The sequence below is a fragment of the Natrix helvetica genome (genome assembly GCF_964273705.1).
Source record: "Natrix helvetica genome assembly, chromosome: 1".
Lineage (NCBI taxonomy): Eukaryota > Metazoa > Chordata > Lepidosauria > Squamata > Natricidae > Natrix > Natrix helvetica.
In genome coordinates this window covers 371,601,091-371,743,120 of record NC_138548.1, presented here as the reverse complement: position 1 = coordinate 371,743,120, position 142,030 = coordinate 371,601,091, and the positions used below count along the sequence as shown (strand labels likewise).

The window sequence follows — 142,030 nt, the reverse complement described above, 5'->3', positions numbered from 1 at the left end:
CTCCTCCTCCTTCTTTCTTCTGCTTCTTTTGCTTCTGCTTCTTTTCTCCTCCCCCCTTCCTTCTCTTCCTCCTTCTCCTCCTCCTTCCTCCTCCTCCTCTTCCCCCTTCTCCCCCTTTCTGGATGTCATTAAGTAAGCAGGCCTTTCAAAAAGCCTGTTTCCCCTAATTTTGCCTTTCTCACAGGGAGAAAAACAACATCCCCTGTGTTTCCACAATCAGATCCTTTTGATAAAGCAAAACCAGCATCTATGCCTGTAGCTCTGGTAAGTGGAGAACCTAGAAAAGATGCAGGGAAAAAAAACCTTTGTAGATCTTTTGTTTTGTGACTGTACGCACATCATGCTCCCCGATTTTTTTTCAATGTTTTAGGGCTTGCTATTTTTTCCTTCTCTGATCTTGACTACCCTCTGCTCTCCCTATCCTTGGATCAGTGGAGGAGGCAGCTGTTCCTCATCAGAGGGGGATCAGCTGCTTATGGGGACCACTGCCTGTCAGCAGCTGATTCTCCCCTGAGGCAGGCAGCTCTCTGTCTGGACGACCACCTCCCCCAATCCCGAGGGGACTGGAACAGCATCGTCCTCAGTGCCTGGCCTCTCCAAACATGCCAAAGGAGATGTGCGATCTTTGTAGGACAGTCCCAGTTCTTCCTCCTCCTCATCTTCCTCCTCCAGGAGTCTTTCTTTGCTATCTAACTTAACTGAAATGGATGACAGATACTCTCATTGAATCATTCACATTCTAAACCTCTGGCCCAAAATGCATGGTCGGTCTGAAATCTGTCCATTTTCTTTCACATTGTTTGAATCTTCAAGTAAAACACCCGTTCTTTTTAAGATACTTAAGATAGATAGACTTAAGATTGACAACTTACAATAACATCCCAGACGTTACATTCACTGGGAACATTCTCTTTCTTTCAGGGTAGCGTGTCCTTCCAAGACGTGGCTGTCCTTTTTACTGAAGAAGAGTGGGCCTTACTGGACCCCCATCAAAAAGCTTTGCATAGTGAGGTCATGCAGGAGAATTCAAGAAATCTGGTTTCTCTAGGTAAGGGCCTTGATTTATCCTGATTTGTACAAATGTTTCTATCTCTTTCGAGATATAGGTAGTCAGTCCTCAACTTACAACAGTTCATTTACTGACCGTTCATAGTTACAACTGCATTGAAAAAGTGACCGATGACCATTTTTCACCATTATAATGGTTGCAGCATCCCCATGGTCACATGATCAAAATTTGAATGCTTCATAATTGGTTCGTACCAGTGGTGGGTTGTAGACGGTATGCCCCGGTATGGGCGTACCGGAGCCTGCCCGGAGCACCGGGTACTGTTCCAGTACAGTGCTCCAGAGGGCCTGCCCGCCCGCCCGCCCTCCTTACCTGTCCTTTGAGCCTTTGGCGCTTCCGCGCATGCACATGGCACATACGGCGCCTGCACAACACTCCACCGAGCAGCTGGAGCATCGCAGAGGCTTGCGGAGGTGTCGAAGGCAGATCCGGAACCCACCACTGGTTCATACTTATGATGGTGGCATTGTCCTGGGATCAGATGATCAGGTTTTGCGACCTTCTGACAAGCAAAGTCAATGGAGAAGCCAGATTCACTTAACAACCAGCTTACAGATTTAGTGACCATTCAAAGTTACAACGGCCCTGAAAAACGTGACTTATGACTGTTTCTCAAAGTTATGACCTTTTCAGCATCCCCATGACCATGTGATCAAAATTCAGATGATTGGCAACTGGTTCATATTTATTTATTTATTTATTTTTTAACAAGTTTTTATTGTTTTTTACAAATTTTTTCAAGGAAAAGGGGTTAAAAAAGGTATAGAAAATTTTGACAGCTACATCATGCGGGGGAAAGTAGTCCCGTCAAATCTCACAACTTTTACAAAGAAAAATAGAAAAACATCAACATTTGAATAAACATTGGCAGTTTTGAGTTTTACACTAAGTCTATATTCAATCATTTTTTTGTTCCACTTCCATAAAGTTACATTATAACAACAATTGCAATAATGTTTCAAATCACTTTTGTGACCTGAGTCTTCTAGATGTTGCATCCTTCCCCACCCACCCACCCCCCGGTCTGTTGGCAGAGCCTCGGCCCCTTCCTCCTTCATTTCTTGTGTACCATCCCGTTTCGTCTAGGAGAGCATTGTGTTTTTTAGTGAAAGCCTCCGCCTCCACAACTGTGTTAATTCTAATTCTTCTGCCCTCCCAGAAAATCAGCATACCTTCTGGCAATAACCACCTGAACCAGACTCCTTTATTATATAATTTCTTTGCTAAAGAGGAATATTTCTTCCTCTTATCTCTTCAGATGATTGGCAACTGGTTCATATTTATGATGGTTGCAGTATTCCAGGATCACATGACCATGGAGATGCTGCAAAGGTCATAACTGTGAAAGATGGTTCATAAGTCACATTTTTCAGTGCCGTTGTAACTTTGAATGCTCACCAATCAAACGGTTGTAAGTCAAGGACTATCTGTACCGTGTTTCCCCGAAATCACGACATGTCCTGATAATAAAACCATGCCACATTTTTCTGGTGGGCAAAAATATAAGCCCTCCTCCGTAAATAAGCCCCCTGGACAGGCAGAGCGCCGCTCACCAACCTAGTGGTATCCCAAAGGTGCCAAGCCGCGGGAACTGGGGGGGGGGCAAAGGTGATCGCGTTGCTTAGCGCCTTCGGGATACCGCTAGGTTGGCAAATGGCTGTGTTGCGCTGTCGCAGCAGCGCAGCACAGTAGCCATGAAGCGACCACATTCATGAGCAGCCACCCGGCAAACCCCCTTTCCAGCCGGGCACAGTGCCATTCACTGACCTAGGGGTATCGCCAAGCCGGGTAAGTGCCTGTTCGCCGTCGCCCAGCTCCCGCGGCTTGGCGCCTTCAAAATGGCAGTGAATGGCGCTCTGCACGGCTGGAGGGGGGTTGCGCGAGCAGCTGTTCCGCTCTCGCTCATGCGCCTGCCAGCTTCACAATGCCCTGGCCCAGCTCTCTCCGCAGAGCCAGGACACCTCCGCCGCTGCTGCCGCATGGCTTTTTCTGCAGCTTCCAAACCGAGTCTTCCAGCGGTGGCCGCTCTGGGCATACGCTCTATGGTTGTACGCTCTCAACCATAGAGCCCATGAGGCTGTGCCCAGCTCTTTGGGAGCCCGCTCGCAAGAGAGCAGCCACCCGGCAACCCCAAAACAATATACCCTCCCCTCATAATAAGGCCCAAGCCATATTTTGTGTGTAAAAAGAAAATAAGACCCTGTCTTATTTTCGGGGAAACACGGTAGATTGCTTGAATGGCTGTTTTTTGCTCTGTACAGGCAGTCCTCGATTTACAACCATTCATTTAGTGACCGTTCAAAGTTACAAGGGCACTAAAAAAGTGAGTTTTTCACACTTATGCCCATTGCAGTCCCCATGATCATGTGATCAAAATTCAGATGCTTGGCAACTGGTTCATATTTAGGACTCTTGCAGTGTCCCGGGACATGTGATCTCCTTTTGCGACTTTCTAGCAAGCGAAGACAATGGGGAAGCCAGGTTCACTTAACAACCGTGTTACTAACTTAACAACTGCAGTGATTCACTTAACGATGGTGGCAAGAAAGGTCGTAAAATGGGGCAAAAATCATTTAACAAGTGTCTCACTTGGCAACAGAAATGTTGGGCTCACTTGTGGTCATTAGTTGAGAACTACCTGTACTTTTATTTTTTACCCAATGCAGGTGATGGGCAAGAGAATAAGAATAATGAGAAGGCAAGGATGTTTCCACTGCAAACAGTTAAGAATGAAGGACAAGAGGAGATGTTTCAAACTATGTGGAGACTAGAACAAGGTGACGACAACCAGCCCAGCGATCAGGGCGAGACATTCTCAAGTACTTTAAATATGGAAATAAAGGACTTCCAGACTCAAAAAAATCAGAAGGGAAAGAAAAAGGGAGATAATTCAGAGTATGGAGAACAATTCAGAGATAAATCTGATAGAAACAAAGATTGCCGGATCCACCCAAAAGCGAAAGCTTGTGAACGTAGAGACCGTGTAAAGAATTACTACGAGAACTGCCCTCTGACGTTATATCAGAGCGTCTCCACCGAAAACAAACCGTATCAATGCACGGAGTGTGGAAAAACTTTCAGCCATTCCAGTTCCCTCACTTCCCATAAAAGGATCCACACGGGGGAGAAGCCGTACCAATGCACAGAATGCGGAAAAAGCTTTCGACGCAATACTGACCTTACCTCTCACAGAAGGGTCCACACGGGCGAGAAACCCTTCAAATGTATGGAGTGCGGAAAGAGTTTTACAATGAGCAGCAACCTGAACCTGCATAAGAGGATCCACACGGGCGAGAAACCCTTCAAATGCATGGAGTGTGGAAAGAGCTTCATTCAAAGGGGTCACCTCACTTGCCACATGAGAATCCACACCGGGGAGAAGCCGTACATGTGCGTGGAGTGCGGAAAAACTTTCAGGTGGAGCAGTCACCTGCCTAACCACATGAGGATCCACACGGGGGAGAAACCGTACAGCTGCACGGACTGTGGAAGGTGCTTCAGAGAACGCAGTGCCTTTCAGGCCCATCGAAGGATCCACACGGGGGAGAAATCTTTAAAGTGCACAGAATGCGGGAAGACTTTCAGGGGCAGCACAGATCTCACGATCCACAAAAGGATCCACACAGGGGAGAAACCCTACAAATGCCTGGAGTGCGGGAAGAGTTTCATTAGAAGCAGTCACCTGTCCTCCCATAAAAACATCCACCCAGGAGAGAAGCCGTTTAAATGTCTTGAGTGCGGAAAGAGCTTTACTCAAAGCTGTTACCTCACCTACCATAAAAGGATCCACACGGGGGAAAAACCTTACAAATGTCTGGAGTGTGAAAAGAGCTTCAGCAGGAGCAGCCACCTTTCTTACCATAGAAATATCCAGCATGGGGAGAAACCTCATAAATGTATGGAGTGTGGGAAAAACTTTACTCAGAGCTGTTACCTTCTGTCCCATAAAAGTATCAAGGAAAACCCATAAAATTACTAGCAGAGATCTGCATCATCTTGTCTTTACAATTTTTGTAAGCTGTCTTGCGTGGTTATAGAAATAGGAAGGTATGGTATAAATGTAATCATCAATAAAAATAATTACTGCCTGAAGTGAGTCAATCATTATTTCTTCGGTGATCTATTCTGGAGTCTTATAGTGTACTATATACTGTTATACTACTATGATCTATTGGACCACTTCCAAATTTGTAATCTTATCCTATTGGTGTTTTATGATTTATAACATGTTATTTGTTATGATCTATGACTTACTACTTACTGTTTATATGTACACTGAGAGCTTATACATGGGACGCAAATTCCTTGTGTATCCAATCACACTTGGCCAATAAAGAATCCTATTCTATTCCTATTTCTATTCCTATTCCTATTTGTTCTGTTCTGTTTTGTTCTGTTCTGTTCTTTCCTATTCCCATTCTCTCCTCTCCCCTCCCCTCCCAGAAGTTTGACCCTATTGCTCAATAGAGGCTAAGCTGACTGAGAGCATCTTCGTGTTTTTATTTCCCATACTATGTTGCTCAGCAATATGAAAATACCTGAGCCAAAACAAGAAAGAATTATAGAATGATAGAGTATCAGAGATGGAAGGGACCTTGGAGGTCCTCTCAAGGTCCTCTCCTTGATTAGTTTCCATCTATTGTTTCTTGCCTTCTGGTGCTTTGGAAAATAAGTTGATCCCCTCTTCTTTGTGGCAGCCCCTCAAATACTGGAAAATTGCTACCATGTCACCCCTAGTCTTTCTTTTCTCCAGTCTGGCCGTACCCAATTCCTGCAACCGTTCTTCATATGTTTTACTCTCCAGACCTTTCATCATCTTAGTTGCTCTTCTCTGCACTTTTTCCAAAATCTCAACATCTTTTTTGTGGTGACCAAAGCTGGATACTATATTCCAGGTGCGGTCTAAGTGGTACTAATATTTCACGTGATTTTGATTCTCTGCCTCTCTTGCTACAACCAAGGATTTTATTAGCTGTTTTGACTGCTGTCACACACGGCAGGCTCATATTTAAGTGATCCAAGATCCTCTCACAGTTACGGTTTTCAAGCCACTTGAACGTCTATGGAGATTCTCAGTCATCCAGGTCATGGTTGTCCCAAAGGTGCTTTTTTCCCCAAGAGGCAACTGGACTTTCTGGCTTTCTTCGAAGACATTTTGCTTTTCATCCAAGAAGCTTCTTCAGCTCTGATTGGATGATGGGGAATGGAAGGATTTATACTCCTTGTAGACAGCTTCTCATTTGCATTCTTTTAGCAGGACGTTAAGATCACCTGGAGGTTTATCTTTTTTGAGCCTGGTTTCTCCTAATCTGTACTTGTAGCTTTGATTTTTTCTTTTCTGCCTAAGTACTTATTTAGGACTGTGCACTGGCTTGCTAACCCTTTGAGCAGCCCAGAAACTAAAGAGGCTGCAGCAAAGTCTTACAATGACTGAGATTCAGACGTGACGCTGGTCAGTGAGTGGAGTGCCCTTCTCGTGGGAAGGAAAGCAAAAAATTGCATACCACAGAACACACTGTGGTAGTTGATTGGTTGGAACATTCAGGCTCCTACATTATAATTGGTTGTTGGGTGTCAAGGGGGAGGTTCCCTTTTTTCCCGCCTTTTTCTTCTGCATGCTCCGTATGCCTCTTCTGTGATTTGCCTCACGATTTACCTCATGATGTAGTGATATGCCTGACTATCTTAGTTACTATAAATATAGAGGCCTTTATATCAAACTACAAGTTCGTGTCAGTGTCTCTGACTTCATTTGGGACAATTTCCTGACAGAAAACATTTATTAATTTTAAAACCCGTTTTAGGAAAGAAAGAAAAAAAACCACACTGTTTTAGTGGCTTCCTTAAAGATATACACACCGAGTGAAAAACGAACATTTCCTTATGATAATCTTGCACAGTAAAAAAAAAGTTTCGCTGTCTCATTTTGAGTGGCATTGACCTACAGGTTAAAAAACAATAACTGCAAACAAGCAGAAATAAATCATTCTGACATCAGGGAAATGTAGTTTTGGAACAGGATTACGAGATCTAAGCTGCTGCAAATCTGGACAACTACTAAAAATTTAAATCATTCAGAAAGATGTTGAGTCAAGCAGAACAAAGTCTCGGCAACGGAAGATACCGAAAATTGCTTTTATTCATTGCCCTCGTTTTTACACCAGCTATTTTGCATGCAATTCTATGTGACTCATGTTATACAGATAGTCCTCGACATACGACCACAATTGAGCCCAAAATTTCTGTTGCTAAGTGAAATGGTTACAGTATTGAGTTTTGCCCCATTTTACGACCTTTCTTCCCACAATTGTTAAGTGAATCGCTGCAGTTGTTAAGTCAGTAACATGGCTGTTAAGTGAATCTGGCTCCCTCATTGACTTTGCTTGCTGGAAGGTCGCAAAAGGGGATCACATGATCCCGGGACACTGCAACCGAACCAGTTGGCAAGTGTCAGAATTTTGATCACATGACCACGGGGATGGCAATGGGCATAAGTGTGAAAAACAGAAGTCACTTTTTTAGGCCATCGTAACTTTGAACGGGCACTAAATGAATGGTTGTAAATTGAGGACAGAGCAAAAAACAGCCATTCAAACAATCAACAGGAAGTCCTTGACTTACAACCATTTGATTACCAACCATTCAAAGTTACAATGGCACTGAAAAATGTGACTTATGACCATCTTTCAGAGTTATGACCTTTGCAGCATCCCCATGGTCATGTGATCAAAATTCAGATGCTTGGCAACTGGTTCATACTTATGACCGTTGCTGCATCCCAAGATCCCCTTTTGCGACCTTCTAACCAACAAAGTCAATGGGGAAGCCAGATTCACTTAACAACCGGGTTACTGACTTATCAAATGCAATGATTCATTTCACAGCTGTAGCAAGAAAGGAGATAAAATGGAGCAAAACTCAACTTAACAAATGTCACACTTAACAACCAAAATCTTTGGCTCGGATGTGGTCATAAGTTGAGGAATACCTGTAGTATTAAGATAACGTCTGGGGCTCTCTTTATTACATTTCCTACAGAACAACAGGGCCGAGGTTTATTTGCCTTGGGAGGGGGACAAGTTTGTTTGCTCAGTTTTTAATTTAATTCTTGAATTAGTTTCTTGAATTAATTTTTGAATCTTTCGCATTCCTATTTGCGCCTTTCTATGGACTTTTCTCTGCACGCCCAGCTAGCGCCACCAGGAGGCGTGCTCCATCCCTTAAAAATTGCACACCAGGCCGATTCCAGCTTTGGGCGCAACTGAGCATGGTGGGATAATTGTCCGACCCCCCCCCCTGCCCTCTCCCTAGCAGCTGGGGAGTTGGAGGGAGGGATGAATGCTTTAAGGAGGAGGAAGTGGGCATCCTTTGCCTGGTGATCTGCCCCTCTAGGAAGCAGCACTCGCTTCCCTTAACTCTGCAAGTGATGCTTGGGGGGGGGGGGGAGAGTGAAAGAGAGAGAGAGATACCATCCAAGCGTGAATCTTTTGCAAGCAGTAGCAGACAGTCCGCAGCATCTGCGCTGAGTAGTAGCATTGCTCAACCCGAGCAGGCTGCTATTTAGACATAGATAGAGGGTCTGTTTGCAAACTGAAGAGGATTCCCCATTTCCTTTTAAGGAAGGGCATCCCCTTCCTTCCATGGAATCCCAGTTTGCAGACCCCAGAGGGGAGGGGCTGCTATGGAAAATCCCTCCTTTGTTTGGGAGCTTGCCCCCCCCCCCCCCAAAAAAAAAATCAGGCTTGTGGTCGCATCTTTTCTGAACAACTAGGTTTATTCAAAGGGAAAGGCTTTGAAGAACTGTAGCCTGGGCCATCAGCTGTACGTGGGGGGAGCTGGGGGACCCTGATGGGAGGGAGAGTCTGCAGGAGAGACCCATCTTGGAATATCCGCAGAGGGATAAGGAACCCTTGAGGAACTGGGAAGGGCTCTGACTGTCCTCTTTGGGAAGAAAGATCCTGACCCAAGTGGGGGACTCCCCTTCGGCCAAGTTGCAACGGGGTGCAGCAGAAGGAGGAGTAACAGACCGACTTTGAGGTTTCCCTTGTAGGAGACAGCAAAGGGAAAATTCCCTCCTCTCCGAAAAGAGCCGTGATGCAGACTCAGCATCTACTTCACAGAGAAAAGAGCACTGTAGATCCACAACGTTCCTTCAAAGTCTTGGGATCTCTGGGGCAGCCAGAGAAATGGGAAGCAAAGGACGCTGCTGGGAAAGGAGTTCACCCAGAAGATCCTGGAAGAAGGAACCTTCCCTTGGAAGATCCGGCACCAGAAGTTCAGGGGGTTCTTCTACCAGGAGGTCCAAGGACCCCGAGAACTTTGCGGCTGTCTCCACCGCCTTTGCCTCGAGTGGCTGCAACCGGAAAGAAACACAAAAGGCTCAGATGCTGGATTTGGTGGTCCTCGAGCATTTCCTGGCTGTCCTTCCCCTGGAGATGGCAAATTGGGTGAGACAGTGTGGAGTGGAGACCAGTTCCCAGGCTGTGGCCCTGGCCGAAGGCTTTGTCCTGAGCCAGGCAGAGGACCAAAAGCATCAGGAGAGAGAAACATTATTTCTCCAAGTATTTCCCTAACCAGTTTTGCTCAATATCCTGTAGGATGTTAGCACCCACCCCTCTCCTAGAAAAATGAAATATCCTGGGAAGTATTAAAAAGGCAGAATGTTATATTTCCCCGGATGAGAAATAGAGAAACATGTTTTTAGGTAGGAAACAGACTCACTCTTAATAGCCCCCCTCCACCTTTGTCAATGGGCCATTAAGGCCTGAGTCAGTCTATTCTACATAACAAAGATCTACCCCCTTTAGGCAGAGCCATTTCATTGCACCACCCACCAGGTTTCAACCAAACATAGCACACAGACAACCTGTCAAGCTAGCTGTGACCTTTGACAGCAACCAATCAGGATACTCTTCCTGTGCCCCAGGAAGTTCAAAGCCCAGAGAGGGCATAAAACCCAGGGGATTTCAGCATCTCTGCCCTTTTTTCTTCCAAGATCTTCAAGGCATGTGATCCCCTTTACACCCAGGAGCTCCAAGGCATGTGATCTTGTCCAGCATTAAACCATCTTTCCAAACAACCATCATGTTTCCAGTGTCTTTTTCCCCACTTAGAACTGAATCCAGATGGACATTTCGTCCAACAATCCTAATTTGGGGAGTTCTCTTTACCTCTTCCTTATTTTTTCCCAAGACAATATGAAAGTCCAAATTTTCTCCATCCCTGGATGGTTGTGATACTCTTTCTATGTTCCAGCCCACTAATGCTTCTTCTTTGCTTCTTCCACATTGATGTTCACATGCAGGGAAGGTCCATCAAGGAAGATCCTCCAGGTCCCAAGCCAAAGAGAGATCCATCAGATTTTCTTCAGGGGACACTTTTTGGAGAGATTGTCAAGGAGAATCCAGCTCCTGTCATCTCACCAGGTAAGGAGACATTCTCTTTTTTGAGTAGTTCAGAGAACCGGTAAAAATCATCCTTGACTGGCTCCGTCCCATCTATTCTCTGCCTCCCGACTAGTCCCAGTGATCGGGAGGGAATGGGTTTTTTGCAGTAACCTTCCCCTGGAGTGGGGAGAGAATGGAGATTTTACAGTATCCTTTCCATGCCACTCCCACCAATCCATGCCCACCAAGTCATGTTCACAGAACCTGTAGTAAAAAAAATTGAATCCCACCACTGGTTGAAAAGATTAGCTAGTAACCTCATCATTGCCCTAGGGACGCCCAGCTGGGGGCTCCTTTCACATCCCAGAGCTGGAGTGAAGGTCGAGAACTCAACCCTACTCCATGGCAGCTCTCGGGTCTCAAACTTGGGTCTCTAACCTCTGGCCCAGCTTCTCAACCACTCGAGCCATCATGTTGCAATCTAGATGGGTTCTATGTGATAAATTATTAACAACACTGAAAAAAAACCTCTGCTTCCACCCCGCCTTTATATTCCTCACCGAGGAGAGTACGATGTTGGTGGTACTTCTTGAAACTTCTGCTTTTCCTGGTGAAAAAGAAATAGCAACTCCGCTTGCAGTTCAGGTAGGAGAAGGCTTAGCAAATGATACGTGCTGTCAACCTTTGGAGACCTCTAGCTCAGTGAAGAACGCAAGAAATAATAATCCTATTGCAGCAACTGAAATAGGAAGCAGCGGTGGGATTCAGCTGGTTCGCACCACTTTGGGCGAACCAGTTGTTAAATTACTGTATTTTTCGGAGTATAAGACGCACCAGAGTATAAGACGCACCAAGGTTTTGAAGAGGCAAATTAAAAAAAAAGTTTTTGCGCTCTGCAAACCTCCCCAAAACAGCTTGTTTTTTGTGAAAACGGCCCCATTTTTTCCCAAAAAAAGGGCATGAATAGCCTTTAGGATAAGGTGACAAACTTTTTTACAATGAAAAGGAAGACAAATAAATTGGAAAAAATATATCGTAAATAAAAGAAATATTTTATTCATTGCAACAATAATACACTAAAATATGATATATGCATAATAAAAACATTTGCAACATTTTATATTGTAATTATGCTTACATGCCTGTTAATTATTATTTAAATGAGTACTTTTCCATTGAATTAAATTTTTTTTCATGTATCATCTTCTAACAATATATTGGAAATATCTGAACAAGAAATATCCTTCATATTGAATTTTACGGCAAGTACTGCAGCTAGAGTATCAACATTCAATCTCGATTTCTCACTTGTCAAAAAATCATTGGCAATTGAAAAAAACTCTTTCAACTGCTGCATTAGTTCCAGGGCAGCACAACGTAAATTGAACAAGTATAAATAAATGTTCACATGGAATATGTTCATTTTTGAAATGGCTGAAAATATCCACCCATCTTTTATCAATTTCAACATGTTGATTTTCCCATTGTATTAATTTTTCAGAATTTAAATATACATTCAGTCTTCTAATTTCTTCAAAGAGACAATTGTCGTCTATTTTAATGTCTCGCATTTCTTTAGATAAAAATTCAACACAAGATTCAATGTCTGTTCAATATACTTGCCATGAAGTAAAAAAAACACCATTAAAAACTGTTTAATAAAACGTGAATTGTACTTACGTCTGTATAATTGAATATTCACTGAGAAAGAAATAATTACCATGAGTCATTCAATTGCCGACGTGCCGTGAGTCTACTGCGTGCATATGTGCCATGTTGTGTTTCGGTAAGAAGTAAACAAAGCCACTTGCACGCCTCTCTCTCTCTCTCAAGGTCTCCCGTGCGGAGCGCATGCGTCTCATAATCACATCTTATACCGCACTATATCGAGTCTTGACGAATTGTCATGTCAAATACAAATACGTCACATAACACGCAACAGATTAGTCTTCAAATATCGAAAAGGAGGACATGTAGGAGGACACTTTTCGAGGGAGGACAGAACTTACAAAAGAAGGACTGTCCTCCCTAAAGGACGGTTGGTCACCTTATTTAGGAGGCTTGTAGAATGTTCCTGAGAGAGGGGAATCAGCAAAAAAACAGCCTGTTTTTCGCAAAAAGAGGCCCGTTGTTTGTCAAAAAAAGGGCGTTAGGAAGCTTATAGAGTGCTCCTGGGGGCTGGGGGGGGGACAAAATTGAACAAAAAACAGCCTGTTTTTTGCTCTTTTCTGCCCTCCCCAACCCCCAGGAGCTCTCTGAAAGCGTCCTACGAGCTATGCACGGCCATTTTGGTGAAGGTGGCAGGGTTTCAGGAGGCAAAAAATGCTGTATTCCGTGTATAAGACACACCCACATTTTCAGCCTCTTTTTTTGAGGGAAAAAGGTGCATTTTACACTCCAAAAAATACAGTACCACCACCACCAGCAGCTATCAAAGTGGATTTTGGGCGCTGGACTGCAATGGAGAAATGGACAATGGAGCAGCCAGCGCAAGGGAAAGGGAAAGAGAAAGGCTCAAGAGAAAGAGAAGGCCGCTTTCTCTTTTTCTTCTTCCTGCTTCTCCTCCTGCCCTCATGCTGGTCGCTCCATTGCCCATTTCTCCATTGCAGCACAGCGCCCAGGAACCACTTTGATAGAGGGGGGGGGGGTAGAATTTAACAACTGATTTGCTCAGGATCAGGTTGGTTGTTGCAGGGGGGCTCGTCCCACATGTGCGATGGAGCTGGAGGACAAAGGATGGACCATGCCTCCCACGCCAGCCAACCTGACCCTGGGCGAACCAGTTGTTAAATTATTTGAATCCCACCACTGGATACATGTGATTGCATTTGGAGCTATTTCCAGTTAAGGGGCAGGAGGATTCTGAGTATAAATGAAGCAGAGATAACTGTGATTTAGCTTGCTGGGCATCCTAAAAACCAACTGAATCCATAATGCTACAAAGATAGCAGAGGTGGATTGCAAATCCCGGGGCTACCGGTTTGATTGTGCTAGCACGTGCGCAAGCGCGCACTATGCTTCTGCGTTTGCGCAGAAGTGTCTGGGCGGGTGGGCAGAGCCACCCGCCACCATCACTATCGGCTCCCCCGCTTTCTGGGCCGAACCGAGAGCAACCCACCTCTGAATGGTAGATTTTAAAGATCACAGTCTTAAACAGGCCCATGGTTAGAATGCAGCACTGCAGACTAACTCTGCCAACTGCCAACAGTTTGATTCTCACGGCTCAAGGTTGACTCGGGTTTCCATTCTTCCATGGTTGGTAAAATGAGGACCAAAGATTGTTGGGGGCAGTATGCTGACTCTAAACCTCTTAGAGAGGCCTAAGCAATATATAATTTATTTATTTATTTATTTCTTAGCGCTTATAGACCGCCCCCTCTCCCGAAAGGGACTCGGGGCGGTGTACAGTCCGTATCAAAATACAACAAATTAAAATTATAATAAATAGATACATATATACATATATAAGAGGAGGATAAAAGATATGCAAAACTGTACAGCTAAGTAAATAAATCAGAATATACAAAATTTAAAATCCCAATATCATGTAAGATTAAATTTAAAAGAGACAATAAGTCTAAGCGCTCTTGCTATTGCTATTAACGGAAGAACAAAACTGGATGGGACCTTGGAGGTCTTCTAACCCAACCCCTGCTCAAGCAGGAAACCCTATACCATTTCAGACAAGTGGTTGTCCAAGCTCCAGTCTTTTAAGAAAGGCCTCCCATGTGGAGCACCACAACTTCAAACCATTCCGCTGATTAATTGTTCTAACTGTCAGGAAATTTTGACCATGGGAATGCTGCAATGGTCGTAAGTGTGAAAAACGGTTCCAAATCCCTTTTTTTCACTGCAGTGCCGTCATAACTTTGAAGAGTCACTGAATGAATGGTTGTGAGTCGAAGATTACTTGTGTAAGTCAAGGAAAAGATCCTTCAAAACTTTCTAGAGCTTCCCAGTTAATCAATAATGTTGCCCGTCTTTCAGACGCTGGTGTCCTTCAAGTAGGTGGCCGTGTATTTCTCTGAGGAGGAGTGTTGGTTTCCAACCAAAAAGCCCTTCATGGAGATATCATGCTGGAGAATTCTAAGAATGTGGCTTCTCTCAGTAAGAGTTTGTCTTCACTTCTGAATTCTGTCAAATGGGGGTCAAAGGCCTTTTGTACCCTGAAGTAATCAACCTATTTCTTTCTTCCAAGAATTAGCCAAAGCAGAGCTTGACTCCTGGTGGGAACAAGGTGGAGATCTGCCCTTCTGGAGATCCAGGAAAGGTGAGAGAACACTTAATTCCCTATTGAGATCTAAGGTGGGATCATTCCTTGAGAGTCTCCTTGATGAATTTTTCAGGCTGTGTTACTTTAAAAGAGAAGTTTTAATAGATTAACAGAGTTGGAAGGGACCTTGTAGGTCAGGGGTGTCAAACTCAAGGCCTGTGGGCCGCATCCACTTACATCTGGCCCATGGGGCCACCCTGGAAACAGCAAAGGACGGGCCCGCAGTGCCTTGGCCTGGCCCACACTGACTGGGTACTGATCTGCAATCTAGTGGCATGCTGTAGGAGGCCATGGCAGCCGAGAACAGAGCTCAGAAGGGCCACATGGACACCTCCTAAGCTCCATTTTCGCCGGCAGAGTACTGGAGAAGGCTGTGGCAGCCGAAAATGGATCCCTCCAGCACAGGCCACCACAGGCGCCCCCAACATGAGTGACATCGAGCTCTCCATGCCCACCCTGGCCACCCCTATCCTGGCCATGCCCCCCCCCCAAGGTCAAACGCAACCCTGATGTGGCCCTCAATGAAATTGAGTTTGACACCCCTGTTGTAGGTCATCTAGTCCAACACCCTGCCCAAGCAGAAGACCCTACACCATTTCTGATAGATGGCAGTCCAGTCTTTTCTTGAAAGCTTCCAGTGATGAAGCTCCCGCAACTTCTGAAGGCAACTTCTGCTCCATGGATTGATTGTTCTCACTGTCAGAAAATTTCTCCTTATTTCCAGGTTGAATCTCTCCTTGTTCAGTTTCCATCCATTAATTCCTTGTCTGGCCTTCGGGCACTTTGGAGAGTAGCTTGACCCCCTCCTCTCTGTGGTAGCCCCTCAGATATTGGAAAACTGCTATCATGTCTCCCCGGGTCCTTCTCTTCACTAGACTGGACCATTGACTGAAAAGAGGGAGGTGCAGTTTGTGGTGTCAGAACTGGTTGAGTTCACCTGCCCCCTGCTAAGTCCCTTCCAGGTGTTTTTAGAGATGCTTTTTGACCTGGATGGATAAAACCAGAAGTCTGTGCAGATTCCTGGTCATCCAAGCCATGGGTGTCCCAAAGGTGACCACGGAGTTGGTCAACATGCCTCCTCCAATTTCTACCATCTTCTATCTCCACCAGATAAGAGCGAGGTCCGGTGATGCCTATCACCATGGCAGGGATCCGCAGAGTCCCCCCAACGTAGTTGTGGGCGTATACCGAGTCCCCTACGCTAAAGGAGCTTTGTCAAAAGGCAACTGGACTTTTACTTGGTTTCTCTTTGAAGACATTTCATTTCTCATCCAAGAAGCTTCTTTGGTTCTGAGTGAGAAACCAGAAGCATTCCTCCCAAATCCCAGACTTTTTATTTTATTTAATCAGAGGGAAGCTATGCATTTTATCTGTCGAATGCTTTATTTTGGATACCTGTGCAGAACAGGGTGTCAGGCCTGCAGTCATATTCTTTTTAGGATCTTTGGCCTGCCACACTCTCTATTATTTTACTATGCTGTTTCATTAGTGGGGCAATTGGGAGGGGGAATAGTAAGGAGTAGAAGGTGTTGTTGTAAAAATGAAACATTCCTTTCTAGAAGCTCAAGGTCATTCTTCGTCTCTGCACCTCACTGGAAGTGGATGAATGGAAATGTCAGCGTTCCAAATATCATCCAAACTTAAATCAGAGTCCAAGGCAGAGCTTTCCTCAAAGTCCCAATTTATTAAGAGACACATGTTGGTACATCTGTGGAAAACCTGAATCTGAAAACTTCCTGGGTTTTCCACCCAGTTGAAAGTTCAAGATCTTGCCCCCACACCCACAAGTCCACCACATGGTCCAATCTTCCACTGCCATGCTGGCAGTTCAACCCTTCCGATTCTGGTCAGGCTCAGAGGTGTAGAGACAAAGGATGACCTTGGGCTTCTAAAAAGGATTTTTTATTTTATTTTGACAACAACACATTCTACTCCTTACTATTCCCCACTCCCAATTCCCCACTAATGAAACAGCGTTGTAAAAAGAGAGAGTGTGGCAGGCCAAAGATCCAGCAAGGAATATGGCTGCAGGCCTGACACAGGGAGTTATTGCATGCCCTTAGAGGGGCCTTTTGTGTCCTCAGAAAGGAAAAAAAACCATGGACATAATGTGTAGGAAATTTGTAGAATATCTGTTTATTCTACATTTTCCCAATCTGGGATATAATTGAATTCTACGTAAAATTTTAAAAATTGCATTGAAAAAAACCCACACCAAATAATGCATTGGATTTCTGAAGAGAAAGAGGAGCTATATCCATTAATGCAGTGGTATAATGCTATAAGTCTTTTAAAAATAGAGATTTCCATCATGATGTCATAGTTCCGAGTAATGATCCCAAACAAGTCAGAACTGTGAGAGTGGAATTCTTTTTATTGGGGGCATCATATTGACACTTTCAAATGTGAAACCAATTCAAATTATTTCTATGGTTCCTATTCTGAATAGAATAGGAATAGGAAAGGAGTAGAATGGAGTGGAATGGAATAGATTAACAGAGTTGGAAGGGACCTTGGAGGTCCTCTAGTCCAACCCCCTGCTTAGGCAGGAAATCCTATACTACTTCAGACAAATGGTTATCCAATTTCTTCTTTAAAACTTCCAGTGTTGGAGCATTTATAACTTCTGGAGGCAAGTTGTTCTACTGATTAATTGTTCTAACTTGTCAGGAAATTTCTCCTTAGTTCTGGGCTGCTTCTCTCCTTGGTTCGTTTCCACCCATTGCTTCTTGTCCTGCCCTCAGGTGCTTTGGAGAATGGATTGACTCCCTCTTCTTTGTGGCAGCCCCTCAAATATTGGAACACTGGCTATCATGTTGTCATCCCTTCTTTTCATCAGACTAGACATACCCAGTTTCTGCAACTGTTCTTCATATGTTTTAGCCTCCAGTCCCTTAATCATCTTTGTTGTTCTTCTCTGCACTCTTTCTAGAGTCTCCACATCTTTTTTACATCGTGGTGACCAAAACTGAATGCAGTATTCCAAGTGTGGCCTCACCAAGGCATTATAAAGTGGTATTAACACTTCACATGATCTTGATTCCATCCCTCTGTTGATGCAGCCTAGAACTGTGTTGGCTTTTTTGGCAGTTGCTGCACACGGCTGGCTCATATTTAAATGGTTGTCCACTAGGACTCCAAGATCCCTTTCACAATTACTACTGTTGAGCAAGGTACCACCTATACTGTACCTGTGCATTCCGTTTTTGTTGCCTAAATGTAGAACCTTACTTTTTTCACCATTGAATTTCATTTTGTTAGATAGTGCCCAATGTTTAAGTCTGTCAAGATCCTTCTGTATCTTAAGCCTGTCTTCTGGAGTGTTGACTATATAATTAAAAGAGGAAACGATTCCCTCCCCACAAGTGTCTCAGATCACTTTGCCCAACTGGGTAAATGGCAGGCTGCTCGGGCACTCCACTCCTTTCTTGCTCAGCACTTGCTGAGATGACCTTGGCTGTCCCAGCCTTGGCCTGTGTTATGTCTAGCATCTGGTAGAATAGCATTCCTCTTTCCTCCCCCCATCTGTGGGGCAACTGAGAAACCAAAACAAAAATGCCTCAGCTAGATTCCTTTTGAAAGCTGATACATATTTCTGACTTTTGTTGGAATCGTTTTCTTGTTCTTCTCGTTTCATTATTTTCCCTTTGCCTTCGTAAGGGGAAAAAAACCCCATGAATCTCTGCTTCATGAAATCAGCATGAAACGACTGAGCAAAGAAATCACTTGTGAGATTGAATCCTTAACCACAGAGGAACTATTTCGGCTATGCTATTGCAGACATGAAGTCATAATGACCTCAGTAGCAAAAAAGACATTCAGTGTTTTCATGGCTGGATCTAAACATTGCCGTATAGAGCAGTAAACTAAAAAATATCAAATCCACATCGCGCAGGTCCCTTTTTGTCTCTTCATCCTTGAACTTCAATCTTTCTTCTCTAGTTTTTACATTGGTCCACTGAATGATGGCACTAATAATTTCTTTAGAAAATAATAATTTCCAAATCTCTAGGGGAGTAGGTGAATTACCGAGATTTTTAGCTGCTGGCCATAGTCCAGGTAATTGCACAACAATATTGTGACCAGCGGTTCTGGATCTATTGCTTCCAAAAGGTGCAGAAGACCATTTGAATTTGTTCTTGCCATATAAATCATTGCACGACGTAGATTGTACCTGGACATCAATTTCATTGGGAGCTTCCATCATCGCTGATGTAAGAATCGGTGGCGGCAGGGGAGGTTCCTCATTGTCCATTACAAAATTTTCATCACAATCAAATTCCATTTCACTCAGATCACTCTCTGCTTCTCCATACTATTTTAGAACAGTTTATTCGAAGTTTGGATCACCAATTTGCACTCTTTTTGGTGGAAAACCCGGCCCTGACATTATAAAAAGAAATACGTTAACAAAGATCTGCGGTCAAAATGCCCAAAACTCAAAATTCAAATACTGCTACAGATAACACCAAATAACTGACGCCAATGCAATGCTGCATACACTCTTACTGGTGGAAAACAAAAGCTATTCGCAACCGGCATGGTCCATTTCTAAAAATAGGGTTGTTCCGAACATTTTGGAAAACTGTTGCAGTCACTATGACCACAGGTCTGTGGTTATGGATTAAGCATAACCAATGTAATGTTGTTATGTATGACAAAGTGTGTGGAGAAAAAGCAGAGCATCTTGGAAATTATGATCAATTCCCAGAATTGACAACCAGTTGACAGGAATTGATCCTTGTTGCTTTCCTCGGGTTCTAAAAATTAAAAAAAGATTTCTACTTTTCTTTTCTTTTCTGTAGAGGCATTTAAGCAGGAAAATGAGAAGGACCAAGAACTTGATATGGAATCATTTCAGACAATCCAACACGAAGTGGAAAAAGAGACAGGTGAAAATCAGAAATCAAACCGCAGATCGGAAGCATTGGAAGAAAACCACTCTGCAGATCTGGAGAAGAAATTGTCCACTTCTCGGTGTGCTGAAATCCATGAGTTCCTCACCCAAGAGGATCACTTGGAAAAGAGAATAGGGAATTGCCTTCCAGAGGTGACAACACTGACAGATAAGCCAGAATTGTGTAAGCACTATGGACCCGATGCAGGAAAGGATCAGTACAGATGGAGAAAGCATGGAATGTTCTTCAGGCAAACTTTTCCTCTTCCTTTACATCAGTAAATCCACACAGTGGAAAAACCGTACAAGTGCATGCAGTGTGGGAAGTATTTCAGCAACTGTAGTAACCGAAGATCCCATGAAAAGATTCATTCAGGGGAAAAGCCCTATAAATGCACGGAGCGTGGGAAGAGTTTTAATCAGAGCAGTAACTTGACTTCTCATAAAAGGATCCATTCAGGTGAAAAACTATACAGATGTACGGAGTGTGGAAAGAGCTTCAGTGACAGCAGTTCCCTGATTTTCCACAAAAGGCTGCACACAGGGGAGAAACCTTATAAATGCCTGGAGTGTAGAAAGAGCTTCAGGTTGAGCAGGCAACTTACTTCACGTAAAAGGAGCCACACCGGGGAGAAACCGTATAAATGTACGGACCGCGGAAAGAGCTTAAGGTGGAGCAGTGAACTTACTTTGCATAAAAGGTTCCATTCGGGGGGGGGGGGATCATATACATGTATGGAGTGTGGAAAGACCGTCAGCCAGAATTGTCACCTTACTTCCCACAAAAGGCTCCACACGGGAGAAACCATATGTTAGTATGGACTGTGGAAAGAGCTTCAGCAAGAGCAGTTACATAAAAGGGTCCACACAGGGGAGAATTCTTGTGTGGAGTGCGGAAAGAGCTTCAAACAACGCAGCAAACTTACATCTCATAAGAGGATCTACAGAGGGGAGAAACCGTACAAATGTGCAGAGTGTGGAAAGACCTTCAGATTGAGCAGCCAGCTGACATCTCATAAAAGGATCCATACAGGGGAGAAGCCGTACTCGTGCATAGAGTGTGGAGAGCTTCAGTCAGAGTAGTAACCTGACTTCTCATAAAAGACTTCACACGGGCGAGAAACCCTGTATCTGTCTGGTGTGTGGGAAGAGTTTCAGGTTGAGCAGTTTCCTGGCTTCCCACAAAAAGATCCATCTGGGGGAGAAAGCGTACAAATGTACAGTGTGGAAAGGGCTTTGGTCAGAGTTGTGACTTGGCTTCTCATAAAAGAATCTCCAAGACAGAAAACGTAAAAACGCATAAAATGTGTAGTGCAAATCTTACTCTACCCAAAGAATTTGTGCAAAAATAGCATCCTAGAAAAAAAAAGTTTTAACAACTTAACCCAAAAAACAAACAACAGAAGAATAAATCATGTCAATGCAGAGAATATTGGAAGAGCTTCAGTCAGAAAATGTCCTTTATTCTTCATAAAAGGAGGGACGATGTGGAGAAAACATAAATGCATGTAGTAAGGAAGGAGCTTTGGTGTTTGCAGTTCCTTGACTTTTCCATAAAAGGATCCACGGATTGATAATGCATATGAATTTATGGTGTGGTAAGGTGTGTGGAAGGAGTTTCAAATGTAGCAATCAACTTCTCATAAAATGAGCATCAGCAATGCTCATAATCCCCCCACTCCCAGTGGTGGGTTCCTAACTGGTTAACCACTGGTTAGCTGAGAGGGCGTTTTGCGCACCCAAGCATTGCTGCACATGCGCAGTTGACTGAAAACTTCTGTGCATGCACAGAAACATGCCAACAGCGGCAGAAGCGACCGGGGAAGGGGTTCGGGGGTGTGGCAGGCCTGGATCGCTGCCGATTCCAGCGACCCAGGCAGCCATATCACTACCGGTTCGGCCAAACCGGTCCAAATCGGTAGGAACCCACCACTGCCCTTCCCCCCCAATAAAAACAAAAAACCATATGAGAGACTCCATACCAATGCATGGAATTTGGGAAGGCCTTCATTGAAAACAGTCATTTGTTTACATTAAATATCCTAGATATATGTTCATTAATGTGAACAAATGACTGTTTTCAGTGAAAGTCTTCACTGAACCACTTTTGAAACAGAATTTGACCTATACCATGGCTCTGTGTTTCTTTTTAATAGTTTAACCAGGTGAGAATTGCCTTATCCTTCCTGATCTCCAGGTTAAAGAGGAAGGTGGCAAGAGAGACAGCAAAGAGAAATGATCCCTGCAAAGATTCTGATCGTGGTTAAGCAATCACATGACTTGTTGCTTTTCAAAAATAAAATGCAGGGAACGTGTCAGCAAGCTGGTTTGAGAGAGAAAAAGGGCTGTAGTTTGAGGAAAAGGAACCAGAATAAGAGTTGGAAGGGACCTTGGAGGTCCTCTAATCCAACCCCTGCTCAAGCGGGAAACTTTATACCATTTCAGACAAATGATTGTCCAATCTCTTCTTAAAAACCTCTAGTGATGGAGCACCCATAACTTCTGGAGGCAGGTCGTTCCACTGCTTAATTATTCTGTTAGGAAATTTCTCCTTAGTTTTAAGTTGGTTTTCTCATTGATTAGTTTTCATCCATTGCTTCTTGTTCTACCCTCAGGTGCTTTGGAGAATAGTTTGACACCCTCTTTTTGTGGCAGCCCCTCAAATATCGGAACACTGCTATCATGTCTCCTTTAGTCCTTTTTTCATTAAACTAGACATAACCAGTTCCTGCAACCAGTAGGATTCCAAAGCACAATTTACTGAAAGCACAGGTGCAAGTTGTTAGGAATTGCGCAGCAGGTGTCCAAATAAAGTCAGAGACACTGACACAAACTTGTAGTTTTATATAAATAAATATATTTAACATTTATATTTACAGCAGACAAGATAGTCAGGAATGCAGGAACATCCTGAGGTAAATCTAAACAGCTTACAGAGGACATAGAAGAAAAAGGCGGGAAAGAAGGGAAACTTCTCCCTTTACATCCACAGCAACCAATCACAATATAGATTGCCTCACTGTGGAGTCGGCACTGTCCAACCAATCAACTACAACTGTGTGTTCTGGCCCATTGTACATTTTACTGTTCCAGCTACTAAGTTAAATATCCTAACACAAGCACTTGAAGTAGGAAAAGGAAAGAGAGCAGCGGCAGAAGGCAATGTGCGCATACAAAGAACTTTGATGATAATCTGAAAACAAAGGAAAGTTCCTCTTTGAAGTATACACACAACAGTGGAAAAAGTGTCAAGAAATCTAGAACGAACTCGGTTATCGAATGCTAAGTGATAAATAAACAACTCCATAGCTTTTACTTTGGCTCAGTCCTTGAAGAAAAGGTTCCCCTGAGCAACTGTGAAAGTTGAAGACGCAATATTGTAGGCAGCTTTCCTCTAAAACTGAATCAAGGACAGCTTAACTGTGCCTTAAACCTCAAATCTCAAGTCTGTTGGATCCTATTATCGGGTTGCTTTGAGGTGGTTGTTGGGGGCAAAAAGTTGGAAGTAAACGCCTTAAGCTTCCGAAAGAAAAGGAAAAAATAAATATTTGTAAAAACATTTTTTGCTCTACTCCTGTCTTGGAGGGCCAAATGTTTGCTCCTATCTAAAGTATCTAACCAAGCCAACCCCTGCTTAGTTCTTACAGTACTGTTACAAGGAATCGAACGGAGTCCATCACTTTTGGTTTATTGCCCATATGTCATTAATTCTGTGTGACAGCTTGCTTTCTGAGGTCAAATGTAATAATGTTCACAAAGCAGTGAATTTACAAAGCATTGAGCCCAGCCTAGCCAGAGACATGTTAATACTAGTTGGTGAGTAAAACTAGTATACCTATGATATTTAGATCAGAAATAGTCAGTTCTCTCTCCCCCCAAACACATTTTTTCTATTCCAAAGAAGTGCACTGTGAAGATGCTGAAAGGAGAAAGGACTATGCAAATTCTGACATGCCTCTCTCTCCCTTCCCTGAAAACAGAGGTCTTTAGCCAGTGGACCATTAAACTACACTTAGGAAGTGGGATTGAAGGGTCCTATGGGATGGTTTTGAAGGAATAATGCAGCAGTTATTACATAAACATTAGCTTAGCCCACGAAGATGACGGGGTGAGGAAGAAACTCAAGACTGGCTTGCCTTTACTACTTTTTATGTAAGAGGCAGGGAAAGAGAAATTTAGGCTTTCAAGATTTCATACCCTATAGTGATAAAGATCAGTCCTAACAGTTTTTATATCTATTTCCTGAAACAAGAATTCAAATAATCACGCAGTCATTCATGCCATGGTCATCTTCCAATTGGACTACTGTAATGCATCTACCTGGGCCTATCCTTGGGAAGTATTCACCTGGTGCAGAGCACGACCGTATGAGCCATATTTGGTGCCCCAAAAGAGGCATATTTAATATCCTTGTTCTGCAAACTGCAGTGGTTTGCCAGTTTGCTACCAGGTCCAATTCAAGATGTTGGTTATTACCTATAAATCCCTACATCGCACAGAGCCGTGATGATGAACCTATGGCATGTGTATCAGAGGTGGCACACAGAGCCCTCTCTGGGAGCACATGCACCATCACCAGCTGGTCTTCGTGAGCACCAGAAAACAGCCTGAAAACGGCCCGAAAAATGCCCTGATAGCAGTGCTCCAGTATTTGAGGAGCGGGCGGGCGGGGGGGGGGGGTCAAATTATTTGCCAAAGCACCAGAAGGCAAGATAAGAAACAATGGATGGAAGCTAATCAAAGAGAGAGGCAACCTGGAATCAAGGAGAACCTTCCTAACAGTGAGGACAATTAACCAGTGGAACAGCTGGCCTTCAGAAATTGTGGGTGCTTCATAACTGGGGTTTTTAAAGAAAAGACTGGACAACTACTTGTCTGAAATGGCATAGGGTCTACTGCTTGAGCTGGACTAGAAGACCGCCAAGAACCCTTCCGGCATTCTATTCCTATTCCGTTTTATTCTTCCTCCTCTCCTCTCCCCTCCCCTTCATTCTATTCTATTTTATTCTTCCATTATTCCCTCTCCTCTCCTCCCCACCTTCATTCTGTTATTCTATTCTATTCTATTGTTATTTCTACTCCGCTCTGCTCTATTTATTTATATCTCTATTCGTTTCTATTCTTCCATTATTCCCTCTCCTCTCCCCTTCATTCTGTTATTCTATTCTATTATTCCATTATTCCCTCTCCTCTCCTCCTCTCCCCTCCTCTTCATTCTGTTATTCTGTTCTATTCTGTTCTATTCTATTCTAGTGTTATTACTACTCTGCTCTGTTCTATTTATTTATATCTCTATTCTATTCTATTCTTTCATTATTCCCTCTCCTCTCCTCTTCATTCTGTTATTCTATTCTATTATTCCATTATTTCCTCTCCCCTCCCCCTTCACTCTGTTATTCTATTCTATTATTCGATTATTCCCTCTCCTCCCCTCCCCTTCACTCTGTTATTCTATTCTAGTGTTATTTCTACTCCGCTCTGCTCTATTTATTTATATCTCTATTCTATTCTTCATTTCCTTTTATTTTCTAGTCTAGTCTAGGTCTAGTCTTATTTCTACTCCTCTCCGCTCTATTTATTTCTATCTCTATTCTATTCTGCTCTGCTGCGCGCTCTCCTCTGCCCTTCTGTTCCTTAGCCAGGCGGCGTCCCCGGGCGACGGGTTGAAGGGCCTACAGAGGAGGTTTCCCAGCACTACCAGGAGGGGCAGGGCCCACGCAGAGCTCCGCCCTTTCCGGGGAGGAGGGTCCGCCGGGAGAGGGGCGGGGGAGAGGGCGGCGGTGGGCGCCTGCGTGCCCCTGAGCTGCTGGGGAAGCGGCTTGCGGCGCGAAGCAATGGCGGCGCAGGGCTTCTCCCCGGAGCGGCTGGCGCGCAAGTTGGCCAAAGCCGAAGCGCTGCTGGTGGCGCACGTGTCCCCGCGGGTCCGGGCCCGCTGGCGCTGGGCGGTGCAGCTGGACGGGCCGCCCGACCTGGAGCGCTTCTCCACGCAGCTCAGGGAGGCCCGGCGGAGCCGGGAGGCTCTGCTAGACCGGGACGGCGCGCTGTCGGAGCCCGAGCAGGAGCGGCTGCAGGGCTTGCTGCGGCTGGAGATGGCTCTCTTGCGCGGCATCCAAGCGCTGGTCGAGAAGGCGAGCCCGGCTAGGGCGACGGCTACAGACACGCCAACGGTTACCGCTACGGCTACGTCGAGAGGGAAGCGCGGGAGGAAGCCCGGCGCGTCTGCGCTAAGGGCGGTTCTGCTGGGACTGGTGGCGGAGCTGGACGTAGCTAGGAGACAAAGCCTTCCCTGGGACGCCGCGCTCGCTCTGCAGCTGGCTTTGGAGGCGCTGTCGGAGAAGCGGCCGGCGGAGGCGATCCGGGCGCTGGAGCCGCTGCCGCGGGACGAAGGGACCGCCGGGCCGAGAGGGCTGCTGGCTCTGATCCAGGTCCTGCGGGAGGAAGGCTGGGCCGAGCGAGGGGCCGAGCTGCCCCTGTGGCAGCTGCGCCCGCTGCTGGAGAAGGGGCTGCGCCTGGTGCGGAAGGAGCTGCTGAGCTGGCGGGCGGCCGATCTGGGGGGCACCGAGTGGGCAGGGTCGCCCGAGATGGTGGTGGTGAAGGAGGAAGAGGAGGAAGAAGAAGTGACTCCGGATGGGTCCGTCCCCAAAGTCCCGGGGTGGCAGGAGATGGTGGTGGTGAAAGAGGAAGAGGAGGAAGAAGAAGTGACTCTGGATGGGACCGTCCCCAAAGTCCCAAGACTAAGACACAGGTTCCCCCAAAAGGCCCCCGTGGAGAGTTTCCCCAAAGACCCCTCCCAGCAGCCAAGAAAGATGCCACCTGCTGACTTTAGTTCTCCCTTTGCAAAGGAGACAGGTGGGCGGCAGGCGGAGATGGGCGCCCCCAGTTTGAAGGACGTCCCATGGAGGAGGAAGGATGTCGCGAGAGGCCCTGACCAGGCGCTTCTTGAATCGGGAAAGACGGTTGCCCACGACTTGTGGCCTCCCCGTCCAAAGGAGGCGGCATCGAGACAGCGGGCAGAGACTGATGTCCGCTTGAAGAAGGGTGCCACTGACTTCAGGTCTCCCTTTGTAAAGGAGACAGATGGGCGGCAGACGGAGATGAATGCCCCCGGTTTGAAGGACGTCCCATGGAGGAGGAAGGACGTCTCAAGAGGCCCCGTCGAGGCGCTTCTTGAATCAGGAAAGACTGTTGCCCCCATCTTCTGGCCTCCCCATCCAAAGGAGGCGGCATCGCGACAGCAGGCAGAGACAGCTGTCCGCTTTAAGAAGGGTGCCCCGTGGAAGAAAATGGAGGATCTTCGGGATGTCCTGCGAGTCATCACCAGGAGGAAGATGAGGGCTCTGTCATGCTCCTTGTGGACGCAAGGCCCTCGGAAGATGTGCAGCCGTCTCCACCAGCTTTGCCGCCAATGGCTAAAGCCGGAAATGAACACCAAGGTTCGGATGCAGGACTTGGTGATCCTGGACCAGTTCCTGTCCTTCTTGCCCCCAGAGATGGAGAGATGGATTCGGGAGTGTGGAGCAGAGACCAGCTGCCAGGCGGTGGCCCTGGCCGAAGGCTTCCTGCTGAGCCAAGCAGAAGAGCAGAGGGAGCAGAGAGAGCAGAGAGAGACGCAGGTGAGAGATCTTCCCTTGGCAAGCTCATAATAGGACGTCAAATAATAACTTATGTGTTTGAGATTCTGACAGGCTTTCTTTATGCAGGTAGTCCTCGACGTACGACCACAATTGAGCCTGGCACTTCTGTTAAATGAGACGTTTATTAAGCGAGTTTCCATTTCTTGCCACAGTTGTTAAGTGAATCACTGCAGTTGTTAAGCTCATCGCACGGTTGCTAAGTGAACCTGGATTCCCCGTTGACTTTGTCAGAAGAGGGGAAATCACATGACCATGGGACACTGCAACCGTCATAACTAAGAGTCAGTTGCCAAGCACCTGAATTTTGATTGCGTGACCGTGGGGAATGCTGCAATGGTCATAAATGTGAAAAACGGCCCTAAGTCACTTGGTTCAGGGCCATTATAACTTTGAACGGTCACTAAATGAACTGTTGTAGAGGTGGAGCTCTCGTCTCACAATCAGGAGGTTGTGAGTTCGATCCTAGGTAGAGGCAGATGTAGGGTCTCCTGCTTGGGCAGTGAGTTGGACTAGGTGACCTGGAAGGTCCCTTTCCAACTATGTTAATCTGTTCAATCGCTTAAGATTTCCTCCTTGGAGGATGTATTCAAAGGAAGGCCAGGATGCCCTTCCTCCTTTCCACTCTAGGACTTAACACTCTCTGTCTTTAACCCTTACATGGCATCTTGATTTTGGAGACAGAGCTGACATGAATTGTAATGGTGTCTGTCGGCCCTTTCTCCAGAGCGAAAGCTGTATTGGGTGCCATGTAAAGAGGGCCAAGAAGCTTTAAAAAGGGGTTTTTTTTGCTCGCTTGTCCCAAAGGGTTTTTTTTTTTTCAAATGGTAACTGGGATTTTTCTTGGTTTTTGCTTGAAGAGGTTTTGCTTATTATCCAGAGAAGCTTCTTCAATTCTTCTTTTCCTGAAGAACTGAAGAAGCTTCTGGGATGAGAAGCGAAAAGTCTTTAAGCAAAAACCAAGAAAAATCCAGTTGACTTTTTTTGGGGGGGAAAGCACCATGGCCTGGAGGACTGAGAATCGTCATAGACACTCCCTGCTCCCTTCTTATCAAGGAATCCCCCCAGCCCCTTCCTTGACCTGAGACACTCCCTTTGTCTTCCATCGTCCACTCCTCCCGCCCCTCAGATTTTACTCTGCTTAAATTGTTATGAAAAGGAGGCAAACACACCTGGCATTTTTTCCTCCCACTGAAAAATACTTTACAGTAGTGGCCAAAATTGTGGAAATCTTTTGGGAAATGTACTGGTTTTTTTGAGGCTTGGTGGCTAATAACACCACTTTTTTGGGGGGGGGGAGTAGTACCATAAAATTATATATCAATGGAAAGATAATTTAATTAGGAATGTAATGCAATAACTTTTATGAAGGATTTGCTATTAGAATAGCAGTTATAAAGGAGAAAAGTGAAACACGTAGAAAAAATGAGATATACTGAAATTATCACCATGTCAGTTAATCTTTAGTTGGGTAACCCTTAGCGTGAATTACAACATCTTCCCATGGAGTGAACCAAGTCTTTTAGTTCTGCAGCTGTTATAATGTGAAGCCAAGATTGAATGATTGCTTCCATTAACTGGGTTTTATTGCTGGCTCTATTTATTTATTTTATTTATTTATTTTATTGAACTTATTAGTCGCCCCCTCTCCCCACAGGGACTCGGGGCGACGTACAGAGCAATAATCAAGATAGCACCATAAAATCGTGCAGAGGAGGTAAAAATAAGTCCATAAATAAGCATACTTACAAAGTTTAAAACCCCAAAAATATTAAAAACAAAATTTCCCATTGTAAAATGACCTGGGGTGGCAAGATAGTAACGTTATGCCAGGCCGGCTTGACAAAACAGGTAGGTCTTCAGCTTCATACGGAAGGAGCGAAGATCGGTTGTTGTCCGGATGTCTGGGGGGAGGTCATTCCAAAGGGTAGGGCCCACCACAGAGAAGGCCCTACTCCTGGGCACCGTCCCCAGGCACTCTCTAGAGGACGGCACCCGGAGTAGCCCCTCCCTGTGTGAGCGAGTGGGTCGCAGGGATGTATGGGGCAGGACGCGATCCCGCAGGTAACTAGGCCCTGTGCCATGGAGCGCTTTGAAGATGGTAATCAGTACCTTGAAGCGCACCCGGTAGGCCACAGGAAGCCAGTGCAGCTCGCGCAGGATAGGTGTTATATGGGAGAATCTCGATCTCCCCATAATAACCCGCGCGGCTGCATTCTGGACCAACTGCAGTCTCCGGGCGCACCTCAAGGGGAGCCCCATGTAGAGAGCGTTACAGTAGTCCAGGCGGGACGTCACCAGCGCGTGAGTGACTGTGCGCAAGGCCTCCCGGTCCAAAAGGGGCCGCAACTGGCGCACGAGGCGAACCTGGAGGAACGCCCCCCTTGCCACGGTCGCCACGTGATCTTCTAAGGTCAGCCGATCGTCAAGGAGGACGCCCAAGTTGCGCGCCCCTTCCACCGGGGCTAATTGCTCATCCCCGAGCAATTTGGCTATAACTTTTCATAGAATACAGATAATTAAACAAACCTTGTTGCATTACATTTGTGATTACATTATCTTCCCATTGGTAGATAATTTATGATGCTACTCCAAACAAACATAGTGTTATTAGCCATCAAACCTCAAAAATACACTTTTCCTGAAAGGTTTCCACAATTTTACCACTGCTGTTTATATCTGGCTTTCAAAATGGGCATCAATGGCAGACAGAGCCCACTAGGGGGCTCCGTCAGCCTTCAGAACCCCAGAAGCGAACTGGGCATACGCCACTTGCCTTTTGCCAGGTTCTACTTCTCTCGCTCTCCGACACCCGAGGAAAAGGCATAGAGAAAGAAAAGGCTCTGCTGGCTGGGGAATTCTGGGAGTTGAAGTCCACAAGTCTTAAAGTTGCCAAGTTTGGACACCCCTGGCATAGAGGGAGAAGGAAGAGCATCCAGCAAAGGCTTTCCCTGGCTTCAAACTCCTCCCCACCTTGGGCCTTGAAGTTCCACCCCCCCCTCCCCAGCAAAGAGGGTGCATGAAGTCCTTGCAGGACCCAGCAGCAAAAGCTGTGAGCCTCCCCTCTTCCCAGGAACTGTAAAATCTTTAGAAGAAATGTGAGAAAGGCATACTTTCAAGATACAATACAATACAATACAATAGCAGAGTTGGAAGGGACCTTGGAGGTCTTCTAGTCCAACCCCCTGCCTAGGCAGGGAACCCTACACCGTTTCAGACAAATGGCTATCCAACATCTTCTTAAAGACTTCCAGTGTTGGGGCATTCACATCTTCTGGAGGCAACTTCTGTTCCACTGGTTAATTGTTCTCACTGTCAGGAAATTTCTCCTCAGTTCTAAGTTGCTTCTCTCCTTGATTAGTTTCCACCCATTGCTTCTTGTTCTACCCTCAGGTGCCTTGGAGAATAGTTTGACTCCCTCTTCTTTGTGGCGTCCCCTGAGATATTGGAACAATGCTATCATGTCTCCCCTAGTCCTTCTTTCTCTTAAGCTAAACATACCCAGTTCCTGCAACTGTTCTTCATATGTTTTAGTCTCCAGTCCCCTAATCATCTTTGTTGCACTTCTCTGCACTCTTTCTAGAGTGGTAGCTTTCTAGATGGTAACTCCCATTTTGGGGGAGCAATGCTTGGGGTTCCCATCCTGGTATTTTTGCATGCACCTTTGGGGTGAGGAAAGCAGGGTGGATACAAAGAGATGATTTTAAAAAATAATAATAATCAGATTTTTAAAAATTTAAATTGGATTTTTTAAAATTTAAATATCAGATTCTTAAAAATCAAATTTATTTTAATAAAATGCTTTTGGAGTAAAACTCTCATCTAAATAGTTTTCTATTTAAAATACATTAATAATTTAGCTTATTCCTCATGAAATGGAGCTTAGTTATGTAGCATGAGGCTGTATATGCTGCAACATTGGGACTGTTAGTGAGTCAACAGCGGGCTTCTACTGACTGCCGGCTGCCTGCAATTTGGCTGTTCAAATCTCACCAAGCTCAAGGTTGACTCAGCCTTCCATCGTTCCGTGGCGGGTAAAATGAGGACCCAAATTGTTGGGGACAATAGGCTGACTCTGCAAACCACTTAGAGAGGGCTATAATAGCTCTGTGAAGCAGTATATAAGCCTAAGTGCTATTGCTATTTACTTGCCACGTTTGTTAAGTGAATCGCCACAATGGTTTAATTAGTTACTCCGTTGTTAAGTGAATCTGGTTTCCTCATTGACTTTGCTTGTTGGAAGGTTTCCAAAGGGGATCACATGACCTGGAACACCGCAACCGTCATAAATATGAGTCAGTTCTCAAGCATCCGAATGTAAATCATGTGACCATGAGAAGGCTGGCAGTGGTCATAAGTGTGAAAAATGGTCAAAAGTCACTTTTACTAACTTAGCTCAGTAACCCTTTTGTTAAATGCGGGTCTCCTCATTAACTCTGCCTGTCAGAAGATCGCGATCACGTGACACACACACCCCAACACACAGCAACGGTCATAAATATGAGCCAGTTGTCAAGCATCTAAATTTTGATCATGTGACGATGGGATACTGCAAAAATTGTAACTATGAAAAATGGTCATGAGTCACTGATTCAGTGCTGCTGTAACTTTGAACGGTCGCTAAATGGACTGTTGTAAGTCGAGGACTACCTGTAGCATTAGGAAAATACTAAAGAAAGGAGATGTTTAATGCCCGTTGTTCCAGTAAGCATCTGCTTCCTTTTCGTACGTTCCATTATTTGTACTTTTTTGTTTCTTCAGGGTCTTCCATTCCCGAGGACTGACTTGAAATCCGTCACTGAAAATCTGGAGGAAAGGAAGGATCCACCAGAGCCTTCCTGGGATCTGCTCTTCAGGGAGATCTTCCATGAAGATCAAAGTCAGGTCACCTCCACCAGTAAGAGAAGTTTCCTCAGAAAGAGACACTTTCCCCCCTCATTCTCTGGACTCTCTTTTGCATAATGCTTACGAATAAAGCAATTACTACGTTTCTGAAATTTTTATCTCACTTTTATCCCGCAGGAGAGTTGGCGTTCCTAGATTCTTCTCCTTTTTGTGCTGGTGTTGAAAAAGCAGTTGAACATCCGTCTCAGGTAGGAGCCGAAATGTCACGGATAGATGATAGATCAGTTGGAGATATTTTCATATACTTGACGTAGGGTAGTGAATCTATTATTCTACATTTGGTGGAGAATCTACGAAACTATGGATCTAGACTCTATCGATCTACATATGGTAAAGAATCTATGAAGATTCTCAGTTATCCAAGTCACAGTTGTATCAAAAGTGGTTTTTATTTTGAAAAGGCAACTGATTTCTTTTTTTAGGAAAAACAAGATGTTTTGCTTCTTATCCCGGAAGCTTCATCGGTTGAATTAGTACACACAATGGCTCTTAGAGAGCATTAAGATTGATTGACACACACAATCTTTCCATTCCTCCCCCCGAGACACCCCCCCAAATCCTGTCAGAACTCTTCCCCCTCCCACCAACTGATCTCAACTGTCAGTAACTGTCCTTCCATCTCTCACAGCATCCAATGCAACAGATGAAGCTGCCAGGATAGGAAGTGAAACGTCTTGGTTTTCCTCAAAAAAACCCAATCTCGTTGCCTTTTTTTTCAAAATGAAAAGCCACTTTTGATATCTCTACATATGATAGATATTGTTGGTTCTGAGCAATGTGAAATAGGGGTTCAGATTGCCGATCAGTCATGTTTGATGTAAGTCCCCTCTCAAAACTGTTGTTGGCCGTACAAGGAGCTGAAATCCATCTGTCATCCAAATATTGATAGCACTTCACAAATTAAACAAATTAGACTTGAACATTGGGCACTATCTAACAAAATGAAATTCAGTGGTGAAAAAAGTAAGGTTCTACATTTAGGCAAGAAAGACGAAATGCACAGGTACAGTATAGGTGGTACCTTGCTCAACAGTAGTAATTGTGAAAGGGATCTTGGAGTCCTAGTGGACAACCATTTAAATATGAGCCAGCCCTGTGCAGCAGCTGCCAAAAAAGCCAACACAGTTCTAGGCTGCATCAACAGAGGGATAGAATCAAGATCACATGAAGTGTTAATACCACTTTATAATGCCTTGGTAAGGCTACACTTGGAATACTGCATTCAGTTTTGGTCGCCACGATGTAAAAAAGATGTGGAGACTCTAGAAAGAGTGCAGAGAAGAGCAACAAAGATGATTAGGGGACTGGAGACTAAAACATATGAAGAACGGTTGCAGGAACTGGGTATGTCTAGTTTAATAGAAAGAAGGACTAGGGGAGACATGATAGCAGTGTTCCAATATCTCAGGGGTTGCCACAAAGAAGAGGGAGTCAAACTATTCTCCAAGGCACCTGAGGGTAGAACAAGAAGCAATGGGTGGAAACTAAACAAGGAGAGAAGCAACTTAGAACTGAGGAGAAATTTCCTGACAGTTAGAACAATTAATCAGTGGAACAACTTCAGAAGTTGTGAATTCTCCAACACTGGAAGTTTTAAAGAAGATATTGGACATCCATTTGTCTGAAATGGTGTAGGGTTTCCTGCCTAAGCAAGGGGTTGGACTGGAAGACCTCCAAGGGTCCCTTCCAACTCTGTTATTCTGTTCTATTCTATTCTACTCTTACTCTATTCTAAATGTGTTTTCGTGGGCTCGCTCTCTGCTTCTGTAAAGTTGTTAAGAGGGAGTGGACAGGCTCAATCCCTCCGGAGCTTTGCGGTGTATCAGCTAAAATGTTAAAGAAGATCATACCAGCATTTTATCCTGTAAATGATCATGTAGAATGAAAACCAGTGATGGACCTATTTGTGAATTCTTTTGTGAAAATCAAAGGTATAAAGTACAAATGAGGCGAAACCTGGCTCAAAAACAGTAACTGCAAGAGAGACCTTGGTATCCTAGTGTGCAATCACTTAAATATGAGCCAGTAGTATGCAGCAGCAGCCCAAAAAGCTAATACAATCCTTGGTTGTATAAACAGAGGCATAGAATCAAAATCACGTGAAGTATTGGTACCCCTTGATAAACCCTTAGTAAGGTCACACCTGGAATACTGCATCCAGTTTGGTCATCATATTACAAAAATGATGTTGAGAATTTGGAAGAAGTGCAAAGAAGAGCAACTAAGACAATTACAATACAATACAATAGTAGAGTTGGAAGGGACCTTGGAGGTCTTCTAGTCCAACCCCCTGCCTAGGCAGGAAACCCTATACTGTTCCAGACAAATAGCTATCCAACATCTTCTTAAAGACTTCCAGTGTTGGGGCATTCACAACTTCTGGAGGCAACTTCTGTTCCACTGATTAATTGTTCTCACTGTCAGGAAATTTCTCCTCAGTTCCAAGTTGCTTCTCTCCTTGATTAGTTTCCACCCATTGCTTCTTGTTCTACCCTCAGGTGCCTTGGAGAACAGTTTGACTCCCTCTTCTTTGTGGCAACCCCTGAGATATTGGAACACTGCTATCATGTCTCCCCTAGTCCTTCTTTCTCTTAAGCTAAACATACCCAGTTCCTGCAACCGTTCTTCATATGTTTTAGTCTCCAGTCCCCTAATCATCTTTGTTGCTTTGTTGCTCTTCTCTGCACTCTTTCTAGAGTCTTAATTAAATTAATTAAAGGCCTGGAGACTATAACACACGAAGAACAGTTGCAGAAACTGGGTATGGCTAGTCTATAGAAAACAAAGAGTAGGGCGGACATGATAGCAATATTCCAGTATTTGAGAGGCTGCCATAAAGAGGAAGGGGTCAATTTATTTTTCAAAGCACCAGAAAGTAAGACAAGGAACAATTGAGGGAAACTAATCAAGGAGAGAAGCAACCTGAATTGAGAGGAACTTCCTGGCAGTGAGGACAATTAACCAGTAGAACAGAAGTTGCCTTCAGAGTTTGTGGGAGCTTCATCACTGGAGGTTTTTAACAAGAGACCGGACAGTCATTTGTCTGAAATGGTGTAGAATCTCCTCTGGATCAGGAGGTTGAACTAGAAGACCTCCAAAGTCCCTTCCAGTTCTATTCTGATTCTGATTTGATCCCGAAAGATAACTGCACACTCGCAGATAAAGCCTAAAAATTCTGTATACAGGTAGCCCTCAACTTAAGGACAGTTCGTTGAGTCACCGTTCAAAGTTACAGCCACACTGAAAAAGTTGACTTACGACTGTTTCACGGTTACGACCGTTGGCAGCATCCCGGTGGTCAGGTGATCAGAATTTGGATATTCGTATTCAGGACGTTTGCAATGTTCTGGGATCATGTCATCCCCTTTTGCGAACTTCTGGCCAGCCAAGTCAGTGGAGAAGCCAGATTCACTTAGCAACCAACGCTAACTTAACAGCTGCCACATTCACGTAAACATTGTGGCAAGAAAGGTCGCAAAAGCGGGCAAAATTGACAAAGCAGATTTCTCACTTAGCAACATCAACATTGGCCTCAACTGTGGTTGTACGTTGAGGGTTCCCTTTACATGTCTAGCACCGCAATGGTGAACGAATGGCACGCGGAGCCATTTCTGAGGGCACGCAAGGCGTTGCTCTGTCAGCTCCATGCGCGCCAACAGGCCAACGTGCCAACCGGAAGTAGGAAAACAGGCTGTTTCTGGCCTCCGGTGGGTGGGGGAAGCCATTTTTGCCCTCCCCAGGCACCTAGAAAGCCTCGAGCCTGGGGAAGGCGAAAAACGGACCTACTGGGGCCACCAGAAGTTGAAAAATAGATACTTTCCGGCCTCCGGATGGCCTCCCAGGGGCAGGGGAGGCCGTTTTCGCCCTCCCCAGGCTCCCAAGAAAGTCATACGCGGGACAGCGGGTGGGGGGTGTCATGTGCAGAGGGAACAGCGCGGGTGCAGGGGGGATTAAACTAAACGATTGTGTGTGTGGTTTTGGCACCCGAGGCAAAAAAGCTTCCCCATCACTGGCTTTAGCAAAGAGAGAGAGAGCCTGGAGCCCATTTGCACCCTACAAAAGAGAGACCTAGGGCAGCGATGGCGAACCTTTTTTGGCTCGCATGCCATAAGTGAGGGGAGCGCAGGGGGGTCGTGTGCAGGCGTGCCGCACCCATAATGCAATGCGCGACACCCCCCCAGTGCACATGCGCGCACAACAGGCGCGACACCCCCCCCCCATTTTTGCATGCTTTTTTCACCCTCCCCAGGCTCCAGAGGCTTTATAGGAGCCTGGGGAGGGCGAAAACAGCCTCCCCCGCCCTCCGAAGCAGTCAACACGACCCTCGAGCAAACCGGAAGTCACTTCTGGTTTGCTCGGAGGGTCTTTTTAAGCACTCCGAAGGCTTGAGGGACCTTCAAGAGGCTTCCCTGAAGCCTCCGGAGCAGTCAAAACGACCCTCCGAGCAAACCGGAAGTCTGTTCCCGAACTTCCGGTTTGCCAGTACGGCCGGTTTTTTGCGCTCTGGAGGCTTCAGGGAAGCTCATGAAGCCTCCGGGGGAGGGGCGGGGGGGCTCTTTTCGCCCTCCCCAGGCTCCTATAAAGCCTCTGGAGCCTGGGGAGGTCGAAAAATGGCTTTAAAAAAGGGTGAACTCAGCTGATATGGCAGCGCCTCGCGTGCCCTGACAAATGGTTCCGCGTGCCACCTGTGGCACACGTGCCATAGGTTCGCCATCACTGGCCTAGGGAATGACCTATCCTCTTCAGCTACTAGAGACTAAAACTGTCTCCAGGGAAAGATGATCCCATTTTCAACCTCTCCGGCCAGTCCAGAAGGACAGCCCAATTGATGGTATGGACAGCTGCTGAGGGATTTTAGGATGCAAGAATAGGTGTACCTCCTCCATCCCAGCTCCACTACGAGTCATTTAGGAGAATCAAGGTCGCTGTCCCCATGATAAATCATGGGCTGAAATGGGTCTAAATCAATCAATCGGAATAGACCTGTAAGGGACATTGGAGGTCTTCCTAGTCTAGCCGTTCCCAACCTCTGGTCCGTGGACCAGCAGCAGTCCATGGCATGACAGAAACCAGGCCATGCATACAAGCGAAGCACCTCTTGTGGCCTGTCGGATGCCAGCAGAGCTACCTGCAGAGTCAGACAAGGAGGTGGACGTTGAAATGTGACTGCTCCAACACTGGAGGTTTTTTAAGAAGATGCTGGATAGGCTGAAGTGAAGTAGGATTTCCTGCCTTGGCAGGGAGTTGGACTAGAAGACCTCCAAAGTCCCTTCCAACTCTGTTATTCTATTCTATTCATGGGACAAACCTCACCGATCCACCAGCTTGGAGAAATGTGCACCAAATCAGTCGTACACTGATTAATTTCATTCATTCATTCATACCTTTTCATTTTGGCCTATAATTCCTACAAAAGACGTTTTAAGTTACAGAAATAGGCATTGTCAGTTGCCAGCTCGAGGAGGATGTGAAGGGAGAGCCCAGATGGAGAAGCAGCTGCCTTCAGGGCTTGAGCTGAGTGAGGGAGAGGAACAGATGGCGCCTAGCCCAGATGCGCTGAGAGGAAAAGCGAGGAGAGCAAAGGAAAACTGGCGGCTCTCGGGGAGAGGCAGATGAGCCTGGCTGGGAAATAAATAGGAGGGGGGTTAGGAGTGGCCAACCGTTTGTTTCTAGCGTACAGCAAGCAATTTGGTTTTCTTGGCCTAAACCCAGGTTGGTTGGGACTAATTATGTCTGGTTTTTTGTTTGCCCGTGTGAATAAAAGACTGTGACTGCCCTCTTATAAAAAGGGGCTGCGAGTAAAAATCTTACCCCTACTTGCAAATGCTGGGTCAGAACAGCCCCATCCACAGGATACAGGCAGACCACAAAACCACGTTCCCTCCCGTCCGCAGAAAACCCTATTTCCACGGCACTGGTCCCTGGTGTTCCAACATTTGGGAGCTGCTGTTCTAGTCAATGACGTGCAGTCAGGGGAGGCAGAGCCTCACTGCTCTCATGAAAATTAAAAAAAATTACTCCGGGAAGCCGTGAAAGTGGCTGGGAGAGGCGCGCGGCTTGGTTTAGCCTCCCTGGACATCGCAGCAGCAGCCCCAAGTGCGCCGATCTCGCCATTTTTTGCATCGGGCGAGCCCGGGATCCTTGCAAGGGGAATGGGACCACGCGTGCAGGAGGCTCCTCAGCGCCAGCCTCAGATCAGCGCAGCTGCGGTCCCTTTCATGTTGGCTCAGGAAGGAGGGGAATGGGACCATGTGTGCAGGGGCTCGCGCTGATCTGAGGCTGGCGCTCCTGCACACGTGGTCCCATTCCCCTTGCAAGGACCCGGGCTCCCCCGATGCAAAAAATCCGTAGGTAACATCATGAGTGCTAGAAAGGGTGGGGGGGAGGAGAAAGAAGTTTCTCTTCTCAGAAATGTCTTCTCAGTGGAGCTGTGGCAGCCTGCCTGTCCCTTTCTGACATTTCTGAGAAGAGAAACTTCTCCGGTCGGGCTGTGCCCGTGCGATCGGAGAAACCACGTGGTTTGATGACGTCACCAGCTTCACCAGCCATAAACCTCATCGCTTGTCACTGGTTCTAGTCAAACCTGCTGCTCAAGTAGGAGACCCTATACCATTTCCGACAAGTGGCTGTCCAGTCTCTTCTTAAAAACCTCCAGCGTTGGGGCATTCACAACTTCTGGAGGCAAGTCATTCCATTGATTAATTGTTCTCACTGTCAGGAAATTTCTCCTTAATTCAAGGTTGGATCTCTCTTTGATTACTTTCTTGTCTTGCCTTGCCTTCTGGGGCTTTGGAAAATAAGTTGACCTCCTCTTCTTTGTCACACCTCTCAGATATTGGAATACTGCTATCATGTCCCTCCCTAGTTCTTCTTTTCTCTAGAGCAGGGATGTCAAACCCGTTTTCATTGAGGGCCGCATAAGGGTTGTGTTTGACCTCGGGGTACGGGGGGGGGGCATGGCTGTGGTGGGCGTAGCCAGTTTGACGTCACTCAAGGCTCCATTTTCGGCCGCAACGGCCTCCTTCAGCCCTCTGCCAGCTAAAATGGAGTTCGGGGAGGATGCGCGTGGCCTGCCTGGGCTCTGTTTTTTGCCGTGATGGTTTCCTTCAACCCTCTGCCAACTAAAACGGAGCTTGGGTAGTCCACACTCCATTTTCGCTGGCAGAGGGCTGAAGGCCATTGTGGCTGAAAATGAAGCCCAGGCAGGTCACACGTAGCCCTCCCGAGCTTCATTTTCACTGGCAGAGGCACCACGAGCTCATCCTTTGCTGTTTCCAGGGCAACCCTGCTGGCCAATCTAAGCACCCTGCAGGTTGGATCTGGCCCACAGGTCTTGAGTTTGACACCGCTGCTGTAGAATAAACCCAATTCCTGCAACCGTTCTTTATATGCTTTTATTTCCAGGCCTTTAATCATCTTAGTTGCCACGTTTTATCACACTTTTTATCCACTTTCTCATGTAACGGGCTTGGTGCACAAATGTTGATGTTAATCGAGATATGTGAACTGGCAGTTTCCCTTGCATCAGGTTCTTAATCCTACAGACAAGGCCCGTTGGACCCCTTGCAAATCTCTGTTTTACGTATCGTTGATTCGAAAGGAGAGAACTCGCAAATAAAACTGACTCTTCTCTTTTACACAGGTTCTCGTGTTTTTTAAAGACGTGGCCGTGTATTTTTCCGAGGAGGAATGGTCTCGGCTAGATCCTGATCAAAAGTCTCTGTACCAAGAAATCATGCTGGAGAACGCCAGAAATTTAGCCTTTCTGAGTAAGGATCTCCGCTCTTTGTTCTGATGGTTAGAAGAGAAGGTTGTGAAAAGGCGGCACTGTTTTTTTATCTCCTTGGTGAGAGATTGATTCAATGGCACCAGATATCAATGTTATTATGTTGACTGCTAAAATCCCTCCCTGTTTCCACGTTCAGCTGTTATTTTTCTCCAGGTAAGGGCAGGTATTTCAAGACAAGCAGCAAAATTACAGGAAGTCCTTGACGTACGTCAGTTCACTTGGTGACTCTTCAATGTTACAATGGGACTGAACAAAAGGGAATTACGACCATTAGTCACACTTACAAACGTTGCACCATCTCATGGTGGTCACGCGATTTACATTCTGATGCTTGACAACTGGTTCCTTTTTAGGACGGTTGCTGGGTCACTTTTTGCGACTTTCTGGCAAACAAAAGCCCACGGGGGGAAGCCCGATCCACTTGGCAACCATGCTACTAATTTCACAACTGTAAGGATTCGCTTATTTATTTACTGTGCTTCTAGCCACTGCTTAGCCACTGCGACAAGAAAAGCCATAAAACAGGGCAAAGCTCACCGCATTTCTCACTTAGCAACACACATTTGGGGCTCGATTGTGGTCGTAAGTCGAGGACTACCTGTGGAGCTAGTTAGCACTGCTCCTTGCTGCTGTTGTCTCCCTTGTCCACCTCTAAAATAAATATTACAAACTTGTTTTCCCCGATCCCTCGCTTCCTTAAACCGAATTCCATCTCTGACATGATAGGAATCCATAAGTGGAATTATGGAACATCATCCCCCCACCCCCAGAGATTAGAATGGCCCCCACTCTAATACTCTTCTGAAAGGCGCTGAAGACCTGTTTATGCCTGGGGAACCCAGAGCGGGATGGAGACCATTAAAAAGCTCATGTGAGGGGCTGTCGCAGGGGGGGGGGGGGTTATTATATTAATTTATGATAAGATTCTTTAACTAGTTTTATTGTTTTTATATGAAGTTTTATATTCTGTAAGCCGCCTGGAGTCTCCCTGTGCAAATAGGCGGCAATATAAATGGCCGAAAGAAATAAATATAAATTCAATAAATAAATAAATAAATCATTTATTGAACAAAATGGTGTAACAGTGCAAGTGACGCTGGGCCAGTCACACCCTCTTCACACAACTCACCTCACAGGGTTGTTGTGGGGAAAAAAAGGAGGAGGAGGAGGAGGAGAAGGTTCTGTTGGATGTGTTCGCCGCTTTGAGTTATTTGCAAAAATAATGGAGGGGGGGCATATAAATAAATACATGTGTTCCTTTATTGAAGCAAGTGGATTTTTTTTTAAATTGTTTAGGGAGCTCATAAAATAGAAGTAACCCACTTCTATCCTGTGTGTTTTTTTTCATATGAACCAGAGGTGGTATTCAGCAGGTTCTGACCAGTTCTGGAGAACCGGTAGCGGAAATTTTGAGTAGTTCGGAGAACCAGTAAATACCACCTCTGGCTGGTGCCGCCCCCATCTATATTCTCTTCCTCCTGAGTACCAGCCGATTGGGAGGAAATGTGGATTTTGCAGTAACCTTCCCCTGCCACGCACACCAAGCCACGCCCACAGAACCGGTAGTATATATTTTTTAATCCCACCACTGATATGAACATTACAATAACCTGTCCCTCAAAGTCCAAATTTTGTAAGGCTTAGATCAGGGGTCCCCAATCCCCGAGTTGCGGCCCACTACCAGGCCATGCCCCTTTTGGAGCTGGGCTGAGCAAGCGGCAAGCGACCCTGCATGCGCGCACAGCTCCACTTATGTGACCGGTGGGCAATTGCCCTAGCAGCTCCACTCACGAGAAGCGTGTGCGTGTGAGAGGTCACACACATGGGCCTGCCATTCGCACTGAACCATCCCCTCTTCCACCAGCACCATCCGCACCGGGCTGCCAAGTCCGAAAGGCAGAACACCTTTCCAAATATTGCAGAACCCTTGACAGAATTACACTAGGACATATTATTTCCTGTGCTGTGAATTCTTATTTTGCTTCCCCTACCTTGCCTCAATTTTCATTCGTTCGTTTTCTCTGAAGGAAATCACATTCAAGAGAACAAGGAAGCCTTCCAAACATTTGGAGATGAAGAGAGGAGAGCAGAGTTGGCAAATCCAACGGATACAAAAGAGCACGAAAGAAATCTGTCGGGAAACGACAGCAAGAAGAGCTCAAATTCTCCCTCTCCTGAAATTCAAGACACTCTTCCCAAAGGAGATCTGAAAGACAAAATAAAAGTAGAAAGCGCAGAAACCTCTGAAGAAGGCTTAGATTTATATGAAGCATACACAGTTCGCACTAAAGAAGAGACTCTGGGCCAAGAGGATGAAGAAAATTACAGCAATAGGACTACGATCCTTTCTGAACGTGGGAAAACCGATGTGGGAAATAAATTCTATAAACAGAATGAAAAACCCTTCAATGAGAGAGATTCCTTTGCTCCCAGGGAACGGATCAATTCAGGGGAAAAGCCATATAAATGCATGGAATGTGGAAAGAGTTTCAGTCAGCGCAGGTATCTTACTTCCCATAAAATAATCCACACGGGGCAGAAACCGTTTAAGTGCCCAGATTGCGGGAAGAGCTTTAACCACAAGGCTAATCTTAATTCCCATAGAATGAATCACACAGGAGAGAAACCGTACAAATGTAACGAGTGTGGAAAGAATTTTACCCACAACTTTCAACTTGCCTCCCATAAGAGGATACACACCGGGGAGAAACCGTACAAATGCATGGTGTGCGGAAAGCGTTTCAACCAGCGCAGTAACCTTAATTCTCATAAAAAAATCCACACACAAGAAAAACCACACAAGTGCACGGAGTGTGGAAAGGGATTTACTCAGAAGGGTAACCTTAAATCCCATAAAAGGATCCACGTTGGGGAGAAACCTCATACATGCAAGAAGTGTGGAAAGTCATTCCATTAAAAATGGGTCCCTTAACTCAGCAGTCCCCAACTTATTACAGTTTGATGGCCCGGTCGGGGTAAGTGTATGTGAGAGGAACCGCCTTGCACTATCTTGTGCAAGTTGAGCTGCATATGCATGCTGGCTCACCACTCACACAAGTATGTATGCACATATGCCGGCCCACCCCACACACTACCCAGTTCTGAATGGGCCAGAACCTGGTAGTGTGCTGCGGCCCAGAGACGGGACCCCTGCCTTCACTCCCCCCAAAATGATCCATATTAGGGAGAAGCTGTGTAAATTCTTAGAATGTGGGGAGAAATTATGTGAAAAAATCCACGAAACTCATCAGTTCAGAGGTCCAGCGCTGGAGATTCCGAAGTGTCCACTTCCAGGACAATAAAGGGCCCAAAGAGATTTCCACCTGCCTACACCACCTTAGCCATTGGTGACTGAATCCAGAAAGACAACCACGTTTACAGATGCTGAATCTGTTGCACCTGGAAAAGTTCTCAGGTCCTGGTCCTGGCCTTGGCCGAAGCCTTCCTCCTGAGCCAGATGGAGGACAGGACAGACGGCGAGTGGGAGACCCTCCTGGCAAACACTAAATGGAATATTAAATAATAAAGATCTGTTTGAATTCTTAAAGGGCTTCCTGAGTTGTTGGATTTAATAAAAACAGATGTTTCAAGGCAAATTGTTCCAGTTTTAGTTCCATCCCAGACAACGTATTTGGAGAAATTCTTCCGCTGTCGCTTTCCATTCTTGTCTGCTGCAATAAATGATTAGGCAGCTCCCCATTGGACACTCTGTCAGGGTTGCCTCCGTCCGTATCCTAGGAAAGACAGATCCTTGGCTCCATAGATTTTGAGAAAAGTACTTTTTGCTAGGAATGAACAGGAAAGCAAGAAATTCCAGGCAAGCTCTGAGGCAAAGTGGGCGAAAACAGCAACTTGAAACAAACTCTACAGCCCAACCCCCTTGTAGCTAGGCAACCAGAGGCTGCTGCATGCCAGAGCTAACAGAAATGGCCTTGGAGAGATAAGTGAAATCCAGGCCTTAGTTGCAAAGCTGCAATGAAAAATTCTCCACTGATCCCTCCCTCCTAGCTGACACAACTCCAAGACCACAACCCACACTACCAGATCAGACATCCCAAACATAACAGAATAACAGAATTGGAAGGCATCTTGGAGGTCTTCCAGTCCAACCCCCTCCTGCTCAAGCAGGAGACCCTACACCCATGATGGCAAACCTCAGGCGGTATGCAGAGCCCTCTCTGTGGGCACACCAGCCATGGCCCCAGCCCAGCTCCACCGCACATGCGTACGTGCCTCCCGCTGACCAGCTGGTCTTCAGGTCTCTGCCGCGCATGCGTGTGGGCCGGAGCAGGTTGCATGCAGAGGATGTGCACACGCATGCATGGGGGACGGTGCAGGTGTGGGGGGCACTTGCATTGCATTTTGGGGCCTCCTGTGACACCCCTGCGTCCCATTTTGGGCCCGGAAAGCCACCTGCACCAACTTGGAAGCCACAAGTGAGTGAGAGGGATGGGGTGCATGCAAGGGGGAGTCACGCGCACACGGGGTCATGTGTGTTGTGGGTGCGGGCAGGGCAGTGATGGCTAACCTTTTTGTCATCACATGCCGAAACTGCACGCAAGTGCATCCCCAAACTGAAAGGTGCATGCACAGCAGAGACCCAAAGAGGTAAGATCTTTTTTCCCCGTGAGCTTCTGTTTTTTGTCGTTTGCAGGGAAACGGAAGCTCACGAAAGAAACACCACCGAGATCTCACCTGGGGCAAAGACGCGTGTGCCAACAGTGAGGGCTCTGCGTGCCACCTCTGGCAGGCGTGCCATAGGTTCGCCATCACAGCCCTGTGCCATTTTAGACAAACGATTGTCCAATCTCTTCTTAAAAACCTCCAGTGTTTGGAGCACATCTTCTCTTGACTGAGCCACTGCTGGAAAGATTCACCTAGGATTTAAAGGGGACTTTCTCTATTTGAACAATCCCATTAGGTTATATTCTTTATCAACGTATATTCTTAACTTACCCTAAAGTTCTAATATGATGGGTGGTTCTCTCTGTGTTCAAAATATTAAGCTTATCAAAGCTGCATTCTCTCCTGAGTTTTCTCCTCTTCAAATTATTCCCCTGTTTAAACTCCCTAAAATTAGCCCTTTGCTGGTGAAAGTTAGCACCCACCCCGCTTAGAAAAATGAAATATTTAAAAGGCAGAATATTATATTTTCCCTACAGGAGGAACATGTTTCTAAAGACAGAAATCCATAGATCTCTGCCCCAAGTACAAACTAAGGGGGGCAACTTTTACAAATGCAGATTTGCATTTAGGACAATTAATCAGTGGAACAGAAGTTGCCTCCAGAAGTTGTGAATGCCCCAACACTGGAAGTCTTTAACGAGATGTTGGATAGCTATTTGTCTGAAACAATATAGGGTTTCCTGCCTAGGCAGGGGGTTGGACTAGAAGACCTCCAAGGTCCCTTCCAACTCTACTATTGTATTATTGGTCATCCATTCAAGGCTCAGCTCTCTGCCCCAAGTAGGAACTAAGAGGCCAACTTTTAGAAATGCAGATTTGGTCATCCATTCAAGACAGGATGAAATCCCAAGGGAGTCAGCACCTAGGATTAATTACATTTGTTAAACAAGATTTAAAACCCCCAACTCATTGCCTGCCTTCCTCAGACAAACTACTTAAAATCAAATAACAAAACACACAAAACAAGCCTCTAAATTGCCAAATGCTGTAGAACAAACTATAAAATCCATTTACTCATTGAATCACGGGTGTTTGCTGGCTCTGCTTCACCATTCAACCATCTTTCCAATCAGCCTCCATGTTTCCAGTGTCTTTCTCCCCAAGAGGGAATGAACCCAGATGAGCCCAGAATTCTTCCAACCCAGCCCTTCAATTTCCCTACTTTTGGGGAATTCCTGAGCTAAAATTAAAAAAAAAAGATTGCTTCTTTAAATATGTATTTTCTCTCTTTGAGATCTGTTTAAGATACAGAAGGATCTTGAGAGACTTGAACATTGGGTGCTATCTAACAAAATGAAATTCAACGGTGAAAAAAAATAAGGTCCTACATTTAGGCAAGAAAAACAAAATGCACAGGTAGGTCAGCGATGGCGAACCTTTTTTGGCTCGCGTGCCATAAGTGGGGGGAGCGCAGGGGGGTCGTTTGCAGGCGTGCTGCACCCATAATGCAATGCGCAACCCCCCCGAGTGTGCATGCGCGCAACACAGGCGCAACCCCCCATTTTTTGCATGCTTTTTTCGCCCTCCCCAGGCTCCAGAGGCTTTATAGGAGCATGGGGAGGGCGAAAACAGCCCCCCCACCAGAAGCCCTCCGGAGGCTTCAGGGACCTTCTGGAGGCTTCCCTGAAGCCTCCGAAGCAGTCAAAATGACCCTCCGAGCAAACCGGAAGTCACTAGGGTCATTTTGAGCGCTCCGAAGGCTTCAGGGAAGCCTCCGGAAGGTCCCTGAAGCCTCCGGAGGGCTTCCGCGGGCGGGGGGCGGGGGAGGCTGAAGCCTCGAGAACAATCAAAACGACCTGTTCCTGAAGTTCTGGTTTGCCCGTAGGGCCGGTTTTTTTGCGCTCCGGAGGCTTCAGGAAAGCTCATGAAGCCTCCGGAAGGCCTCCAGGGGGTCGGGGGAGGCTCTTTCTCCTTCCCCAGACACTTATAAAGCTTCTGGAGCCTGGTATAGGTGGTACCTTCCTCAATAGTGATGACTATGAAAGGGATCTTGGTGTCCTAGTGGACAACCGTTTAAATATGAGCCAGCCGTGTGCAGCAGCTGCCAAAAAAGCCAACACAGTTCTAGGCTGCATAAACAGAGGGATAGAACCTCAATGATTCATTTAACAGCTGTGGCAAGGAAGGTTATAAAATGGGACAAAACTCGTTTAACAAATGTTTAATTTAGCGACATAAATTTTCGGGTCATAGATTTTAACCCTGTGACCGTAGGAATGCTGCAAAGGTCATTAAGCATGTAAAACCATCCTAAGTCACATTTTCACAGAGAGGAAGGCGTCAAACTGTTTTGCAAGGCACCTGAAGGCCAGACAAGGAATAATCAATGGAAACCGATCAAGGAGAGATTCCAACTGGAAATAAGGAGGAATTTTTTTGACAGTGAGAGCAATCAACCGATGAAACAGAAGTTGCCTTCGGAAATTGTGGGAGCTTCATCACTGGAAGCTTTCAAGAAGAGACTGGACTGCCATCTGTCAGAAATGGTGTAGCGTCTCCTGCTTGGGCAGGGGGTTGGGTAAATGACTTACAAGGTCCCTTCCAACTCCTATTCTATTCTATTCTATTCTATTCTATTCTTATTCCATTTCATTCTTAAACATGCACCATGGTTCTCGTTTTGATCATGCTGGCCCCATCTCCCACAGAGTCATGCCGTCCCAGCGCTCCTTCTTTCCCCTTTTCCCAAACAAGCTCTAGGGGGTTTTCAGATGAAATCTCAAGGAGAGATTCAACCTGGAAATAAGGAGAAATTTTCTGAGAGTGAGAACAATCAACCGATGGAACAGAAGTTGCCTTCAGAAATTGTGGGAGCTTCATCACTGGAAACTTTCAAGAAGAGACTGGGCTTCCATCTGTCAGAAATGGTGTAGCGTCTCCTGCTTGGGCAGGGGGCTGGACTAGAAGACTTACAAGGTCCCTTTCAACTCCTGTTCCTCTTCCTCTTCTCTTCTCTTCTCTTCTCTTCTCTTCTCTTCTCTTCTCTTCTCTTCTATTCTATTCTATTCTATTCTATTCTATTATTCTATTCTAATGTATTATTATTCCATTCCATTCTTAAACATGCACCATGGTTCTCGTTTTGATCATGCTGGTCCCATTTCCCACAGAGTCATGCTGCCCCAGCACTCCTTCTTTCCCCCTTTCCCAAACAAGCTCTAGGGCAGTGGTTCTCAACCTGTGGGTTGACCCCTTTGGAGGTCGAATGACCCTTTCACAGGGGTCGCCTAAGACCATCGGAAAATTGCAAAATTACAGTTTTGAAGTAGCAATGAAAATTTTACGGTGGGGGGAGGTCACCACAACATCAGGAACTGTATTAAAGGCCACAGCATTGGGAAGGTTGAGAGCCACTGCTCTAGGGGGTTTTCAGATGAAATCTCAAGGAGAGATTCAACCTAGAAATAAGATGAATTTTTTTTTGACAGTGAGAACAATCAAGCCATAGAATAGAAGTTGCCTTTGGAACTTGTGGGAGCTTTATCACTGGAAGCTTTCAAGAAGAGACTGGACTGCCATCTGTCAGAAATGGTGTAGGGCAGTGATGGCCAACCTATGAGACCTTTGTCACCCTTTTTAAAAGCCATTTTTCTCCCTCCCCAGGCTCCAGAGGCTTTATAGGAGCCTGGGGAGGGCGAAAAGAGCCCCCCCCGCCCCCCAGAGGCCCTCATGAGCTTCCCTGAAGCCTCCAGAGCGCAAAATACCAGCCCTACGGGCAAATCGGAAATTCAGGAACGGACTTCCTGTTTGCTCGGAGGGTCATTTTGACTGCTTCGGAGGCTTCAGAGAAGCCTCCGGAGGGCTTCTGGGGGGGGGCGGGGTAGGCTGTTTTCACCTTCCCCATGCTCCTATAAAGCCTCTGGAGCCTGGGGAGGGCGAAAAAAGTATGCAAAAATGGGGGTGTCGCGCTTGTAGTGCGCGCATGTGCACGGGGGGGGGGGGTGTCGCACATTGTATTATGTGTGCGGCACGCCTGCACACGACCCCCTTGCGCTCCCCCCACTTATGGCACGCGAGCCAAAAAAGGTTTGCCATCGCTGGTGTAGGGCCTCCTGCTTGGGCAGGGTTGGGGGGCTGGTTTGGACGAGATGCCCTACAAAGTCCCTTCCAATGCCTGGATACCTGATTCTGTTGTTACATCCTCAAACCTCATAACTTTAACCTTAAACTGTCTACTGTTGAGCTCACCCCATTCCTTAAAAGTCAGTAGGGGTGTGCATAAGTGCACCAGTGTGCCTAACATCCCTGTCCTACTGTCCCCATTTACTTGTGCCCATTTCCTGTGTTCTTATTCATGTTTATTCTTGTTCCTGTTACCTTGTACATGAGTGACAAACAATCTCTCTCTCTCTCTCTCTCTCTCTCTTTCTCTCTCTCTCTCTCTCTCTCTTTCATCAAGCGGCGCCCGTGGGCCCTCGGTTGAAGGGGCGGAGCAGGGGATCCCGGCTCACAGAAAGACGGAAAGAGGCGGGGTTGACGAAGCTCCGCCTTTGGGGAGGCGGGGCGGGGTTCCCGCCTGCTGCTACCACTGAACGGCTGGCAGTAAGAGGCAGGAGGAGGGTCGCGATGGCGGCGCTGGGCTTCTCCCGGGAGCAGGTGGCGCGCGGTCTGGCCGAAGCGGAAGCGCTGCTGGCGGCGCACGTGCCGGAGCCGATCCGGCCCGGGCGGGGCTGGGCGGTGAACCTGGGCGAGCCGCCGGACCTGGAGCGCTTCTGCGCGGAGCTCAGCCAAGCCCGGCGAGGCAGGGCGGCTCTGCTAGCCGGGAACGCGCCTCTCTCCAGGGACGAGCAGGAGCGGCTGCAGGGGTTGCTGGGGCTGGAGATGGCTCTCCTGCGCGCCATCCAAGCGCTGGGTCCGGCAGCGGCGCTGCGGGCGGCGCTGCTGAAGGTGTCGGCGGGGCCGCTGGAGGGATCCAAGGGGTCACGTTTGCCCGGGGACGCCGCGGTCGTCCTGCAGCTCTCCCTGGAGGCGCTGCTGGAGAAGCGGCCGCGGGAAGCGCTCTGGGCGCTGGAGTGGATGCTGCGGGAGGAAGGGCGAGCCCGGCCGTGGCGGCGGGTGCAAGACCTGATCCGAGCCTTGAAGGAGGAAGGCTGGGCCGAGCGAGGGGACGAGCTGCCGCTGGAGGAGCTGCGGCCGCTGCTGGAGAAGGCGCTGCGCCTGGCGCGCAAGGAGCGGCGCCGGCCTGCTGCGGATCTGGAGGAAAATCTCTTGCTAAATATCTCCCTGGAGGAGGCAGAGCGTCGTCAGGAGCCGCTTGAGACGGGAAAGACTGTGCAGGTAGCCCTCGACTTACGACCAGCAAGGTTTCTTGTCGCTAAGCAAGACGTTTGTTGAGTGAGTTTTGGTTAAGCAAGACATTGGTTGAGAGTGAGTGAGTGGTCCCGTTTTACGACCTTGCTTGCCGCAGTTGGGAAGCCAAACACTGCACACATAGTCCTCGACTTACAACCACCATGGAGGCCAAGGTTTCTTGTCGCTAAGCAAGATGTTTGTTGAGTGAGTTTTGGCTAAGCAAGACATTTGTTGAGAGTGAGTGAGTGGTCCCGTTTTACGACCTTGCTTGCCGCAGTTGGGAAGCCAAACACTGCACAGGTAGTCCTCGACTTACAACCACCATGGAGGCCAAGGTTTCTGTCATTAAGGGAGACGTTTGCTGAGTGTGTTTTGGTTAAGCGAGATGTTTGTTGAGTGAGCTTTGTCCCATTTTACGACCTTTCTTGCCGCAGTTGGGAAACAAATGACTGTAAAGGTAGCCCTCAACTTAACAACCACCATGGAGGCTAAGGTTTCCATCGTTGAGACATTTGTTGAGTGAGTTTTGGTTATACAAGATGTTCGTTGAGTGAGTTTTATCCCATTTTACTGACCTTTGTGAAGCGAATCACTGTACAGTTAGTCCTCAACTTATGACCACAATTGAGCCCAATATTTCTGTCGTTAAGTGAGTCATTCCTGAAACGGGGGGGGGGGTTGCTCCATGTTACGACATTGCTTGCCACTGCAAGTTGACAAGTTGGGAATAAGTGAAATTCATTCCAACCCATTGACTTTGCTTGTTGGGGTTGCAAAAGGTGATCACATGACCCAGGGATGCTGCAATGGTCGTAAGTATGAACCGGTTGCCAAGCATCTGAATTTTGATCACATTGTTGAGGAGAGGCTGCAAAGTGCCACCGTAACTTTGAATAGTCGCTAAGTCAGGGGTGTCCAAACTTGGGAACTTTAAGACTTGTGGACTTCAACTCCCAGAATTCCCCAGCCAGCTGGCTGGGGAATTCTGGGAGTTGAAGTCCACAAGTCTTAAAGGTCCCAAGTTTGGACACCCCTGCACTAAGTGAACTGTTGTAAGTCAAGGACTACCTGTATCCACCGACTAATGCTTTTCCTTCCTCCAAAGGAACTGCGTGGGTTGCCGGCAGAGAGGGACCTCCCCTTTATGAGTGATGCTCCATGGAGGAACGTGAAGGAACTTCAGGATGCCTTGCGGGAAACGACCAGGAGGAAGATGGGTGTTCAGTCATCCAGCTGGTGGGACCAGGGACCCCGGAAGATGTGCAGCCATCTCCACCAACTTTGCCGCCAGTGGCTTCAACCCGAAAAGAACACAAAGGGACAGATGTTGGACCTGGTGATCCTGGAGCAGTTCCTGGCTCTTCTGCCCCCAGAGATGGAGAGCTGGGTGCGGGAGTGTGGAGCAGAGACCAGCTCCCAGGCGGTGGCCTTGGCCGAAGGATTTCTCCTGAGCCAGGCAGAAGAGCAGAAGAAGCAGGGGGAGATGCAGGTGAGAAACCATCACCTGGCAAGTCAGAAAGGGACCTCAAGGATTAATCCTGGGTTGGAATGTTTACAGGCTCCTTAACAGGTTTGTGAAGATACTTAGGAGATGTTGAACTCTTGAGTCAATCAGAATAGAGCTGGAAGGGACCTTGGAGGCCTTCTAGTCTAGCTCCCTGCCCAAGCAGGAGACTCTATCCCAGCGATGGCGAATCTTTTTTGGCTCGCGTGCCATAAGTGGGAACACAGGGGGGGTTGTGTGCAGGCATGCCGCACCCATAATGCAATGCGCGACCCCCCCCCCAGTGTGCATGCGTGCACTACAGGCGCGACCCCCCCCATTTTTGCATGCTTTTTTCGCCCTCCCCAGGCTCCAGAGGCTTTATAGGAGCCTGGGGAGGGGGAAAACAGCCTCCCCCACCCCCCCCAGAAGCCCTCCAGAGGCTTCAGGGACCTTCAGGAAGCTTCCCTGAAGCCTCCGAAGCAGTCAAAACAACCCTCCAAGCAAACCGGAAGTCACTTCCGGTTTGCTCGGAGGGTCGTTTTAAGCGCTCGGAAGGCTTCAGGGACCTTCAGGACATTTCTCTGAAGCCTCGAGAGCAATCAAAACGACCCTCCGAACAAACAGGAAGTCCTGAACTTCTGGTTTGCCTTTAGGGCCGTTTTTTTGCGGAGGTTTCAGGGAAGCTCATGAGGGCCTCCAGGGGGGGCGGGGGAGGCTCTTTTTGCCCTCCCCAGGCGCCTATAAAGCATCTGGAGCCTGGGGAGGGCGAAAAATAGCTTTTAAAAAGGGGGAATTCAGCTAGCCAGCGCGCACATGCGTGCTGGCCAGCTGACAGGGCAGCGCCTCACGTGCCCTGACAAATGGCTCCGCGTGCCATCTGTGGCACACGTGTCATAAGTTTGCCATCGCTGCTCTATCCCATTTCAGACCAGTAACTGTCCAGTCTCTTCTTAAAAACCTCCAGTGATGAAGCACCTAGAACTTCTGAAGAAAAGCTGCTCAACGGGTTGATTGTCCTCGGTGTTAGGAAGTTTCTCCTTAGTTTCAGGTTGCTTCTCTCCTTGATTAGTTTCCATCCATTGTTTCTTGTCCTGCCTTCAGGTGTTTTGGTAAATACGTTGACCCCCTCCTCGTTGTGGCAACCTCTCAAATGCTGCTATTATGTCCCCCATTTTGTCCTTTTGCCTCTAGACTAGCCAAACCCAAATCCTGCAGCCTTCAGGCCTTTAATCATTTTATTTGCACTCTGCATTTTTTCCAAAGGCTCAACATTTTTTTGGGTAATGTGACCTAAACTGAAGTCATCTCCGTGGTCATGTGGCCAGCATGACTAAACATTGAAGGCGCATGTAACGCTGTTATATTCCCACCAAAGGTGGTTCCTGTTTGTCTACTTGCATTTTTACATGCTTTCAAACTGCTAGGTTGGCAGAAGCTGGGACAAGTAACGGGAGCTCACTCCTACACGGCACTAAGGATTCGAACCACCAAACTGCCAACTTTTCTGATCGACAAACTCAGCGTCTTAGCCACGGAGCCGCCGCATATAAAGTCACTTTATAAAGTGGCACTAATACGTCACGCGATTTTGATTCTATGCCTCTGTTTATACAACCGAGGATTGTATTAGGTTGTTTTGGCTGCTGCCACACACCGCTGGCTCATATTTTTGAGCTGGCAGTGAGAATATGCTTCTTATTCATAAATTCTCTTATTTGTATTTTTCTTTTTTCTTTTCCTGGTCTTATCAGTTGCAAACACTCAACCTGAAGTCTGAGAATCCGGAGGAAAGAAGGGGTTGGCCCGATCATTCCGGGGACCCGCTCTCCAGTGGGATCTTCCATGAAGATCCAAGTCGGGGCACCCTATCAGGTAAGAAGGTTCCTTGGAAAGAAGGGATTTTTTTCCCTGATTCTCTGGGCCCTGTTTTGTATAATACTAGCCCAAATCTTAATAACGATGTTTCTAAAAATTCTGCTTATGTCGTTTTTTTCCCCCACAGGGCATGGAAAATCTGCATTCATAGGTTCTTCCGTTTCTAATGCAGAGCCACTTGAACAACGAACTCAGGTAGGAGAGGAAATGTCACTTAAGATACAAGCTTCAGTTGGAGGTCTCGTTCAATGGACTACATATGATATTGGGCTCAGTGTCATCTAAATATTGAGGACACCCCAAAACATTTTTAAGAGCTGTCCCTGCACTCTTGTGAAGGGCAGGATTGATCCATTAGGATCAATTGGCTAAAATGTTATGGAAGGTCCCATCAGTGCATTCTGCTGCAAATGTCCAGATTAGAAGCTGTGATGTTGTTAGTTGCAAAGTCGTGTCTGACCCATTGCAACCCCATGGGCAATGTTCCTCCAGGCCTTCCTGTCTTCTACTGTCCCCCAGAGTCCATTTAAGCTCACGCCGACTGCTTAAGTGACTCCATCCAGCCACCTCATTCTCTGTTGTCCCCTTCTTCTTTTGCCCTCAATCCTTCCCAGCAGTCTAGGCTCTTCTCCAGTGAGTCCTTCCTTCTCATTTGGTGGCCAAAGTATTTAAGTTTCATCTTCAGGATCTGGCCTTCTAAAGAGCAGTCAGGGTTGATCTCCTCTAGGCCTGACCAGTTTGATGGCCTTGCAGTCCAAGGGACTCACAGGAGTCTTCTCCAGCACCAGAGTTCAAAGGCCTCCATTCTTTGGCGCTCAGCCTTTCTTACGGTCCACCTTTCACAGCCATCTATTGCAACTGGGAAAACCATAGCCTTGACTATAGGTATTTTTGTTGGCAGGATGATAGCTCTGTTTTTTTAATATGCTGTCTAGATTTGCCGTAGCTTTCCTCCCCAGGAGCAAGCGTCTTTTAATTCCTTGACAAGCTCTGATAGTCCTACCTGATTTGTTGAGGAAAGATGTCTATGGAGATTCTCAATCATCCAAGTCATGACTGTCCCAAAGGTGCATTTTCAAGAGGCAACTGGACTGTCTGTGGCAATAAATCAATGGCGTTTTCCTTGTTACCGTTGGTGGGATCTTTTTTCAGAGTCTCTTATGTAGCCGTGTCCTTCAGAAGATTGTTCACCTAGGTCGTAGGCCTTGTAGTCATCTATGTTCAGGATGACTGTGCATCTTCCTTTATCAGCATGGCAGGAGGGTGATGTTTGGGTCTCTTCCTTGAGATGTCACTACTCTCCTATCTTGAATGGTGAGATTGTAAACCGGTGTCTGGGCCCTGGCGAGGGCTGCATCTACCTTCCTCCTTAATTGTTCTGTTCTGGTTCTGCTAGTTTATTGTTCCTGATGGCTGACTTTGTGGCTGTGAGGAGATCTACAATTGGTACCTGTTCTGGTGTTACTAAAAAAATTGGTCCTTTTGCCAAAACATTATTTTCTGTTTGGGTTGGGTAAGCTCTCTGTCAGACAGTTGTAGAATAGCATAGCATAGCATAGAATTCTTTATTGGCCAAGTGTGATTGGACACACATTTGGTGCATATGCTCTCAGCGTACATAAGGAGAATGAAATACATTCATCAAGAATAAAAAGATACAACACTTAGTGATAGTCAAGGTTACCAAGAAGTCATCAAATCATATTAGTAAACAAATAAAACAATATACATTGAAAGATACAAGCAATATGGTTATAGTCGTAAGTGGGAAGAGAGAGATACTAGGAAGAGAAGAATAATAGTAATACAGTCTTAGTAAATTATTGACAGGGTTGTGGGAATTAGTTGTTAAGCAGAGTGATGGCGTTTGGGGAAAAAACGTCCTTGTGTCTACTTGTTCTGGTGTGCAGTGCCCTATAGCATCATTTTGAAGGTAGAAGTTGAAACAATTCATGTCCAGGATGTGAGGGATCTGCGTATATTTTCACAGCCCTCTTTTTGACTCGTGCAGTACACAGGTCCTCCATGGAAGGCAGATTGGTAGCAATTGTTTTTTTCTGCAGTTCTAATTATCTCACCCATCTGTCAGCTTTCTGAGACATGTCCCTGACCATCTGGGTTGGTTTTTCTGTTTTGTGTGCTTTTTCCCTGTCTAAGCTGTAGGGTAGAAAAATTGCCTTTTTTGTCGTTCTTTGTTCTTATTGTGTTGTGTTAGTTGTGCCTTCTTTATAAATTCTGTGACCAGAAAGTCTAGGTTGCCTCTTGAAAAAGTACCTTTGGGACGTTGAGGAAAGATATTTCATTTGCCTTCACAGAAGGACACTGAAATTCTTGCATTAGAGATGTCCTCAAGTTAAGACTGTAATAGAGTCTGCCGATTATGGTTAGAAGTCATAACAATTGTACAACAAGTCGGAGATGTAACCACCCAGATGGTGTAATGTTTGCTTGTTAAGCAAATGCACAATTTGAATATGGTGGTCTTAAGGGCCGACCCATTGTTTGCTATCGGTGGCTTTTGCCAAGAAACAGCAATACAGGTAATCCTCAGCTTAAAAACACAATTGAGCCCCAAATTTATGTTGTTAAGTGAGATATTTGTTGTGAGTTTTGCTTCATTTTGTTGTGGCCCGCCAGTGGAGCTAGCAGATAACTCGGACAGTGAGGAGGTTGGGAAGGAACATGGGCCTCTGGGGAACATGGGAGTCTGTGGAAAACTGTGACGAGGGCTCTGCGTCGGAGGCAGAGATGGGGCCAGGGCCATCTGACAGTTATCAGCTGCCTTTGGAGTCAGACATCAGTGAGACAGACAAACAGCTGGAACCTGTTCCCAGTGTGTGGATGTGCAGAGGTGCCAGACGAAGGGAACAGCTAAGGAACAAGGGTAGACTTGGGAGTAAAGCCACAGGTAGACGGTGAATGGCCCCTCCCATAGGGAATAAAAAAGGAGTGAAAGGGGAGTGGAGTTTGCAGGAGACAATTAGTTCATTTCTGCATTCTTGCCAAGTATTGCGACATCTGAAAGATATCGGCCTGGCCACTCTCCAAGCCTGATAAAGGTCGATAATTGTGAACTATCTTGAAAGACTGTGGGCTGGGACTTTGCCAGAGAGGAGTTTACTGTAAATTAAATAAAAGGGGTTTATCAGGATGATTCAGCTTTGTGCTGCTGGGGAAGCCTAGGTCAGAATACATTTTATCCACTTCTTCTGCCACATTTGTTAAATGAATCGTTGCAGTTATTAAATTAGTAAGACGGTTGCTAAGTGAATTTGGTTTCTCCATTGACTTAGAAGGTCACAACTGGTGATCACATGACCCCGGGACACTGCAATCCTCATAAATGTAAGTCAGTTGTCAAACATCTGGGTGTAAATCACATGACCATACATATGCTGTACTGGTGAAAAAATGACCATAAGTCACTTTTTTCAGTGTTGTAACTTCGAATGGTCACTAAGTGAACTGTTGTAAGTCGAGGACTACGGGTAAGTGCCAGTTTTCAATAAAACGAAACCATGGTCATGTTACTCTGGGATATCACAAATGGCCCTAAAAGCAGCCATGTTGCCGAGGTCCTAAAGTGCAGTAATATGAGGGGAGTCACCACTGGTTCAGATGTGGGTTGTAAGTCCCCCCCTTCCTTCCTTCCTTCCTTCCTTCCTTCCTTCCTTCCTTCCTTCCTTCCTTCCTTCCTTCCTTCCATCCATCCATCCATCCATCCATCCATCCATCCATTCATTCATGTTTTATTTATATTACTTTCCATTTCCACCAAACTATGAGATTTGGGTACAGTTATTTAAACAGTCATAATCCACATATTTGTTATTATATTCGTTACAATATAAAGCCAATAAAACAAACAAACAAATAATAAATACTATAATACATAACATCTTCATCATCAAATTCTCTCCACATTAACATTTCCTCTTTTTTATATCTCCTCCATTTAACTTCTGTTTCTATTAACCATTGATAAAATACATCCCACGTCAGAAAATATTCTGTTTCTTCTTCAACCTTAATAACGAGCGTTAATCTGTCCATTTCTGTGCATTCTAATATTTTCTTAATTACACTCTCATCTGACGGTATCTCATCATTTTTCCCTTATTGCACAAATACAATTCTAGCTGCAGTTAATACATGTAAAACCAGATATATAGTCTTTTTATCATATTTTTCCGGTGTATAACCAAGAAAAACATCCCTTTTAAGTCAAGGCCTGCCCGTAAATACCTCCAGATCTGGATGATTGCGAACTGAAGCCTAATTGAAACAGATCTAAAGAATCCACTTCCTCAGATAATTTGCTTCTTCTACCAATGTTACATCAGTCTCTGAGCTCCGACAGGTTTTTTTCACATCAGATTTTTAACCCCGCAGAAGATTCCTGTTTAACCCACTGCAAATCTTTGCTTTGAGATTCTTGAACCAAAAGGAGAGAATTTGCAAATGCAGCTGGTTTGCTCATAGGGGTATGATTTTTTTTTCCAGGTTCTTGTCTCTCTAGAGGAGGTGGCTGTGTGTTTCTCTGAGGAGGAATGGTCTCGGTTAAATCCTGCTCAGAAAGCCCTGTACAGAGACGTCATGTTGGAAAACTCCAGAAATGTGGCCTTTTTGGGTAAGGCCCCCTTGCCCTGTCTTTTGATGCTTGGAAGAAATATTTTACGGATAGATAGAGCCAGTCATTTTTCTCCTTTCAGTTAACAAGCAACCTCACCTGGCTAGGTAAAGGAAGGAATCAGTCAATTTAACGTTGATTTAATGGCACTCCCTGTTTTGACTTTAAACTTCCGGTAGACTTTGATGACAATTGAGCCTAAAACTTCCATTCCTAAGCAAGACAATTAATTTTGCCTCATTTTACGACCTTTCTAGCCACCGTTACTAAGTGAATCCCTGCAGTTTTTAAGTTAGTAACATGGTTGTTAAGTGAATCCGGCTTCCCCATTGACTTTTCTTGTCAGAAAGTCACAAAAGGGGATCCTGTGATCCCCAGACACTGCAACCATCCCAGTTGCCAAGCGTCTGAATTATGATCATGTGATCACAGGGATGCTATAATAGTTGTGTGAAAAACAGTCAAAATTCAGCATCGAGGATGCAGCTGTAGAGGTGGTCGACAGTATTGAATATCCGGGGGGGGGGGGATAACTAACAATCTGAGTTGGTCTCTCCAGACCAACTTAGTGAAGCATGCAAACCAGCATTTGCATTTCCTGTGTCAGATAAGGAGAGTGCATCGTTCTCCTTCTGTACTGTCCACTTTTTACCGAGGCACGATTGAGAGCATTTTAACAAAGTGCATCATTGTTTGGTTTGGTGGCAGCAGTGCCTCAGACAGAAAGTCCATACAGAGAGTGGTGAGTACAGTGGAGAAGATTATAGGAAGCTTGCTTCCCGTTACTCAGGATACTGCTTATAAGTGCTTTGTGCATAGCATCCTTAGAGACCTCACACATCCACTTTATGGTCTGTTTCTGTTCCTCCCCTCCGGGAGGAGGGTTCAAAGTATTTTTAGCAGGACTACCACATTCTATAACAGCTTTGATCCCTTTGCCATCCCGCCTGGTAAACTCACAATATTCATTTTTCTCGCCATAAATATCTACCGTATTTTTTGCACTATAAGATGCATCGGGCCATAAGACGCACCTAGGTTTAGAAGAGGAAAACAAGAAAAAAAAAGTTTTTCGCCTCTGCACGTTCCATTTTCGGTCTCCCTTGCCCCCAGAAGCACTGCAGACCAAATAGGCCTGATTTTGTCCTCCCAAACCTTCCATGTGTCCTGTTTTCAGCCTCCCTGGCCCCCAGAAGCACTCTGCAGGCCACAACCAGGCTCGTCTTTGGCCTCCGGAGGCTTCTTCAGGTCCTGTTTTTGTCCTCCCTGGCATCCAGAAACACTCTGCAGGCCAAAAACAGGCCCATATTCACTCTATAAGATGCACAGGCATTTCCACCCACATTGGGGGGGGGGGGGAGTGCATCTTATAGTCTGAAAAATATAGTATACATCAGAACTAGACTGCTGTTTCTCTGTGTAATATTACATATGTGGGTATATACATCATTTTGAATTTATTTATTTGGTTATTTGGTTATTTTGTCATGTTTATGTAGTATAATATTGAAGGTGGTGACCCTTTTAAGAGCTGTATGCAACGAAATTTCATTTTTAATGTATGCCAGAATGTACATTCAAAGTGACAATAAAGTTATTCTATTCTATCCTGTCCTGTCCTATCCTATCCAAACCTATCCTATTCTATCCTACTCTACTCATCACTTTTTAATGCTGTTGTAACTTCAAATGGTCACTAAACAAATGGTTGTAAGTTGAGGACTACCTATATCAGTGATGGCGAACCTATGGCATGCGTGCCACAGATTGCATGCAGAGCCATTTCTCAGGGCACACGAGGCGAGTTCACCCTTTTTAAAAGCCATTTTTTGCCGTCCCCAGGCTCCAGAGGCTTTATAGGAGCCTGGGGAGGGCGAAAAGAGGCTTCCCCCCCCTCCCCGGAGGCCCTCCAGAGGCTTCATAAGCTTCCCTGAAGCCTCCGGAGCGCAAAAAACCAGCCCTATGGGCAAACTGGAAGTTCGGGAACGAACTTCCGGTTTGGTCGGAGGTTCGTTTTGACTGCTCCGGAAGCTTCAGGGAAGCGTCCTGAAGCTCCCTGAAGCCTTCGGAGCGCTCAAAACGAACATCTGAGCAAACAGGAAGTCACTTCTGGTTTGCTTGGAGGGTTGTTTTGACTGCTCCGGAGGCTTCAGGGAAGCCTCCTGAAGGTCCCTGAAGGCTCCGGAGGGCTTCCGGGGGGGCGGGGGAGTCTGTTTTCACCCTCCCCAGGCTCCTATAAAGCCTCTGGAGCCTGGGGAGGGCGAAAAAAGCATGCAAAAAAATGGGGGGTCGCGCCTGTAGTGTGTGCATGCGCACTGGGCGGGTTGCAAATTGCATTATGGGTGCAGCACACCCGCACGACCCCCCTGAGCTCCTATATCGCTGACCTATATATTCCTTTTTCCTGGTTAATAGGCGTTTCAAGTCACCCAACAAATTAGACCATTTAGCACATCTCCTTGCTCTCATTCTCCCCCTTTTCCACCTCTACAGTAACTACTACAAGCTTCTTCCCCAATTCCTTATTTCCTTAAATGGAAGTCCCTCTTCCATTTAAGTAATAAATAAATTAAGCACATTTATTGAGTACAACAGAGCAGATGTGGCCCTTTATTAAAAAAATTAGATTTTGTGACGGTTTAAGAAGCTCATAAAATAGACGTGGTCCATTTCCATACTGTGCAGTTTTACAGGTAATCCTCGACTTACGACAGTTCATTTAGTGACCATTTGAAGTTACAACGGCACTGAAAATTGTGATTTATGACCATTTTTCATACTTATGACTGTCCTAGCTTCCTCAGGGTGCTGTGATTTACATCCTCATGGTCCCGTGATTGACAACTCACGTTTATTTTTTTTGCATAGAAGTTTTTTTCTTTTTACTATAAGTAGAAAGAGCTACATTTTTAATATCCATATGAACAGTGTGTTGTCTGGTTACAATTACTTTGAGCAAACCTTCATCCTGTTTGTAATAATATTCTTCAGTAATAGTCCTGTAATAACAATGCTTTCTTGTCATAAAATTAATACATATTCATTATTAATACTAATCAAAGTGAATAACAACGTAATCAGCCCTCATAGTAAAACTAATCCTTCTCTTGTGGTTTTAAAGGTTCTAACTTCTGTTTCTATTGTTTAACCATAGATAAAACGAATCCCATATTTCAAAATATTCAGTGTCTTCCTTCTCCTTAATTTCAAGTGTTAACAGTTAATCTGTTCATTTCTGCTCATTCTAATATTTTTTTTTATTATCTTCTCTTCTGTAGGGATCTCCTCACCCTTTCAATATTGTGCAAATAGAATTCTGGCTGCTGTTAACACATGTAATATTAAATACATATTCCCTTTACCATATTTTTCTGGTATGATACTCAACAAGAATATTTCTGGTTTTAGATCTATATGTTCCTTTATCATTTTTTAATATCTGTATGTATTTTTGTCCACTATATTTTTGCCTTTGGGCACATCCACCACATATGGTAGAACGAGCCCGGAATCTGGTTACACTTCCAACATTTAGTGGACATATATTTGAGTATCTTGGCCAATCTAGCTGGTGGGAAGTGCCATCTATAAAACATTTTATATACGTTTTGCTTATAGTTTGTAGACATTATTAATTTATAGTTTCTATCCCACAATTTTTGCCATTTATCCAATTCTATAGAGCAGTGGCGGCGAACCTATGGCATGCGTGCCAGAGGTGGCACACAGAGCCCTCTCTGCGGGCACGCATCGCCGCGCCAAGTTGCTTTCTGGCCAAAAGCAGACTTCCCACTTACAAAATGGGAGGGAAAAAATGGACTACTTGACTGCCGTCACCGATCTCCCGGACCACGTGGCCCAGGCCCAGCTGCTCCCGGACCTCATCCGCTTTGCCGTTGCCGATCGCCCGGACCACATGGCCCAGGCCCAGCTGCTCCCGGACCATGGACACTGCTCCTGGACCATGGCTACTGCTCCTGGACCTCGCCCCCCTGCCTGCCATCGCCAATTGGGCCCAACTGCTCCTGCTATCGCCGATTGGGCCCAGCTGCTCCTGCTGTCACTGATCGGGCTCAGCTGCTCCCGGACCTCACCCACTTTGCTGTCGCCAATGTCCCGGACCACGTGGCCCAGGCCCAGTTGCTCCTGGATCTCGCCCGCTGCTCCCGGACCTCACCCACTGCTCCCAGACCTCGTCCACTGGTCTCAGACCTTGCCCGCTGCTCCCAGTCCTCATCCACTGCTCCCAGACCTCGTCCACTGTTCCAAGACCTTGCCCGCTGCTCCCAAACCTCGTCCACTGCTCCCAGACCTCGTCCACTGTTCCCAGACCTCGTCCGCTGCTTCCAGACCTCGTCCACTGCTCCCAGACCTCGACCGCTTCCCTGCCATCGTCCAGCTGCTCCTGCTGTCACCGATTCGGCCCAGCTGTTCCCGGACCTTGTCCGCTTGCCTGCCATCGCTGAAATTGCTGTGAGTACAGGGACTGTGTGACACACATCCCACATCTTACTTACTTGCCATCGCTGCTCGCCCAGACCACACTTGGGCTGGCAGAGGTGCATGGGAACTCTGGAGCTCCTCAAAGTCTTTGGGACAATCTGTTCAAGGCTTTGCTCCCCGGGTAGGGCTGTGTGAGAGCTGAGCCCAAAAGGCATCCGAGCCTCACCATCTCCCTGTTGCCAACTCGGCTCCGTGGCCCATGCATTTTTGCACAAGGCTTCCCCACTGCGACTTGCTCCAGCTGCTTCCCTGAGTGATTCTCCTGTGCCGAAAAAACTTCCCTTTCCCTCCTCTTCCCTGCACGTGCCACTGGCCCTGCCTTGTTGCTTACACCTCCATTTCATCTTATTTATGCAAATTCCCTAAGAAGTAGGTCCAATGCATGTACAGTGGAGGTGAATCGAAGGTAGGAAATGCCTTTTTCAGAGCAGGCCAAAAGCTAGTAGTCAGTGGAACATTGTCCCCTTGGGCTGGTGGCCAGCAAATCTAAATGGAACCCAAGCTGAGAATCATTGCCATAGATTGTTGATTCAGGGAATATCAATTTTGTTAGTGTTAACTGTTAGCTCTTTTTAGTATGGGGGAGATTTGTCCTGGATGCTTCATTTTTTTTTTAAATTTTATGTTTTTGTAGATTCCAAGTCTTGAACACCCAGAAATGAGTGCAGCAAAAAAAGCAAAAACAGGTAGTGGAAGATCATTCCGAGAGGCCTGGACAGAGTCATTTGGAATGATTGAACACAATGGGAAAGCGTTATGTACTCTGTGTAAAGAAAGTGTTGTGTGTCGCACATCAAGTGTCAAGCGGCACTTTAACACCAACCACAAAAGCATTGCCGAACTTGGTGCAGCTGAAAGAAAAGAGTTTATTGAAGGGAAATTGAGGAACTATCATTCACAGTCTCTTAGTTTTTCCGACTTTCTTTCTAAAAAAAATCATCTGACAGCTGCCAGTTTTCAAATTTCACTGTGCATAGCAAAACATGGTAAGACCCTCTCTGATGGAGATATTATCAAGACGGCCATGTTGTCTAAGTGTAACTCCCTTTTTCATGATTTCCCGAACAGGGATAAAATTGTTAGACGCATCTCTGAGGTGCCGCTTAGCAGGAATACTGTTAAAGATCGAGTCCAGCGCATGGCAAGTGATGTTAGTCAGCAGCTCACCGATGACTTACAAAAGGCAGCCTGTTACTCCATGTGCTTGGATGAAAGTACAGATGTCAATAATCACGCAAGGCTAGTAATAATTTTGCGTTATGCTGTTGGTGACATCATGAGAGAAGAGCTGGTGAAACTGGTGTCTTTGCCTGAAGGAACGCAAGGGATAGATATCTACAACGCTGTGGTGGAGGCTTTTTGGTCACAAGGCATAAGACCAGAAAAAGTGGTTTCAATTACTAGTGATGGGGCACCTTCTATGGTGGGGGCAACATCTGGTTTCATACAGTTGTTTGTTAAAGAAATGAAGCATAAGGTCATTCAGTTCCATTGTATTATACATCAGGAGGCTCTTTGTGACAGGGAAAGCAGCAAAAGGATTAACCATGTCCTCAAAGACGTCACAAAAATGGTGAATTACATCATGTCTCACGGTCTGAATTTTCCACAGTTTCAAGTACTCCTTGAGGAGGTTCAGGCACAGTATAATGGTTTGTTTATGCACCACAATATCCGGTGGCTGAGCAGAGGACGAGTCCTGGAGAGATTTGTAGCCTGCTTGGATGGAATTAGGCTGTTTATGAATGAAAAGGGGCGGGAATGTCCACAGCTCACTGATATGGCCTGGCTTACCAACCTCATGTTTTTTACAGATTTTACAGTACACTTCCATGTACTGAACGAGCAACTACAAGGTGTAGGGAAAACAGCAGAAAGGATGTTTTGCGATATCAAAACATTTGAAAGAAAACTGCAGGTTTTTGAGAGAGACCTTGAAAGTGGGCAGCTGAAATATTTTCCAAATCTAAAATTATATTTAGAAAATTCTACAACATTTGCAGACAATCCGACAAGCCATCGGGAAATCTGCAAGGAATTTTCTAGCATTGTAGCAGCTGCAAAGGTGGGTTTTAGTAACAGGTTTTTGCAGTTCCGTAAAATGGAGACCACCCTGTGTTTTCTTACTTCTCCAGATAAAGCCAAATTTGAAGAACTTGATCTTTCCTGCTTACACTGGCTAGATTTAGAAAATCTGGAAATGGAGCTATTGGAATTTCAAGAAAGCTCCATGTGGAAAAATAAATTCTGTGACCTGCGTGAAACGCTTGAGAAGATGGAAAGGATGACACAGGAGAGCATAGTTAGTTCTGACACTGTCAGTTCTGAAAATGAAATCCTTAAAGTGTGGAATTCTCTGCCAAATAATTTCAACTCAATGAAAACACTTGGGATTGCTTTCCTTACCCTGTTTGGGTCATCTTATGCTTGCGAGCAGCTGTTTTCGGCTTTGAATTATATCAAACCTGATGCCAGAAACAAACTAACAGATGACCTGGCTGCTGCATGTATGGCTCTCAAACTTACAAAGTATGAGCCAAGGTTAGAAAAATTATCAGCATGCATACAACAGCAAAAGTCACATTAATCAAAAGCATGCCAAATGCAAGCTTTTACCTTTCGATAAAAAAGTTGTTTGTATCATTGAAAGCTCTGTTATTGTGGGTTTTTTTTAAAGACAAAAGATATTAATCACGTATGAGTTGTTTTTTCTAAACCAAAACCTCAGTATTCAGGTTAAGTTGCCGGGTTGGCACTTTGCGATAAATAAGTAGGGTTTGAGTTGCAGTTTGGGCCCTTGGTCTCTAAAAGATTCGCCATCACTGGACTAGTGTCTAAACTTATGGATGTTGGGCTTCCTCATTCAATCTGCCTTTGGATTATGGATTTCCTGTCTCTCCAAGGGTCAGATTAGGTAATCATATCTCTTCAATTCTTATTCTTAACACTGGTACACCACAGGGTTGCGTGTTGAGTCCCTTATTCTACACCAGTAGTGGCTAACCTTTTTGTTGTCGTGCGCCAAAAGCGCGTGTACACACCCATAATGCAATGCATGTACGACCCCCCTGCGTGCCCTGCCCCCCTGCGCATGCATGCAAAAAAACCCAAGCCCCATGCACATGGGTGTGTCTCGTGCTTGCAGAGAGGGCTCTGCATGCCACCTGTGGCACGCCATAGGTTCGCCATCATAGCACTAGTCTATATGATAGAATTGTGTTAAATGCAGAGCTGAAATCTACAAAAAGCATCTTCACATACCCCCCCCCCCCTTTGTCCAAATGAGTCATAGCAATGTGAAGAGTGATGGCTGTGACATCCTCAGTAGATCTATTTGTTCTTTATGCAAACTGGTGTTTATCAAGTGTATCTGGAAGACCAGAAATGATGTGCCAGCAGACCAATTTCTCAAAGCACTCCATGATGATAGGAGTGAGTGCCGCTGGTCTGTAATCGTTGAGGTTATTGATAAGGAACTTCTTTGGCAACGGAACAATGATGGAAGCCTTCAAACACGATGGAATAGTGGACTGGGATAAAGACTGATTGATGATCCTGGTAAAGACTCCAGCCAACTGATCAGCACAGTCTTTAAGCCTTTGGCCAGAGATACCTTCAGGACCAGTAGCCTTTCTAGGGTCCACAGCTCTCAAAATGCTGCTCACCTCCTGTTCCTCCACAATGAGGTGGGGGTTACAATAGGCTGGTGGCTGCATTTTAGCTGTGTCTGATGTCTCCACTTCAAAGTGAGCAAAGAAATAATTCAGCTCGTCTGCCAATGAAACGTCAGCAGGGATGACATTGATCGGTTGGTGGTTGGTGATTTGTTGAATCCCTCGCCACACCTGCCTCATGTTATTACTATCAGATTGATATATCGGTGTATTGGTAGCTTTAAACAAAGAGCCCCACCACCATTTAAAATTCTCCCAAATCTTCCACCTCCTCAAGGTACCCTTTTTAACCAGTAGATCTCTTCCCCCACTTTCCCTTTAAATCATCAACCAAGTTCGCTGTCCTTTAACTTCAACTAATTTTGAATTCAACACAATCTGTCTAAATTATCCAATCCATTTCTTCAATGTTCCTTTTAATTCAGTTATTTTTCTTGTAGCGAATAGTATTTGTAATCCACAAGGCCCAACAAAATTCTCAATAAATATAAGTCACCTGTCTAGCAGATCTAAGAACCATCCACCTAGCTTCAAGATAAATCCAAGTTTCAAATGCCCAGCATATTTATAATTCAGAGAGTTTCAGTCACAGATTTTATGAGTCTTCATTATCTGTTTCCAAATGTTCAAATGTAAGCAATTTTCAGGTGTTATTTCACAAGTCGGCAACCAGGTGAGCTTATCAGTTCAGTTTAGTTCTAAGCATACCCAAATAATTTGCCTTTCACAAAACAGATCCAAGGTCTTTGCCCAGGTTCCACCAGTAGATGGCGTCCTTACTTTATTTCTCCACTATCACCCAAGGTTCACTTCAAAAACTTCCATGTACCCAAGGTTAATGTTTTCAAACCTTCAGGACTCAGGAAAGTGTCTTAAATATATTTCTAAGAATCCACAAACAGCCAGCCCAGAGTTCCAACCACTTAAAGCTCTATTTCTTAAAAACGTTTTCTTGTTTAATCGGATCTGTCAGCAACTCCTGAGTTTGGTGGCTGCTGTTTCTTGACGAGTGAGTGAAAACCCACCTCCTCTCTTTTAGAGTCTCATTTCAAAATAAAAGTTTGATTCTGGGGCAAATCCTCAACAGAAGTTGCAAAATTGAAAGTGTCTCACCCAGATCCAAGCACACTATTATTCCTTTGTCTCTCTTATTGCTCTTTCATTGGAGCTGTCACAGCCTTGGTCCAGCCAGTTTAATAGCCATCTTCCACCTCCCCACCCAAGGTGGCTTAGGTCCAGTTACATCCAATATGACCACCCCACCCCACCCCCCGTGGCAAGCAGAATTCGGCAGCTTAGCATGGAGCCCTGTGAAAGTGTGCCGTTTTCATCACACCGTCAGCTCTGCCACCAACTGACTTACATGATGGTTGCAGTGTCCCGGAGTCATGTGATCCCCTTTTGCAAGCAAAGTTAATGGGGAAACTGGATTCACTTAATAAACTATGTTACTAATTTAAGAACTGCAGTGATTCACTTAACAAATACAGTATAGGTGGTGGTACCTTGCTCAGTAGTAGTAACTGTGAGAGGGATCTTGGGAGTCCTAGTGGACAACCATTTAAATATGAGCCAGCAGTGTGCAGCAGCTGCCAAAAAAGCCAACACAGTCCTAGGCTGCATCAACAGAGGGATAGAATCAAGATCACGTGAAGTGTTAATACCACTTTATAATGCCTTGGTAAGGCCACACTTGGAATATTGCATTCAGTTTTGGTCACCACGATGTAAAAAAGATGCGGAGACTCTAGAAAGAGTGCAGAGAAGAGCAACAAAGATGATTAGGGGACTGGAGACTAAAACATGAAGAACGGTTGCAGGAACTGGGTATGTCTAGCTTAAGAGAAAGAAGGACTAGGGGAGACATGATAGCAGTGTTCCAATATCTCAGGGGTTGCCACAAAGAAGAGGGAGTCAAACTATTCTCCAAGGCACCTGAGGGTAGAACAAGAAGCAATGGGTGGAAACTAATCAAGGAGAGAAGCAACTTAGAACTGAGGAGAAACTTCCTGACAGTGAGAACAATTAATCAGTGGAACAGATTGCCTCCAGAAGTTGTGAATGCCCCAACACAGGAAGTCTTTAAGAAGGTGTTGGATAGCCATTTGTCTGAAACGGTATAGGGTTTCCTGCCTAGGCAGGGGGTTGGACTAGAAGACCTCCAAGGTCCCTTCCAATTCTGCTATTGTATTAAATGTGGTGAGAAAAGTCGCTTAACAAATTTCTCGCTTAACAACGTAAATTTTGGGCTCAATTGTGCATAAATTGAGAACTATTTGTATTCATATGACCATTATAATGACCTGTCACAAACTTGAAATTTTATAAGGCTTAGGCCAAGGTATTTAATATGGGTTATCAAAACCTTTCAAAATAATGGAGATAACTTGGCAGAATTTCACTAGGAAATTTACACTCACTACCTATAGTATTTTGCCTCCCCTACCTCTCCTTAATTTTTATTCATTCTTTTTCTTTTGAGAAAATAAGATGCAGGAGAACAAGGAAGGGGTCAGGGATAAAGAGAGGAGACAGGAGCTTGCAGAACCAATCGAAACAAAAGAGCACAAAAGAAATCTGTCAAAAAAAGAGGAGCTTGACTTTCCCATCCACTGAAATTAAAGAGTTTCTTCTCAGCAAAGATTGAAACGAAAAAATAAATGTGGAAAGTGTGGAAATGTTTGGAGAGGACTCAGTTTCATATGAACATTATACAGTTCACACTTAACAAAGAGGATGAGAAATACTGCAATTGGACTTCTAGCCTTTCCTTACGTGGTAAAGCCAACCTTGGAAATAAAGTATATAAAAATACAGAGAATGGAAAATGCTTCAGTGAGAGCAGTAACAGTTCCTCTGCTCCCAGGGGAGCAACCATATAAATGCATGGAATGTGGAAAGAGTTTCACACAGCTGGATCATTTTAATTCCCATAAAAAAACCCACACGAAGGAAAAACTTTATAAACCTTATAAACGCGAAGAGTGTGGAAAGAGGTTTTCCCGAAACATTCAACTGGCTTCGCATCAGAGAATCCATACACGGGAGAAGTCATATGCATGCATGCATAGAGTGTGGAAAACGCTTCAGGTGGAACACTCAGATTAGTCACCACCAAAAGAGCCACACAGGAATGAAACCATGTAAGTGTATAGAATGTAGAAGCAGTTTTCCTCAAAATATTCAACTCATTTCCCAGATAAGAACCTACAAAGTGGCGAAACCATATAAATGTCAAGTGTGCACCTGTAACTTTCAACTGAATTCCCATCAAATGATCCATACAGGGGAGAATGGAAAGATCTTTAAATTGATCCATGAGTTTTATTCCCATCAAAAGAGCCACAGCGGTATGTACAAATGTAGGAAAAGTGAGAAGTTAGTACTTCAAAGATAGCATTTCCCTTGCCTTCCATAAAAGGATCCACCCGGAGAAAAACCATATGTGTCTGGAGTGTGAAAAAGAGCTTCAGTATGAACAGCCTTTCAATACCATAAAAGAATCCACACAGGAGAGAAACCATAGACTGTAAATGAACTGAATGTGAAAAGAACTTCCTTAGAATCGGCACCCTTACTTGCCATAAAATAATCCACATGGTGGAAACCATATGAATGTAAAGAGTGTGTGAAGGGCAGTGATGTGTGGTGAGCTTTATAGCTGATGAGGCAGCAATTTTTTTAGACTTGTGGACTTCAACTCCCAGAATTCTACAGTCAGGCATGCTCAGTTGCGACCTGCCGCCCTCCGCCCTGGGATTCGGCCACAGCACCGCCTGCCAGAGCTGCGCGGAATCCGGAGCGCGCTTGTCGGGCGAGGGCAGCGCAGATGGGGAACGGACGGAGTGGAGGAAGCCTCTCCCCCCCCGCTTCCCGCACCCGAAAGAACAAAGGGAACCTCTGCCGCCGCCCGGGCAACCTGGCCGGCCTCTCTCACGGCGGCTCTCTGGTGCCGAGCTTGGGAGTCCCTGGAGGAGCTGGCGGGGGCTGCAAGCACCGCAGGCTGGACTGGAGCCTCAAGTCTAGGGCAGCGAGTCATTCGATAGGAAACTTGCCTCTTTGGAAGGAATGACTCGGCTTGGCTCCTGCTTTGTCTCTCCTGCCTCTTCGCTTCTCCGTTCGGTCGTTGGGCGGCAGATCGAAAGCGGGAGCCAAGCTGGGTCATTCCTCCCAAAAGGCAAGTTTCCCATCGAATGACTCGCTGTCCTGATGATGAGAGGTTAGGCTGTGCCTCACTTGCCTCACCTGACTGCACGTCACTGGTGAAGAGCTATAATCAAAAGCTTGCTTGTTGCAAGGCAAATTATTCCAGTGCGATTCCAGGGAATATATTTGGAGAAATTCTTTCAATGTTGCCCTTCATTCCTGTCCCTGGTGTGGTTAATGAGCAGGCAAATCTCCACCATACACTCCCTTGTCATCTGCTTAGCCTACAGATCACATTCCAGACTACCAGTTTCGACGTACCAAATATATATCTTCCGATTTAGCCACTATTGGAAACGTGAATCTAGGATGAGAACCCAGAATTCTCCATAGAAGGAATGACCTCTTAATTTCTTTTCCAGCTTTACCGTTCTCCAACCTCCTAAGCCAGGGATGGCGAACCTATGGCACGCGTGCCACAGATGGCACACGGAGCCATTTGTCAGAGCCAGCTGAGTTCACCCTTTTTAAAAGCCATTTTTCGCCCTCCCCAGGCTCCAGAGGCTTTGTAGGAGCCTGGGGAGGGCGAAAAGAGCCTCCCCCGCCCCCCGGACGCCCTCCGGAGGCGTCAGGGAAGCCTCCGGACAGTCCCTGAAGCCTTCGGAGCACTTGAAACGACCCTCCGAGCAGAGGGTCATTTTGAGCGCTCCGAATGCGTCAGGGAAGCCTCCGGACGGTCCCTGAAGCCTTCGGAGCACTCAAAATGACCCTCCAAGCAAACCGGAAGACTTCCGGTTTGCTCGAAGGATCGTTTTGAGCGCTCCGAAGGCTTCAGGGACTGTCCGGAGGCTTCCTTGATGCCTCCAGAGGGCGTCCGGGGGGGCGGGGGAGGCTGTTTCCGCCCTCCCCAGGCTCCTATAAAGCCTCTGGAGCCTCGGGAGGGTGAAAAATGGGGGGGGGGTGTTGTGCCTGTAGTGCGCGCATGCACACTGGGGGTCTCGCATTGCATTAAGGGTGCGGCACGCCCGCACATGACCCCCCTGCGCTCCTCCCACTTATGGCACGCGAGCCAAAAAAGATTCGTCATCGCTGTCCTAAGCATTTCTCCCTCTCTCCAGTCATCTCAGAATTAGGCTCTGGATGGTGAGACAAACCTTATAGAAAGTGGCCAAGAAAATGTCACTAAGATTTTACATATGTGCAAAGGTAAATTTGAGGGGGATTTTCCCCTTGCTTTTGAAAGCATAAAGACCAAATGTGGATTAGCTGAGGTAATTACACCATTTGCATTACCTTGTCTGAAACCGACCATCGTGGCTGCCATCTTGACTTTTTTACAACTTGTATGCATTCTGGTAAACAATGAGTTTCCCCCCCCCCCAATTTTTGTTGATGTTGATTCTCCAAACACAGGCAAATCAAGTTGATGCAAAAACCTTTCCTCTCAATTTCTTCCTAGAACAGAATTTGTATTTTTTCCCTCAACCCCCTCAGACCCTTTTACTTATTTTAGATTTTAAAAAAAATAGGCTGCCTCAAGTACTATTGGCACTTCTTCATCTCTTGAGCTGCATTTCGATACTTTTTACTTCAAACCAAATATAATGACAAATTATATCAAAATAGGTGTATAAAATCTGCACTCCCTCCTCATTATTCAATTTTTCAAAGAATTATTTTTACACTCCCTGAAATTAGACAATTTATCCACCCTGGTTGCATTTCTGATGTAATATTCTCCTTGAGCAATAAAAAAGAAATATACATGTTTTCTTTAAATATTTATAATTTTCTTCAGGGCTTCAGTGTTTACAGCTGACCCCTTTACCTCCTCCAGGCCACTCTCCCCCCCCCCCCCCATCCTGGATCGGGGTAGCTTCTGAAGAAAATGGGTTCTTATTCTTCAAAATAATTGCCAAGGGAAACCTTTTTGTGAAAAGTCACGAGGGCAAAAATCATTCAGAGGCGCTATTATTTTACCAGAAGGAAGAGCAACTTTATGCTTCACTTCTGAAACCTGCTTCACAATATTTAGTACTATATTTATCATGTTCCTCAGATGTGGAGATTTTTTTTTCTTCAGGATCCTTTGGAAAGAGGGTCTCTTTTCCGAGGCTTCATGTCCAGTCAAGGCTCAGTTTTGAATTGGTTCATGACAGGGTCACATATCGGAGACTCCATTTTCTCTATAGCCACTGAATCCAAGTTGAGGGTCTTGCTCAGGGGTGGGTTCCTGCCAGTTCTAACCTCTTTTATAGAAGAGGTTCCACAAATCTACCATGCCGTTTAGAACCGGTTCCATTTCCCTCCCCCCGCCCATCCACACATCATCGAGATGAGCGAGAGGAGGAATACTGGGAGTTGAAATCCACAAGTCTTAAAGCTGTCAAGTTTGAATGCCCCTAGGGTTTTTTTCCTTAAAAGGTTAGAGGTGCAAGGGTCTTGTAACTTGACAGCTTTAAGACTTGCACACTTCAATGCCCGAGTTCTTGAGCCAACATGACTGGAGGAGGAATACTGGGAGTTGAAATCCACAAGTCTTAAAGCTGTCAAGTTTGAATGCCCCTAGGGGTTTTTTCCTTAAAAGGTTAGAGGTGCAAGGGTCTTGTAACTTGACAGCTTTAAGACTTGCACACTTCAATGCCCGAGTTCCTGAGCCAACATGACTGGAGGAGGAATTCTGGGAGTTGAAGTCCACAAGTCTTAAAGCTGTCAAGTTTGAACACCCCTGGGGTTTTTTTCCTAAAGGGTTAGGGGTGCAAGGGTCTTGTAGCTTGACAGCTTTAAGACTTGCGTGCTTCAAATGCCAGAGTTTCTGAGGCAACATTTTGGTTGCTAAGCAAGAGCGTTGTTAAGTGAGTTTCACCACATTTTACAAGTTGGCCACACCCACCCAGTCACATGGCTGGCAAGCCACTCCCACCCAGTCACGTGGCCGGCAAGCCACTCCCACAAAGCAGGTCACACTTCAGAAGAGGTTCTAAAACATTTTGAAACCCACCACTGGTCTTGCTCTGCCTAAAATAGCCTACTTTTCAGTTTCTGTTCAGAGTGACTTTATTGAAAGGAGAAGCACTGAGATGCCCGAGTGTCACCTCTTTCCTCCAGGGTATCTGGAACCTTCAGGAGGGGGGTGGGGTTGCACGCGCATGTGTGCTGGGGTTGCGCACATAGCATTATGGGTGTGGCACACCTCCGCACGACCCCCCTGCTCTCCCTCTGCTTTTGACACTCGAGCCAAAAAAGGTTAGCCGTCACTGACCTAGATTGTTTGGGGTAATATGCTGAAAACTGCTTAGAGAGACACTGAGCCAACATGACTGTGGCTCTATAAGACACTGTGAAGTGGTATACAGGTAATTCTCAACTTACAACAGTTGGTTTACTGACAGTTCGAAGTTAGAACATCGCTGAAAAAAGTGACTTATGACCATGTTTCACACTTACCACATTGCAGCATCCACCAAAATCTGGATCTTGGCAACTGACTCATATTTATGATCCCCTTTTGTGACCTGAGAAGTAAAGTCAATGGGGAAGCCAGATTCACTTAACCACTGGGTTACTAAGATAACCGCTGCAGTGATTCATTTAAAAACTGTGGTAAGAAAGGTCATAAAATGGGGCAAACTTCATTTAACAACACTCTTGCGTAGCAATATTAATTGCAGGCTCAATTGTGCTCCTAAGGGGAGGACTTGCTGTATAACTGTGACTTAAGTGCTATCCGTTGACCATGTTCAGCAGGCGGCGCCCGGGGGCGCTCGGTTGATGAGCGTATAAAAGTGAATCCCCCTTCCCCAGTCAGGGAAAAGGCGCGGGCGTCGAAGCCCCGCCTCTGGGGAGGAGAGTCCCGTAAGGAAGGGCGGGGGCCAGCAGTTGCCATCAAGCTGTGGACATCCCATCAGCTACGATTTGGGAGGGGGGCTCCGGGCGGACCTTATGAGAAGGCGCCGCCCAGAGGGGGCGCAGGGGTCGAGGTCAGGCAGGCGATGGCGGCGCTGGACATCTCCCCGGAGCAGCTGGCCAGCAGGCTGGCCGAAGCGGAGGAGCTCCTGGCGGCGCGCGTCTCCGAGCCGGTTCAGGCCCGCTGGCGCTGGGCGGTGAAGCTGGATGAACCGCCGGACCTGGAGCGCTTCTGCGGGCAGCTGAGCCAAGCCCGGCGCGGCCGGGAGACTCTTCTTGCCCGGAACGCGGCGTTGTCGGAAGCTGAGCAGGAGCGGCTGCAGGGGCTGCTGCGGCTGGAGATGGCTCTCTTGCGCGGCATCCAAGCGATGGCCGAGGCCGCGGGGCCGGCCACGGCTACCACTGGACGGAGGCACGGGAGGGAGCCTGGCGTGGTGGCACTGCGGGCGGCTCTGCTGGGACTGGCGGCGGAGCTGGAGGCAGAGGAGGGACCGGGCCTGCCCGGGAACGCCGCGCTCGCTATGCAGCTCGCCCTGGAGGCGCTGCTGGAAAAGCGGCCGGAGGAGGCTATCCGAGCGCTGCTGCGGGGAGATGGGCGCGCCCGGCCGAAGCGGCTGCTGGCTCTGATCCAAGCCCTGCAGGAGGAAGGCTGGGCCGAGCGAGGGGACGAGCTGCCCCTGCAGGAGCTGCGCCCGCTGCTGGAGAAGGCGCTGCGCCTGGTGCGCAGGGAGAGGAGCTGGCCGGCTGCTGATCTGGAGAGGGCTGTTTGGGCAGGCCCGCTGGAGGAGGCGGCTCTAAATGGAACCTTGCCAGAAGTCTCCTTGGAGGGGTCAGGACTGGGGCACAAGTCCTCCCAAGAGTTCCCTGCAGAGAGCTCCCCCAAAGATCCCCAATGGGTTCATCTTGCGCCAGGAAAGATTATGCCTGCTGACTTCAAGTCTCACCATCCAAACGAGGCACGTGGACTGCAGGTGGAGATGGATGCGCCCTCTTTGACGGATGCTCCAGGGAGGAAAGCGGAAGACCTTCAGACTGTTCTCCGGGAAACGACCAGCAGGAAGATGGGTGCGCTGCCATCCGGCTTGTGGGACCAGGGCCCCCGGGAGTTGTGCAGCCATCTCCACCAGCTTTGCCGACAGTGGCTTCAACCCGAAAAGAACACAAAGGGACAGATGCTGGACCTGGTGATCCTGGAGCAATTCCTGGCTATCCTGCCTTCAGAGATGGAGAGCTGGGTCCGGGAGTGTGAAGCAGAGACCAGTTCCCAGGCGGTGGCCTTGGCTGAAGCTTTCCTCCTAAGCCAGATGGAGGAAAAGAAGGAGAAGGCAGAAGGTCAGGTGAGAAATCTTCAGTGGGACGTGAAAGAATAATCATAGGTTGGGATTCTTATATTTTTCCCTAGTAATGTTTTGAAGATGCTAAGGAAAGATGTTTAAGGCAAATTGTTCCATTGAGGAGACACTGACAGTCTGTTTTTATTTTTTTCCTGTAAATTCTCCTACTTGCACTTCTTTGCTTCTCCAGGCCCTTCATTTCCTGAGGCCTGACTTGAAGTCCATCTCTGTGAACCCCGAGGGAAGGAGGGATGTTCCAGATCCTTCCCAGGAGCTGGTCTTCAGTGGGATCTTCCATGAAGATCAAAGTCAAGACACCTTCTGTGGTAAGAGAAAGTTCCTCAGGGAGAAAGCTGCTGGGTCTCATTATTTTTGGATCTCCTTTGCATCCCTATGTTAGTAATGATGTTTCTTAAAATTCTGCTTGTGTCACTTCTACTCACAGAGAATGGAAAGTCCGCATTCATAGGTTCTTCTCCTTTTTCTGATGGGGTTGAAAAAACAGTTGAACCTCCAACTCAGGTATTATTTATTTTATTTTTATTTACTGGATTTGTGTGCTATCCATTTCATCTAGAAGTAGGAGGAAAAATGTCAGGGACGATAGATTACAGGTAGTCCTCAATTTACAGCCACAATTGAGAAAATTTATGTTGCCAAGTAAAACATTTGTTAAGTGAGTTGGCCCCATTTTATGACTTTTTTGCCACAGTTGTTAAGTGAATTGTTAGATTTGTTAAGTTAGTAACATGGTTGTTAAGTGAACCTGCATTCCCATTGAGTTTGTTTGTCGGAAAGTCGCAAAAACTGATGACTGATCACATGACCCTGGGACACTGCAATCATCAAAAATATGAATCCATTGCCAAACATCTGAATTTTGATCATGTGACTACGGGAGTTCTGCAGCAATAAGTGTAATAGAGGATCCTAAGTCAGTTTTTTTCAATGTCATTGTAACTTTGAACAGTCATTAATGAACTGTTGTAAGTCAAGGACTATCTGTATATGCGGTCTCTTGTGATGGGCTCAGTATATAATACTGTATATTGTTTGTAGCAATATAAAATGGGGGTTCAGCTTCAGTAATGCTTAGCTCAACTCTCCTCTCAAAACGGTTTTGGATCTGACAAGCCAAAATTGGATTGAGTGGCACACGAGTTGAAGTTTCTACAAAGTCCTTTCTGGTCATTTGAGAAGTCACTCAGGTTGTACCCAACCTTGAAAGGAGATGTGCCACCATATCCAAGATCAGAGATGAAATATCTCCAGATCTGAGTGGCTGCGGATCTAAACAGATCTAGACATTCTGTTTCTTCAGACAATGTGCTTCGTCCCCAAATGTTACCACATCGGTCAAATGCTGCCAACTCTGGATTTTTTTTACATCAGGTTTTTAATCCTGCAGCGCATGTCCCAGAGATGGCTTTTCAAAAGGCGACTAGACTTTTTTTTCCCTTGAAGACATTTCACTTCTCAACCAAGAAGCTTCTTCAGCTCAGCTCTTCAATCAACTCCTTGGATGAGAAGCTAAACATTTTCCAAGGGGGGGGGGGAGTCCAGCTGCCTTTTGAAAAAAGCACCTTTGGGACAACCATGACCTGAATGACTGAGAACCTGCATAGACATCCTGCAGAGTATGCCTTTTTAATCCATTGCAAATCTTTGGGGATTCTAGAAACTGAAAAGAGAATTTATGGCACTTTGGGGAGACGGTAAGCTAATAACTGCTAATTTATGAGAACCGATGCCTGGTTTTTAAGTGAATTGCAATGGTCATAAGTGTGAACCCATTGTTTGTTATGGGAGTGGTTTTGTCGAAAACTGAAATAAGTGCTGTTTTTTGGTAAAACTTATCATAAGCCATGGTCACATGACTGCTGGATGCTACAAATGGCAATAAATGCAGTCATGTTGCTGTGGGCCCGAAATATGGTTGTGTGACCATGTGGTGGGAGGGGCATATCAGAACGTTAATTGTGGGTCGTAGGTCCCCTTTTTCAGGTAGATTGTAACTTAGGTTGTAAGTCAAGGCCTACCTGTAAATATCTCCAGATCTGGATGATTACAAACTGAAGCTTGACTGAAACAGCTCTAAAGGCTCCTCAGCTAATCTACTTCATCCACAAATCTTACTTCAGTCAAATGCAGTGAAATCTTGACAGCTTTTTCACATCAAATTTTTACCCCTGCCGAAGGTGTCTATTTAACCCTCTCCAAATCTTTTTTGCTTTGGGATTCTCGAATCAAATGGAGTGAATTTGCAAATAAAATTTGGTTGCTCATAGGGATATGCCTGTTTGCAGGTTCTTGTCTCTTTAGAGGAGGTGGCTGTGTGTTTCTCTGAGGAGGAATGGTCTCGGCTAGATCCTGTTCAGAAAGACCTGCACAGAGAAGTCATGCTGGAGAACTCCAGAAATGTGGCCTTTTTGGGTAAGGCCCCCTGCCCTGCCTCCCAGATGCTTAGAAGAAATACTTTATGAATAAATAGAGCCAGTTATTTTTTTTTTCTTTTAAAGGTTCACAAAATGATCTCACCTGGCTAGGAAAAGGAGGGGAGCTGTCATCTTACCATTAAGAAATTCATTAGATGTAAATGTTGTTACTATGTTAACTCCTGTTTCTGTACCCCAAATTCTTCCCTCTTTTCACTATATACATGTTCTTTCCCCAGTTAATAGCAAGTATTTCAAGATAAGCAAAAAAATTAGATGTAGTTAGCACAACTCCTTGCTCTCATTCTCCACTTCTGCAAGAAATATTACAAGCTTCTTGTCCCTAATTCCTCACTTTCTTAAACTGAATTCTAGCTGTGAGTAGAATTCCATAAGTGAAATTAATTAAAGTGCTCCTTCATTTAAATAAGTGGATTTTGTGACAGTTTAAGAAACTCATAAAATAGATCTGTTCTATTATTATATTGTGCGGTTTTCTTCATATTGGTGTTATAATAACCTGTCACTCAAAGTCCAACTTTTGATCAGAGTATTTAATGTTGGTCAGCAGAACACCTTATAAAACAGTGGAGAATCCTTGGCAGATTTTCACTAGGAAATTTATACTTGCCTCCTATGCTATGAATTATTAGTTTGCTTCCTCTACCGTGCCTCAATTTTAGTTCATTCTTTTTCTCTTAAGGAAATAATCTTCAAGAGAACAAGGAAGCTGTCCAAATGTTCAGAGATGAAGAGAGAAGAAAGGAGTTTTCATACCCAATGGGAACAACAGAAAATGAAAGAAATCTGTCAAACAATGGGAGTAAAAGGAGCTCAACCATTGAAATTCAAGACTTTCTTCTCAAAGGAGATCAGAAAGAAAATCTAAAAGTGGAAAATGTGGAAACATTTGAAAACTTAGATCTATATGAACATTACACAATTCACATTAAAGAAGAGGATCTAGGCCAAGAGGTTGAAAAAAGCTACCATCGGAGTTCTAACGTTTCTTTATGTGGAGAAGCCAAAATGAGAAATAAAGGATATAAAAGTACAGAGAATGGAAAGCATTTAAGTGGGAGCAGTTCTCTTGTTCCCATTGAAAGGACTGACTCGGGGGGAAAACCATATAAATGCATGGAATGTGGAAAGAGTTTCAGCCAGCGTGGTAATCTCAATTCCCATAAAAAAATCCACACAGAGGAGAAACCTTATAAATGTGATGAGTGTGGAAAGAGCTTTACTCAAAAGGTCAATCTTAATTCCCATAAAATGATTCACACGGGGGAGAAACCATATAAGTGTGAAGAGTGTGGAAAGAGCTTTACCCAAAATATTCAATTGACTTCACATCAGAGAATCCATACAGGGGAAAAGCCATATACATGCATGGAGTGTGGGAAAAGCTTCAGGTGGAGCACTCAACTTACTTCCCATCAAAGGATCCACACAGGAGAGAGACCATATAAATGTATGGAGTGTGGGAAGACCTTCAGTGAGAGCAGTTCCCTTACTTTTCACAAGAGGATCCACACAGGGGAGAAACCATATAACTGCATGGAATGTGGAAAGAGCTTCAGCATGAGCAGTTCACTTACCTACCATAAAAGGATCCACACAGGGGAAAAGCCATTTAAGTGCTTGGAGTGTGGAAAAAGCTTTACACAGAACATTCAACTTACTTCACATAAAATGATCCATACAGGGGAGAAGCCATACAAATGCACGGAGTGTGGCAAAAGCTTCAATACAACCAGCAACCTTGCTTGTCACAAAAGAATCCACACTGGGGAGAAACCATACAAATGTATGCAGTGTGGAAAGAGTTTTACTCAAAATATCCAACTCACTTCCCATGTAAGGATTCACACAGGGGAAAAACCATATGAATGTAAAGAGTGTGGAAAGAGCTTTACTCAAAAGATTCAACTTACCTCTCATAAAAGGATCCACACAGGAGAGAAACCATATAAGTGCAGGAAATGTGGAAAGAGCTTCCGTAATAATGGGTCCCTTACTCTTCATGAAAGGATCCACACTGGAGAGAAACCGTATACATGCATGGTATGTGGAAAGAGCTTCAGCCGGGGCAGTCATTTTGCTTCCCATAAAACAATCCACACAGGAGAAAAGCCACATAAATGCCTCGAGTGTGGAAAAAGTTTCCGTGAAAACACTTCTCTTACTATTCATAAAAGGATCCACACTGGGGAGAAGCCGTATAAATGCTTGGAATGTGGAAAGAGGTTCCGTGAAAATGGTTCATTTACCTCTCATAAAAGAATCCACACAGGGGAGAGGCCATATAAATGCATGGAGTGTGGAAAGAGCTTCACGACGAGCAGTAATCTTACATCCCATATGAGGATCCATTTAGGTATGAATGTGCATTTTTAGATAAGAATGTGTGTGTGTGTGTGTGTGTGTGTGTGTGTGTGTGTGTGTGTGTGTGTATGTGTATATTTATTTGGCTCCTGAGTACATAATGTATATTCCTGAAAAGGTACTTTTCTCACTGTGAAATCCTGATTGGAAATTTCTGTGGGTGTCCAAAAGGTATGATCAAAAAAGTACAAACTGCTTGTTGTTGTTTTTTGTAAGTTGCACATGCAATGCACATGAAAAAGGCAGAGCTTATGTCACACAGTTATGGGTGCCCTGTCTTTAAAAGTTTTGTCATTTCACAGTTCCAGCCATGAGGCACATCAATAAGAGAAAATCCTTTTTTTCAGAAATTTGGAGTTGAAATTGTTTGGAAAGTCCAGCTTTGCTTCAAAAACCAGTATAACCACCATCTTATTCATCTTTGGATAAATTTGAAATTGTGTGCTATTTCAGTTCATTGAAACGGGATGCTCATACAATTAATCTCATATATTGTATCTTTGTAATTTATGTCTTACATTTCTAATGAGCTTTTTCTTTTTGTTCCAAGTAAAAGACATGCAGGAGAATGAGAACAAAAAGAAGTCAAGCATGTTGACATCGCGAATAATGAAACATGGAATGAGAGAAGAGAGATTTGGAAATCATGGGGAATCAAAATAAAAAAAATGGAAATAAGGGATACCTTTCAAAGAACATTGGCAGAAGTTCTTCATGTCTGAAGATACGGCCCAGATGTTGCTACTGATCTGATACGTACAATCACAGAAGAACAAGAAGAGAACTGCCTTGTGCAGTTATTTTTGTGTGGAGCAAAAATCAAAGAGAAATTAGAATCAGAGAGAGGAACTGAGGGAAATAGAATGAACAGATAGTAGGGAACAATTTTAGTCAATTCCTTTTTTATTTTTTGTCCCAAGAATCCATCTGGAGAGAAACCAAATAAATGTTTGGAGTGTGGAAATCTGCTTCAGGAAGAATTTATAGAATTCCAATGTCTTATATGCATGTGCAAAAGACCTTTTTTTTGAGCAGCCAGCAGGGCCATTTTTGCCTTTCTGTACTATGATCAGAGCCAGAACACAAACTACATTTTAAAATAACATTAAAATAGTCACAGGCATTTGTTGGGATTAATTTTTGGTCAGGGCTTAATTAATAACTTTCATTTTAGCCACATTGGAAAACAAGAGATGTGACAAATACTGTAAATAAATAAAATGAATATTTTTTGGAAAGCCATTGAAGCCTGTCCCGAAGGTTTCAGAGTTGACATTGGCTTGAAAAAGTGTTTTCTCAAAGTTTGCTCAGCCACGTTGCTGCTCAAATTGAATAAAAGCCACTGGTTTGTTCAGTATCAGCAGCATTTTTATCACACCATATTTCACTGAATGTCTTTACCTTTCTAGGGCGCTGTGCTCACTTGTCATAATCCTTTGAGCATCGCTGAAGGCAGTGAGATTGCAGGGAACGTCTTGCAAGGATGGAGGTTCTGACATGACTGTCCAGTCATGAGAAGGAAGATATGGGCTTGCGTTGAGGAAGAAAAATGGGAACGCAAAGCTTTCCATTCAGGTTCTTTGAATCCTGAAAGTGGAAAAACCCAGATCCGTTGTTCCCTGCTGCCTTGTTCCCTGCATGCAAAGTTCAGGCAAGGTGAAAGCAGAGCTCTAGATCTCCAGCACTGACTCCAGGAAAATGTCCAGAATCCCCAGGAAGCAGGACATGGGGGAGCCCTTCATTCCCATTACCTGATTCAGCTGTGCTTCTGTCAAGTGGGGAGTGGGGTTGAAAGGAAAGTCCAATGCTATAAAGAACAATATTGCATAAGAACCTAGAATGTAAAATCTATGAATCAAGTTAAGCCGGATGAACATTGATTATCTTGGGAATCAGTAAACTAAAGTGGATGGGAATGAGAAAATTTAATTCAGATGACCATTATATTGATTACTATGTGAAAAAAGCACACCTTAAACTTAGTAATAGAGGGGACAAGGATAAAACAGTATCAGAATATGTAGGAATGACATTCACTGAAGATGGAAAAATGGGTGACGAAATTAACATTCAAAGAAGCATCTCATACCAAGCATATTCATGCCCACTTTGTTACCAGTGCGAAACATGGACACTTGAAATAAAACATCAGTGAAAGTTAGTCATCATGGAAATGAGATGTCTGAGGAAAAATGCCAGAGTGACCACAAGGGATAAAATAAAAAATGAGATTATAAGAGAAAGAATTGGAATAGAACCAATCAAACTATATATAAAAACAGCAAATTAAGTGGTTTGCTCACTTGGAGAGAAAGCCTTGGGATTCTATACCATGCAAGGTATATATAAAAAAGAGAAGACCAAAGAACATGAGGTGGACGCAAAAGAAGAGGGAGAGAGAATATCAAAGACATGCTAAAACAGCATCAGATAACAATGGTTGAGGCCACCAGAAGTGCAAGAAGCAGAACTTTGTATCTCAGTAGATTTGAGTTTTTTTTTTTCATTTGCTTAGAAGTGTATAGGTAACCAAATGCAGATCTGCAATACCATGTCTAAAACTGGCCAGGTAAGTTTGCAACATAAAAAAATAGGTGGAGTTTCCGTCACACGATCATGGCCACCATCTTGATTTTGCAGGTATCTGAGTAATGCTGACTCCCCCCCCCCAATCTTTATATTTATTTTATCTCAGGTGCTTTTGTTCCTTTGAGATTTTTTTTAAATATTTAGGCTGCTTCAAATACTCAGTTCTTGGGCCTCTGAGGCGATGCATCTCTTTTTAGGAGCATTTCAGTCCTTTCTTTTCCAAAAAATATGATGGATGCACCTCCTTGATGTATTGGATCAATGGTTCTCAACCTGTGGGTCACGACCCCTTTGGGGGTCGAACGACCCTTTTACAGGGGTTGCCTAAGACCATCGGAAAACACATATCTTAAAAAAAATACAGAAAACATTAAATAATTGTATGGTTGGGGGGTCACCACAACATGAGGAACTGTATTAAAGGATCGCAGCAGGAAGGTTGAGACCCACTGTATTAGATCAAAATGTTAGGTTCATGTAAGCTGCCATCTTTCTTCTGATTTTCTCCTTTTCAAAGAATTCCTCCTTTACACTCAGTGAACATGGGCATTCCAAGTTTAATTTGGTGCAATTTTTGAGGTAAAATTTTGAGATGGGTGCTTCTTCTAGTGTGTGTGTGTGTATATGTGTGTGTGTACCAGGGGTGGGTTCCTGCCAGTTCTAACCTCTTCTATAGAAGAGGTTCCACAAATCTCCAGTGCCGTTTAGAACCGGTTCCAGCTCCCTCCCCTCCGCCCATCCACACATCACCAAGATGAAGAGCGAGAGGAGGAATTCTGGGAGTTGAAGTCCACAAGTCTTAAAGCTGTCAAGTTTGAACACCCCTGGGTTTTTTTTTCTAAAGGGTTAGGGGTGCAAGGGTCTTGTAAATTGACAGCTTTAAGACTTGCGTGCTTCAAATGCCAGAGTTTCTGAGCCAACATTTTGGTTGCTAAGCAAGAGCATTGTTAAGTGAGTTTCACCACATTTTACAAGTTGGCCATGCCCACCCAGTCACATGGCTGGCAAGCCACTCCCACCCACTCACATGGCCAGCAAGCCACTCCCACAAGCAGGCCACACCCACAGAAGAGGTTCTGAAAGTTTGAAACCCACCACTGGTGTGCACACATACGTACACATACATATATAAACCCCCATCTCAAATTTTTTATACATCTCTATACAAACATGTATATGTATGGTATGTATGATGTATGTATGTATATTCTCTTCTTTAGGTCTCTTCTTGAAATATTTCTCTTCAGGGTTTTAATCCTATTGAGTTTGAGCCCATTCCTTCACACTCCAACTCAAGGCCACCATCCCTCCGCAGCACAAATGTGGTGCCTTTGGAATAAAACGGCTTCTTCTTCTTCTTCAAAATAATCGCTGAGGGAAATTTCCAGCAGTCAGGCGTGGGAAGTTCATGAAGAAGTGCTCTTATTTTACAAAAGGAAAAGTGTTAGATCTGGGCAACGAGAGACAGACTGCGGACACGAAGTAACTCAACAGCTCATTTTATTAGTAGTAGTAGTGATCCAGCTTAACCTGTGGTCGGAGGGTTCCCCTTTTATAGGGATGAGGCACGCCCATTGACCAATCAGATGAATACCTGTTTCCCGCTGTAGGAGCGGACCTGAGGGAAGACTTATCTCGATATATGCTAATATCTAACACCCCTCCCCTCCTAGATGGGACGTTGCGGTAGGTGACATAGTCCTTTAGGTAGGTGGGTGTTTGTCTTGCTCGGGAGGAACGTCGGAGTTCAGGTTGCGTTGAAGTACTTGCAGGACTGGTTTCCTGTTGGTTTGAAGTGGTTGCAGGATCGGGTGCTTTTTCTGTTTCTGGAGGTCTTGCGTTTTCGATGCTCTTTTCCCTGGTATCTTGTTCGGCTGCGATGACGGGGGGTTGCTCAGCGGCTGTGATGACGGGGGGTTGCTCAGCTGCGTGCGTGATGTCCTGTCCCCCGCTTAGCTCGCCGGTGTCGTCGTTTCCTGGGATGAAGTTTCCCTGCGGTTGTCTTTCTGTGGACAGGAAACTTTCGCCCTCATCCCGTAAGTTGGATTGTGCTAGGCGACCTCGAAGCTGATCGATGTGCCTTCTCCAATTCCGCCCATCTTCAAGCTCTAACAAATACGATCGAGGGCCCATGATGCCAATGACCCTCGCCGGTATCCACAATGTCCCCCCTGTGTAATTTTGAGCATAAACAGTGTCTCCTTCTCTAAAAGATCTGACCTTACTTGTAGAGTCTGGGGGAGCCGAGGTAGAATAATTCGGGTGGAGCCTGTCCAGGTGAGACCGTAGGCGGCGACCCATTAGTAGTTCAGCGGGGCTTCTACCCGTCGTTGCGCTCGGGGTAATGTGTTGAATGAGGAGGTAATGGTCAATGCGTGTTTGCCAATCCCCCGGGCCCATCCTGGCGAGGGCCTCTTTCGCGAACCGCACCATTCTTTCTGCCTGACCATTGGACGCTGGATGGAATGGCGCGATGAGGGCGTGTCTGATTCCCAACCCTGCTAAAAATGTTTCGAACTGCATGGCCGTGAATTGGGGCCCGTTGTCCGATACTAACAGATCTGGTAGACCATGGGTGGCGAAAAGCCGCCTAAGAACCTTTATAACTGCCTCTGCCGTGGTTGATGTCATTAGGACTACATCTAACCATTTAGAATAAGCATCTACAACTATGAGGAAGGTTTGACCCTGGAATGGTCCTGCAAAATCAATATGAATGCGTGACCAGGGTGCCTTGGGTTTCTCCCATTCTGTGGCGGGCGCTTCCGGGGGTGCTGGTCTCGACTCCTGGCATGGGTCGCAAGTGGCCACCCACTCCTCTATTTCTTTGTCCATATTGGGCCACCACACATAACTTCTCGCTAACGCTTTCATTCTCACGATCCCCGGATGACCCATATGTAAAGCATTCAATACCTTTTTTCGTAGAGCAAAAGGAATAACAACTCGATCCCCCCACAACAAACATCCCTGTAACACGGAGAGTTCGTCCCGTTTAGACCAAAACATTTTGAATTCCGGGCCCACATTTCCCTTCGGCCACCCCCTCCATACCCAAGTTTGCACTTGTTTTATTAAATTGTCCTTCGAGGAGAACCTTGCGACATCGTAAGAAGAAACCGGTCCCGAATCCAAACAGTCAATGAGCAATACCGGTACTTCTGGAGTGGGGTCTGGCAAAATGTCTGGTAATGGGCAACGGCTGAGCGCATCTGCGTGCCCTAGAGTGGAGCCCGGTCGATGAATTAACTTGTAAGAGTACGCAGCCAGGAAAACAGTCCACCTGGTCATACGTGGAGAAAGGGAGACCGGAGTGGGGCGATTTCCCGCCAAAAGTCCTAACAGCGGTTTGTGATCAGTAATGAGTTCAAAATCGCGGCCGTAGAGGTATTCATGGAAACGTTTCACACCTGCAACGGCAGCCAATGCTTCTCTGTCCATTTGGCTGTAGTTCCTTTCGGCCGATGAAAGAGTTCTGGAGTAGAAAGCAATGGGTGCTTCTTTCCCGTCGGGCATCCTGTGGCTGAGGACTGCTCCAACCCCGAAAGGCGATGCGTCGCAGGTCAATACCAGCGGGAGGGTTTGACTGTATTGCACAAGTAGTGAGTCAGTGGTGAGCAGGCGCTTTACCCCGGCGAATGCTGCAGCTTCGGCTCGTCCCCATCTCCATGGTGCGTTCCTCTGGAGTAGACGGTGTAGTGGCTCAGCAACGGTCGCCTTCTGTCTCAGAAAAACGCTGTAGAAATTAAGTAGTCCGAGGAAGGCCTGCAACTCGGTTTGATTTCGTGGTGTGGGGGCGTCCTGGATTGCCTTAATTTTCTTTTCAGTGGGGTGAATTCCCTGACCATCAATTCTATAACCCAGGAATTCTACACTAGGCACGTTAATTTGGCATTTTTCTTTTTTAAGGCGGAGGCCCTTCTCTCTGATTCTGGCCAAAACAGATCTGACTCTTTTGTTTAGTTGCTCCTCGTTTGCAGCGGACACCAAGATATCGTCAAAATATGGGACGACTCCCGGTATCCCTTGCAACAGTCGTTCCATGACGCTCTGGAACAATCCTGGAGCAATACTTACGCCGAATTGTAGCCGGTTGCATTTAAACGCTCCTCTGTGCGTCACTATAGTCTGGGCCTCCGCTGTGGCGCTATCTACTGGCAGTTGCTGGTAAGCTTGTGCCATATCTAACTTAGCGAAAACCTTTCCTGGCCCCAATGAGTGCAATAGGTGCTGTACTACGGGCACCGGATATGCGCTCTGTTGTAGCGCGACATTAATTGTGCATTTATAGTCTGCGCACAAGCGGACTGATCCGTCTGACTTAACTGGGGTCACGATAGGTGTCTCCCAACGCGCGTGATCTACCGGCTCAAGGATTCCTTGTTCCACTAACTTATCTATCTCTTTATCTATTTTTGGGCGGAGTGCAAAAGGCACTCGTCTCGGTTTAAGTCGGATTGGCGCCACATTTGGATCTAAATTGAACGATATTGGTTTGCCCACATACTTACCAAGACCGGAGCTGAACACATCCTCGAACTCCTTAAAGATCTTTTCAGCGCTGCTGTTTCTCACGGCGTTGATTCCGGTGACTTCTAATCCCAGGGCTTCAAACCAATCAAGCCCCAGGAGGTTCTGCAATGGCGCGCTGGAGATGGTCACGGGCAGCTGGGCTTCGATGTCCTTAAACTGGATGTGGAATGTGCCTTGGCCCACGATGGGGACTTGGTTCCCCTGGTAGTCTCGTAGCAGGACGTCAGGAGCGCGCAGTTGGCTCTTTCTGAGGCCGGGAATGGCCTGTTTCATGGATGCCCATGAAATGATCGTCAGGGTTGATCCTGTGTCAACCTCCAGCTCGCAGGGTGAGCCCTCCAAGAGGACTGTGACTTTCAGCCTTTTGGGCCGCTTAGGGCGGACCTGATGTATCGTGGTGAGATACGTTCGCAACTCCTCTCTCTGGGTCAACTCTATCTCATCGTCTATATCCTGAAAATACTCTCGTTGAGCGTCTTGGTAGAACGCTCTTTCGGCTCTCTGTGTGAATTCTCTCTGGGGATACGCTCGCTCACTTTCTTGTGAGTAATCTCTCTGGGAATACGCTCGTTCAGCTCTTTGGGGAGTTTCTCTCTGGGTAAACACTTGTGGATTTCTCTCTGGGCGCCCTTTTTGACTTCGCCAAGCCCCTGGGTTGGGCTTCTGTTGGCGGTACATGGGTGGCTGCCGTGAGGCAGGGACTCCGCTCCGGCACACTCGTGCGATGTGCCCAAGTTTGTTGCAGTGCGAACAAACAACGTTCCTGAACCTGCAAGTAGACCTGGGGTGATTCCCTCCGCAGCTTGCGCAGGGCGGCAAGCGGGATCCGGGTTTCCCCCCAGGTCTCCAGTGACTGCTCTGCATTAGGTGACTGTCCTCGAACTCGGGATCCACGTAGTCGGGGCTTGCGTCTTCGTAGTGGACTCTGGTTTGTCTCGGTGCCGGCTGGGTTTCGTTGACCCTTCTTTGTATGGTCACTGCTGATTTCTCCGCTGATTCCGACGCTCTTGCTTTGTTCAATGCTGACTGTAGGGTTAGATTCGGGTTGGCTAACAGTTTCTTTTGCAACGAAATGTCTCTTACCCCACAGATGAATTGCTCTAAGATATGCTCTTCCAAATCCCTGTATTCACAGTGGGCTGCTATTCTTCGTAGAGCTGCAACAAATTGGTTAATGGATTCTCCCGCCATTTGAGTCCTCGTGTTGAATTCTTTGCGGCTGACATGGCGGGACGGTTTTGGCGCGTAATGTGTTTCCAAGGCTTGTTTCAGCGTCGCCCACGGTACTGCTTGTATTGGAGTAGGCGCGGTGAGGTCTCTGGCCGTATTGAAGACTTCCTTTCCGCAGTAGCCGAGGAAGATATTTTTCTTTCTTGCATCGGTGATCCCCGTGTACTCATTTGCTTCGAGGAAACACTCGAAGCGAATCATGAAGGCTTCCCATTCGTCGGTTGCTGGGTCGAAAGGAGCGGGGGGAGCATGCATCGCCATTTTCTCAGTTTGAATTTGCCGCGCTGCGGTGATCTGAGATGGCTGCCGGAATTTCTGCCGAATTCCTGGGCTGGATCAAATCCGGAGATTCTTGAAGTGCGCTCTTCGTCCTATCTGTCTCTCAATCCCACCCTCGTCGCCAATGTTAGATCTGGGCAACGAGAGACAGACTGCGGACACGAAGTAACTCAACAGCTCATTTTATTAGTAGTAGTAGTGATCCAGCTTAACCTGTGGTCGGAGGGTTCCCCTTTTATAGGGATGAGGCACGCCCATTGACCAATCAGATGAATACCTGTTTCCCGCTGTAGGAGCGGACCTGAGGGAAGACTTATCTCGATATATGCTAATATCTAACAAAAAGCATCATTTTAGGTCGCACTTCTGAAAACCTGCCTCACATTTCCCCCTCTCAAGCCTAGAGAACTCTCCCTTCAGTTTAAACAGCTGGTCCCTTCGGGGCCCCTTTTAACGGTCCTTTCTAACGGTCTCTTCACAAGGGGCTGGGCTTCCCGCCCCGCCCCTCGGGGAGGAGCCTCCAGCAGGGGCGTGGCCATTAGCTGCTCCCAGGCGGCGGGGACCCCAATCCAGGAGGCCCTGCTGGATCGGGACGCGGCGGTGTCATTGGCCGAGCAGGAGCGGCTGCGGGGGTTGCTGCGGCTGGAGATGGCGCTCTTGCGCGGCATCCAAGTGCTGGCGGAAGACCCGGGCCCGGCTACGAGGCGAGGGAGGAAGCCCGGCGTGGCGGCGCTGCTAGGACTAACGGCGGAGCTGGAGAGATCGGTCTGCCCGGGGATGCCGCGCTCGCTCTGCAGCTCGCCCTGGAGGCGCTTCTCGAGAAGCGGCCGCGGGATGCTGTCCAAGCGCTGCTTCGGGAGGAAGGCCGAAGAGACTGCTAGCTTTGACCAAGGCCCTGCAAGAGGAAGGCTGGGCCGAGCGAGGGGCCGAGCTGCCCCTGCAGGAGCTGCGCCCGCTGCTGGAGAAGGCGCTGCGCCTGGTGCGCAAGGAGAGGAGTTGGCCGTCTGCTGATCTGGAAAGGGCTGTTTGGGCAGGCCCGCTGTTGGAGGAGGATGAGGAGGCTCCATATGGGACCTTGCCAGAAGTCCCCTTGGAGGGGTCAGGACTGGGGCACCGGTTGCCCCAAGAAGTCCCCTCAGAGAACTGCCCAAAAGACCCTCATCAGGATCATCTTGTGCCAGGAAAGATTGCGCCTACTGACTTAAAGTCTCACCTGCTGAAGAGGGCCTGTGGGTTGCAGGTAAAGCTTCATGCCTCCTCTTTGAAAGGGACCCAATGGAGGACGACAGAGGACCTTCAGGATGTCTTGCAGGAAGCCGCCGGGAGAAAGATGGGTGCTCTGTCCTGCTCCTTGTGGGATCAGGGCCCCCAGAAGATGTGTAGCCGTCTCTACCAACTTTGTCGTCAGCAGCTTCAGCCCCAAAAGGAAGACAAAGGGGCAAATGCTGGACCTCTTGATCCTGGAGGACTTGGTGGCTCTTCTGCCCCCCGAGATGGAGAGCTGGGTCCGGGAATGTGGAGCAGAGACCAGCGCCCAGGCAGTGTCCCTGGCTGAAGGTTTTCTCCTGAGCCAGGTAGAGGAGTAGAGGAAGAGGCAGGTGAGAAACCTTCACTTAGCAAAATCAAGGTGGAAACTCAAAGAATGACCATATGTTGAGATACTTACATGTTGCAAATATATAAGTAGATGTTTATTTTATTTTGTTTCTTAAGAAAATTCATATGGACACCCCACTCCCTCAGTGATGCTGGGCAGCTCACAAAAATAAAACCGTAAATATGAAAACCAGTAAACTCCCACATACCCCTGGCAACAACAATCATGCCAACCAGTCTGTGTCATTCTTTAGGCCCTACTGACTTTCTTAAGAGATGAGACCCATAACATATCCTGTTTTTCGACTCTAATGGGTTGAGTAGATGTAATTAGTAAAAGAGAGTCCTTCAAATAATCTGGCACCAGACCATGAAGGGCTTTAAAAATGACAACCAGCATTCCAATTGGGCCTGGAATCTTATTGGCAACCAATACAACTCCTTCCTTCAAGATGACACATGTGCAAGATCTAAACTAGCACAAAACCATGCGGGCTGCTGCATTTTGAACCAAATTGAATCTTCCAGATAGAGCACTTTTCGAGGTCAGCCCATGTAGAATAAATTGCAGTAGTCAAGAGGTCACTAGAGAACAGGTGACCGTGAGCAGGGCTTGTTGGTGCAGGAAAGGGCATTACTGACAAGTAGCATGAGCCACAGTGGTGCTGTGGTTAGAATGCAGTACTGCAGGCTACTTCTGATGACTGCTGGCTGCCTGCAATTTGGCATTTCGACTCTCACCAGGCTCAAGGTTGGCTCAGCCTTCCATCTTTCCAAGGTAGGTAAAATGAGGACCTAGATTGTGGGGGCAAGAGGCTGACTCTGTAAACCGCTTAGAGAAGGCTGTAAATCACTGTAAAGCGGTATATAAGTCTAAGTGCTATTGCTATTGCTATTCACAAAGGCTCTCCAAGTCATGACTTCCACCTGCTCTTGGAGCAGCAATTGCAAGTCCAGGAGAACCTCCAGGTTATGTACCAGGTCCCCCTAGGGCAGTGGTGGGCAACCTTTTTTTTCAACTGAGCCAAATCTCGCCAAAACCACGATTGAAATTTATTTTGAGAGCCACATTTTTAAAACCGAAAATACATAGGATGGTACACTGTTTTTAGTTTCAATAAACTCTGGCATTTGAAGCACGCAAGTCTTAAAGCTGTCAAGTTACAAGATCCTTGCATCCCTAACCCTTTAGGAAAAAAACCCCAAGGGGTGTTCAAACCTGACAGCTTGAAGACTTGTGGACTTCAACTCCCAGAATTCCTCCTCCAGTCATGTTGGCTCAGAAACTCTGGCATTGAAGCATGCAAGTCTTAAAGCTGTCAAGTTGCAAGACTCTTGCACCCCTAACCCTTTAGAAAAAAAAAACCCAGGGTCTTCAAACTTGACAGCTTGAAGACTTGTGGACTTCAACTCCCAGAATTCTGAGAATTGAAGTCCACCAAGGGCATCAATCATATTAGCCCAGGGATCTGCAAAATTGGCTCTTAAGACTGGTGGACTTCAACTCCCAGAATTCTGAGAGTTGAAGTCCATCAAGGGCATCAATCATATTAGCCCAGGCAGGGATCTGCAAAATTGGCTCTTAAGACTGGTGGACTTCAACTCCCAGAATTCTGAGAATTGAAGTCCACCAGTCTTAAAACAGCCAACTTTGCAGACCTCTGTGTTAGCCCAAAGCCTGGCGCTGGGTGGGCCTTGCTCCCCCATTGGTGGAGCCCCAGGAAGCGAGGAGGGAGAAAAAGAGACGGAGGCCAAGGAGCTTCTCCCCCCCTCCCCCGCAAAAATCTTATCAGGGAGCCGGCGGGCAGTAGCAAATTAGCTGATCATGCGGCGTGATCGGCTAATTTGGTACTGCCCGCCCGGCTCCCTGGTTAGATTTTTGCTGGGAGGAGGTGGGGGAGAAGCTCCTTAGCCTCCGTTTCTTTTTCTGCCTCCTCGCTTCTCGTCCCCGCCTGACTTCAGGATCCTCCCTAATCATTGTGGGTCGAAAAGAAAAAAGGGAAAGAGGCACTTGTTTTGAAGTGCCCGAGAGGAGGGAGGGGAGCGGGCGCCCGGCACACAGAAGAGCCACATTAAAGTGTGTAAAGAGCCGCATGTGGCTCGCGAGCCGCGGCTTGCCGACCACTGCCCTAGGGCACTGCAATCCTACGAAGCCAAAGATCGCAATTGTCTGTGGACTAAAGAACCCCAAATCCAGAGTCATTCAGGCTTACCAAGGTTCAGTTTCAGCCCATTGCTATCCAGTCCTTAACAGTCTCTTAACAATTTAAAGCCTAAGACAAATTATTCCATTGGATAGACAGTGAGAATCTGCTTCTCTTTTTTAACGTTCTTCTATTTGCTGTTTCTCCAGGTCCAACAAGTCCAGAGGCTCAACTTGAAGTCAGTCTCTGAAAATCCCAAGGAAAGGAAGGATCTGCCAGATCTTTTCCAGGAGCTGCTCTTTAGGGGGATCTTCCATGAAGATCAAAGGCAGAACACCTCCGGTAAGAGAAGTTTCCTTGGAAAGAAAATACTTCTTTCTCATTTTTGGGACTCTCTTTTGCATGATTTTTATTCATATCTTAGTAGTTACGTTTCTAAACATTGCACTTTTTGCCCTCCCCAGGCTCAGGAAGCTTTCTTGGTTAGTGGGGAGGGTGAAAATGGCCTCTCCACCCCCCTGGAGGCCCTCCAGAGGCTGAAAACGCCCTCCCAGAACCTCAGTGTGAGCCCTGTGTGGAGACTTCTGGGAAGGGAAGGGCAGCGTGGGCGGGCCAGCCGAAAATCAGCTAGCCAGCACATGCATGAGGGGTGGAGCTGAGCTAAGGCAGTGTCTCCTGTGCCTTTTCAACTTTGCAAATTATTTTTACGAGCTTCTTATCCCTTCCCATAAGCTCTGGATTTTCCTCGCAAATGGACTGTATGTAGAGCAGGAGTCCCCAACCGCCAATCCGTGGACTAGGACTGTTCCACGACATGCCAGAAACTGGGTTGCGTAAACAAGCAAAGCCTCATCCACGGGATACAGGAAGCACATGAAATCACACCCCCTCTGGTCCACGGATAAACCTCTCTCCCGGAATTGGTCCCTGGTGCCCCAAAGGTTGGGAGCCCCACTGATGTAGAGTCTGGCCTTCACAGATGACTTGCTTCAATTGTCAAAAGTCAGATTCAGCCTTGCACATGCTGTACACCAGGGGTGTCAAACTCGATTTCACTGAGGCTGGTGTGAGCATATCCTGTTCTTGTATAATTTTTAGAGGCTCTAGAAGACACACGAGAGCATATCCTATCGCCCATCTGCATTGTGTGAGAGCAGCATGCCTTGTTCTCTTGTACTTTCCGGAAGCTCCAGAGACCATGCAACACACAGCCTGTTCTCATGTGACTTCCAGAAGCAATATGAGAACGTGCTCCACAGCTGTTTTTAGGAAAGAAGGCCTTTGGCAACTTGGAGCTGCCTCAGGTACATTGTGGGGGCCTCTTAATAGAAGGAGAAAATCACCTGAAGGTAAGTGGCATGCAGCCCTTTGTTATGCAGCCCTTTGTTATTCAGTTTTGGTCGCCACGATGTAAAAAAGATGTGGAGACTCTAGAAAGAGTGCAGAGAAGAGCAACGAAGATTATTAGGGGACTGGAGACTAAAACATATGAAGAACTGTTGCAGGAACTGGGTATGTTTAGCTTAAGAGAAAGAAGGACTAGGGGAGACATGATAGCATTGTTCCAACATCTCAGGGGTTGCCACAAAGAAGAGGGAGTCAAACTATTCTCCAAGGCACCTGAGGGTAGAACAAGAAGCAATGGGTGGAAACTAATCAAGGAGAGAAGCAACTTAGAACTGAGGAGAAATTTCCTGACAGTTAGAACAATTAATCAGTGGAACAACTTGCCTCCAGAAGTTGTGAATGCCCCAACACTGGAAGTCTTTAAGAAGATGTTGGATAGCTATTTGTCTGAAACGGTATAGGGTTTCCTGCCTAGGCAGGGGGTTGGACTAGAAGACCTCCAAGGTCCCTTCCAACTCTACTATTGTATTGTATTGTATTGTATTATGGGGGCATTGATCCCATTTCATAAGGCTCACATTACTTGGAAATGGGCATGAGGCCAATTTCTGAGCGGCTAGGGCTGAAGTTGAGACCAGAATGGTAGCAGGTAGCTAAGACTGCTGCAGGCCCCTGGCTTCTAGTTCAAGTTGAAGTTGGATGCAACTTGGTGCCAAGTGCTACTAGTGAGGGCAGCCCAGACAGAGTTAGACAGGTGGCTGGGAGCGAGTTGCAGCATGGTAATAGGAATAGGTGTGTTGCAAAGCACCCACATTTTGGTTATGTGGCCATGAGGGCACTTCAATGGTTATAACTTGGACAGTGGTTGTAATTCTGTTCAGCATCATTGTAATTTCAAACGGTTGTTGAACAGATGGTCGTAAGTTGAGGAATACTTGTACCATAGTAACTTTAAATGTTGACAACAATTCGTCCCATCCCCCCATCCCCCTGATATAGAAAACTGCAGCTTTTGTTACTGTCCATAAATCTGATTTTTATTCAGGTACAGAATTAATTTAAACTGTTGGGGGGAGGGAACATTATCACCTTATCACCTTCCCCTGCAGTACTGCACAATGCGTGTTGTTTCATTTAACAACCTTAAATGACTGAAGGAAAACCGCAAGCGCTGATTGTGATTCACTTAACGACTAAGGTAAAGATGGGTGTAAAAACAGATTTGGTCACATGATTGGATTTATGACTATAATTTAACGTGGAAATTCTGGATATAATTGTGGTCGTATGTTGAAGATTACTAGTAAATGAAATTAACTGTAGACTGCTGTTGTGTTCCCTGAATCCCCCGTTTCTTTATTAACTATTGTTTTTACCGCAGTTACCGATAATAGCAGGTATTTCAAGACAGACAAGAAATTAGATCTGGTAATTATAAATCCTTGCTCCCATGGTTCCACTTGTTCACCTCTGGAATATATATTACCAGCAATTTCCCCCTGATTTCTCGCTTCCTTAACTGAACTCTGAGGTTTGATAGCATTCCATAAGCAGAATTTATTTATTCAGTGAAATGGTGTAACACTGCAAATGTCTCTTTTATGTAAACAAATGTTGATGGTTTGAAAAGCTCATAAAATGGAAGCGATCCACTTCTATACTGTGTAGTGTTATACATATGGACATTATAACTGGCATATGGACATTATAACTTGTCACTCAAACACCCAATTTGTAAGGCTTAGATCAGAGTATTTACTGTTGGTCAGCACAACAAACGCCTTTCAAAATAGTGGAGAATATATGGCAGAATTTCACTAGGTCACGGGTGTCAAACTCGCCGCATTACATTGCCATCACATGACATTTTGCAATGTTTTCCCCATTCACGGAGCTGGGATCGGTATGGCCTGCACATGACACATATGGCCTGCGGACTGCCAGTTTGACATCTCTGCACTAGGAAATTTATACTCACTTCCTGTGCTATGAATTCTTATTTTGCTTCCTCTATCTTGCCTCAATTTTTCATTCATTCTTTTTCTCTTAAGGAAATTGCATTCAAGAGAACAAGGAAGCCTTCCAAATGTTCAGGCACAAAGAGAGAAGAGAAGGATTTGCAAATTCAATGGAACCAGACGAACACGAAAGAAATCTGTCAAAAAATGAGAGTAACAGTAGCTCAACCATATCCATGCATCAAATGCGTAAAGAGTTTTACCCAGTGCAGCTATCTTAATTCCCATTAAAAAATCCACACGGGGGAGAAACCATATAAGTGAACGGATTGTGGAAAGAGCTTTATCCAGAAGTGTAATCTTAATTCCCATAGTATAATTCACATGGGAGAAACCGCACAAATGTGACGAGTGTGGAAAGAACTTTATCCAAAACTTTCAACTTACATGCCATAAAAGGATCCACACGGGGGAGAAACTGTATAAATGAATAGAATGTGGGAAGAGTTTCAGATGGAGCACTTACCTGACTTCCCATCAAAAGACCCACACAAGGAGAGACTACATAAATCATGGCATGTAGAAAGAATTTCAGCCAGCGCAGTAATCTCAAGTCCCATAAAAAAAATTCACAATGAGCAGAAACCTTATAAGTGACTCTTAAGGTCACTCTTGATAACCATAAGATGATTCACACAGGTGAGAAGCCGTCTAGATGCATAGAATGTGGAAAGAGCTTCAGGAGAAGTGCCAAACTTATTTCCCATCAAAGAATCCACACGGGAAAAACCATATAGGTGTAGAAATGTGAGAAACGCTTTAGCATGTATAGTTCCTTTACAAACCATAAAAGGATTCACAAGAGGGGCAAGCCATATACATGTATGGAATGTGGAAAGAGCTTCATCATGAGCAGCTCCCTTACATACCACAAAACGATTCACATAAGGGAAAAACCATATGAATGCAAAGAGTGTAGGAAGAGCTTTGCCCAAAAGATTCAACTGAGTTCCCATCAGATGATCCACACAAGGGAGAAGCCATATTCAAAAACTTGGGGGGGTGGACTAGAAGATCTCCAAGTTCCTTTCAACTCCGGTATTCTATTATTCTGCTTCAACAGAAAAGGATTCAAATGCTTGGAATGTGGAAAGAAGTTCTGTGAAAATCCATGAAACCATCTTTTCAGAGATCCAATAGTGACCGATCATCAGGAATGTCCACTTCTAGAATAATTGGCCCCAAGAGATTTCTAGCTATATCCACCGCCATTGCTGAAATCGGAAGGACACACAGAGGCTCAGATGATAAACTGGAGCAGTTTCTGAGTGGTGGCCCTCATCAATTCCATCTGAGCCGGGTGGAGCAGCAGAAGGGGCAGGAAGAGCTACAGAGAGGCCTCACTTACAAGCTCAAAATGGGATTAAAAATAATGAAGAGTCTGAATTCTTAAATGATTTCCGATCTGAGTGTTGCTGGGGTTAACAACAATAAGTGTTTTAGGACAAATTGTTCCAGTGCAATTCCAAAGAATATATTTGGAGAAATTCTTCCACCGTTGCCCTCCGTTCTTATCTTTTGGGACACTTGAGCCAGCAGAGGGCCAGAGCTAGATTTCTTCTCTCTTAACCTTAAGCCTGGTGAGATTCGATCTGCCAAATTGCAGGCAGCTGGTAGTCAGCAGAAGTAGCCTGCAGTACTGCGCTCTAACCACTGTGCCACCCTTCAAGGTAGTTTTTGTCACCTTTACAGCCCTACATAGATAGGATGGGCCACCTTATGTGCAGGACTGCCTATTCCTATATTTTCTCCCTATCGTACACCATCTGGCAGGATGGGCATGCTCCGGGTCCCCCAGGTAAAACAATGCTCCCAATGGAGGCCTTAAAAGTCTTTATTTATTTATAAAATTTATTAGCCGCCCATCTTACCATAAGGTAACTCTAGCCGGCATACAGTGATAAAAATATGTCTATTATCAGTGGTTCCCAACCTTTTTTTGCCCATGCCCCTCCTAAGCATCTCTAACATCCCGATGCCCCCCTGTGACATATAATTCTTAGTTTACTCAAAAAGTTAACTCTACTAATGCGGAGGAAGCCTAAAAGGCCATTAACTTGGTTTAAATAAGGTTCAAATTGCCCCCATTAAAAATCAAATTGCCCCCCTTTGGCGTATGGGCCTCACGTTGGGAACCACTGGTCTGTATGTATACAATGAAAACAAAAACAATTGCAATCAAACATTAAAATTTAAGGACACATGGGGAGAGTGGGGGCGGACTTGGGGAGGTGGGATCTGTTACTAGATCAACTACCTCCCTTGTGCTGTTCCTCCATTGGGCCCCCAAGCTAACTAGTAGAGCCACGTCTTTAGGCCCTTATGAAAGGAGAGGAGGGTTGAGGCCAACCTCATCTGCTGGAATAGGTGGGACAGGCCAATCCTAGTGGGATGAGATGGCTCCTTCAAGTAACCTGCATCCATGCCATAAAGAGATTTAAAGGTGATCACCCACACTTTGAATTGCCTCATTTTCAGCAACAGACATCCATTCAGGATAATGGATTCACACTTGCAACCATGTGGTTTGCTTCATGACTATGGTGGCTCACCTTAGGCCATCATAAAACGTCTCATAAAATCAAGTCCTGCAAATCAATGGTGCCTTGATTTATGACAGCAACGACTTGCAACTGAAATTACAAGTGCCATTGTGGTTGTAAGTTGAGGTTTTTCTGTAGTGGTTAAAAACCCAGGCTAAAAACTCGAAGACTGCGAGTTATCATTTCACCATAGGCATGAAAGTCACTCTCAGCCCACACCCCCAGGTTGGTCAATTTTCTGTCACAACCAATGGATAGACGTTTGGTATTTGACTTACAGGAAAAAGGCTAAGAAGAAGAATAAAAATAAATACATTTCTCCTGAAGTGTAAGTGCATTAGGTGACATGTGATCTTCCTCCACGGAGCATGAAAGCTCTGATTGCAACAAATTCCTGCCTGTTTAAATAGCATTTAGACTTATATACCAATTCACAGTGCATTACAGCCCTCTCTAAGCGGTTTACAGAGTCAGCATATTGCCCCCAACAATCTGGGTCCTCATTTTACCGACCTTGGAAGGCTGTGTTAACCTTGAGCCTGCTGAGATTTGAACTGCCGAATTGCAGGCAGCCAGCAGAAGTAGCCTGCAGTACTGCATTTTAACCACTGCACCACCATGGCTCAATTCCAATTCTGCACCATGCCACTACTGGAAAATTATACAGTTTGATTTTGGTTTTCTGCCCACTCTCAGCTTTAAATAGGAACATTTATTCTCTTATCATTCATTAAGAAGCATTGTGGTGCACTGGTTAGAATGCAGTATTGCAGTCTAATTCAGGTCACTGCCAGGAGTTCGATCCCCACCGGCTCAAGGTTGACTCAGTCTTCCATCTTTCGGAGATCGGTAAAATGAGGATCCAGATTGTAGGGGTCAATATGCTGACATTGTAACCATTTAGGGCTGTAAAGCACTATGATACCCCCCCCCCTGTTTCCCCGAAAATAAGACCTCCCCGGATAATAAGCCTAATCGGGCTTTTGAGCGCATGCACTAAAATAAGCCCTCCCCTGAAAATAAGCCCTCCCCCTAAATATTGCGACACAGCAGCAGCCATGAGGTGACCACGCTCACTGCCTCCTGCACCTCAAAAATAATAAGACCTCTCTGAAAATAAGACCAAGTGCTTATTTTGGGGGTGGGTGGGTATCAAAAGAAAATAAGACCCTGTCTTAGTTTCAAGGAAATGCGGTGTAAGTGTAAGTGCTATTGCCTCTGCTATTCTTTCACTTAAAATATTGCTAAGCCAGCCCTGCAATCTTCAACTCGTTATATTTTCATAGAGGAAAGTTTAAAAAAGAAAACTTTTCTTCATTTTAAACTTAAACCCTTCCTAGACATGATTTTGCACTTTAGGTTCTAAATGGCCATTTCCAACACTGCTTCTGAATGTATCCGAGTCTAAGCCCCCGTCAAACTGTAAGCAGGAAAGAGGTATTTACATTTATGGCCTTCAGGTTCAATGCAGGACATTAGCCTAACATTACCCCTGCTATTTGGCAAAAGGGCTACCTCAAGAGAGTTTTGGAGCAGAGTATGACTGAAAGCTTTTTTTCCCTAAGTCTCTGTACCTGGGGACACCTCTTGCTAATTTGGTTTGTTATTGGCTTCAAAAGATTATCATCTCTCCAGAGAGAGAGAGAGAGAGAAGCGAGAAAAGAAATCCCTACAGTTTTCATAATTATAGGGGAGAAAAGTGAAGCCTGTCACATCTCCTCTGCAGAGGCAGAGCTGAAGCTGAGCCTGTAAACAAAACCTGGTTACATGATTTGAAAGTCCTCTGAAGTTTCTCAGCGAGAGGCAAATGTGACTTTCCAAGATGTGATGATGAAAGAAGTTTGCAACAGTGGCTAATTAATGCCCAAGTACTTGACAAACCTAAAATGGCTCCCTTATGAGTTACAGCCATTTAATGCCTCCATTAAGTCTTATGATTAAATTAATTTGAAATCAAAACAAGGTTAACTTCCCACACAAACTCCCTAATGTAAATATTTCTCCATTTAGGGGTGGAAATTAGTATCACTAGATAATTTCAGACTCCGGACTTCTGGTTCCTATGCCCCTCCCCATATAGAGCAAAACAAGTCATGTTCCTTCACTTCAAAATGTGCTATGCTAGGGAGAATAAAGGGTTGAGTGCAAAGGGACCGGTGCCTATAAGGGTCACCCCCAGAATAACAGAATTGGAATGGACCTTGGAGGTCTTCTAGTCCAACGGTCACCAACTGGTGGTTCACAAAAAAATTATTTGCATTTTTTATATTTCAATAAATCAGGGGGTCCTCAAACTAGGGCCCCTGGGCTGGATATGTGCAATGAACATTTGTGTTGCTCTAGAGAGTCTCCCCCTATGGGGTCTTTTTGTGCGAGTTGGAGGCAGGGAGAAATTCTGAATTGGGGTCTGCTTCAGCCTCCTGGTGCGGGGCTTTGGCGAAGGCTAGAGGGAAGTGCTGCTGGTGGCAAAGAACCGGAAGGCCTTGTTCCAGTGGGAGTGGGACTGCATCATGGCCTGGAACTAGCTGACCATCTCAGCCCGCTGAGCCTCCAGGTGCCAGTACCTGGCCTTGCACTCCCATGGGTCTTCCCTCTGCTTGGAAAGCCTATACTTGTAGTCCTCAGTGAGGCACTTCTGCTGAGCCTCCTTCTCGGTCAGATCCAATTTGAACTGAGCCAGCTGTTTTGCCAAGTCTTTCTCATGGTGGCTGCTTAGCTCCAACAACTGCTTCCATTTGGGGCCCTAAGGAGCCCGGGCAGGCAGGTGACGAGTGGCTGGGAGGAGAAGAGCTAGTAGAAGTTGGCGAGGTGCCCCGTGATGTGAGTGACATTAAGTTGGCCACGCCCACCCAGTCACATGACCATCTAGCCACGCCCGCCCACCCAGTCATTAAAAAGGTAAAGGTAAAGGTTCCCCTCACACATACTGTATGTGCTGGTCATTTCCAACTCTAGAGGCAGTGCTCATCACCATTTTAAAGCTGAAGAGCCAGCACTGTCCAAAGATGTCTCCGTGGTCATATGGCTGGCATGATTAAATGCCAAAGGTGCACAGAATGCTGTTCCCTTCCCACCAGAGTTGGTCCCTATTTTTCTACTTGCATTTTTATATGCTTTCAAACTGCTAGGTTGGCAGAAAGTGGGACAAGAAAAGGGAGCTCACTCCATTATGTGGCACTAGGGATTCGAACCGCCAAACTGCCACAAGCTCAGCATCTTAGCCACTGAGCCACCACGTCCCACACAGACAGTCATTAGGCAGATCATATGAGTGGTCTGCGGGATTTAAATTTATGAATTTGGAGGTCCCTGAGGTCTGAAAGGTTGGGGATCCTTGTTCTAGTCCAACCCTGCCTGAGGTAGGAAACGCAATACTATTTCAGACAAATGGTTGTCCAATCTCTTCTTAAAAACCTCCAGTGTTAGAGCACCAAGAGCCCAAAAGCACCCCAAAAGAGTCCCTTTTCCAAAATATGAGCTCTGTTTTTGGGGTAGCGCATTATGTGCTGCAAGCCTCTCTTGATTTCCTTGTTCCCATCATGCCAAGTTCCCTCTTTGTTTTATGGAAAGGTTTGGGTGTGTGTGTGTCCCAGAGCTTTCCAGATGTGTTGGGTAACAATTTTCACCCTCTTATTATTTAGGGGCTGGGAATAGAGCCATTGAAGCCCTTTCAGATGTTAAAGAGGGACACCATTAGATACAGTGCAGCCAGTACCCATGGAGCTCAAAGGGGGATTTTAATTTTTTTTTACATAACCAGATTTTTAAAAAGAAAAACAGTATTGGATATATACTTCAAACCCTATACTTTGTGTGCATAGCAAAACTGCCTTGCAACCTTGTTTGACATAACCTTTGTTAATCTGAAACTCAGTGAACAGTTATTTATGTAACTTATTGAATTTTAATTTCATTACTTATTTAAGTTTGCAAGTTTAGTTTCATTCCGTTTATGAATATATTTTGTATTTCATTTCAGTTTAGGGATGGTTATGAAATGTCATCTCAAAAATCCGGAGCTCCAAAACTCCAAAACGCTGCACATTGTAAATGTACAGTTAGGACATTATTGATTTATGTGTTCATGTGTGTGAGTGGCCCCATATTAGTCTTGTTCCAGCACTTAAGCAATCCTCTTGGCGGCCCTGGCTACAGTAGTTACTAATTATAATTCTACTGTACAATTTATGGTAGTCAGGTGTGCGCCTGCTACGCGTGGGAAAATCCACCGCTCCTTTCCCACGGGGAGGGGCCCCTTTTGCACTTTTCGCAACATCTTCGGGACTTGCGCGCCAAAAGAGGCACTCTCCCCCACTCCACTCTGCCAGGACGGGAGACTAAGAAAAGGCCGTTATCACACTGCCTCCCCCACCTCCTTCCCGCAGCCTCTAGGGTCGCCTGAAATCCATCGGGGATGCTTAGTCTCAAAGTCCTGGCTGCGCTCAAGCGCTCAATGCCGTAGAAAGGGGCGGGGCCGAGTCCTTCCGGCGCTGCCTCCCTAGAGAAGCGTACAGCTAGCACGTTCTACGTCGCGCGGAACCGCCTCCGAGCATTCGTGCGCAGAAGCATAACTGCAGCAGCAGGGAACAAACGGAGCATGCGCGAGAGAACGTTGCCGTTGGGGGCTCCCAGGCGGTTGGTATTTTTTTTTAATTTAAAAGAATGCCAGGGACGCGCGCGGGCAACCGTTGCTTGTGACGTCACCCGGCGGAACGGCGCCTGCGCGCAGTAACGGCGCCAAAGGCTGCCTCCGAGCTGAGAGAAGCTGAACTTCTGTCTCAGCGGGTCCGGAGTCGCTGCTAAGGCGGTAGCGCTGGGGAGTAGCTTCCTCTGACAGATAGCAATAGCATTTAGCTTTATATACCACCTCGCAGCGTTTTACATCCCCCTCTAAGCGGTTTTCAAAGTCGGCATATTGCCCTCAACGCTCTGGGCCCTCATCAAGATGTCCCTCAGATGAGTCCAGCAATTTCGCCTCAGCCGCGGAGAGAATGGGAGAGGTTGCAAATTGCTGTTGAGACAGCTCCAGTTTAAGATGTTGAGAACGACTAGGTCCCACCTTCCTTATGCTGTTAGAAGTTAAAAGGAGTTGACGTGCAGGCGAACCTCAGAATAAGCAGGCAAAGAAACCCTTCATTTGATGCTTGGCCTAAATTTAAGAATACCTCACAGGCTCTGTTAAAGAAAAAGAATCTCCTCAAGGAAAAATTGGGACGAGAAGTAGTAGTAACTGAGAGGGATCTTGGAGTCCTAGTGGATAACCATTTAAATATGAGCCAGTAGTGTGCAGCAGCAGCCAAAAAAGCCAAGACAGTTCTAGGCTGCATAAACAGAAGGATAGAATCAAGATCACGTGAAGTGTTAATACCACTTTATAATGCCTTGGTAAGGCCACACTTGGAATACTGCATTCAGTTTTGGTCACCACAATGTAAAAAAGATGTGGAGACTCTAGAAAGAGTGCAGAGAAGAGCAACAAAGATGATTAGGGGACTGGAGACTAAAACATATGAAGAACGGTTGCAGGAACTGGGTATGTCTAGTTTAATAGAAAGAAGGACTAGGGGAGACATGAAAGCAGTGCTCCAATATCTCAGGGGTTGCCACAAAGAAGAGGGAGTCAAACTATTTTCCAAGGCACCTGAGGGTAGAACAAGAAGCAATGGGTGGAAACTAATCAAGGAGAGAAGCAACTTAGAACTGAAGAGAAACTTCCTGAAAGTTAGAACAATTAATCAGTGGAACAGCTTGCCTCCAGAAGTTGTGAATGCCCCAACACTGGAAGTCTTTAAGAAGATGTTGGATAGCCATCTGTCTGAAACGGTATAGGGTTTCCTGCCTAGGCAGGGGGTTGGACTAGAAGACCTCCAAGGTCCCTTCCAACTCTGCTATTGTATTATTAAGTTCAATCCTTATGTGTATGTAGTGGTCTTCTACAGCTAGTTCTCCAGATATGAAATGTTTTCTTTGGTGAATTTATTAAAAATAACCTGGCTCTTTTTCAGATTTATTTTTTTAGTCAAACGGTTCCTAATAATTTAATTAAAAAAAAAAACCCTCAATAGGCAGACTTCCGGCCCGGTCACAGCACGGAGACGGCTTTGATCGTGCTGGTGGATGATCTCTGGAGGGCCAGAGATGGGGGTTGTTCCTCCATCATGGTCCTATTAGATCTCTCGGCGGCTTTCAATACCATCGACCATGGTATCCTACTGCGTCACCTGGAGGGGTTGGGGGTGAGGAGCACCGTTCTGCGGTGGTTCTCCTCCTACCTCTCTGGTTGGGCACAATGTGTGTTGACAGGAGGGCAGAGGTCGAGCCTGAGGCCGCTCACCTGCGGGGTGCCGCAGGGGTCGGTCCTCTCGCCTCTCCTGTTCAACACATACATGAAGCCGCTGGGCGAGATCATTCGTGGGTTCGGGGTAGATTACCACCTGTACGCTGATGACACTCAGCTGTACATCTCTACCCCGGACCACCCCAGCGATGCCGTTGAAGTGATGTCCCGATGTCTGGAAGCTGTACGGATCTGGATGGGAAATAACAGACTCAAGCTCAACCCGTCCAAGACGGAGTGGCTGTGGCTACCGGCACCCCGGTTCAACCAGTTGCGTCCATCAATGGCCATTGGGGGCAAACAGCTGGCCCCCGTGGATCGGGCACGCAATTTGGGCGTCCTCCTGGATGCCCGGCTGTCAATGGATGACCATGTGACAGCCGTGGCAAGGGGGGCGTTTCACCAGGTTTGCCTGGTGCGCCAATTGCGTCCCCTATTGGACTGGAATGCCCTCTGCACAGTCACCCATGCACTTGTGACGTCTCGACTGGACTACTGTAATGCTCTCTACATGGGGCTCCCCTTGAGATGCACCCGAAGGCTGCAGCTGGTTCAGAATGCGGCCGTGCGGACAATTGTGGGAGCTACTAGATACTCCCACGTAACACCTCTGCTGCGCGGGCTGCACTGGCTACCTGTGGCTTTCCAGGTCCGTTTCAAGGTGTTGGTTATCATCTTTAAAGCGCTCCATGGCACAGGACCTAGCTATTTGCGGGATCGTATCCTGCCCCACACATCCCTTCGGCCGATTCGCTCTCACAGGGAGGGACTCCTCCGGGTGCCGTCCACTAGGCAATGCCAGCGGGCGACGCCCAGGAGTAGGGCCTTCTCTGTGATGGGCCCGACCCTCTGGAATGACCTCCCCCCGGATGTCAGAACTACCACCGACCTCCGCTCCTTCCGTAAGAAGCTTAAAACCCACCTGTTCAATTTAGCTGGCCTGGCCTAATACCAATCTTAGTCCCCCAAGTCTGTGTTTTTAAATTTTTAGGGGTATGCTTTTTAGTTGTTTTTAACTTTTATTATTCTGTACAGTTGAATTTAGGTTTAATTCGCTTTTAAGGGAATATATTTAAGGGTATTTATCTTTTGTACCTGTTTTTAATGAGATGCCTGTACACCGCCCCGAGTCCCTTCGGGGAGAGGGGGCGGTCTATAAATTTTGAAAAATAAAATAAAAATAAAATTGATGGACCATTAGGTCTTTTTCTGCCATCAGTTTTCTATGTCTCTATGCTTATGGTTGCTAAGTTCCTGAATTGCGTTCACGACTGCAACCAGAACTTTTAAGGACCGGTCATAAGAATCGTCGTGGGATCTTGTCAGTGAATGAACGGTTGGTAAGTGAGGACTAAGTAACTGAGTGAGTGAGTACTGAATAAGAGGCTGAATGACTCACTTCCATCTCAAACCACCCCACAGGGTTGTGGTTGTGGGGAAAATAGGAATATGTTGGATATGTCTTGGGTTAAATGTAAAAATAATAAAGGTGGGATATTTAAGCAAATATCAAAAATAAAGGTGGGATATTTAAATTAAATTTAAAAAATATCAATTTGACCTCATGATAAATCCACAATTAGGAAGGAATCTGCATATCTGAGGGCGATCTTCCTTCCTGGACTTAAACATCCGTAGGACAATATTTAAATTTACATATCCAATATGCATCTTGTAATCAAAGCCCAGGGCAGTAGCATCTCAGACTGCACAGCTAAAGGTCAAAACCTTGTCATTATATAAACTTCTACTGGCAGACACTCTAATAATGTAGGCTACCTTTAACCTCTGTATTGAATGAGTAAGCTACCTCCAGCAGCTGCCATTTGTGTTTATTCGTGACCCAGCTCAGGAAATCTGATCCAAAAAATTCTAACTATTTAACTCATGCCTGTGAACATGCATAAGAATCCCTCCTATTTTCCCCACAACAACCCTGTGAGGTGGTATGAGATGAGAGTTATTCAGCTTCAGTAGGTTTTTTTTCCTTTTTAATTAATTAATTTAATTATTAACCATTTGGCTTAAACCTGAACAAGAGCAAGGTTATGTTTAACAAATTCACCAAAGAAATTATTTTTAAAATATCTGGAGCAGAACTAAACAGACCACTGGCCAATAGATCTCAATGCAAGGTTATACAATAAAGGAAATTGAATGGTGGGTTAATTGTAGTTGGCAGGGATTTAGCAAGTTAAGCATAATTTTCAAGAACAGCCTCTCCCCATGCCTGAAGAAAAAAGTTTAAAATCAGTGTGTGCTACCTGCTCTAACGTATGCCGGTGAAACATGGACACTAATCTCACAATCAATACAAAAACTATGGGTGGTGCAGAGAGCCATGGAAAGATACACTCTTGGAATTATAAGACAGGATAGAAAGACCATATGAATTAGACAACAAATGAAACTGCAATGTCATCAAGAGAGGAAAAGAATTGGAAATGGTCTGGTCACATAACAAGAAGAACTGTTGGCAGGTGGACCAAGGCAGTCTAGAATGGATCCCACTTGATAAAAAGCGTCCAATGAAAGACCTAAAACAAGATGGATTGACAACATCAGCAAGTGTGGCAGGCTCAATTGGCAAATGAAGCTCAGGATCGTATTGATTGGAATTGGAAACATGTGGAAGAGGCCTTCATCCTGCAGTGGATGGAAAATGACTAAAATGATGATTTAATTATTTTAAATTATTTTTTAATTTTAGTGATGGATAGTGGACATGCATTTATCCCAAGCATGTTTAAATTCAGTTACTGATGTTTGAGTCACTATCTCCGCTGGAAGATGGTTCCAAACTTCCACCACTCTTCATTATGTGAAATAATATTTTCTAACATTACTTTTGTCCCCCCTATCATTTTGAGAATACTCATCCTGTTCTTGATTTTTGCCTAATATTCAAAGTACAGCCTTCTAGAACCTTATTCACAACCTTAATATATTTAGAGGTTTCAATAATGTCCCCACTTTCCTGTTTGTTCAGGGTACACATATCCATTTTTCCAATCTCTCCTGATATGATTTGTCCCTCAGACTTTGCATCATTTTTGTTGCCCATCTCTCGACTAGATCAATCTTATCAATATCTTTTGTTGTTAAAAAGGTCTCCAGAACTGGACACAGTACTCCAAATGGGATCTGACTAATACCCTATATAGCGGGATCTTTTGTATTGATTTATGTTCTTAAATGTTTTCAACAGTTGTAAGCTACCCAGAGTTGCTGACACTCAGCATACAAATTGAATGAATTATTCTTATTATGGTTGGTTACAACATCAGTGAGATTTGTATATTATGACCTCATATATTATTTGGCTTTTTTCTTACCCTCATTAATCAACAGATTGAACAGCCCATATTTATATTATTTGATTTATTTTTGATTCTAGCGAAGGGCCTCAATCTACCCCCCCCCTTCAAATTCATAGTCCCTGGAGTCTGTAGATCACATGACTTCTATATTTAAACAGTGCTCTTCTTTTCAATTGTTCATGTTCTCCTTTCCCTATTCAGAAATCAGGTAGCTCTAGCCACAAGTCAAAGAGAAGGGCAATACTATCTTCTAGTGGTCTGCATTTTCGAATATGTGTGATCTGGTGCATGCCAGCAGCACTCCAGTCCCTCAGATCAGCTGGGAAGAAATTCGAGAAAGGCTTTCTCCCAGCCCAGAAGGAGAATCTGCCAATCCCCAAATGCCTGGGTATCATTTTGCACCCCCCTCCCAAACACCAATGCAGGTTGCACAGGCATTGTCTGCAAAATCGTATGGAACATGCTTCTGCCATTCTGGCTGCATCGGGCTTCAAAGTAGGAATGGGCATATGTGAAATCCCCTTTTGCCAGGCCACCCCTTCTGAAAGGGCTGCAGATCACAAACTGTCCCCAGTTCTTACTCGAATGCAAGATCTAAGGAATAAAGGATTATTAAGATTTTTTAGAATATAGAATATAAACTTAAGTGCAAACCCCACTCCTTACTACCCCTGATGATGTTACCTAGTTTGGGTAATGAAATGTCTGCAAGAAAACAAGCAAGCTCAGAGAGCACCAAGGACTCCTCCAAATAAAGGATTCTCCAGGAGGCTGTTGGATTACTGCTCTGGATTTCTGCGGGCCTTCTGAGCTTTTTACCTTCTCTCTATTTAAGAGTGGAAAGCGTCATCTTCGGCAGTTGAAATTCCTTGGAGTAACAAGGAAAAGAAGGTTAAGGTTAAGGTTTATTAAATTTATAGACCGCCCCCTCTCCCCGTAGGGACTCAGGGCGGTGTACAGACCGTTCATGTTCAAGACAACAAAACATAACATGAGACATCAAACAAAACAACGCACACATACCGTCTGTATAAAACCCAAAACCAATTTAAATAATTAAAAACAATTTTAAAACCAGTTTAAAACCCCGATTTAAAATTTAAAAAGCCCTCCAGGAAGGTTAGTAATAGATGTTCCCTATAAATACAATTACAATTAGGCCAGGCCGGCTAACCAAAACAGGTGGGTCTTGAGTTTCTTGCGGAAGGAGCGGAGATCCGAGGTGGTTCTAATATCGGGGGGGAGGTTGTTCCAGAGGGTTGGGCCCATCACAGAGAAGGCCCTATTCCTAGGCACCGCCCGCCCGCACTGTTTAGCGGAAGGTACTCGGAGGAGACCCTCTCTGTGAGAGCGGATTGGTCGCAGGGATGTATGGGGTAGAATGCGATCCCGCAGGTAACTAGGTCCCGAGCCATGGAGCGCTTTGAAGATGACAATCAACACCTTGAAACGCACCCGAAAAGCCACAGGCAGCCAGTGCAGCTCACGCAGGAAAGGTGTTACATGGGAGTACCTAGTACTCCCCATAATAACCCGCGCGGCTGCATTCTGAACCAGCTGGAGCCTTCGGGTGCATCTCAAGGGGAGCCCCATGTAGAGAGCGTTACAGTAATCAAGATGGGAAGTCACTAGGGCATGAGTGACTGTGCAAAGGGCATCCCGCTCTAGTAAGGGGCGCAATTGGCGCACCAGGCGAACCTGGTGGAACGCCCCACTAGCCACGGCCGTCACATGATCATCTAGCAACAGCCGGGAGTCTAGGAGGACGCCCAAATTGCGTGCCCTATCCACCGGGGGCAGTTGTTCCCCCCCCCCCCCCGATGGCCAGAGATGGAACACATTGGCTAAAGCGGGGCGCCGGTAGCCACAGCCACTCCATCCTGAAGATTGCCTCATGGAAGCAACTTGCTTTCAAAGCTAGGAGATGCTTTGCAGCTGTCCCTTAGAACCCAAAGGAGAGATGGTTTCACAAGACCTGGCAGGGGAAGGAGAAGGTCCCCATGTCATCCTGGCTATTACTTCAGAGTTCAGAGACCACATCTCAGGCAGCGTCCCTGGCAGAAGGTTTCCTATTGAGCCAGGCAGAGGAGCAGAAGGAGGCAGGACTGCAGGTAAGAGGATTTTCCAGAGATGATAATGAGATGATGAATATTTTTGGAATTTTAAATCACACACGTGCATATGTATGCACGCACAAACACACATTCACAAACACACTTTTCCATGGGGATAAAAATATGAAAAGGATTTAGCATCCCTCTGGAATTCGTTTTTTGGCTTTGTTCACATAATTGACTAGGAGTCTGAGAAGCACCAACTTCAATCAGAATAGAGGTGGAAGGGGCAGCACATGATTAAATAAGCCATTTTTTACAATTTACAATAGTAGAGTTGGAAGGGACCTTGGAGGTCTTCTAGTCCAACCCCCTGCCTAGGCAGGAAACCCTATACCGTTTCAGACAAATAGCTATCCAACATCTTCTTAAAGACTTCCAGTGTTGGGGCATTCACAACTTCTGGAGGCAAGCTGTTCCACTGATTAATTGTTCTCACTGTCAGGAAATTTCTCCTCAGTTCTAAGTTGCTTCTCTCCTTGATTAGTTTCCACCCATTGCTTCTTGTTCTACCCTCAGGTGCTTTGGAGAATAGTTTGACTCCCTCCCATTTGATGGGCTCCATCATACTCTGGGTTCCCCAGGCCGGCTGGTAAAAACACATTTTCAGGGCAGGGATGAGTTTCGTCTTCTCTACTGCTGGTTCGCTCAGGGATGCGCTTTGGGTGCACACGTGCTTGATGCGTGCTATGCACGCATGCATAGTAAAAAGAAATGTGCATGCGCAGAAGCAAAAAACAAGATGGCGGCACCTACGGCACCACCGATAAAACCAATGTGGGGGCGTGGCAGGCTGAGTTATTACCTACTTGGCCAAACTGGTCTGAACCAGTAGGAAACCACCTCTGCTTCATGGGCTTCTGAAAGAATGTCAGAATGGGGGGCAAGCTAATTTTTGCAAGGATGATGTTCCAAAGGGAGGGAGCCACCATGGAGAAGGCCCTTCTGGCTCCCTCCAGATCAGAGGTGGGTTTCTGCCAATTCGGCCCAGTAGTGGCAGCAGCAGGAGGCTCGGCCCACCTGCCTGGATGCTTCTGCGCATGCGCAGAAGCGTTATGTGTGCAAGCGAGCTCCTGTGCACAAGTGAACCGGTAGTAAACCGGTTAGTAACCCACCATTGCTCCAGATGTACCTCCTGTTAAATTCTGGTGAATTGACACAGACTCATGAAAGAAGGTAAATATACGTGCCCCAGGATAATGTTGCAGGATACAATCTGGGTTGGTCACCAGGACCAGAGGTGTAGTCTTCTGAGATTTTGGACTCGTGCTGGTACCTATTTTCATAAAACGTCTCTGGTGAGAGAAGTTTGTGAAAATTCTGGTGAGATAGAAGGTCCCTGAGGGTGGACTCCAGGACAAGTCTGAAAATTCAGAAGACTAAATCTCTGTTTCCGATGACGACCGAATTGGATCCTGACACAGACCGACCCGTATCCATGATCTGGCATAGTGTGGACAATCAAAAAATGAATATGCTATCTGCCAATATTTTAAAATGTGTTGTTGTAACCTGTAATACTTGAAGTAAAATTGGAAAAAGTTAAAAGAAGAGAGGGTACCGTTGGGTCTTCCTCACCATTGTAAACTTGGCGACATAGTTATAACAATGGTAATATTTAAGCATTATTATATAGGTAGTCTTTGACTTAAGACCACAATTGTGTCCAGAATTTGTTGCTAAGTGAGACCGTTATTAAGTAAACTTTGCCCCATTTTGCAGTCTTTCTTGCCACTTTATTGTTAAAGTGAATGTTGCAGTTCTTAAATGAGTAAAATGGTTGTTAAGTGGATCTGGCTTCCCCCATGGATTTTACTTGTCAGAAGGTTACAAAAGGTGATCACATGACCCTGAGACGCCTACAGCTCCTACAAGCCATATTTACAGGAGAATAAATACAAAGTGAGCAAAGAAAAGGGTTCAGAGGTGAGAGAAATAGTCTGGACTATCCTCCTTTATGTCAAGAAAGCCAGGCTTGTTATTTCCAATCTTCACCTTACCTTCCAGGGGACTCAGATCTTTTTAGTCTTGCTGCATTTTTTTTTGTTTCAATCCAAAACTAGAGAGGATAAGATCTCCTGAACCACGGGCAACCAAATTGTGCCAAGGTTGAACCCACAGAACCAATACAGTTACTAAATGTCCTATTACCTCAAATGTTCATTTTGGTTGTCCATTCAGCAGCCATCATTTTAAAATTAAGTATTTTCTGGCTTTTGTTGTCTCTTTTTAAAAGAAACTTGGATTGTTTTCACAACGCTAGTCATTCAAATGATTGTGTAGGATCTCTTGTGGAGCAGGAGGTTGGACTAGAAGACCTCTGAGATCTGTATTCTGTATTGTGGCCTAGTACAATGTTGGCTTCTTTCCTTTGTTGATCAATTGATTGGACAGCCAAGATTTATGTCATTTAGTTTATTTCTTGATTCCTACAGTGAGCTTCAATCCAGCCCCATCAGATCACTTCAGATCATTAGAATCTGTAGATCACACAACTTGCCATGTATTTCTGTGGTGAAATTTTCCAAGTGCATTATTGCTGGTGCTATATTATTAACATAATAGCCAGTATATAGTGTTTTTAATAACTTTATTGATTTTCAAAAAAAACCCCAAATTAAAAAGGTAAACAGCAAACTATATAAGAAAGAGAAAAAAAAAACCAAGATAGAAGATAGAAATGCAAAAAGAAAAAATAAGAATAGCACAAAAAGAATGACTTCTGACTTTCTTTGGTACAAATCCGAATTACCTAGCCATATGTTCTGGAACATAAAAGATTTGTTGGAAAAAATATCCTAGTTGAAAAAGCAGTCTTTTTGATGTTGAAAAACTATTCAGAATAGACCTGGAAGGGACCTTGGAGGTCTTCTAGTCCAGTCCCCTGCTCAACCAGGAGATCCTATGCCACTTCAGACAAGTGACTGTCCAATATCTTAAAAACCTCCAGTGATGAAACCCACACAACTTCTGGAGGCAAGTAGTTCCACTGGTTAATTGTCCTTCCTGCTAGGAAGTTTTTTCTTAATTCCAGATTGCTTCTCACCTTGATTAGTTTCCATCCATTGTTTCTTGTCCTGCCTTCTTGGTGCTTTGACAAGAAACAATGGATGGAAACTAATCAAGTTATTTCATATATGTGTGTGCTTAAGTACACTTTTTTTTGCAATTTTTCACTAACTTTTGTTGCTGATCTTGGCATCTGCTAATGTTAAACAGTGTACCCTTCTTTCCTCTCTATTTCCCCTTCTTTCCAATTCTCCATGTCCTCCTTTGCTGTTCAGAGATTTGGTAGTTCAAGTAGTACTCAAAAAGTGCAATGCTGCCCTCTAGTGCTCAATGTATTTTTGAATATATATGATCTGGAGTACACCAGGAGCATCCACTCCAGTGTCTCCTCCAATCAGCTGGAAAGGAGCTCCTCCAGGAAGGCTTTCTTCCACCCCACAAGGAAGGTTTGCCAATTTCCAAATGCCTGGCCATTATTTTGACACCCCCAAATCCAAATGCGGCTTGTATAAGCATTGCCTGCAGAATTATATAGAGGGTGTTTTAATCTTCCTGGCCTCATCTACCTTTAAAGTGAAAGTGAGCATGGGTGAAACCCCTTTGCCAGGAATTATTTCAGGGATAAAGAGGGAAATCAAGGTCCTTTAGTGGACCTGCAAGATGCGGTGGACATTGTATACTTAGATGCCTTGGTAAGTCATTTGACACTGGCTGCCTGTGGTTTTTCGGGTGCGTTTCAAGGTGTTGATCACCATCTTCAAAGCGCTCCATGGCACAGGACCTAGTTACCTGCGGGATCGCATCCTACCACATACATCCCTGCGACCAATTCGCTCTCACAGGGAGGGACACCTCCGGGTGCCGTCCACCAAGCAATGCCAACGGGCAGCGTCCAGGAGTAGAGCCTTCTCTGTGATGGGCCCAACCCTCTGGAATGACCTCCCCCCCGATATCAGAACTACTACCGACCTCCGCTCCTTCCGACAGAAACTCAAGACCCACCTGTTCCAATTAGCCGGCCTGGCCCATTTATAGTCCCATTTATACCTCCTGGCAAATATTTTATCCCGGGATAGTTTTTAGGGGTAGTTTCTTAATGTATTTTTAATTTTTTAAATTTTAAATCTAACTTTAACTATTATTGTACAGCAAAGTATATGCTACCTCCTCCAGCCACACCTATATTTATTTTATATTTATATTATGTATGTTTATTGCTTTTAATATGACTGTACACCGCCCCGAGTCCCTTCTGGGAGAGGGTGCGGTATAGAAATTAAATAAAAGTTTAAAGTTTAAAGACCAGAGCCTACTTCTTGGCAAGATAGAATATGTGGGATATACAGCAGTCATCACCACCAGATGGATTCTTAACTGGCTGACCAATTGTATAGTTCTCAATGGTTACATCTACATGGGTGGAAGCATGCAATGGGGTATCCCCTAGGTTCAGTCTTAGGCCCAGTACTCTTCAACATCTTCATAAATGAATTAGATGTGGGGATAGATTGGGAACTCATCAAATTTGCAGAAGATACTGTTGGAAGAAAAAATCCATCTGGTTCAGTTCCAAGCTGGGAGAAAGACGCTGGAAATAACATAGAGGCTGATTGGAAGAAGGTTGTTTTATTGATGAAGCAGAACCACCAGCAGCGTGTGGTTCTGGGACAGCTGACCAAATGGTTGAATGCGTGGATGGATCTTTATAGGTTTCTGTGACTTTAAAGTTTGAACTGTTCTGGGGGTTGTGCAATGAAGAGGCTTGTGACTTTTGTGGTGGGTAATTCTTATTGTGGCTGATGGCTATGGCCTGTTTAAGGTGTTTGGGTGAGGGACTGCTTGCTCTAATCCTATCACTCTGCTTTTGTCAGCTTTCAAATTTGCTGTAAAGGACTTCGAAATATCCTGTCTTGAATGGACTTCTGCTGGCAGTATTTGCTTTGCTTATGAATGGAGCCATCTCGATAGTTGGCTTCCTCTTTCCATAAGCTTGTTATCTCCTTAAGTGCTGTGGGCTATTAAGAAAGACTGGGGGCGGCTTTCTGCCTCTAAGAACATGTTTCTCCATTTCTCTTTTGGGGAAATATAATATTCTGCCTCTTTTAATATCCCCCAAAATATTTCATGCTTCGTGGGGGATGGGGCGTCCCACAATTCCAAACTGGGGTGGGGTGGGGAATAGCCAATGTTCCAGAAGATAGATTCAAGTTCCAAAAGGATGTCAACAGGCTTGAATAATGTGCCCTATCCAATAAAATGTAATTCAGTGGCAAAAGTAAGGTTTTATACCTAGGAACCCCCTCATCCCAATGCACAGCTATAGAATAGGTGATACTTGCATCAATTGCTTAACTGTGAGAAGGATCTAGGTGTTCTCATGGACAACCACTTGTGTATAAACTAGTCAGTTTCCAACAAGCAGTCAATGGGGGAAGCCAGATTTGCTTAACGACCGCACGATTCACTTAACAACTGCAGTGATTTGCTTAACAACGGTAGCAAAGAAACATTGTAAAATGGGGCAAAACTCACATAATCACTGCCATGAAATGCCAATGGAAATTTTGAGCTCAGTTATGGTCGTATGCATTCATAGCGAAATGCCAAAACGGCAAGGCAATTATGTAACCTCATGCAGAATTTTTATTCAAGTTAGGGAAGTGAGACACTTTAGTCTTGAAAAGAGTGATGTAAAGACAGTGAGCAGGCATGTGTTTTATTTCAAAAAATGGATGTTACTGAAAACCAAAATGCAAAAAAGAATCCTGTAAGGTAGAAAGAAAAGTTGGTATCTCCAGAGAAATATGTATGTATGTATGTGTGTGTGTGTGTGTGTATGTATGTATGTATGTATGTATGTATGTATGTATGTATATAAATAAATGAATGAAAGCAGATTTAGAAGCAGTCGTTTTCATATTATTTCACATTGATTTTATTTATTTAATATTATTATATAGGGTTATCCGTATCTTTTGAAGGATTACTGAAAATTATTTAATACTAGCTGAAAACTTGGTGTTGCCTGGGTCTTTACTTATCCTAATCCCTTATTACACAGGAAAAGGAATGAATTATATCTATAGTATTGCTCCCTATCTTGGGCCTACACAACCTCCCCGCTCCCTATCTTGGGCCTAGTTGCCTCCCTGCAGCCTCCTGGGAGCAAAAACGAGCTGCCGGAGGGGGGGAGGGGGGCTCGTGCTTCACCCCCTGTGCTCTCCCTTCACATGCGCGTACAACTCTGCCCATGCGTGCACCCCTGCACATGCGTGTGTCCTGCATGCGCCGCACCCCTTGTGCATGTGCAGCAGAGATCCGAAAATCAGTTGGCTGGCGGGAGGCTCGTGCACATGCGCGGTGGAGCTGAGCTGGGCTCTGCGGTTTGGTTGAAATTGCTTGAGGCGTTCCAGTGTTATGCTGGAACACACACACACACACATACACACATTTTTATATATACATAGAAGAAGAGATAATTATTGTAAGATATAGTTGTTGTCCCCAATTCGGGTCTGAGCCTGGGGCCAAAGCCAATGATGGACGCCAGACACGGGGTGCAGGTTTTCTGATTGCTTTTTATTGGAGTCCTCCAAGGAAAAGGGTTCCTGGTCAAAAGGCCAAGAACCAAGAACGAAGGATTAAGTGAGCTTTATACATTTTCACTAAAGGAGAAGACGGGACAAAGTGAAATAATAAGAAATATCATCTAATTAACATTTTAGCAATAATTCTACAATTTGTTCTATTGGTCTATAGCTGTCCCTTTCCTAACTCTTGGCTAATGAATGCCCCAGGAATCATCTAATACACATTTCATTTGCTACAGGCCTTCTCCATTCCTAACATTTAGCTGAGGTCTGCAAGTTGTCTAATTCTTGTTACCTTTTATCAGCTTTCTAGCAACCCATAATTGCTACAAGCTTTACACATGGATATTTCCTGTTGATAACCATTCTTTGTTCTTGCCAGACAGACCCACCCCCAATTGCAGTCTTCCTGATTTACTTTCAAGTGTGTGCTATGAACTGGCTTTATTTTAGCAGCCAGCCCATCATAGTGATTTGTCCTTTATTATAAAGGACAGCCCTTTATTTCCGAAAGCGGTCCTTTAGACTTAATTAATTATCTTGCTTTTGCTCTTGAATTTAAGTTTTGCAAAGCAAAGTTATAAATATTTTTTCTGTATCTTAATGAACATCTTTGCCCCTTTTTCATGTATGTCCAAGAAAACAATACCTTATGCAGAAGAGAAGTACTGAATTTTTTAAAAATAATAACTTTTTAAACAATTATTAGGATTTTTTTATTCCGCTTTTTAAAAAAATACAGGTAATCCTCGATTTACAACCACAATTGAGCCCAAAATTTCTGTTGCTAAGAGAGACAGGTGTGAATTTTGCCCCCTTTTATGACCTTTCTTGCCAGTTATTAAGTCACTGTAGTAGTTAAGTTAGTAGCAAGTTGTTAAGTGAATCTGGCTTCCCCATTGAATTTGCTTGTCACAAGGTTGCAAAAGGGGATCAAATGATCCCTGAACATTGCAACCGTCATAAATACGAGTCAGTTGCCAAGCGCCTGGATTTTTGGGTCATGTGACCATGGGGATGCTGCAACGGTGGCCAATGTGTGAAAAATGGTCTTAAATCATTTTTTGGGGGGCCATTGTAACTTTGGTCACTAAATGAACTATTGTAATTGAGGACTACCTGTAGGGCAGAGAATATACCCAAGACTTCCGGCTCCTATTTTCTCCCCAGCAACAACCCTGTGAGGTGGGTTGAGCCGAGAGAGAAATGTGGGTGTTAGTAAGATTTTTATTTTATTTCACTTTATGTCCATAATATTCACATTTCGCTTTTTTTCCTGCCAGGTTCACATATTTTCTGCACACTGGCAAACCTTTTCTAGAGATGCTGCAAAGTGACTCCTGCAGCATTTTTAGGAAACAGATACAGAATAACAAGAGTTTGAAGGGTCTTTCAGAGGTCTTCTAGTCTAACACCCTGCTCAAGCAGTTAACCTTCCTTTCCTGCCAGCACTTCCTGAGTCTCTTGTCCCCGGGGAAGGGTGGTGGTGTGGTGGGATGGGGTGGGTCCACAGTGCAAAAGGCGGGGGAGGAGGGAAGCCTTTATCGGATGCACAATCTCCCTCTGCGCCTTTTCATTAGGCTCAGGGCAAGAGGGCAAGAGGAAGTGACGCATGCTCAGTACCCTTCTGACGCTCTCAGGCTGCCAGTGCTCCGCTGCCTGCGGAGGGAACCTCCTAGTGGTGGCTGCCTGTCATGACAGCCTCACCTTGCAAGTCACCGGATAAAGGAACTCCCCCCCCCTTCAACCCTGAGAGCCAAATATTAATTGATAAAAGAGACGCGTTTGCCTCCTTTGCATAACAATCTAAGGGGAATAAAAATCGCAGGGGGGTGGGGGGGAGCGGGTGATGGGACACAAAGGGAGCGTCTCAGCTCGGCGGAGGGCTTCCTTCCTCGCTTTCCACCCAATCCTGTTTTTTGCTCGTGAAACGCCAATTAACTATCGTGTGTCGTTCCCGCTGTATAGTTCATGACATCTATGCCTGCAAGAGCAAGGCGCAATGGAAGGGTTAAGGACAGAGAGTTAACTCCTAGAGCGGAAAGGAGAGAAGCGGCTTTCTTGGAAAATATCCGTTCACGTGGAAGCCTCTTCCCCCTCCCCTAGGAGCTACTGCGGGCAACATTGACTCGCGCATGCTCTGTTTGAGCTCTGAAGCTGCTGAGATGGCTTCTCCCGGGGAACTTCTGCGCCCGAAACTCGGAGGCCGTGCGATGCAAAACGGGCTGGCAATTCATCTCTGCAGGGAGGCGGGGCCGAGGACTCAGCCCCTCCTCTTTCCCCCACACCGAACTCATCGGCCGGGGACCCACGGAACGCTGTCAGTGGCTTTCTAGAGGCTGCATGCCGACGGCGGGGGGGAAACCTAGATGCATTGGGGGTGGGGGGAGATTTGAAGAGGATAAAAAGGCTCTTCCTGGTGTCTCCCTTTGGCAGAGCGGGGAGGGGGGGAGGGAGAGACTTCCGGAAGTTGGTGTAAAAGGTGCCCCTTCCCCTGGGAAAAGGGCGGTGGATTTTCCCACGCCTGGCACAGCCCGCTAGACCAGGTGGGAGAGGCGAGGACTCTGGCCGTTAACAGGAATTCTGGGTGTTGTAATCCAGCATATCTCTCTCTTCTTTGACAGTAGTAGAATTATAATTACCCCCACTTCCCATTGACATGCCTAGTGGTCTCTCTTCTACATTTTAGGAGCCCCAATATTCGACTTGCAGCCAGTGCCCCTAGTGGCAAGGGAGTAAAAGTTGTTATCCAACCATTCTGGAAAACCCCCAACCCTTCTGTTCAACTAAAGTGGGGGGGGGGGTGTTGATGGGAGGGATAAGGAATCAAGTGAGCCTTGCACCAGCTGGAACACAAGCCCAGAAAGCTGAGTTTACATTTGGTGAAAAAAGGTGGAAAATGGAACTCTTTGGTGGAAATATCTCTGGCAGGCAGAAATGTGTGTCTCTTTGCACTCAACTCTTATTTTCCCCAGGGTAGCACATTTTGATGTGAAGGAATCCAGATAGCTCTGATCTTTCAGTCCAAAGACTAAAATTATCCACTGAAACTTTTTGCCTAAAGCCAAGTTCTCAGCCAGGAAGTAATTACACTTCAGGCCTCCAGGGTCAGCGTGGGAAGTGAACTGCATCTGACTCCCCGTGTCTGTCAAAAGTCTCCCCTGGAGGATTCTGCCGAAGAGCTGAAACTTTTATGATAATTTGCCCTGTCGGGGGACATCTCTGACTGATTCAATTATTTATTGGACTCAAAGATTGTTGGATGTTTCTCTGGAGAGAAAGAATAATTAATCCCCGCACTGTTAAGGTAGAGCTAGAATTAAATCAGCCATCAAGAATTCAGAGATGGGAACTCAGTCCTTGAAATTGGCCAGGAGGGAATACACTACACCTGTGGTTGAGGAAAAAAAACAAATCAGACATTTGTTGGCATGGTAGTTAAAAACTCCAGGGGTTTTGTTAATGCCCAAGCATGTCACAGAACTGAAGTAACTTCTTGCTAAGTTAGAGTCAACATTTATTTTGAAAGTTAATGCTCAAGGGCATTGCCACATAACAGCTGCTGCAATAGTATGGCACATTCTTGAAGAACAAAATAAACTTTTGTCAAAAACTGGTCATCAGGCCTGTGTCTAGTTAAAACTTCATACACAAACATACAGATAACTTAAAAAAAACACAAGTGAAAACACTGAAATGATGCATTTCACCCCATGGAAGGAAAAAAGGATATAGGTTTATAGAAGGCCAGAAGGAGAATGCAGACTCCGAAGAAAATCTTGTTTTGAAGCCTTTGGTCAAGACTTTCTATGAATAATTTTAGGCATTATGGAAACCTGAAGATCTTTCTCTGTGGTGGAGTTGCAATAGTTGTATTGCTATAACAGAACAGAATAACAGTTGGAAGGGACCTTGGAGGCCTTCTAGTCCAACCCCTTGCTCAAGCAGGAAACCCTGTACTGTAATAGACAAATGATTGTCAAAGTTCTTCTTGAAAACTTCCAGGGAAACTTCTGGGGACAAGTTGTTTCACTGATTAATTGTTCTGTCAAGAATGCTATTCCCCATACCTTTAAAAAAAGTTAATTATGTGATTATTTGGATATAGAATTCTGGATAGTCACAAATCTAGGGATTTGCATGAATGGATTAGTTAGCAACTTTTCTTTCATTTCCAGTCCTACCAATTTGGAAACTAAAAAACATTAGCCAATTGGGGGATCCACTAACTTGTTTCAAAGGGCAACATCCAAGGTTTGCCTTCACTGTTCTTTGAAACAAGCTATGATTGCTCACCCCAGATAAGAAGGCGATTACTATTGTCTCAGAAAATTGGCATGATTCTTGAAGTGACCAATAGATGGTGGTAGTGGTGGGTTCCGGATTTCGTTCCAACCGGTAAGGTTGGAACGGCCCCGGCGTCACCCACATGGATGCGCGCATGCGTCATACTTGCCTGCAACAGTTCCGCAAGCCTCCGCAGTGCTGCAGCTGCTCGGCGGAGCGTCGTGCAGGTGCTGTACGCGCCATGTGCATAAGCACCAAAGGCTTAAAGCACAGGTAAGGAGCGGAGCACTGGTATCCTGTTCTCTGGGCAGCCTCTGGTATGTCCGTACCGGGGTGTACCTTCTGCAACCCACCACTGGGTGGCAGTCTCTAGGATGATTTATTTTTCACTTCATCTTTTAGGTTTCCTAGCAGTGGCTTTATTACATGTAGTTCCCTCTCTACATGTAGAACTTACAACAGTTCATTTAGTGACCATTCAAAGTTACAACATCACTGAAAAAAATTACTTCTGACCATTTTTCACACTTATGACCATTGCATCATTTCCATGGTCACATGATCAAAATCCAGATGCTTGGCAACTGATTCATATCGATGACCATTGCAGTGTCCATGGGTCATGGACCTTTTGCGACCTTCTGACAAGCAAATTCAATGGAGAGACCAGTTTTATTTAACAAACGTGTTACCAACTGCAGTGATTCACTTAACAATCGTGGCAAAAAAAGTTGTAAAATGGGGCAAAACTCACTTAATGTTTCACTTAACAATGGAAATTTTGGGCTCAATTTTGGTCGTAAGTTGAGGACTACCTGTACTGCTGTAATGATCTTGTTTACATTAGATGCAAAGTTTCAGGCGACGCAGTAGACATAGCTCAGAGTCCTCGACTTACATTCTTGGGTGAGTTGTCTGATTTTACAGGACTTTCAGTGCCGTTTTATAAGAATAACTACAGTTTCCTCCTGATCATAGACAGATCATCCACTGGACAGTGCCCTCAGTAAATATGGAAGGAGCAGCAGGTTTTAAGTTTCAGAAGGGAACAGCGCAAGCGCATAAATAATTTATGGAGCAGAATGTGGTGCTGTATATGGCAGTGATGGCTAACCTTTTCTGGTCCGAGTGCCCAAAGCACATGAGCGTCCAACCCCCCAAAACGCAATGCCTGCACCCCTGTGCATGTGCCCCGTGCCCCATGTGCGTGTCACCCCCATGGACGCGCCCCATCCCCATGCATGTGCGCATGACCCCCTGCACACCTTCTGCATGTGACCCCCCCTGCCCGTCCACCTGTCCCCACGCATGTGCAGCAGAGACCTGAAGACTAGCTGGCCGATGGGAGGCACGTGCGCATGTGTGGTAGAGCTGAACTGGGGTGACGGCTGGACATCCAGATGTAACTCTCTTCAATGAATTTGGAGAATTTCTTGTGGGAAACGAAGGAAAGCAGACATGCAAAGTTTTCATTCCTTTGGAATCCTGGGAAGTTCTATGCCAAGGCCAAATCACTATGGCCAACACATGGGACAAGAATTACACTAATACTGAAAAATGGTGGAATAGAATAATTACTGAAGGATGCAAAAGAACCAACAAAATGAAATGTGAATGCCAATTAAAATAATTTTGTAATTATTTTAAATAATTAAATTGAATTGTGGAAATTGTCCCATGGCGAGTTGTCCTGTGGCGAGATGGTTGTGGCAAATGGGCTGCAATGAGTTGTCTGGCTCCATCCTGGAAAGGGGGAGAACCTGTGTCCCATGTTCCCCTATCAACCACTTCCATGAAAAGAGCACTCGGTAAGCAAAGTCCAGACTGCCATGTTGCTCCCAGAAAAAGCCCTGGATAGCCAGGAAGGAGGAAGGGATCTGGGCGAACTTGTTTTCTTTTCTGGGAAGACATTAATCTGGTTTATTGGTTCTGGGATTGCATTTTAGCCTGTGGTGGCATTCAACCAGTGTAACAACTGGTTTGCTGAGCGCGCTATTTATGTATATCTTTCCATGTGGCATATTTAAGTATATCTTTCCATGTGACAACATTGAAGAAATGACACTTGGCTACAATGTAAAGTATACAGCTTGTGCTGTCCCCTCAAAATAACTCAACACACAGCCATTAATGTCTAAACAACTGGCAACAAAAGTGAGTACACCCCTAAGTGATAATGTCCAAATGGGGCCCAAAGTGTCAATATTTTGTGTGGCCACCATTATTTTCCAGCACTGCCTTAACCCTCTTGGGCATAGAGTTCACCTAAGCTTCACAGGTTGCCACTGGAGTCCCACTCCTCCATGATGATGTAATGGAGCTGGTGGATGTCAGAGACCTTGCGCACTTCCACCTTCCATTTCAGGATGCCCCACTGATGCTCAATAGGGTTTAGGTCTGGAGACATATTTGACCAGTCCATCACCTTTACCCTCTGCTTCTTTAGCAAGGCAGTGGTCATTTTGGAGGTGTGTTTGGGGACGTTATCATGTTGGAATACTGCCCTGCGGCCCAGTCTCTGAATGGAGGGAATCATCCTCTGCTTCAGTATATCACAGTACATGTTGGCATTCATGGTTCCCTCAATGTACTGTAGCTCCCCAATGCTGGCGACACTTATGCAGTCCCAGACCATGACATTCCCATCACCATGCTTGACTGGAGGCAAGACACATTTGTCTTTGTACTCCTCACCTGGTTACCACCACACACGCTTGACACCATCTGAACCAAATAAGTTTATTTTGGTCCCAGAGGACCACAGGACATGGTTCTAGAAATCCATGTCTTCCTGCTCTGGAACATGAGGAACAAACTTACAATACAATACAATAGTAGAGTTGGAAGGGACCTTGGAGGTCTTCTAGTCCAACCCCCTGCCTAGGCAGGAAACCCTATACCGTTTCAGACAAATAGCTATCCAACATCTTCTTAAAGACTTCCAGTGTTGGGGCATTCACAACTTCTGGAGGCAAGCTGTTCCACTGATTAATTTCTCCTCAGTTCTAAGTTGCTTCTCTCCTTGATTAGTTTCCACCCATTGCTTCTTGTTCTACCCTCAGGTGCTTTGGAGAATAGTTTGACTCCCTCTTCTTTGTGGCAACCTCTGAGATATTGGAACAATGCTATCATGTCTCCCCTAGTCCTTCTTTCTCTTAAGCTAAACATACCCAGTTCCTGCAACCGTTCTTCATATGTTTTAGTCTCCAGTCCCCTAATCATCTTTGTTGCTCTTCTCTGCACTCTTTCTAGAGTCTCCACATCTTTTTTACATCGTGGCGACCAGAACTGAATGCAGTATTCCAAGTGTGGCCTTACCAAGGCATTATAAAGTGGTATTAACACTTCACGTGATCTTGATTCTATCCCTCTGTTGATGCAGCCTAGAACTGTGTTGGCTTTTTTGGCAGCTGCTGCACACTGCTGGCTCATATTTAAGTGGTTGTCCACTAGGACTCCAAGATCCCTTTCACAGTTACTACTACTGAGCAAGGTATCACCTATACTGTACCTGTGCATTGCATTTTTGTTGCCTAAATGTAGAACCTTACTCTTTTCACCATTGAATTTCATTTTATTAGATAGTGCCCAATGTTCAAGTTTGTCAAGATCCTTCTGTATCTTAAGCCTATCTTCTGGAGTGTTGGCTATTCCTGCCAGCTTGGTATCATCTGCAAATTTGATGAGTTCCCCATTTATTCCCTCATCCAAATCATTGATGAAGATGTTGAAGAGTACTGGGCCTAAAACAGAGCCTTGGGGTACTCCACTGCATACTTCCCTCCATGTAGATGCAGTTCCATTGAGAACTACACGTTGAGTGCGGTTGGTCAGCCAGTTACGAATCCATCTGGTGGTGATGCTGTCTAACCCACATTCTTCTACTTTATCTAGTAGTAGGTTATGGTCTACCTTATCAAAAGCCTTACTGAAGTCCAAGTAAACTATATCAACGGCATTCCTCTGGTCCACTAATTTTGTCACATTATCAAAGAATGCAATAAGATTAGTCTGGCATGATCTGTTTTTGACAAATCCATGTTGGCTTTTGGCTATTACTTTGTTTGCTTCTAGGTGTTCGCAAATTTGTTGCTTGATTATTTTTTCCAGAATCTTTCCTGGTATTGAGGTTAGGCTGATAGGTCTGTAGTTTCCTGGATCTAATTTTTTCCCTTTTTTGAAGATGAGAACCACATCAGCTCTTTTCCAGTCCTCTGGTAGTTCCCCGGTGTTCCAGGATCTCTGAAAGATATAATTCAGTGGTTCTGAGATCTCGTCTGCTAGTTCCTTCAGAACCCTGGGGTGTAATCCATCCGGTCCTGGTGATTTGAACTCGTCTAGGGTAGACAGGTGCTCACTTACCATTTTCTTCCCTATTTCAATTTGTGTTCCTAATCTGATTTTTGTGGTGCTGCTTTTGATAGGTTGGACTGTTTTATCCCTTTGTGTAAAGACAGATGCAAAACATGAGTTAAATAGTTCTGCTTTCTCCCTGTTGCTTGTCACCTTCTTGCCACTTTCTCCTAGCAATGGACCAATTGTTTCCTTAACTTTTTTCTTGTTTTTAACATGTTGGAAGAAGCTTTTTTTGTTAATTTTTACTTTTGTGGCAAGCCTTTCTTCATTGTGAGCCTTAGCTTTCCTCACTTCATCTTTACAGGCTCGGGCTATTTGCTGATATTCTGCCTTAGTTATGTCCCCCTCCTTCACTTTTTATACTTACTTTTTTTGTCTTTCAGTTTGTCAGATAGTTGTTTATGCAGCCATGCTGGTTTCTTAGTGACTTCTGGTCCAGCATTTGTGTCGGATGTGGATGGGGGCTGCTAACCATTGATGCCTTGTGGCATTGAGCTTGGCCATTGTAAGGCGATACGTCAATGGGTTGTTGTTGGTCTTTACATCAAACTCCATCCTGTACAAGTAGTCTTTCAGCTTATCCACCACTGCACATTTCAGTGCCAGACAATCTAATTTATGAGTGTGGTAGTTCTTGGCTGGGCTGAGGCCCCTGCTGACATAGGCAACTGGCGTCTAGTGTTCATGTTCCTAATACAACACCTCTCCAAGACTGTCATGGCTACCATTGATATGTAGCTCATAGAGCCATGTTGGATCTGTGTAAGCCAAAATGGGGACATTGCTCTAGCTCCTTTTCAGTTGGTTGAAAACCTATTCACTCTGCTCGATCTACTGTGCTTGAATTGACTCCTGGGACTTCCTGGGCCTCTTGGCAGAGCTGGCCTGAACTGTCGGATATCAGCTGGCTCCATTCCTTTCCTCATTACGATCTGATGGAACACCCTGCTCAAGCATCTGATGTTCTCAGACAGCCTTTCGCCTCTCTTCTGGTACATTTGCTTGAACTGAAGCTGCAACTAGAAATTTCTCGGTTGACCTAAACTCATCCTGCAATAGACAGAGGTAATCATGCACTGGGCAGGGCCCTGTTGTGGCCTGCTGGTAGCCAGCACAGCTGGCAGCAGAGTCAGACAGTGAGGAGATAGGGAAGGAACATGGGCTGTCCTGAGAGCGGAGGAAAGCTCAGACGAGGCTCTATGTCAGAGGCAGAGAGGAAGCTAGACAGCAGCGAGGTAGAGGAACAGCTGGAGCCTGTTCCCAGTGTGCGCATGCGCAGACTGCCAGAAGACAAGAACAACTAAGAAAGCAGGGTCGACTTAAGAGTAAAGCCACAACTTGGAAGTGATTGGCCCCTCCCATAGGAAACAAAAGAGTGAATGGAGAGTGGGCTTTTGCAGAAACAATTCGTTCATTTGGTTGTGTCAAGAATGGAAAGTTCTGTTTGTAACTATAAGAGACTCTGTGCCAGGTTTGGCCTTGCTCTGTGTTTGGAAACTACTTATTTGGCAGCTCGCCAAACAAGATAAGGTTCGTATTTGATAAACATTCCTCTGAAAGACTGTTTGCTAAGCCTCGCGGACTGTGAATAAAAGGAATTCACAATCATGTAAATAAAAGGGGCTTGGATGAGGCCATGACTTTGCTTCTTGCTGTTTAAGGAAGCTTGGGTCAGGCTTCGCCTGACTTTTAAGCTTCTAATGGCTTCTGTTGCAGGACCTTTCAGGCTCCCTTAATATCCTCTGCTTCTTTTGTGTCTTTGGGATATCCCCTCTATTGTCTGCATCAGTGGTGGGTTGCAGGCGGTATGCCCTGGTACGGGTATACCGGAGCCTGCCCAGACCACCAGATACCGTTCCGGTACTGTGCTCCGGAGGGCCCACCTGTCCACCCGAGCTCCTTACCTGTGCTTTAAGCTTTTGGCCGAGCAGCTGGAACGTCGCGGAGGCTTTCGGAAGCGTCGCAGGCAAGTACGACGCATGTATGTGCTATACGCAAGCGTGTGCTGCGCATGTCCATGTGGCTGATGCCAGGGCCATGGTTGGAACGGAATCCGGAACCCACCACTGGTCTGCATGGTCTGTTCCATCCTGACTTTGTATTCTTCTTTCCCCTCTTGTACTGGTTATATCCTGGAAAAGACACACACTTGCATTTAAAACCATTAAAGTGTCCCATTTTATTTATTTATTTTTATTTTATTTTCTTCGAATTTCTAGACCGCCCCCTCTCCCGAAAAGGACTCGGGGCGGTGTACAGTCCACACAACAAACAATAAGTATCAAATACAAATATAAATACAGATATAAATACACATAAGGAGGAGGTTAAAAATTTAAAAAGAACTGTACGGAAGAATATAAATCTGGTTCTAAAAACCCTAAAATCAGTTAAATTTAAAACCGTACCCTATAAATAACCAGGTAAGAATATGTTTCCAGGAGGTAACAGTTGTCACAATTATAATTATGCCAGGCCAGCTAATCGAAACAGGTGAGTCTTCAATTTTTGTCGGAAGGAGCGGAAGTCTGTGGTGGTTCTGATATCGGGGGGGAGATCATTCCAGAGGGTTGGGCCCATCACAGAGAAGGCCCTACTCCTTGGCGTCACCCGCTGGCATTGCCTAGTGGACGGCACCTGGAGAAGCCCCTCCCTGTGAGAGCGGATTGGCCGCAGGGATGTATGTGGGAGGATGCGATCCCGCAAGTAACTAGGTCCTGTGCCATGGAGCGCTTTAAAGATGGTAATCAGGACCTTGAAACGCACCCGAAAAACTACAGGTAGCCAGTGCAGCTCGCGCAGGAGAGGTGTTACATGGGAGTATCTAGAGCTCCCCATGACAACCCGCGCGGCCGCGTTCTGGACTAGCTGCAGTCTCCGGGCGCGTCCCAAGGGAAGCCCCATGTAGAGAGTGTTACAGTAGTCTAGACGAGACGTCACCAGCGCATGAGTGACTGTGTGTAGGGCATCCCGATCCAGAAGGGGGCGCAATTGGCGCACCAGACGAACCTGGTGGAACGCCCCCCTTGCCACGGCTGCCACATGGTCATCCATTGACAGCCGGGCATCTAGGAGGACGCCCAAATTGCGCGCCCGTTCCACAGGGGGCAATTGCTCGCCCCCTATGGCCAGCGATGGGGTCAGCTGGCTGAACTGAGGCGCCGGTAGCCACAGCCACTGGCCCCTTGATCTCCATTTGGGCACTTTGCATCTGGTGCACATTTATAGCTGTCATAGTATCCTCTGGTCAGGTGATTGTCACATTCTTTCTTTACAAATGTCTTCCTATAAGCAGAGTGAAAGAATGCAGAAGGAAAATAAGTTGTCAAGTAAATACCTTGCTTAAGGCCTGTGGTGACTTGCTTGAGACTGAATGGAAAGTGATGTTATAAGTTCATCACAGTTACATGCTTTTCTACATAATGACTGCGGTGCTTAGTGATGGAGTGGTTGGTCCCAATTGTGGTCTCTAAGCAAGGATCACTTGTATAACAAGAGCCGTGGTGGCGCAGTGGTTGGAAAGCAGTACTGCAGGCTACTTCTGCTACCTGCCGGCTGCCTGTAATTTTGCAGTTCGAATCTCACAAGGCCTCAAAATGAGGTCCAAGATTTTTTGGGGTAAGATGCTGACTCTGTAAACCACTTAGAGAGGTCTGTAAACCGGTATATAAGTGGTATTGCTAATACAAAACACCTAATAGCATTTTCCAGTTACAACAGGTACTAGAGGTGAGTTGATTGATCTATGGGCATGTTTTAACTATCACACACACACACACACACACACAAGTTTCAGAGTTAAAACAGGAGATTACAGGTTCAGATCTCAATGCATTTTAAGAACAACCCCTTAAACATGAACCAGCAGTGTGCTGCAGCTGCCAAAAAAAAAGCCAATGAAATCCTAGGCTCCATCAATAGAAGGACAGAATCAAGATCACATAAAGTATCAGGACTGCTTTATAATGCTTTGGTAAGGCTACACTTGTAATATTGCATTTAGTTTTGGTTGCCATGATATAAAAAAAGATGTTGAGACTCTAGAAAGAGGGCAGAGAAGAGCAACAAAGATCATTAGGGGACTGGAGGCTAAAACATAATTGGCAGAATTGTGTTTGTTCAGTCCAATAAAAAGGAGTAGGGGCATGTGGGGTTAATTGGTTAATCAGTAGTTGGCAAACCACGCTGATTAAATCAGTCAAAGTCCACATTCCTTTCTCTTAATCCTTTTTGCTTACAAGAAAGTGCACATTGCAAGCAGTAAGAAATTAACTTATAACATATGGGTCACATAGCCTCATCATGAAGTGTCCATGAGGTGTCCATGAGGAAAAACATGCATCTGTAAACCAATCAATAGTTGCCAACTGGATTTTCTGTCCAATGAGCTTTTTGTATTCTGAGAAGTTTGACAATAAAAGAGAGCCCCGAACAGTGCTCGTGGTGGGTGCCTTCCCATGACAATCTTACTCCTGTCTACGTCTGCTTTTCTACGTTACCAACAGGGCAACATGATAGCACTCTTCCAATATCTAAGGGTCTGTCTCAAAAAAGAGGGGATCAACGTATTCTCCAAAGCACCTGAAGGCATGACAAGAAGCAATGGATGAAAACTAATCAAGGAGAGATCCAATCTAGAAATAAGGAGAAATTTCCTGATCGAACAATTGATCAGTGGAACAGCTTGCCTTCTGAAAATGTGAATGTTCCATCACTGGATGTTTTTAAGAAGAGATTGGACAGCCATTTGTTTAAAATGATATAGAGTTTTCTGACGGAGCAGGAGGTTGGATTAGAGGACCTCCAATTTCTCTTACAACTCTATTATTCTGTTGTTCTCCAGCAAGTCATTTTAAAATCAGTCTGATCTGATGTAGATGCAGTTCCATTGAGGACTACACATTGAGTGCCTTTAGTCAGCCAGTTACGTATCTATCTGGTGGTGGTGCTGTCTAACCCACCTTTTTCTATTTTATCACGTAGTAGGTTATGGTCTACTTTATCAAATGCCTTAATGAGTTTCCTGACTGAGCAGGGGGTTAGACTTACAACTCTATTATTCTGTTGTTCTCCAACAAGTACTTCTAAAATCCGTTCAATCTTAAAATCAATATATGCACATCTAGTAGAACAGAAAATAAAAAATAGATCTACGTCTTAACATTGAGCAGTATTCAAAGGTATTGCTTCTTTGAAGGGAAGGAGCAATAGAACTCGGTCTCCTTAGAGTACAGATGTACCAAACTCCCCTAGCAGTCTCTCAAGATGTTAAAACCAATAACACCATCAGTGAATTGCCTGAGGGTTGAACAAACACCATCTAGCACCATCATCACTTTCTGGACAAATCCCAATAGGAAAGCCACAGTTTCTGCAGAACTGTGCCCCTAGAGCTATTTTCGCAAGCATGTTTTTTCTCCAATTGCACTTCTGTATATGGAGCCATAGACCAAGCTGAGGATTTCTCACAGGACATGTTGCTTCCCACTGTACTACTGTGCTACGTTTTCTGCAACTGCCTTTCATCTAAACATCAGACTGGAGCAAGAGGCAAGGGATGTTGCATCAGCAAAAGATAAATGTGTCTGGTCATGCTCAACATTTGACATAAGATAGGCAGGGGCTGTGCTGTTGAATGTTCTTTTCTCCCCTTTACAGGTGACGCTTGTCTGGCTTCTGAATCAGGACAGCAAGGGACAATTTCCATGTTGTGAGAGCACTTGGGATTCTTCCGATAGTTGTTGATTTAAAAAGGTTATGTGTTGTGGAATGGTCTTCCTGCTTTTGCTTTTGATAATGCTGATGCTTTTGCCACAGACAAATTATGGGAAGCTCAGACCCAAATGCCCACTGAGTTTGGAGCAGCAGAAAGGAATAAGATCGTGGAACCATTACAGACCAGGAGACCATGTCGTCAACGTGGTCCTAACTGCAACACACGATCAATTTTCCCCATTCTATTTCAATAACAGTCCCTTTGTTGAGCCTAAACTGTAAGTAATTCAGTGTGTGATAGAAATGCATTCCCTCCATTTCCAGTTCTGAAGATCTTATTCCTTTCTTTTTATTCCACTTCTTCCTAACTCACAGAACCTGTCCAATTTCTTGGATCATATTAACTTCTTTTAAAAAAATAGTTTTTAGTAAAAAAATGTATATGTACAATAAGAAATACATTCAAAGAAAATATATAGTAAAAATGAAAGAGAATGGAATAATAGGGTTGGGAGGGTCCTTGGAGATCTTCTAGGCTAGCCCCCTGCTGAAGCAAGATATCTTATACAATTTCTGACAAATGGTTGTCCAATCTCTTCTTGAAAACCACCAGTGATGGAGTGTCCACAACTTCTGAAGGCAAGCCATTCCACGGAATAATTATCCTATTTGATCTTCCAATTTCATAGTTGTGTTAATATATTGGTCTTCAGATTAATTAAAAATCTGCAAGCATACCAAAGTCCTTCAATTTTCCCATTAATGTTTCTACTCCCTTTTATTGAGCAACAGATCACCAGCATATGATCTTAACTTATAAGTATCTTTTAAAGACTTTACTCCCATAATTCTCTTATCTTGGGCTATGTCTCTATTCAACAACTCAAGAACTAAAGCGGACAAGAGTGGAGACAGTGGGCTTCTTTATCTTATATCTTTTTAATCACTCAACATTTTGTTAATTTATCTGAAAAGCCAGCCATGACGTTCGCCCTCAAGTGGACCAATGGGAAATGCATGATGAGGTTGACTCACCATTCCACCTTCCAAGGTTGATAAAATGAGGACTCAGATTGTTGGGGGCAATATGTTGACCCTGTAAACCATTTTGAAAAGGCATCTCCATCCCATTTTCTCCGTACTTATAAAATTAAATGCTGATCAGTGATTACCGTTAGCCTTTGGTTTGGATTACTATTGACTCTTTGTGGAAGAATAAATTGAATCTATATTTTTTTTTATTGTTGCTGATAATGTGATGTACATTTGTTTGCAGTGGAGGATATACTGACTATTGGAGATTCACACCTTTCATTTTGGCAATTCATGGGGTCAATAAGAACTCCCAGCTCTTGCACAACCTCACTCTTGGCTACAACATCCGTGACAACTATATGAACACACTTGGCACTTCAGATGCCTTGCTGGATATGCTCTCTACTGGAGAAGCCAATGTTCCCAACTACAGCTGTGGAAGGAAGGACAACCTGTTGGTTTTTATTGATAAAACTGAAGATGACATCTCCATGCAGCTATCCACTATGGTGAACATCTACAAAATTCCACAGGTTTGTGTGTGTGTATTTGTACATCTGGTAAGGCGAGTGATAGTTCCTGTCTATCTTTTCCATGAAATTCCAAAGTTGCTTTTCCCTTTATAGATGGTTATGGCTATGGATTTGGATCCACAGTGGGAAAGGTAAGGAGGAAAGCAATCGTATCCTAAAATAACTTCCAAGTACATTTGGGATATCTGCTATATAGAACTCACTAGATTCAAAAGGTGAAAATGAGAAGAAAGTGTCTTTTGTATGGATCCTCTGTACAAAGAGAACGTGTAGCAAAGAAGAGAGGCCAATATTTTTGCCTTGATCTGACTCCAAATGAAATGTAGCATTCTTCTTTTCTTTTTCAGGTCACTTACGAAGTTGTTTCACATGCGCTTGATGATAAAACTCAATTTCCCTTTTTTTACCGTTGGGCCCCTAAAGAAGGAATCCAGTATCTAGGAATTGTCAAGCTGCTCCTCCATTTCAGATGGACCCTGATCGGTCTGGTTGCTTCAGAGACAGAGAATGGAGAGAATTTTGTCAAGATGTTGACCCCTCTACTTGTCAGGAATGGAATTTGTGTTGTTGTATCATATAGGTTCTCTGTAGCTAGACAGTACACACCTAACATCAACAATGACTTCTTTAAGTGGAGACAAGTCAATGTCTTTGTTTATTTTATAGAAATGACTACCCTCATACAAGGAATGGTCATTGTACATCTGGCCCTTGAAGGCTTACAAAAACCGATCGAAGGGAAAGTCTGGCTCACCACAGCCTTGTGGGATTGGAATACAATAAATAATAAGAGTATTTTATCATATTTCCATAGCATTTGGTTCTTTGTTATCCAGCAAAAAGAAGCACAAGAACACCATAAACAGGCCTACTATATTAAGAGAGACTTCAGAAAGGCTTTTAGTTGCTCCTTCTCAAAACACGTCTTATCTGTCAAAGGCCAGAGAAGATGCATTGAGAAAGAGCAACTGGAGACCACAGAAAAAAGTGGGAGGACTCGGTTTTTCGTTGGTCACCATCTTTCCAGTGTCATTAAGGCTCTGACCATTGCCTTGAATGCTGCCTATTCCTCCAGATCCAGGAAAAGGAAGGAGGGCAAAGAGAAATTGATGACTCCAAAGCTGCAGCCATGGCAGGTATGAGATCCTATCAAAGGTAGATCCATCTGAGCAGGAATCCAAAGAGGGAAACCTTCTCAACCTCCTTGTGGTTTTCCACTGCTTCCTCCCCCCCCTCCTTTGACCTGCTGCTGCCTTGCCCAAATCTTTCTGCTGAAAGGTTGTTTTCTGAGACGGGGGACTTCTAGGAGTGGGAGGATTTTCAGAGCACCGAAAATCTTTTTAACTTCTACTGTTGGGCCGCTGTTTTCAGCCACTGCAGGTAGCTTTGCTTGTTTGTGTCTGGTAGGCATATATCATAGATTCTGAATACTGTGGATTTAAAAAAAAGATACAGTAAATACATTTTAAAAAAAAACCCTATTTCCTACATATTATGGATGTATGTGATTGGCATACTAAAATTTTAAAGTCCTTTTGCATTCATAAAGTTGAAACAACACTAGAGGCCCTCTAGTCCAACCCCCACCCCTGTGCTGGAAACCAGGTTAAAGCTTTTATGACTGAAGGTTACCAGCTCTTTGCATTAAGACCAGTGATAGGTTCCTACTGGTTCGGACCGGATCGGCTGAACCGATTGTGGTTTGGTGGCCTGGGTCACTGAAACCAGGAATGACCCTGGCCTGCCACGCCCCCAAACCGGTTCTCTGGGTGGGGCCATAGGCAGCACCATCTTTTTTCTTCTGCACATGCGCGGAACAATTTTTTTGCACTGTGCATGTGCAGGCAGTGCGCATAAAGCGCCCACGTCCATTGCACCCACAAGCAAACCAGCAGTAGTGACAGCTGGGACCCACCCCTGATTGTCTTAATCAGACTTCCACAGTGAATAGGAGTCTGAAATTTTCAGGTTCAGTGGCTTGTTGCTGATACTGGTCGATGACTCAAATGGGATAATATGATGTGTGATAAGACACAAAGTTTTCCTTGTTTTGAATTACTGGATGTTTCTACTCTAGCTCCATCCCTTTCTAGCAAAGAATGAGTTTTACAATCTTTCCAAGGAGAAAGTGTACTTGGATGAAAAGGGAAATGTGGCAGCAGTTCTGAACGTCACAAGCTGGGTAGTTCTCCCCAAGAAGAAACTCATCAGGAAGGAACTGGGGACTATTGAAAGACAGAGACTTACGATCAGCCAAGATGCTCTGTCACAGCTGAAGTTGCTCAATAAGGTGAGTGAAATAGTGGTTTGTTATTTGCGCTTCGCCAAGCCTTAAAAAAGGACCCATTTTGAGGGGACTGGGTTTGATCATCGTGGTAGATGACCTATACTGTGAAGTGAATATGGGAAGTAGAGACCTATTAGTTTTCATAGACACAGACAGGGAACTTTCCGTACTATCAATCAAACTGTTTTTCTGAATTGATTGGCAGGTGCAGTAATTGGAGCATTGTTTTACACTGATTTGTATTCCTAATATGCATTTTACGGTATTTTTTGATAGGTTGGACTTTTTTTTCTTTTTGCGTAAAGAGAGATGCCAAAAATGAGTTAAGTGTGATAAGCAGTTCTACTTTCTCCCTGCGGCTCATCATCTTCTTACCATTTTCTCCCATTGATAGACCAATTGTTTCCCTATTTTTTTCTGTTCTTTTTACATGTTGACAGCTTTTTTGGGGGTTTGGTTTTGACTTTTGTCTCAAGCCTTAATTCATTTTGAGCCTTAGATTTCCTGACTTCATCTTTGCAGGTTCAGGATATTTGCTGAACTTCTGCCTTCTTTATGTGCCCTTCTTTCCACTTTTTATCCTTATTCTTTTTGTCTTTCAGTTTATCAGAGTTCTCTCTTCTGGTACTCTTACTTCTTTTCCAAGCATCTCAATTTGTTTTCCCCGTGGGGATTCTCATCCATGGAATATTTACGAAGCTCTAAATTTATTGAAATCAGCTCTTTTAAATTCTGGGACTCTAGTTTGACTTTGTTCTATTGCTTGTGCTTGCATAATGTTGAATTCCATTATTTACTCCTCCCTGGCCATTCAACATCCTTTATCATTTCATCTCAAAATGAAGTCCAGTATAGCTGACCGTCTAGTTCCCCCCTCTACTTTTGGGGAGACAAAGTTGTCTGCTAGATTTTTCAAGATCTTCCAAAAGATGCTGAATTTGTCTCCCAGTTAATGTTGGTGTAGTTAAAGTGCTTCATTAATATTGTGGTATGCTTCCTATATACCTTAGTTATCTGACTAGCAAAAAGTCCATCTTTTTCCTCTGTTTGGTTGGGTGGCCTGTAGTATACATCTATGGCAATGCCATTCTTTTTTCCTTTTGCATTGACCCAAATGCATTCAATGCAGTTTTCATCATTCTTTTCTTTTTTTTTTTCTGTAGTGATTTTTAAAATATATATAGTGCACCTCCACCTCCTACTTTATTAGGCCTATTTCTTTTAAACAATTTTAATCCATCTAGCTGTATGGTGGTGACAGCATCACATTCTTTCATTCCTTGCCCTCAAATACCAGCGGAGGAGATAATTCCATTGACTGGTGCCCAGGTTCACTATTAGTTGAATCAAATGAAATTGTATTTAGACATGATGGAGGTGTTATTGGTCCTATTGGGAAATCAAGCTGTGGAATTAGGATTTCGCTTGTCCTGGTTGGGGAAACTGTTTCCTGAAAGGGCAGGTACATGGTCTGTGATGTTTCTAAGCAATCCAGAGCTGAATTATCCATGCCTCTATTTCACCACAGCTTGAGTAGTGCAATAGGCCTTTCATCACAACACAGCTATGAAAAGAAGTCCAAAGGTTGTCATTGTACTTAAATATTTTCTCCATTTTGTGCCATAAGACTTTCTCTAAGTAGAAGTACTTGATTGCAATGTGAGGTATCAGGTAGAAAAGGATTGGACTGAATGCAGTATCTGCAAGTGGTTGTGTCACTTACAAACCTTTGGAATTGGTTAGAAATTTCATATTGTTCTTAGATAACTCTTATCTCTAAGTCCATTGTTCGTAGAGGATTAAGTCTGACAATTTTCTTTGGCATTCCTTGTTTTTCTGCTTAGTCTCTGCCTCAGTCCAGATGCGTGGAAAAATGTCATCCTGGATTTGTTAAGCGGGCTCGGGAAAAAGAACCAGTTTGCTGCTATGACTGTTTTCCTTGTCCGAAGGGGACTATCTCCACTCAGGAAGGTGAATGACAGAAAATAAAGGGAGAGCCTTGTGCTTATTTTTTTTAATTTAACGCAGATTGGGATAGGTAAATAATAAATGGTAAAAAATATTGAAGGCAATATAGAAAGATTGACCTCCAATAATATAGATATCGTAGTGCCAACACATCCATAAATATTCTATATAATCTTATTGGAAATCCTTCAGGTCCAAAGCTCTCCCAATTATATATCTTGAAATATTTCCCACATCAGCAGTTCTACTAATTTTTATAACCTTCTTGAGAAATCTCTTCTAGTTCAATATTTCCCCATCTTAAAAATTTGCTGCTCTATTATAAATGCTTCCAATTTATTTATTTAAACACCCCCCCCCCACACACACACTCACACACACACACACTGATTAGAATTAAACTGAAATCAAGATATAAAATAAAATTGTTTTTGTTATTTAAACTGGGGAGGCAATAATTTTCTAATTCTCTCTTCGGGTACTCTTACTTCTTTTTGTGGAGATACTAAATAGTTCAACTGACATATTCTGAAATAAAAAGTTGCTCATATTTTAAAATAGCTTCATTTCCCATTCTGTACATTTCAACCTCTATAACAAACCATCTAGACCTTATTGTGGGTTTTATGTCTCTTGGTGTCAGCTGTCATCCAAAGAAGGTCTTTCTTGAAATGTAGAAGAATAATTTTTTAAAATTGCTCTCTTGGTTTTCTCAGATGCTGAAAAATGTACCAAGTGTCCTGATGATCAATATCCAAATAAGGGCCGAGTCCAATGCATTCCCAAAATCATAACCTTCCTGTCCTATGAGGATAATCTGGGCATCATCCTGGTCTCCATTGGACTACTTTTGTCTTTAATCACAAGCTTCGTTTTAATCATATTCATTAAATACCTAGAAACTCCCATTGTTAAAGCCAACAATCGGGACCTCTCCTACATCCTTCTCGTATCCCTCCTGCTTTGCTTCTTGTCCTCCTTCTTGTTCATTGGTCAACCAACAAAAGCTACATGTCTTCTTCGACAAACGGTGTTCAGCATAATCTTCTCGCTTTCCATATCTTCCATTTTGGCTAAAACGATTACGGTAGTGCTGGCCTTCCTGGCCACGAAGCCAGGAAACAGAGCAAGGAGTTGGTTGGGGAAGAGTTTGACCAACTCCATTATTCTTATTTGTTGTTTTGTCCAAATTGCTATTTGTGCCATATGGCTGGCAGTTTCTCCTCCATTCCCTGATTCTAACCCTTATTCTCAGTCTGGACAGATCGTTTTGCAATGCAACCAAGGGTCCGTCACCATGTTTTACTCTGCCCTTGGCTACATGGGCTTCTTGGCTGCCATCTGCTTCATGGTGGCTTTCCTTGCCAGGAATCTACCTGGGGCCTTCAATGAAGCTAAGCTGATTACCTTCAGCATGCTAGTCTTCTGTAGTGTTTGGGTGTCTTTTGTCCCCACATACTTGAGCACCAAGGGGAAATATATGGTGGCTGTGCAAATTTTTGCCATTTTGGCCTCCAGTGCTGGTTTGCTGGGCTGCATCTTCTTCCCCAAGTGCTACATTATTATTCTGAGGCCAAATCTAAATACAAAGGAACATCTAACTGTAAAAGTAAAATAGAAAAGTGTCTACAATTTTGTTTTCTCACAGGCATGATATTTAATTATGTATTGTGTTTATTACTGGGTTTGTATGAGGTTCTTATATCTAATTGACTACCAAACTGACTTACAGTTTGAAATAAAAATAATTTAAATATATTTCAAAAGTAATAAAAGGTTACAAGATCTAAAAGAGGAGGTTTTGTAATCTGTTGCCTAAGGTGGCACGGTTATGGAAATCTATGAATGTTATCACTTTCTCTCTATTGTTCTCAAATGTAGGTAAAGGCAGTAGAACTGGGTATTAGCCATATGCCAATCAAATCCAGCTCCTGGGCTCTGAATGATCTCCCCCAGTATTTTTTTCAGTTGTTAGGAAACATCAGAGATCAGTATCCTTTCAATGTGGCCTAAAATTACAATCTTTCTGTCCTATGACGAAGAGTTGGGCATCATCCTGGCTTCCTTGATCCGCTTCAGGTGTGGGCTGCTATGGGTTAGTTCGGGTTCAGGAGAACCTGTAGCTAAAGTTATGGCCAGTTCGGAGAACCTCCAAATCCCACCCCTGGCTGGCCCCTCCCTGCTCCCCTCCCAGAATCTCCATGCAGCCTGTTTTGGATGCGAGGTAAGTGCAGGGCCCATATGGAGGCTCGGGGAGGGGGAAAAAATGGGCCTCCCGGAAGTTCTGGAAACGGGCCTGTTTCCAGCCTCCTGAGGTCTTCCAGAGCCCAGGGGAGGAAGTTTTCACTCTCCCAGAGGCTGCAGGAAAGCCTCTGGAGCTTGGGGAAGACAACCCCCCCCCCCCACTCTGGAGCAGGAAGCTGACTAGTCCATGCCCACCTAGCAACCGGGCAGAAAACCTGTTGCTGAAATTTTTGTAGCCCACCCCGATCATTTCTTCACAGTCACTCTTGGTCTTTTGAATTTTCATTAAACACCGATAAACTCCCATAGTGAAGGCCAACAACAGGGATTTCTCCTAAATCCTCCTCATCTCCCTCCTGCTTTCCTTCCTTTCTTCTTCATTTCATTGGGCAGCCAAGAAAAGCCACCTGCCTCATCAGTCCAACATCAATCTTCTCGTTGATGTTTTCTCTGTCTCAGCAAAGACAATCATGGTGGTGCTGGCCTTCTGGGCTGCAAAGCCAGGAATCCCATTGAACAAACGGCTGGGAAAAAGTCTGGCCAACTCTATTATCCTTTCTTACTCTGAAAATCAAGTTCTGTGCTACCAGGATGAGAAATTCTTTTCCATTCCCTGAATCTGACCTGAACTCCCAACCTGATTAAAGCAGAATAAATGTAAAAATGTAACGCCGCTATGATAGTGGAAGAATCGTAAAAGTTCTTTTTGGGGGAGGGGGGGGGGAAAGAAGATATTCATTATGTTTACATGTATTATATGCAAGAATAAATTAAAAAATTAAGTATACATATTTCTAAGTGGGAAATAGTTTGTAACAACCTTCCCTTCCGTATCAATAAAACTTGCTAAACAGAACTCCATGAAAATAATTCAATGAAGTAGTAGACAGTGTCTCCCTGCTTAGAAATCTAATACCAGTGGACTGAAAGGCAACCTGGGAGCAAACTGTCCATTGGTGGATTGATATTCATGATCTGAGAGTTTATGTACTGGGGACAAATTCTGTGCAATCACACTTGGCCAATAAAGAACCTCTTCTCTTCCCCTCTCCTCCCCTCCCCTATTCCATTTGAGCCCATCTCGTATCCCCTTTATTACATTGTTGATTGTTGTCATCTACATTATTGCAATATTTGGGATTCCTCTCTTAAATGTTCTGTTCATATTAAGATATATTACATGCACAGCATCAACGGTATCTATTGCCAATGAAAACATCTTTTCTAGAATTTTCTGAAATGTTTATATCAGAGTGACTGGTGTGTGCTTTGAAGATAGAAATATCCGTGTCAGCCCCGGGTCCATCTTGATTCAGATTTAGGGCTGCCACAGGGGGGATGGGCAGCTATGGGAACAGGGGAGTAGTGAGAAGGAAGGATAGCCACAACAATGTTCTTTCACCAGAGCTCAAGGTCAAGTCACTGGAGTTTGAAGGGGAGTGACTAAACTTGCCAGGAATTCAGAATTGTGGTGAATTGGAGAACATGCCTTGAGGGGCTGGGTGTGAGTTTTAGTGTAAAGGGGGAAAATTCAGATTCGGGTTTTCCCCAGATGTGCCAATATGACTTCTCTAATAAATTCTTACTTGGATGGACTTTGTCTCTGAGTGCTGAATTTGGGATGGAGAGTTTGGTTGGAACACTGACATTAACCCAAATCTCATAAAAGAAAATTCCAGCTGCTGCCCTGGATCCTGAGCCCCAAAACACTCCCCAACCCACTGGGAGCGTAAAGACTTAGGAAAGATGGAGCAAGGACTGGAGACGGTTGAAGGGACCCAAGGAACCAACCCTTGGCAGACCCCACCAACAGAACCAGCTGCAGTTAGAGCTGGAACTGGTAGACGGCTGTGTTGACCCTGGACTTAATGAAGCACAGTGGTCCAAAGTCCCTGTTGCTCAGTGGTCCAAAGTCCTCTTTTCTGATGAGAGCAACTTTTGCATCTCATTTCGAAACCAAGGACCCAGAGTATAGAGGAAGAATGGAGAGGCACACACTGCAAGATGCTTGGAGTCCAGTGTGAAGTTTCCACAGTCTGTGTTGATTTGGGGAGCCATGTCATCTGCTGGTGTTGGTCCACTGTGCTTCATTAAGTCCTGGGTCAATGCAGCCATCTACCAGGAGATTTTGGAGCACTTCATGCTTCCTTCCGCAGACGAGCTTTATGGGGATGCTGACTTCATTTTCCAGCAGGACTTGGTACCTGCCCACACTGCCAAAAGCACCAAAACCTGGTTCCATGACCGTGGGATTACTGTGCTTGATTGGCCAGCAAACCCGCCTGACCTGAACTCCATAGAGAATCTATGGGGCATTGCCAAGAGAAAGATGAGAGACATGAGACCGAACAATGCAGAAGAGCTGAAGGCCGCTATTGAAGCATCCTGGTCTTCCATAACACTACAGCTGTGCCACAGGCTGATAGCTTCCATGCCACACCGCATTGAGGCAGTAATTGCTGCAAAAGGGGCCCAAACCAAGTACTGAGTACATATGCATGCTTATACTTTTCAGAGGTCCGATATTGTTCTATCTACAATCCTTGTTTTATTGATTGCATGTAATATTCTAATTTTCTGAGATGGTGGATTTGGGTTTTCATGAGCTGTATGCCATAATCATCACAATTATGACAAATCATGGCTTGAACTGT

At 45.2% G+C, this 142,030-nt stretch overlaps 5 protein-coding genes and 2 long non-coding RNA genes across 13 annotated transcripts in view; all 7 read left to right on the top strand.

Annotated features, from left to right (window-relative positions):
• LOC309391898 (uncharacterized protein) overlaps window positions 1-5,391 on the top strand; it is a 10,752-nt gene extending 5,361 nt beyond the window's left edge. The window contains exons 4-6 of the mRNA XM_081952727.1: window positions 185-264; window positions 922-1,048; window positions 3,736-5,391. Of these exons, the coding sequence (XP_081808853.1) occupies window positions 185-264; window positions 922-1,048; window positions 3,736-5,039 (1,511 nt within the window). The 3' untranslated portion in view covers window positions 5,040-5,391. The remainder of the gene's footprint in view (window positions 1-184; window positions 265-921; window positions 1,049-3,735) is intronic.
• Window positions 5,392-9,684: 4,293 nt separating this feature from the next.
• On the top strand, window positions 9,685-19,662 carry LOC309392060. The gene is made up of 4 exons (XR_014175380.1): window positions 9,685-10,494; window positions 14,443-14,562; window positions 14,654-14,725; window positions 19,534-19,662. It is a non-coding gene; the product is annotated as an uncharacterized lncRNA (long non-coding RNA).
• Window positions 19,663-25,407: 5,745 nt separating this feature from the next.
• Window positions 25,408-43,497, top strand: LOC309391732 (uncharacterized protein). Its single transcript, XM_081952402.1, has 5 exons — window positions 25,408-27,238; window positions 32,018-32,153; window positions 32,279-32,349; window positions 39,804-39,930; window positions 41,978-43,497. Exons 1-5 carry the CDS (start codon window positions 25,460-25,462, stop codon window positions 42,865-42,867), a joined length of 3,003 nt encoding a protein of 1,000 aa, XP_081808528.1. The 5' UTR covers window positions 25,408-25,459; the 3' UTR covers window positions 42,868-43,497.
• Window positions 43,498-49,143: 5,646 nt separating this feature from the next.
• On the top strand, window positions 49,144-65,104 carry LOC309391566 (protein FAM200B-like). Of its 3 annotated transcripts, none has more exons than XM_081952171.1 (7): window positions 49,151-49,913; window positions 51,034-51,417; window positions 53,166-53,286; window positions 53,417-53,484; window positions 57,793-57,919; window positions 61,602-62,392; window positions 63,057-65,104. In XM_081952171.1, the coding sequence occupies exons 1-7, from the start codon at window positions 49,203-49,205 to the stop codon at window positions 65,007-65,009; spliced, it is 4,155 nt and encodes a 1,384-aa protein (XP_081808297.1). In that variant the 5' UTR covers window positions 49,151-49,202; the 3' UTR covers window positions 65,010-65,104. The 3 variants fall into 3 exon arrangements, with proteins under 3 accessions (XP_081808299.1, XP_081808297.1, XP_081808298.1); XM_081952172.1 differs by lacking the exon at window positions 49,151-49,913 and adding an exon at window positions 49,949-49,970; XM_081952173.1 differs by lacking the exon at window positions 57,793-57,919 and having other exon boundaries at window positions 49,144-49,913; window positions 63,057-63,224.
• Window positions 65,105-74,227: 9,123 nt separating this feature from the next.
• LOC309391588 (uncharacterized protein) lies at window positions 74,228-97,108 on the top strand. 4 transcript variants are annotated; one of them, XM_081952213.1, is made up of 6 exons: window positions 74,228-75,485; window positions 75,673-75,808; window positions 75,928-76,004; window positions 77,789-77,915; window positions 78,621-80,294; window positions 80,853-81,635. In XM_081952213.1, the coding sequence occupies exons 1-6, from the start codon at window positions 74,235-74,237 to the stop codon at window positions 80,963-80,965; spliced, it is 3,378 nt and encodes a 1,125-aa protein (XP_081808339.1). In that variant the 5' UTR covers window positions 74,228-74,234; the 3' UTR covers window positions 80,966-81,635. The 4 variants fall into 4 exon arrangements, with proteins under 4 accessions (XP_081808339.1, XP_081808340.1, XP_081808341.1 ...); XM_081952214.1 differs by having other exon boundaries at window positions 78,621-79,981; window positions 80,853-80,951; XM_081952215.1 differs by lacking the exons at window positions 78,621-80,294; window positions 80,853-81,635 and adding an exon at window positions 96,072-97,108.
• Window positions 82,919-97,181, top strand: LOC309384595 (uncharacterized protein; the record flags this gene model as incomplete). Its single annotated transcript, XM_081938296.1, has 3 exons — window positions 82,919-82,942; window positions 89,333-90,531; window positions 97,102-97,181. The coding sequence occupies 2 exons, from the start codon at window positions 82,919-82,921 to the stop codon at window positions 89,942-89,944; spliced, it is 636 nt and encodes a 211-aa protein (XP_081794422.1). The 3' UTR covers window positions 89,945-90,531; window positions 97,102-97,181.
• Window positions 97,182-110,120: 12,939 nt separating this feature from the next.
• Window positions 110,121-133,644, top strand: LOC309392064. Of its 2 annotated transcripts, none has more exons than XR_014175385.1 (3): window positions 110,121-110,349; window positions 132,586-132,877; window positions 133,225-133,644. It is a non-coding gene; the product is annotated as an uncharacterized lncRNA (long non-coding RNA). The 2 variants fall into 2 exon arrangements; XR_014175386.1 differs by lacking the exon at window positions 110,121-110,349 and adding an exon at window positions 131,253-131,348.
• The last annotated feature ends 8,386 nt before the right edge of the window (window positions 133,645-142,030 follow it).

Bases quoted from the DNA above. Each gene is read 5' to 3' on its own strand.
- LOC309391566 (XM_081952171.1), top strand. From the start codon at position 49,203: ATGGCGGCGCTGGGCTTCTCCCGGGAGCAGGTGGCGCGCGGTCTGGCC. The intron at 51,418-53,165 runs GTGAGAAACCAT...TGGTCTTATCAG, and splicing joins AGAAGCAGGGGGAGATGCAG to TTGCAAACACTCAACCTGAA. The intron at 53,485-57,792 runs GTAGGAGAGGAA...TTTTTTTTCCAG, and splicing joins CACTTGAACAACGAACTCAG to GTTCTTGTCTCTCTAGAGGA.
- LOC309391732 (XM_081952402.1), top strand. From the start codon at position 25,460: ATGGCGGCGCAGGGCTTCTCCCCGGAGCGGCTGGCGCGCAAGTTGGCC. The intron at 32,350-39,803 runs GTAGGAGCCGAA...TCTTTTACACAG, and splicing joins CAGTTGAACATCCGTCTCAG to GTTCTCGTGTTTTTTAAAGA. The intron at 39,931-41,977 runs GTAAGGATCTCC...TTTTCTCTGAAG, and splicing joins CAGAAATTTAGCCTTTCTGA to GAAATCACATTCAAGAGAAC.
- LOC309391588 (XM_081952213.1), top strand. From the start codon at position 74,235: ATGGCGGCGCTGGACATCTCCCCGGAGCAGCTGGCCAGCAGGCTGGCC. The intron at 75,486-75,672 runs GTGAGAAATCTT...TTGCTTCTCCAG, and splicing joins AGGAGAAGGCAGAAGGTCAG to GCCCTTCATTTCCTGAGGCC. The intron at 80,295-80,852 runs GTATGAATGTGC...TTTTGTTCCAAG, and splicing joins CCATATGAGGATCCATTTAG to TAAAAGACATGCAGGAGAAT.